Here is a 144,179-nt window from a genome sequence, read left to right as displayed (position 1 = left end):
TTTGTTTTTATTATCTGAGGTCCTTTTCCTAGGACATTGGATTTCATAGGGAGGGTTTATTGTTGACACAGATTGAGCTTTCATTTTACTAGGTTCTTGGGCTTCCTATGCCATGAAAAAGTTGAGTTTATGATAGCATGAAGACTGTTGAAGCCAGTCTGACCTGAGCTGCCCTGTTGACATGTGTGCATCCATGGAAGGGTGATGGGGGCTTCACCCCCAGTCAGCTTACTGCTCTATCACTGGGAAATAGTCCCAAAGTACGAAGACAATGTAACATCAGGGTTAGTTCGGGATATAGTTGGACAAATACTGACCTGACAAATGAAATCACGTGCAGTTATATGTGCTAAAGAGCCAACTAAACTTAACTAAACTATTTAGGTCCTGATGATTTTCCAGGAACACTAGATGAGTTCAGTGGCCATTTAAGGTTTATTTTCATAGTTGAATTGGGGAACTTTAGGTAAGTACAGATATCAAAAGAACTCTAAATGCTAATTTCTGAAATTCTAACCTGATGCCATCAGCCCGAGGTTTTGATCACTACTTCAACACAATGATCCATCAACTCTGCCAGGTCTGTGTGATGGGCACTGCTGGCACTGTCCTGACCACCTATGGTCACTTTAACCCTCTAAGTGATTCCTTCCCCTGGTTTTAATTTGTCTTTGTTGCAATGGCCCAAACCTGCAGAGAGATGGAACCATTGGGCCTTTAGGACTTACTCCCACCATACTTCCAGGTGGCCCTTAGTAGATGACAGCTGGGGCTTTGACTTTCAGAGGCCAACTCCCAGCTTCAAATAGGATCACAGTGATTCTGAGCAATATCTTACTCTTCAGAATTCCTCCAGTGGATCAGACTTCTTGCTTGTCTGTAGCCTGCAAACCATACTCTTTCAGTGACTTCTCTTGAGCAATAGACACGAGATTGGGAATATAAAAAGAAAACCCAGTAGCACACTTACTTATACCTGTCCTTAATGGGACACATACATAGGCTTCCCAGGTGGCTCAGTGATAAAGAATACATCTGCCAATGCAGGAGACTCAGGAGACGTTTGATCTCTGGGTTGGGAAAACACCCTGGAGGAGGAAATGGCAACCTACTCCAGTATTTTTATCTGAAAATCTCATAAATAGAGGAGCATGGTGAACTGCAGCCCATGGGGTTGCAAAGAGTCGGACATGGCTGAGTGACTGAGCACACAGGCAGAAACATACCCGGACATATTTATTTCAGCCTTGGTCACTAGGGAGCCCAGTAGAATACACAGATGGTTTGTTAGAGCTTTTCAGAGATGGTGAAGAAAACTGAGGGGCCCCAAACTGTTGAAGTGGCTGAGACTGAATCTGTGAGTTGGGGGGAGCCAGATGGGAGAGTTTGGAAGATCCTCATTAGAGAATCTGAATGTTCAAAGAAAACATTAAGCAACTTCACAGGTTTGCCTCTGGACCACATTTGTCTAAGTTATTGGATGATCACCTCAGTTATTTGGATTTATTTTGCTGGTGAAGACAATTGTAGAGTTCCTTGCTTGATACTATACCCCTCCATGACTCTGCCCTACTTCAGAATGATCTTCATATGTGAGTTTAAATAAATGCAAGCTTGCCGTTTCCTCCACAGACAGACTTTACAATCCCCAGCTTGGTAGGCTACTTGGAAACATGTCTCAGAAATCATCTGGTTTGGGGAAACATCCATGTTTTATAAGGATGTAAATTTTCTTCCAGTTAGGGATCTAGTCATCTGAAGGGCACATTATGGGCTTTGGCCCATTTAAAGAATTCTGTCTCTGTTTATGGATACACATATAGTAAAAGTTAAAAGCATGACTGGAAATGATAAACACCAAGCCAAGATGGTGGTTACTTCTTGGTGGGAAGGAGGGAGAGGAATGTGGCTGGAGAAAGGTTCACAGAGATTCAGTTATACATGTATATTTAATGTAAGCTGGCTGACAGGAATATAAAGTTTTTTTAAAAAATAGAAGTTTCCTCCAAATATTTCTTTTTAGAAAAATTTACTGGATTATAATTGATTTACAGTGTTGTATTAGTTCCAGGTATACAGCAAAGTGCTTCAGTTATACATATACATATATTCATTATTTTTCAGATTCTTTTCTCATATATGTTATCACAGAATATTGAGTAGAGTTCCCTGTGCTATATATCAGGTCCTTGTTGGTTATCTATCTCATATATTTATTAATGTGTGTATGCTAATCCCATGTTCCTTATGTATTCCTTCCCTTCTCATTTCCTTTGGTAACTCTAAGTTTGTTTTCTATGTCTGCACATCTGTTTCTGTTCTGTAAATAAGTTCAGTGATTGCTTTTCAGTTTCTGGATGAGAAAGACTCTAGGTGGAAGGGGTATATCCTCTGCCCTTTAGGTACTCTGTCTATCGCTCTCTCTCAACAGACCCCCTTGTCCTCTGGCTTCTGGTTGGGTTTATTGGGAACCCACTGACAGAATTTGGGTTTAAAGGAGGAGCATAAGAGTGGGGAATGTGTTTTCTCAACTCCTTCTCTGAGGGCCTCCGGAGACCTAACTCCTATAGGTCCAACATCTCCATGTCATCCTCCTTGAAGCAGGCAGGGCTCCACAGAAGACACTAAGTACTCTCCAACAAGGTGATTTGAGGACAGTTTAATAAGGAGCTATTTATAAGTGACAGTAGAGATCTTATAGCATCTGGTTCCAGAAGGGAGAGGTAAGAGAGAGGTTTTGCAACAGAGTAAGAATTCTATTTTCCTCTTCTCTGCTTCTAAGATACATATGTATTTTTTTCAGTGACAAGAAAATTCTTCCTGGGTCAGAGATTGAGGAGAGGGTTTATCCCTTCCTCCAGCCTCCAAATTTGTCTTTCTACATGTGCAGCTACTGAGAGCTAAATCAGTTATTACGGGGCATCTACAATTGAAAAGGTAATATGTTTGCCATCTTTGGGATACAGGCTAGAATAAGGATTTGTCTCTGCTTTCGAGGACCTTGCTATCTACCTGAATATGTAAGACACACATGTGTGAAATCATCTGACTATAAATGAATCTCAGAAGAAATGTATAACTCATACATATATATTTGCACATTATGTATATATAACAGTCATGTATGGATATGAGAGTTAGACCATAAAGAAGGCTGAACACAGAATTGACTTTTGAACTGTGGTGTTGGAGAAGACTCTTGAGAGTCCCTCAGACTACAAGGAGATCAAACCAGTCAATCCTAAAATACATCAATTCTGAATATTCATTGATGCTGAAGTTGAAACTCTAATACTTTGGCCACCTGATGAGAAGAGTCGATTCCTGAGAAGAGCTGATTCCTTAGAAGAGACCCTGATGTTGGGAAAGATTGAAGGCAGGAGGAGAAGGGGACAGCAGAGGACAAGACAGTTGGATGGCATCACCAAATTGATGGACATGAGTTTGATCAAGCTCTGGTAGGTGGTGAAGGACAGGGAAGCCTGGCATGCTGCAGTCCATGGGGGCAAAGAGTTGGATGTGACTGAGTGACTGAACAACATATATATAATATCTGACACTTTCTAGCTATATTGTCTTTGGTCAGGTTGTTTTATTCTTCTGAGCTTTTGTTCACCTGCAAAAGTAGGGTTACTTTTACAGTCAATATGATTAAAATGATAATTTTGTAAAGTTTATACACTCGCCTTTGTACACCTGTACTTCGATGGACATCTCACCTAGACAGCCTAACTCTTACATTTAGCATTTTCTAACTGACTTCCTAATTTGCTCTGAACTTCCAAATATCCACTTCCATGATAGAGTTCCCATTTGAGTTAATGATGACTTTATTATATCAGAAGCCTCATCTTCCTATTTTCTGTTACATCTCATATTCCAGCCATTGGAAAATATTCTTGGATTTCCCTTCCAGTATATCTCAAGTACACTCACTTCTTACCGTATGCACTATGGTCAGTGTGGTCTAAGCAACCATCATCTCTAGTCTGTATCATTGGAAAGTTTCCTAACTAATCTACATATTTCTATCTAAATCGCTTAACATATGGCATGGTTGTGTCTTTTCTTAGTTTTGTTTAGATGGCTTAGAACTGTTGAAATTTGGATTCCAGAACTTTAATATTTTTCTTGTGGTGATCATTTCTTATTGGGAACCCTTTTTTGACCATTTTCCCTAATTTGTGACTTTTATAGTTTTTGGTAAGGAAAACATACACCCTTGCCAGAAATCATGAAGAACTCACAGAGAGTCAGCCACTGAGCTCTAAAACTTTAAAATAACATTGAATGATTATGTTAATTTGGGTGGCTAAGTGCTCTATCCCCATTTACAGAGAAATCTCTAAGGAGTGTTTCCCAATAAAATTCAGAAATTTGCTTAATAGTCTCTAGCTTGAGGCATTCTTTTTCCTTCCAAATATGGATGATTTAAAGTTTTCTGTCACTAAAAGATTCTGAACCAAAACTCAGTCATGATATATCAATCAAACAAATCCTTATTCACCTTTGGACTATGTGTGCCATGTGTTTGATAAGCATTCATAGAGGACAATCTTTATTCAAGGTGCACAGATGCATGCAGATCTTATTCTGAGACTATATTTGACCTTATCCTCGAAAAACTTATGTTTCAGCGGCAGAGACAGAAATGTACACAACTTACTTTAATATACTGCATAAAGATATGATCCATGTGTGTGTAGGTCATATCAGAAGACTAAGCAGCTATTAATGTCCACAGTATGGAAATATAATTAGCAAGATGATTCTCAATCAGAGTTCATTTACACTTTCATTGTGCAACAGAGTCATTTGCCAATTTAACTAAAATGTTGTGATTTTATAACAGGTGTTGAAACAGAAAACTGTTAATAGAATCTGGGTCCTTGCCATAAAATATAGAGGTTATGGAAATCCAAACACAGTTTACATTTTCTCCATGACACTAAAACATTTTTGAAGGCAGGAAAATTCTTTCCTTTAAAACAACTAGTCATTTGCCTAAAGAAATGACATGAAAGCAAAAGCCTTATTCTAAGCTCATCTTCTCTGTGTGGATATAAGCATGGACATACATATCTAAGCTGTGACATGTATATCTCTCTCCTGCAGATTGACATCCCCTTTCCTTTCTTTATTCTTTCTGTTTTAAGATATGAAATTGAAAGTGTTAGTCACTCAGTCTTGTCTGACTCTGCAATCCCATGGACTGTAGCTTACCAGGTTCCTCTATCTATGGAGTTCCCCAGGCAAGAATACTGAAGTGGGTAGCTATTCCTTTCTCCAGGGGATTTTCCCGACCCAGGGATCAAACTCAGGTCTCCAGTATTGCCAAATTTCTTTACCATCTGAGCCATCAGAGAAGCCCGTTTTAACATATGCTCTCTCATTAATCCCATGTTTCATTTTTTCTGCTTAAGGAACTTGAGCCCAAGCTAATACCTTCTGTTATACTGGTCCAATTCTCATGTCCCTTCCATAGGTGCATTTCAGACAGTCACATACTCTTCCCCTTCACCCTATTTCAGTCTAGAATTCTTCAAATCTTCCCTGAAGCACAAGTCTTTCCGAAGACCAATATGTAGTAAATTTGCCTTTGGGATTTGTTGATCCATTCCCAGCAAAACCAGTGATAAATTCTCCTTTAAAACTTGCTTTCAGTCTCCCTTCGGAGTTTGATGTGATCGTAATAGGGACGGGTTTGCCTGAATCCATCATTGCAGCTGCATGTTCAAGAAGTGGCCAGAGGGTTCTGCATGTTGATTTCAAGACGACAGTAGTGAAAACTATATTTCAGCTTTTACATGCGTAATTGGATGATGTCACCAGATACTGATATTAAAGAGCACATCCACAGGAAAAGGTGCTGCATGGAAAAATACTAGAACCAGTTACCTCTGTCAAAAACCATATGACCGGAGGCACTATCAAGAATGCAGTGGGGAGGGAGCAAGATGATGGAGGAACAGGACGGCGAGACCACTTTCTCCCCCACAAATTCATCAAAAGAACATTTGAACGCTGAGGAAATTCCACAAAACAACTTCTGAATGTTGGCAGAGGACATCAGGCACCCAGAAAAGCAGCCCATTGTCTACGAAAGGAGGTAGGAAAAAACATAAAAGATAAAAAGAGAGATAAAAGAGTTAGGGACGGAGCTCCGTCCCAGGAAGGGAGGCTTAAAAAAGAGAAGTTTCCAAACACCAGGAAACACTCTCACTGGCGAGTCTGTGGCGAGCCTTGGAACCTCAGAGGACCACATAACCGCGAGGAAAAAGAAAGAAATAATTAAAACCCACAGATTGTGCGCCAAACAGCTGCGCAGACTCCCGCATCCGCCATTAACAAGCGGGGGCTGGGCAGGGAAGAGCCGGCTGAACTGCTTAGAGAGAGGACTGGGCCTGAATGCCGCGAGGGCAATCTGAGAGAACCAACTGGGGATAGCAAAGCAGACTGTGGGATAGCTACCTGCTGAAAAGGCAAAAAGCCTTAACCTAAGACTCTGCCAGCCGTGCTCACAGAACAAAGGACTGAGCAGAGCTAGCGGGCTGCGGTTGGCCCATCCCCCACCGAGACAGGCAGGGGAGGGCAGCCAGAGCCGGAAGGGGGCAACTGCAGCCCCGGAGAGGTGTCCGATACCAGCTGCAGGCAGGCTTCGTTGCTAACCAAGACTTCTTGGGTTTCTGGCCGGTCGATACCCACCTGAGAAGGTGCGCCGGCTGTACACCCAGAAAACAGAGTGGGAGGGACCGGGTAGGTGATAAGTCACAGCGACTGTGCTCGCCAAATGCCTGGTCACCTGAGCTGCTCAGACCGGGAAAGGCACAAAACGCAGGCCCAACAAAGCCTGCACCTTTGTCGAGTACCTGATTACCTGAACCTGATCAGCTTAGACCTGGTACGTGCATGAAACCCAGCGCTGGCTGTGGACAGCTTGCGGCACAGCAACCTAGAGACTATGCAGTGTAGACTGGGACAGCAAATGCGCTGTGAGCGGGCGCAAACCCAGTGTGGCCAAGACACTGCAGGCACTCCCCAGAGACGCCAGAGATATTTGTCTGCTGAGCTCCTTCCTTCCCAGAACAGGACTGAAAAAGTGAGACTTAAAAAGTGTCCAACAACCCCCCCCTAGTGTCAGGGCAGAAATTAGACACTGAAGAGACCAGCAATTCAGTTCAGTTTAGTTCAGTCGCTCAGTCGTGTCTGACTCTTTGCAACACCATGAATCACAGCACGCCAGGCCTCCCTGTCCATCACTAACTCCCGGAGTTCACACAAACTCATGTCCATCGAGTGGGTGATGCCATCCAGCCATCTCATTCTCTGTCGTCCCCATCTCCTCCTACCCCCAATCCCTCCTAGCATCAGACTCTTTTCCAGTGAGTCAACTTGTCGCATGAGGTGGCCAAAGTATTGGAGTTTCAGCTTTAGCGTAAGTCCCTCCAATGAACACCCAGGATTGATCTCCTTTAGAATGGACTGGTTGGATCTCTTTGCAGTCCAAGGGACTCTCAAGAGTCTTCTCCAGAACCACAGTTCAAAAGCAGCAATTCTTCAGCAATCAGCTTTCTTCACAGTCCAGCTCTCACATCCATACATGACCATGGCAAAAACCATAGCCTTGACTAGACAGACCTCGGTTGGCAAAGTAATGTCTCTGCTTTTTAATATGCTATCTAGGTTCGTCATTACTTTCCTTCCAAGGAGTAAGTGTCTTTTAATTTCATGGCTGCAATCAGCATCTGCAGTGATTTTGGAGCCCAAAAAAATAAAGCCTGGCACTGTTTCCACTGTTTTTCCATCTATTTCCCATGAAGTGATGGGACCCGATGCCATGATCTTCGTTTTCTGAATGTTGAGCTTCAAGCCACCTTTTCACTCTCCTCTTTCACTTTCATCAAGAGGCTTTTGAGTTCCTCTTCACTTTGTGCCATAAGGGTGGTGTCATCTGCGTATCTGAGGTTACTGATATTTCTCCCGGCAATCTTGATTCCAGCTTGTGCTTCTTCCAGCCCAGCGTTCCTCATGATGTACTCTGCATAGAAGTTAAATAAGCAAGCTAACAATATACAGCCTTGACGTACTCCTTTTCCTATTAGGAACCGGTCTGTTGTTCCATGTCCAGTTCTAACTGTTGCTTCCTGACCTGCATACAGGTTTCTCAAGAGGCAGGTCAGGTGGTCTGGTAGTCCCATCTCATTCAGAATGTTCCACAGTTTATTGTGATCCACACAGTCAAAGGCTTTGGCATAGTCAATGAAGCAGAAATAGATGTTTTTCTGGAACTCTCTTGCTTTCTCCATGATCCAGCGGATATTGGCAATTTGATCTCTGGTGCCTCTGCCTTTTCTAAAACCTGCTTGAACATCTGGAAGTTCACAATTCACATATTGCTGAAGCCTGGCTTGGAGAATTTTGAGCATGACTTTACTAGCATGTGAGATGAGTGCAATTGTGCGGTAGTTTGAGCATTCTTTGGCATTGCCTTTCTTTGGGATTGGAATGAAGACTGACCTTTTCCAGTCCTATGGCCATTGCTGAGTTTTCCAAATTTGCTGGCATATCGTGTGCAGCACTTTCACAGCATCATCTTTCAGGATTTGAAATAGCTCAATTGCAATTCCATCACCTCCACTAGCTTTGTTCGTAGTGATGCTCTCTAAGACCCACTTGACTTCATATTTCAAGATGTCTGGTTCCAGGTGAGTGATCATGCCATCGTGATTACCTTTGTCGTGAAGATTTTTTTGGACAGTTCTTCTGTGTATTCTTGCCACCTCTTCTTAATATCTTCTGCTTCTGTTAGGTCCATACCATTTCTGTCCTTTATCAAGCCCATCTTTGCATGAAATGTTCCCTTGATATCTCTAATTTTTTTTGAAAAGATTTCTTGTGTTTCCTAGTCTGTTGTTTTCCTCTATTTCTTTGCATTCATCGCTGAGGAAGGTTTTCTTATCTCTCCTTGCTATTCTTTGGAACTCTGCATTCAGATGCTTATATCTTTCCTTTCCTCCTTTACTTTTTGCTTCTCTTCTTTTCACAGCTATTTGTAAGGCCTCCTCAGACAGCCATTTTTCTTTTTTGCATTTCATTTCCATGGGGATGGTCTTGGTCCCTGTCTCCTGTACAATGTCACGAACTTCTGTCCATAGTTCATCAGACACTCTATCTATCAGATATAGACCCTTAAACCTATTTCTTACTTCCACTGTATAATCATAAGGGATTTGATTTAGGTCATATCTGAATGGTCTAATGGTTGGCCCTACTTTCTTCAATTTCAGTCTGAATTTGACAACAAGGAGTTCATGATCTGAGCCACAGTCTGCTACTGGTCTTGTTTTTGCTAACTATATACAGCTTCTCCATCTTTGGCTGCAAAGAATATAATCAATCTGATTTCAGTGTTGACCATCTGGTGATGTCCATGTGTAGAGTCTTCTCTTGTGTTGTTGGAAGAGGGTGTTTGCTATGACCAGTGCGTTCTCTTGGCAAACCTTTATTAGCCTTTGCCCTGCTTCATTCCGTGCTCCAAGGCCAAATTTGCCTGTTAATCCAGGTGTTTCTTGACTTCCTACTTTGACTTCCTACTTCCAGTCCCCTATAATGAAAAGGACAACTTTTTTGGGTGTTAGTTCTAAAATGTCTTGTAGGTCTTCATAGAACTGTTCAACTTCGGCTTTTTCAGCATTACTGGTTGATGCATAGACTTGGATTACTGTAATATTGAGTGGTTTGCCTTGGAAACGAACAGAAATCATTCTGTCATTTTTAAGATTGCATCCAAGTACTGCATTTTGGACTCTTTTGTTGACCATGATGGCTACTCCATTTCTTCTAAGGGATTCCTGTCCTCAGTAGTAGATATAATGGTCATCTGAGTTAAATTCACCCATTTCAGTCCATTTGAGTTCACTGATTCCTAGAATTTCGACGTTCACTCTTGCCATCTCCTTTGACCACTTCCTTTTTGCCTTGATTCATGGACCTAACATTCCAGGTTCCTATGCAATATTGCTCTTTACAGCACCAGACCTTGCTTCTATCACCAGTCCCATCCACAACCAGGTATTTGTTTCGCTTTGGCTCCATCTCTTCATTCTTTCCGGAGTTATTTCTCCATTGATCTCCAGTAGCATACTGGGCACCTACCGACCTGGGGAATTCCTCATTCAGTATCCTATCATTTTGCCTTTTGATACTGTTCATGGGGTTCTCAAGGCAAGTATACTGAAGTGGTTTGCCATTCCCTTCTCCAGTGGACCACATTCTGTCTAAAACAGAGGGAACCACCTTGGGAATGACAGATAGAGAAGTCTAGAGGCTACTCCAGGAATAAGACCAAAAACCAGAGGCAAGAGGCTTATGCCCAAATCCTGAGAACACCAGAGAACTCCTGACTCCACGGAATATTAATCGATAGGAGCTCATCAAACGCCTCCATACCTACACTGAAACTAAGCACCACCCAAGGGTCAAGAAGTTCCAGAGCAAGACATACCACACAAATTCTCCAGCAACACAGGAAATCAGCCCTGAGCTTCAATATACAGGCTGCCCAAAGTCACTCCAAACCCACTGACAATGCATAACTCATTACTGGACACTTCATTGCACTCCAGAGAAAAGAAATCAAGCTCCACCCACCAGAACACCGACACAAGCTTCCCTAACCAGGGAACCCTGACAAGCCACCCGTCCAACCCCACACACAGCGAGGAAACTACATAATAAAGAGAACTCCACAAACTGCCAGAAGAGGGAAAGGCCACCCCAAGCAAAGCAATATAAGCAAGATGAAGAGGCAGAGAAATACCCAGCAAGTAAAGGAACAGGATAAATGCCCACCAACACAAACAAAAGAGGAAGATTTAGGGAATCTACGTGATAAAGAATTTCGAATTTTGATGGTGAAAATGATTCAAAATCTTGAAAGCAAAATGGAGTTACAGATAAATAACCTGGAGAAAAGGATTGAGAAGATGGAATAAAGGTTTGATAAGGATTTATAGGAAATAAAAAAGAGTCAATATACAATGAATAATGCAATAGATGAGATCAGAAACACTCTGAAGGGAACAAACAGTAGAATAATGGAGGCAGAAGACAGGATAAGCAAGCTAGAAGATAGAATTGTAGAAATAAATGAAACAGAGAGGAAAAAAGAAAAACGAATTAAAAGAAATGAGGACAATATTAGAGACCTCTGGGACAATGTCAAACGCTCCAACATTCGAATCATAGGAGTCCCAGAAGAAGAAGACAAAAAGAAAGACCATGAGAGAATACCTGAGGAGATAATAGTTGAAAACTTCCCTAAAATGGGGAAAGAAATAATCACCCAAGTCCAAGAAAACCAGAGAGTCCCTAACAGGATAAATCCAAGGTGAAATACTCCAAGACACATATTAATCAAATTAACAAAGATCAAACACAAGAATAAATATTAAAAGCAGCAAGGGAAAAGCAACAAATAACACACAAGGGGATTCCCATAAGGATAACAGCTGACCTTTCAACAGAAACTCTTCAGGCCAGAAGGGAATGGCAAGACATACTTAAAGAGATGAAAGAAAATAACCTACAGCCCAGACTACTGTACCCAGCAAGGATCTCATTCAAATATGAAGGATAAATCAAAAGTTTTACAGACAAGCAAAAGCTGAGAGAATTCAGCATCACCAAACCAGCTCTTCAACAAATGTTAAAGGATCTTCTCTAGACAGGAAACACAGAAAGGGTGTATAAACTCAAACCCAAAACAATAAAGAAAATGGCAATGGGATCATACTTATCAATAATTATCTTAAACGTAAATGCGTTGAATGCCCCAACCAAAAGACAAAGGCTGGCTGAATGGATACAAAAACAAGATCCCCATATATGTTGTCTACAAGAGACCCACCTCAAAACGAGGGACACATACAGACTGAAAGTGAAGGGCTGGGAAAAGATATTCCATGCAAACAGAGACCAAAAGAAAGCAGGAGTAGCAATACTCATATCAGATAAAATAGACTTTAAAACAAAGGCTGTGAAAAGGGACAAAGAAAGAAACTACATAATGATCAAAGGATCAATCCAAGAAGAAGATATAACAATTATAAATATTTATGCACCCAACATAGGAACACCGCAATATGTAAGACAATTACTAACAAGTATTAAAGGGGACGGAGAAGGCAATGGCAAGCCACTCCAGTACTCTTGCCTAGAAAATCCCATGGATGGAGGAGCCTGGTAGGCTGCAGTCCATGGGGTCGCTACGAGTCAGACATGACTGAGCGACTTCACTTTTCACTTTCACACATTGGAGAAGGCAATGGCAACCCACTCCAGTGTTCTTGCCTGGAGAATCCCAGGGGTGGATAGTGGGAGACTTTAATACCCCACTCACACCTTTGGACTGATCAACTAAACAGAAAATTAACAAGGAAACACAAACTTTAAATGATACTATAGAACAGTTAGACCTAATAGATCTCTATAGGACATTTTACCCCCAAAAAATGAATTTCACTTTTTTCTCAAGTGCACATGGAAATTTTCCAGGAAAAATCACATCCTGGGCCATAAATGTAGCCTTAGTAAATTCAAAAAAACTGAAATGATTCCAAGCATCTTTTCTGACCACAATGCAGTAAGATTAGATCTCAATTACAGGAGAAAAACTGTTAAAAATGCCAACATATGGAGGCTGAACAACATGCTGCTGAATAACGAACAAATCATAGAAGAAATCAAAAGAGAAATTAAAATACGCATAGAAGTGAATGAAAATGAAAACACGACAACCCAAAACCTCTGGGACACTGTAAAAGCAGTGCTAAGGGGAAGGTTCATAGCAATACAGGCACACCTCAAGAAACAAGAAAGAAGTCAACTAAATAACCTAACTCTACACCTAAAGAAACTATAAAAGGAAGAAATAAAGAACCCCAGGGTTAGTAGAAGGAAAGAAATCGTAAAAATTAGGGCAGAAATAAATGCAAAACAAACAAACAAACAAAAAAAAACCTTAGAAAAAATCAACAAATCCAAAAGCTGGTTATTTGAGAAGGTAAATAAAATTGACAAAGCACAGCCAGACTCATCAAGAAACAAAGGGAGAAGAACCAAATCAATAAAATTAGAAATGAAAATGGAGAGATCACAACTGACAACACAGAAGTACAAAGGATCATTAGAGAATACTGTCAGCAATTATATGGCAATAAAATGAATAACCTGAAAGAAATGGACAAATTCCTAGAAAAGTACAACTTTCCAAAACTGAACCAGGAAGAAATAGAAAATCTGAACAGACCCATCACAAGCACTGAACTAGAGGGTGTCATCAGAAATCTTCCAGCAAACAAAAGCCGAGGTCCAGACGGCTTCACAGCTGAATTCTACCAAAAATTCAGAGAAGAGCTAACACCTATTCTACTCAAACTCTTCCGGAAAATTGCTGAGGAAGGGAAACTTCCAAACTCATTCTATGAGGCCACCATCACCCTAATTCCAAAACGTGGTAAAGATCCTAAAAACAAGAATATTATAGGCAAATATCACTGATGAACATAGATGCAAAAACCCTTAACAAAATGCTAGCAATCAGAATCCAACAACACATTAAGAAGATCATACATCATGACTAAGTGGGCTTTATCCCAGGAATGCAAAGATTCTTCAATATCTGCAAATCAATCAACGTAATACACCACATTAACAAACTGAAAAATAAAAATCATATGATTATCTCAAAAGATGAATAGAAAGCCTTTGACAAAATTCAACATCCATTTATGATAAAAACCCTCCAGAAGGTGGGAATAGAAGGAACAATCCTCAGCATAATAAAACTATATATGACAAACCCACAGCAAACATTATCTTCAATGGTGAAAAACTGAAAGCATTTCCCCTAAAGTCAGGAACAAGACAAGGGTGCCCACTCTCACCACTACTATTCAACATAGTTCTGGAATTTTGGCCGCAGCAATCAGAGCAGAAAAAGACATAAAAGGAATCCAAATTGGAAAAGAAGAAGTAAAACTTTCACTGTTTGCTGATGACATGATCCTATACACAGAAAACCCTAAAGACTCTACCAGAGAACTACTAAAGCTAATCAATGAATACAATAAAGTTGCAGGATATAAAATCAACACACAAAAATCCCTTGCATTCCTAAACACTAATAATGAGAAAATAGAAAGAGAAATTAAGGAAATTATTCCATTCACTGTTTCAACGAAAAGAATAAAATACTTAGGAATATATCTACCTAAAGAAACAAAAGACTTGTACATAGAAAACTATAAAACACTAGTGAAAGTGATCAAACGGGACAGTAATAGATGGAGAAATATACCGTGTTTGTGGATTGGAAGAATAAATATTGTGAAAATGAGTATACTACCCAAAGTAATTTATACATTCAATGCAATCCCTATCAAGCTACCAATGACATTTTTCACAGAGCTAGAACAAATAATCTCACAATTTGTATGGAAATACAAAAACCTCGAATATCCAAAGCAATCTTGAGGAAGAAAAATGGAACTGGGGGAATTAACCTGCCGGACTTCAGGCTCTACTACAAAGCCACAGTCATCAAGACAGTATGGTACTGGCATAAAGACAGAAATATAGATCAATGGAACAAAATAGAAAGCCCAGAGATAAATCCACGCACCTATGGACACCTTATCTTTGACAAAGGAGGCAAGAATATAAAATGGAGAAAAGACAGTCTCTTTAACAAGTGGTGCTGGGAAAACTGGTCAGCCACTTGTAAAAGAATGAAACTAGAACACTTCCTAACACCATACACAAAAACAAACTCAAAATGGATTAAAGATCTAAATGTAAGACCAGAAACTATAAAACTCCTAGGGGAGAACATAGGCAAAACATTCTCTGACATAAATCACAGCAGGATCCTCCATGACCCACCTCCCAGAATATTGGAAATAAAAGCAAAAATAAACAAATGGGACCTAATTGAAATCAAAACTACTGCACAGCAAACGAAACGATAAGCAAGGTGAAAAGACAGCCTTCAGAATGGGAGAAAATAATAGCAAATGAAGCAACTGATAAAGGATTAATCTCCAAAATATACAAGCAGCTCCTGAAGCTCAATTCCAGAGAAATAAACGACTCAATCAAAAAATGGGGCAAAGAACTAAACAGACATTTCTCCAAAGAAGACATACAGATGGCTAACAAACATGAAAAAATGCTCAGCGTCTCTCATAATCAGAGAAATGCAAATCAAAGCCACAATGAGATACCATTTCACACCAGTCAAAATGGCTGCTATCCAAAAGTCTACATGCAATAAATGCTGGAGAGGGTGTGGAGAGATGGGAACCCTCTTACAATGTTGGTGGGAATGCAAACTAGTACAGCCACTATGGAGAACAGTGTGGAGATTCCTCAAAAAACTGGAAATAGAACTGCCATGTGATCCATCAATCACACTCCTGGGCATACACACCGAAGAAACCAGAATTGAAAGAGACACATGTACTCCAATGTTCATTGCAGCACTGTTTATAATAGCCAGGACATGGAAGCAACCTAGATGTCCATCTGCAGAGGAATGGATAAGAAAGCTTTGGTACATATACACAATGGAGTATTACTCAGCCATTGAAAAGAATGCATTTGAATCAGTTCTAATGAAGTGGATGAAATCGGAGCCTATTGTACAGAGTGAAGTAAGCCAGAAAGAAAAACACCAATTCAGTATACTAACTCATATATATGGAATTTAAAAGATGGTAATGATAACCCTGTATACGAGACAGCAAGAGAGACACAGGTGTACAGAACAGTCTTTTGGACTCTGTGGGAGAGGGTGAGGGAGGCATAATTCAGGAGAATGGCATTGAAACGTGTATATTATCATATGTGAAACAAATCACCAGTCCAGGTTCGACGCATTATACAAGATGCTCAGGGCTGGTGCACGGGGATGACCCAGAGGGAGGATAAGGGGAGGAGGGATGTGGGAGGGGGGTTCAAGAGGGGGAACTCATGTACACCTGGGGCAGACTCATGTCAATGTATGGCAAAACCAACCAATATAGTATTGTGAAATAATTAGCCTCCAATAAAAATAAATAAATAAAATAAAACTTGCTTTCAGCTCTAGATAGAGAATGAGTTCAATTAGTTATTTCCAAAGTGAGAGTTGATATTGATGCACATATAATTTCATGTTTTGAGATGATTCGTAATAAATCCTGCATCTTTGGAAGCCATTCACAGGAATTATCACTGCTTTCATTAATTTTATGATTTGTTTCTCTCCACCAAAAATTCACTGACTATATATTTAAAAAGAACTTGAAAAAAATATAAAGCACAAAATCCAAGAGAAGTATCCATCAAAAAATAATTTTTGTGAATAATATGTAAATTCCCATCAGAGTTTCTCATAAATGGCAATAGTTTCATGGTAAATTGAAAAGTAGATTTAATAGATGCACAACATTTGGTAATGTTTAAAGAGATGACATGGATTCCCAATACAATACATCCTGTTGGAGGAGATAATGGATTGGAGCATTTTAACCCTCTCATTACAGATGAGAAAAGTTCTACAGTAGTGACAGTAATGTTCACCCAATATCTGACTGCTCTCCTTCATTTCCTAGCCTTTCTTGTAGTTGATGGGGCACCATATGGCCAGTTCTGGACAATGTCCTGTGAATAAAAGTGATCCCTGCAGGTCTGAGGGATTGAGGGTGGCCATGAGTTTTCTGTGCTCTCTTCCTCTGATGCAGCAATCCTGAATGTCATGTGTTGGCATCATCATAAATAAGATGGTGGGGTATCATCAAATCAGTGTTCTTGTTGACAGTGGAACAATGCCTTTTGCTGGCTTCTGTTGGATGTAGAGTGTGAGCAACTGTCTTAGCCTGAGCTGCTATAACAAATACCACGGACTGGGGGACTTAAACAACAGACATCTATTTCTGACAGTTCTGGAGGCTGGCATGTTTAAGATCAAGATGCCAGCAGATTCAGTGTCTGGTGAAGAATCTATTCTTGGTCTACAGATGATCATCTTCTTGATATAGCCTCACCTAGTTGAGAGAGAGATTGCCTCTCTTGTGTCTCTTCTGGTAAGGGCAGTTATACCATTCATGAGAGCTCCACCCTCATGACCTAATTTCCTCCCAAAGACCTCACATCACATTGGGGACTAAAGGAGCTTCAATGTAGGCCTTTTGGAGAAACACGAACATTCACAGCAGCAACATATCAACCTTCACAGTGTGCCGTCACTGAGACTTGGGGTCAGTTTGTTACTAAGCATTACTTGGCCTGATGAAAATACCTTCTGCAGAGAAATAATGCTTCCTGCCTGGATTTTTTTCAACACACTGTGCTGTGCTGGGCTGTGCCTAGTCATTCAGTCATGTCCCACTCTTTGTGACCCCATGGACTGTAGCCCACCAGGCTCTTCTGTCCATGGTGATTCACCAGGCAAGAATACGAGGGTGGGTTGCCATGCCCTCCTCTAGGTGATCTTCCCAACCCAGGGATCGAACCCAGGTCTCCCACATTGTAGGCAGATTCTTTGCCATCTGACCCACCAGGGAAGCCCAAGAATACTAGAGTGGGTAGCCGATCCCTTCTCTGGGGGATCTTCCCAACCCAGGAACTGAACTGAAGTCTCCTGCATTGCAGGCAGATTCTTTACCAGCTTAGCTACCAGGGACGCCCTTTCAATGTACTATCTGAATTTATTTATTATTTATTTATTATTTTGCCATAGCATCAGGGTGTATGTCCTTTTGTATGGAAAAAGGAGGGAACCATGACACCTAAACTTACAAATAATGTCATTGCCAAAAAAGCTGCCTACATCTACATGGCTTATCATGATAATGAAATTAATAACAAAAAGCTTAAAATAAGGAATACAAAGAATATAACATATTTTCTGTCTGATTTTTCTTCCTTTCTAAATATACTACACAGATGTAAAGGCACTTGGATGTGCTAGGACTCAAAATTGTGACCGTCTAATGTGGAAATTCAGCATATTAACATGTACAAATGCAATGAGATTCATTTCCCTGCAGCTGTTTCTAATGCACAGTTCATTGTCTATCTCAATTAGAAGCTCATCTTTTGCAATACCATTTCCTTCTCTGTGGTTGATTTGATCAAACGTCCTATTGTTTAAGCCAAAAACATAGCTTTACCAAATCAGCCATAGTATTGTTCAAAACTCGTCATTCATTATATTATTCTTCATCAATGCTTATGATACTAATATCTGGAAAAAAAGGAGCTGAATCTTAAATGAAGCTTTTCAAATCCACTTGAAGTAGTTTGTGAACAGAGAGTTTTCTTCTTTTTTTTTTAAAGGGAAGCAAAATGATTCAGTCTTGGATGGATCATGACAATACCAAACAGATGCAAATAAATATTAAAGTAATATATTTTAGGGTTGGATCACAGCCCAAATTCTTTGCCCCAGAAAATTACATAAATGCTCTAGTGTGCATGTGGTTTATATTTAAGGTGTAATGAGCTGTTCAAATAGAGAAGGGCAGGCAACCATATTAAAAATAAACATCAAATTTTAACAAAGACATATCCACTTAGTTTGCAAATAGTCCTAATGGTTTCAGTGTACGGCAACTAGTCCAGCCTACAATATCTTTGGTTGAAACCCAATTTCCAGTTTCAGAGTCTTCCAGTTAAATTGTGATCACATTGTCAGAGAGAGAACAGTCTTTGATGAGAGGGTAGAAATAAGAGTAACACAGCGTAGCAGGGGTAGGAGTACTTAAGACTGTCTAACCAAGGCCAGTGGATCAAAAGTCAGCCTCAATCTCTGCATGATGTGCATCGTAGTGGTATCTTCCTGACTGGTAATGGGCACCTCCCTCTGGGTTTTGACACCAGCTTCTTACACAGTACTATTTACAAAACCTTAGGGGAAACAATAAGTACACTCCTCTCTGCTTATGTTAGGTTTAAAGCACATGCAGGATAGATTTCAAGTGCTTAAAGTGCGTGTGCGCACGCACACACACACACACACACACACACACATCCCTCATATTCATCATCTTCTCTATTTATAATGGCAAACCTGCCCTGAAATTTGCCTCAATAAGTGGTCTTTGTAACCAGGGAACTAACCTTGATTCTCAGCCCAAAGAAATCCTGGATTCTGTCTTTGAAAAGATCAAAAGTGAGATCTATGGTTCCAATAAAACCCTATGTTCTAGTTTATAAACCATAAAATGTTAACTCTCCTTGGAGTCTTCCAAGTTTCAACCGAAAAAATGCCAACCGATCTTGAAATAAAACAGCTAATCTCAGAGTTTTACATTGCTGAGGGTTGACAACTTCATCTCTCTTTTTGCTTGCTAGAGACTAGGAGTTGGAGAGCAGTTATATCACCCACTTGGACTTGACTTACAAATAAGTAGCCAAAATATTTTGAGTGGTAGGTTTCCAAGTTTGCAGAAACAAGATGATGAACCTAAACAAAACAAAACCTAGTTGGAACTATACACTCTATAGGTCATCTAACACCAGTCAATGCATTAACTAGATTTTCAAATTGGTTAATGATGCCAGTATTTCTGTCAGTATGATCATTAAGGTAAGCCCTGTTTCCTATAATATCAAAATGACTTCAAATCCCGTCTTTGGTTCTTATGTTTCTTGTAGATTTTTCTTTCTAAAAATCAGATGGTACTTTTCACCTACCCATTGAGTGAAACTTTCCCTAACTATCTGAAATGTCTCTGGTTTCCAAAAACTACAATGAAAAACTTGTAAAAACATTTCGAGAAAAAGATAACATGGAAACATGGGCTAAAGTTTAGTCTGTCACAAAGATGAATTTCACATCTGGAATTTGCTTGGACCCACTTTCTGCAGGCTAGGTCATGAAAGGATTTTGCAGAAAAATAAAGTTGACTATCCCAGGGTTATTTCATGGCATATCTGACTCTCCAATGTCTTGAAAGTGGTTGCATTATCTCAGACAGGAAATTCCACTATCTACCCTCTGACAAGGAGGAATCACAAACTTCTAAGCTTTCTGCATTTTACAAAGAGTTGAAGACAGTGGGGGCTTTATAAGGCATTTAGCTGAATGAGTTGAGTCATTAGGCAGATAATTGGAAAAAAAAATCTGAAAGAGGCCAGTTTAAAGTACAGGTGGGATATATAAAAATAAGAATCTCTCTAGAAATTTTACAGTTTTATTGGAAAACATTTGAGAATGGGAGAAAACTACATGGCTATCATTAGGAAGAAGAAAAAATGTTTCATCCTTTGACTAATAATTAAAATTGCCTTGTTACTTGTTCTATTAGATGTCTTTTTGTCATTGTTAAAGTAATATGTACCTTAAAAATTCCAAAGATATAGAAGTGTATGGAATTAATGATATAGTTTTTCTTTTGTTCTCTACTTTTCACTTTTAACCTTTACCTTTTTTCTTCATTTTAATAATGGTGAAACTCAAAGAGAGTACCTATCCTGTAAACTTGCTACTCAAAGCCTTGTCCACAAACCAGCATCATTGACATCCTGAGAACTAGGTAGAAATGCAGAATTTTAGGTCACATTTTGGACTTATTGAATCAGAATCTGCATTTTAATAAGGTCCCTAGTGATTTGTATGTCTATGTATTAAAGTTAGCATGCATTGTCTTACAACCCTGAACTCTTTCTTGTTGGAATCTATTACACAGAAATACAATACATACATAAAGCTACAAATATACACACACACACACATACACAAATATACATACGTGTGTATATATATATATATATATATATACATATATATATATATATGTATATATATAGAGAGAGGCTTCCCTGGTGGTTCAACAGTAAAGAATCTGCCTGCAATGCAAGAGACACAGATTTGATCGCTGGGTCAAGAAGATCCTCTGGAGGAGGGCATGACAACCCATTCCAGTATTCTTGCTGGGAAAATCCTATGGAGAGAGGAGCCAGGCAGTATACAGTCCATGGGGTCCACAGAGTTGGACATGACTGAAGCAACTGAGCACACACACACACACACACACACATATGTATATATGCTTGTATTAGATATATATTTTTGGGCTTCCCTTGTGGCTCAGCTGGTAAAGAATCCGCCTGCAATGTGGGAGACCTGGGTTCAATCCCTGGGTTGGGAAGATGCCCTGGAGAAGGGAAAGGCTAGACACTCCACTCCAGTATTCTGGCCTAGAGAATGCCATGAACTGTACAGTCCATGAGGTCGCAAAGAGTCGGACACAAATGAGCAACTTTCACTCACTCACTCATATTTATATTTAAAGTGAACAAAATATTATATAGCCATTTGTAAGAGCAAAAAATTAGAAACAACCAAAATATCCATTATTAGGGAACAATCAGTCATAATGCAGTCCTAAGGTTGAACATGATACAGAGTGACGTCTTTCTTTGAGCCTCACTGATTTATTATCCACCAGATGCTTTGGGGCTTTTCATTTCATAGCCAAAAGGCCCCAAAACATGTTTTACTAAATGGATGAAGATAAACAGGTGAGTTATATCTTTCAGATATAGAATCATCCAGAGTCAAGTTTTCCAATAACTTTTTCCAAATTGTATATTGTACAACTATATATAATAATTTTCAGGTTATATAACACATATGATATATTAAGTAATGAGTTAACAATGCTAAACTGGCACTTAGTATTTAGCATTTATAGGAAATTTGGTATCTCTCTTGGGTCTTTAAATTCCTCTCCTCATCCAATCTCAGCCCCTTATTTGATCAAGCACCATGGGCTTTGCTTAAATCAAAAGGAGTCAGATCTACTCCCAAATGACAAATTGAGGAAGAACCAGAGCATGTGATCAGTCCCCTGGTGGAATCCTGTTTTCTCCCATTTTGCTTTAGCTATTACTTGGTGGAGTCACTGTTGAACCAGGTGTGCTGCTGCTGCTGCTGCTAAGTCACTTCAGTCGTGTCTGACTCTGTGCAACCCCACAGACGGCAGCCCAGTAGATTCCCCCATCCCTGGGATTCTCCAGGCAAGAATACTGGAGTGGGTTGCCATTTCCTTCTCTAAAGAATGAAAGTGAAAAGTGAAAGTGAAGTTGCTCAGTCATGTCCGACTCCTAGTGACCCCAAGGACTGCAGCCTACCAGGCTCCTCCATCCATGGGATTTTCCAGGCAAGAGTACTGGAGTGGGTTGCCATTGCCTTCTCCAGGTATTGCCTAGCCAATTTTGATCCTAATTGCAAGACTGCTTCTCCATGGCTGGCATTTTGCCTGGGCCACAGGGGTATTTGCAGGGCCAATGACACCCCTGCAATGTTACCCACCCATATATGGGTTCTTCAGGTTTCCCTTCACAGATTCATCTTCTGTCCCTGAAACACATGTGCTATATCTAAGTGACTGAGGTTCCGAAGAGCTTCCTGCCTAATGGCATGATGATCTGTGACTGTATATTTGTAGATCAAACTTCTACAAGAGAGAAAAACCTCAAGAGAGACTTTTTTAACTCACTGATCCTCTACTCCGGATGCTCACCTTTATATAATGCTGCTACCAAGGCCCTGCTTTCAGAGATGGAGATCTACTTGTGTTACATGTGAAAACATCTCGAGGGGATTTCATAATCCCCACAATCACTGAAGAGAGATGAGGATGAAGACCTGAAGCCTAATAAGCCGTAGAATGAAAACCCAAGGCCCCTGGCTAAAGACCTCTTACCGTCCTACTTGCATGCATGAGTGCTGAGTCACTTCAGTTGTGTCCGATGCTTTGTGATTCTATGGACTTTAACCCACCAGGATCCTCTGTCCATGGGATTCTCTAGGCAAGAGTACTGGAGTGGGTTGCCATGCCATCCCTCTAGGGGATCTTCCTTACCCAGGGATCAAACTTAAGTCTCCTGTGTCTCCTGCATTGGCAAGTGGATTCTTTACCCTACTATCCTACTATTTACTCTTTTTTTTTTCCTTTAAAAAAATATTATTGGAGTATAGTTGATTCTCCAGTGTTCTTGCCTGGAGAATCCCAGGGATGGCGGAACCTGGTGGGCTGCCATCTATGGGGTCACACAGAGTCGGACCCGACTGAAGTGACTTAGCAGCAGCAGCATAGTTGATTTACAGTGTTTTTTGTTTGGTTTGGTATTTTTGTGGTTGTTTGTTTTTTGGCAGTGAGGCTTGAAGTTCAAGCACTAGAATGTCTCCAAGTTCCATTTCTCCAATATGGATTTGGCCTCTTGAATGTGTCTGTTGTGAAGTCAGGCTCCAAAGTCTGAGTGGCACACAATATACCTTATGAGCTGCCAAAATCTGGATTCTCCATTCAGAGCACAATCTGAGAGCATCAGACATTCCTGCTGGGAATGAGGAAAAAGACTGAAGCGTTCAATATTTTTTCTTAAAATGTAAAGTTAATAGAGCAGCCTGACTAATATGATGTATTTATTTTGATCCATAACATACCATTTGATATGTTAGAATGAATTTTAAATTAGCTACAGTAAACAACAAAGAAATGTATGAAGATCATTCTAGGAAAGGCTTTTTAAAAAAATAACCATAATGATTTTTCAATTTGATATGGAATTCAGATACCAGTAGAAGGAGCTATTGTTGGATGGGTCGGGTACATGAACAGATGCTTTTTTGGACAGGATCTGTGTGCAGTGTGGGTGGATTACCAAGCCATTTACAATTCATTACTGCATTGTAGGTACTCATATCCCTTCCATTTTTATCACATAGTGAGGCCAAGAATTTTTTAAAAAGGTCATTTAGCTTTCAGAAAACTATGAATTATGGTGAAAGCATTGTTCTTTCTCTGACTTTAATGTGCTCATTTAGAGAAAAGTTACTGGAACATACTTTTGCTTAAGCTCTGAATCTGACCCTCCTGCAATCCCTCACATAAAATAACTTGTCACTAATGACTTCTTGTAGTCTCTGTGCTTATTGCTGATTACATAAATATTTTCTTAACCTAAGATAGCATCCAGAGTAAAAGCGTGTTTGTCATTTTTAGAATTATAATCAAATTGTGAAAACTCAGGTACTGACTTACCAGATGAGTTAATGTTGCTTTGGAATGCTTGAATCACTCAGAGAAGGCAGGAAGAATTTCAACTGGTAAGTGTCAAGTATAGAAAAGGAAATCATTTAGTTTTTATAATAAAAAGAAGAAGATAGAACTGTTGTTGCATTGGGTGACTTTTGAGGGATACCTAAGGTGAGGAGTAGCTACTGATCAATACAATTTAATAGTATACGAGGAGTCACTTATTTAAAAAAAATAGTAAAGGATTTAAGCACAACACTTCTTTAACTAGAGGTTGATTTTTTTCTCTTTTCGGTTCCATTCCTTAAGAAATGAAAGCATGGGCTAAGATTCAACATGGGAGGGGTTTAAGGATGGATTGATTTGATCAACATTCAATTTTATTTCAACATCTTGGAACAACCTTGTTCTTGGTATTCATTACAAAATTATTTGGTTGCCATTATGTGTAATTCTAGAATTTGATTGTATGAATATCATAATCATTATCACATTAAAGAGAACATTAATAATGAGAGGTTGACAGTGTAATTTTTATTGGAAATTGAGTCCAAACCAGGATCTTTTGGTCAAATGATTCTTTAGGCAGGAGTTATGGTCTGTGGTCATCTTGGCTTAAGGCTGTTACATTTCATAAAATGAATATCTAAGACTATTTTGCTTATGATGAACATTTACACTGAAATATATATTAGGGAAAAACAATTTTTTGCATCATAAATCAATAATGAAAGTGCTTAATTCCCATTGATCTGTGGCTAAATGGAAAGTGGGCCAAAGCTGGAGATATGAACCTAGAAGGACCTTGAAGCTTTTCATTTTCTACTGCTTGTGAGTCACATAGAATTGTTTCTGTGCTTCAGTTTCTTCCCTTTTCTGAAATTCCTATATCTCTGCAAGTGTGAGATGAGCTTGAAGAAAGAACATACTCCTATCATTTTTAAAGATTCAAGGTCAATAAAGTCAATAGATTACTGAAGGAGAACAGTAAATCTTAACTGAGTTTCCATTAATTAATAATGAAGAATGATTAATAAACTCTCAAGTGTCTGGAGTGTGACTATTTTAAAATTAAATTTATCTTTTTGGAACATCTAATGGTAAGTAACAAAGAGTCTATTAGTGACATGAAAGCAAACTAAAACTCAGCAAAGGAAGGCAACCATAATGACAGTGTTTTAGAATAATTACATTAAGAGGCAAGACAAAAATATCTATATGATCAGATAACTACTGAACAAAAGATACTGTAGAAAGCACTCCTTCCAAACTGTAGTCCCTCAAGACTCTCTATCCAAAATTCACCTTGCAAGACTACAGCTGGCCTGTAGGGGGCACAGCACAAGCTTTGGCCCCAGGCAGAGCTGCAGATATTTAGATCCCCGCCTCTCATGGTGTATGGGCCATGTGACCTTAAGATAGTCAATAAGTTAAGTCTTAGTTTCCACTTTTGGAAAAATGAGGATGATAATGAACTTAAAATAATGTACAGTTGACTCATTATTTGTGGATGTTGTATTAGCAAATTCACCTACTTGATTAAGTTTATTCATATCACTACACCAATACTCAGCAGCCTGTTGGTGGTCATTTGTGGATGTGGACACTCACCGAGTGGCAAAAACTTTCAGTCTCCAGTCTCCTGGGAACCAAAGAGAAATTCTTCCTTCATTCTGCTTGGTAGTAAAGTAGTAACCTTTTTGTTGGAGATGCAAAGGTATGTCTCTTCCTGTTAAATCTACAACTGGCATCCAAGTGTAGGGCATGAGTACTTTCCCTTCTGGCCTCTCGACTCCATTTTAAATGAGGTTTCTGTTTATTTATTTTTAAACTAAACACAAGAAGGCTGTGATGGATTCATTCTAATGAAGAAAATATGTATCTTAGGTAAATTTTGTTCAGACATGAGTTATAAAGTTGTTGGCAGTGAGTTTAAGGTTAATCATTTAACAATATATGTTGAATAAATTATCTTTAAGCAGAAACACATCTACTAGAAGTTTATATATTGGCTGGTTGATGAAAATCCTGTTATCAGAGGTTCATAGATATCTAATCCTGTATTTCTCCTAGAAGCAATTTTCTAGTACTATTTTATGCATTTTTAATATAGATGTTTATTTGACATTAAAAAAATAGATTTTAAAAACCTGCCTAAAGGTCTCTGTTATATTATTCTAGAAACCTGGTCCTCACAATACAGCCCAGTTCCTCTTGCTAGGGACAATAGTTCAGCATTCTTAGTGACTTTAGAAAACATAACTAATGTGAATAATTAACTGTATATGAAGTATCTGTACATTTTGAATTTAAGCCTATTTTCAACTTAAATTCCTTACACCTACCTTGGTAGACCTACAATATGATTCTGTGAACCTGGCATTTTTCCATTTTCTCAACTTCTATCTGCTTCACTCCATCTTTTAGCCTTTTTCACACAATAGAATGAATCAGTTTCTTAAAATACATATTTATTAAGCACAGAATATATACCAGGCATTTTGCTAAAACATAGATGCCCTATGGTTGCTTGGAGATTTATTGAGAAGATGGAGACATAAATATCAATTCAGAATAATACATGGTCAGTGCTGTGATGGATTATGGACAAAATTCTGTAGTAGCACAGGGGATGAACCAGAAGAATCTCTGGAAAAGAGAGGAACAGAGGAGTCACAAAGGGCTTAAGACATTTGGCCCGAGCTTTAGTGAATAGGGCAACATTCACCAAGCAAAAAAAAAACTTAAAAAGTACAGGTCAAGCAGAGAGAATTTCATGCTCAAAAGCACAAAGGTGTAAAAAAACATTGTTTTACAGTGGTCAGTGAGGCTGGAAGGTACAGTGTGAAGTGGGGGAGGGGAGGAGGACTGGGGGAGAGGCAGAGGGTGCCTGGAGATGAGGTTGGGGCATATTGTGAGGACCAAACATCCAGAATAACACAATAGAGACTTTCAGTCAGGTTATTAAAATGTGCAATAAACACCTATATTGAAATGCGTAAGATGTAAATGTATAGGTTTAAAATGAAAGTAAAAGAGGAGAGTGAAAAGTTGGCTTAAAGCTCAACATTCAGAAAGCTAAGATCATGGCATCTGGTCCCATTACTTCATGCAAATAGATAAGGAAACAATGGAAACAGTGGTAGACTTTACTTTGGGGGGCTCCAAAATCACTGCAGATGCTGATTGCAGCCAGGAAATTAAAAGACGCTTACTCCTTGGAAGGAAAGTTATGACCAACCTAGATAGCATATTAAAAAGCAGAGACATTACTTTGCCAACCAAGGTCCGTCTAGTCAAGGCTATGGTTTTTCCTATGGTCATGTATGGATGTGAGAGTTGGACTGTGAAGAAAGCTGATCACCGAAGAATTGATGCTTTTGAGCTGTGGTGCTGGAGAAGACTCTTGAGAGTCCCTTGGACTACAAGGAGATCCAACCAGTCCATCCTAAAGGAAACCAGTCCTGGGTGTTCATTGGAAGGACAGGTGCTGAAGCTGAAAATCCAATACTTTGGCCACCTGATGTGAAGAGCTGACTTATTTGAAAGGTCCCTGATGCTAGGAAAGTTTGAAGGCGGGAGGACAAGGGGACGACAGAGGATGAGATGGTTGGATGACATCACCGACTCAATGGACATGAGTTTGAGTAAACTCCAGGAGTTGGTGATGGACAGGGAAGCCTGGTTTGCTGCAGTCCATGGGGTCACAAAGAGTCGGACACGACTGAGTGACTGAATTGAACTGAACTGAAAATATTTTTTCAAGTGAATACTCACATAACTACCACTTGGTTCAGGAGAATGAAAATATCCAGCCCCTAGAAACTTGTTTTTGCATACATTCTTTCTAACCACAACCCTTTTCTACCACGTAAAGGTAAACTCTATTTTGGCTTTCATGGTCATCAATTCCTGGGCTTCTCTATCAACTTAGCACTGGTGGTGGACAGAATAATGCTCTCCCCTGCACCACCCCCAGGTGGCGCTAGTGATAAAGAACCTGCCTGTCAATACAGGAGACGAGAAGCGGGTTCCATCTCCAGGTCAGGAAGATCCCCTGGAGGACAGCATGGTAACCCACTCCAGTACTCCTGCCTGGAGAATCCTATGGACAGAGGAACCTGGTGGGCTGCAGTCTATAGGGTCACAAAAAGTTAGACACAGCTGAAATGACTTAGCACACACACAGGTCCCACCTACCACCCAGTTTGGATGCCTATGTCCTAATCTCTGGAACCTGTAAACTGGTAAATTTACAAGGAAAAACCGACTTTACAGACATGATTAAGGTAAGGATTTTGAGATGGAGAGATTATCCTGGATTATCTGGCTGGGTCCACATACTCACAAATGTTATAAATGAAAGAGTTCAGCAGAAGAGTCAGAATAAGAAGTGATGAAAGAAATAGCTGGAGTGATCTGATAGCTGGAAAGGGTGACATCAAAGGAATGTAGGCAGTCTCTAAAAGCTGGAAGAAGCAAAGGATGGATTCTCTGAGTCTCCAGAAAAAACAGTTTAGCTAATACTTTAATTTTAACCTTTAAAGACAGATTTCAGACTTCTGACCTCCAAAACTACAAGATAATGAATTTGTGTTGTTTTAAGCCACTAAGTTTCTGGTCATTTGCTTCAGCAGCAACAGGATGAGAATATAACAGCCACCTGTGCATCCCTAGACACTGCCCACTTAAAAAAATAATTTATTTTTGGCTATGCTGGATCTTCATTGCTGTGCAGACGTCTCTCTAGTTGCAGTGAGAGAGGGCTATTTTCTAGGTGTGGTGTAGGGGCTTACTGTGGTGGCTTCTCTTGTGGAGCACTGGCTCTACGGCACACAAGCTTCAGTATTTGTGGAACAAGGGCTCAGTTGCTGAGGCTGCCGGGCTCAAGAGCACAGACTCAGTAGTTGTGGCGCATGGGTTTAGTTGTTTCTCGGCATGTGGGATCTTCTCAGATCAGGGATCGAACCCGTGTCTCCAGCTTTGGCAGGCAGATTCTTTATCACTGAGCTGCCAGGGAAGCCCCAACTTTGCCTACTTTTTAATGTTCTGTAACTGCAATTCTTGTTTCTTGTCTGGCTTCTTCTGAACTCTATATTATTGATTTTAGACCATTTTAAAGCAGGAAAGTGCCATGCCTAGATCTACATTTTAGAAGTTTATCTTGACATCAGTGTTCTGCCTGTAGCCTGGGAAGTTGAGAGGCTGGGGGTGGCAAGACTTGGCAAGCGGCAAATACAGCAGGCTTGGCAAGAAATGGACAGTACCAAAAAAAAGACAGTGGAAATAGAGATCGGGAAAGATGACTCAGAACAGACAGAAGTTTATAACATGGAATTGTTAAGAATTAATGTCCAAGGAATTCCCTGGTGGTTCAGTGGTTTAGACTCGGTTTTCCCTGCCAAGGGCCTGGATTCAACCCCTGGCCTGGCAGAGAAACTAAGATCCCACAAGCTGTAGGCATGGCAAAAAAAAAAAAAAAAAGAATTAACATCCAAATACAAGCATACCTCATTTTATTGCACTTCACAGTTATACTTTTTATAAGTTGAAGTTTTGTGGCAACCCCACATTAAGGGTTGTCAACCCTACAAGTCCGTTGGCTTCATGTTTTTCAACAGCATTTGCTCACTTTCTGTCTCTGTGCCACGTTTTGGTAACTCATGCAATATTTCAAGCTTTATTTTATTATTGTATTTGTTATGGTGATTTGTGATCGGCGATCATCCATGTGACGATGGCACAAAGGTCACCAGTCATTGAAGGCTCAGATGATGATTAGCACTTTTCAGCAATAATGTACTTTTAAATTAAGATATGTATGTTGTTGTTTTTAAGACATAATGCTACTGCACACTTAATAGACTACAGTATAGTGCAAATATAACTTTTATATGTATTAGGAAACCAACAAAATTGTGTGACGTGTTTTATTGCAATATTTGCTTTATTGTGGTGGTCTGGAACCAAGTCCTCAATAGCTCTGAGGTATGCCCATAGGTGTAAGAGATGAGAGAACAGCTAAGAATAATTACAAGTATTCTGTTGGGCAACAGTTTGGGTGAAGGTGGCGAATACAGGAGGGATAGTCAGGCTGAGGAGAAAGGTAACAACTTGAGGTTGATACATTTGGATCCCAGGCTGGTGTGTATTTCTAGATGTTGAAAAATTTCTTCTGTGAGTAATGTTCTAGCTGCTGGATTGACCTTCACTTTAGGTCATGTAGATGTTGAGGGGGCAACAAAACCACTGATATATGAATCCATATTAAAATACAATGGAGATGTCCTACCTTATCTTCAATGATGGGTAATTACCTTGTTGCTCAATGGAAGTTAATTTCTACTCCCTCTTTTCTGCTCCTATCACATAATAGGTGCAATTATATCTCTCACTCAGGGTGATATAATTAAATATCAGCCTTTGTGGAAGTGCATTTCCAGAGAGTTTTCTTACTCAGCTGATTTACGTACTTGTCAGGTTTATCACACAATAGATAAATGTTTTCTTTATGTAGCTTAATATAACAGGTATCTGCCTCCAAATGGGAGTGTTTCTAGATAGTCCAGGCAAAGGGTCCGTTTATTGCATCTGACAGCTTTATTGCTTTATCAGTTATTTGCTTAGGCAGGATTTTATTATATGTAAAATACTGACATAAATTATGGGGAGGAGAATTGATTTTTTTCACATGGGTTTGACTCATTTTTCATTGTTTGTATGTGCCAAGTTTGATATTGCACATTCTCTCCTAGTGTGTCAATTTAGTTTACAACTTATTTTCCTGCTTCTACAAATACTGTTATTTAGTTCTCAATTGTTTTATTTTTGTGACTGCTCATTTTCTCAAGTGAAGCCTCCTATAGAGTTAATAAATAAAAAAAATAGCTGTATACACAAACATAGATAAAACATATAACCAATAAAAGTAAATAGATTGACTCTAAGAAAAGTTCTGGATAATTCTTAAAATTATTCTCTTAAAAATTAGGAGAGATACAGTGCCATATCCCCCTCTGCCAGTTGGGAGAGAAACAAGGCTAGAACTTGGCTGGGATCAGCCATGTAGGTAATCATGTTTGGGGAGATCCAGGGGTTTTCAAAATGGAAAACAGCCTGGGAGTCATTCTCATGGGGACTGGCATGTAGAAGTCTGGGTCTGGAAGACTCATTTGGCTCTCAAGTCAGACATGGCTAGGCATAGACAAAATGTAGTCAGTTGGTAGATCCAGATAGGCAGGTACTGAGCATGGAAAGTCAATGACAGATTGCACCAGTTCAGTCATAGAAAGTAGCCAGCACTATTGCCAGGCTGTCAAAGCCCCTCAAATCTCCTCTTTTCTCCCACACTTTTCTACTAACATCTTCAGTGGATAGCCTTTAGGATCCTGGAGTTGCTTCATCTCAATGGAGAGCCTAAAGTTCTCAGAAGTTTCACCTCCTCGGGGACATTACAAATCCCCTCCTATACCTTAACTAGTGATAACAGGTGCAGGGATACAAAAATTCCAGCAACTATGAGATGGGACAAACTCTAGGGTACACTTTACATTCTGCAACTCTTTCTGAAATCAGACCAAGGCTGAACTTGGACTAAGACTGCACTGTTGCTTGACTACTTTCCCTTCCCTCTTCTGCTCCACAAGTCCTCGTTGGTTCCTCCGAGAAACAGCCCTTTAATAAGGCACTGGAATTAAAAACCTTAGCTCAGAGTCTGGTTCTGGGACAGACTGCCCTAAGACAACTAATAAACCAAGAGCCAAGACAGCAGGGCTATAAGAACAAGGATAATGATTATCATGATAATATAATAATATCTAACTGTGGTTCATGGGGTCGCAGAGTCGGACACGACTGAGCGACTGAACTGAACTGAACTGAACTTTGACTTATTCTTACTCTTTCCCAGGAATGGTTCTAAATTCCTTTATATATAGTTTTTCCATTGGATACTTTTAAGAGTTAAATGGGATAGAGTTATTATTCCCATTTTACAGCTTAAAAAATTGAGACTGGGAATTCCCTTGTGGTCCAGTGGTTAGGACTCAGTGTTTTCACTGCCAAGGGCCTGTGTTTAATACCTAGTTGGGAAACTAAGATCCCACAAGCCAGGCAGCACAGCCAAAAAGAACTGAAATCTAGAGATATGAAGCAACTTGTTCAATATCATATGGCGAAAAAATAAAAAAAAGAACATTTTAGAGAGAGGTCAGTAGGATCATGATTGCATGTCAAGTATTGAACATTAGATTTTAGGACTGGTTTGTCTCTGACTGTTCCACCCCTCCATCCCCATCCCATTCAGAATATGTCTGGCTCTGAGCCTATTATGTGGAGTGATGTAGATTTATCTGTCGAAGAGATGAACTTGGGATGGGAAGTGACTGATCAGTGATTCTAATTTGCACCCTTGCAAATTAATCATCTTGTGCATATTAAGTAGCTTAATAAGAGACTCTGGATGATCTGGGATAAATTCAATACTATTGTTAGAACAAAGCAAAGGAAATATTGCTTGGTACCTAGTTGATAAATATATTGAATGACCACATTGAAGAGTCGTTATATTCAGGTGACTTGATACGGGTAATGGATACAGTAAATAGAGAATGAGAAGGATGTAAGGATGTTGTATGTTTGAGGAGTAGTGTCCAGATAGAAATCTTGGATTTTTCAGCTTGCCTTGACCATTGTCTCTGTAGGTGGCCCAGATGCTGGCTTGGGGCACTGTAGCACTGAGTCTAGAAGGGTCATAACCAGGAGTTTTTTTCATTATGCAAAAATTTTTGAATTTTTATGTACCTAATGGAAGGACAATAGATTGAGCTAAAAAGCTTAAAACCTTTTATAGAGAACATCAAGATATTTTCTTATCCAAAAGAATGCTGTGTGGTCAAAGAATGCCTGACTGAGTCATAGTATTTAGTTTCTAGTCCACTCTGCTATCAAGTAGATTGTTAACCTTGAGAAAGCCAGTTTTTATTCTCTCCAGGATCTGAATTCCAAGGTTGTCTTCTGTAAAACAAAATTAATAAGTGGCATTAGGAAAAGGTGCCTCATCCCCTGTGACCCTTCACCTTTTTTACTTGGTAAAAATTATACCTGTTTTGATATCAGTATATCTGATATAGTGCCATCAATAAAAGTTTATGTAAGCATATCACTAATTTGTATCAATTTGTTCAACTAATTCATTACATGAAATAATAGTGAGAAATGTAAAAATCATAAGAACACAGTTCAATGAATATTCAGAAAATAAACACACCTATGGAACAAGCACTAAGACTAAAAATAGAACTTACCAGCATCACCGAAGTGCTTCCATATCCTTTCTAGTCATTAGCAAGTCCCTCTCCTCAAGAGTAAAGACTACCCTGATTTTTAACACCAGAGCTTAGGATTGCCTATGTTTATACATAATAAAATGAAATCAAATTATATCTACTGTTTTAAGTCAGGCTTCTTTCACTCAATATTATTGATGAGATTTATCCACACTGACTGTAATTTTAATTTATTCATTCTCTTTGCTATATAATAACTCTATTGGATGAATATAACTCAATTTATCCATTTCACTGTAGGGAAAAAACTGGTTCATTTCCTGTTTTTTTAATATATTACTTAGAGTGTAACTATGAGCATTCATTCTTATTTATTTAGTGGAACATGTATGAGCATTTGTGATGGGTACATACCAAGGAGTTGAAAGGGTAGGTCCTAATGCTTGTGAATATTTAGCTTTGTGTATACTTCCAAGTGGAGAAGGCAATGGCAACCCACTCCAGTGTTCTTGCCTGGAGAATCCCAGGGATGGGGGAGCCTGGTGGGCTGCTGTCTATGGGGTCGCACAGAGTCAGACACGACTGAAGCGACTTAGCAGCAGCAGCAGCAGCAGCATAATTCCAAGTAGTTTTCCAAAGCGATCGTACAAGAATAATGTACTTTAACATATAAAAGAAGGAACAGAAAGTCCCTGGTCACATCAGAACATTCCTTGACTGGTTAGCTGGTGGGTCTGGACTGGGGTGATTAGGACTTGTTAAGCTAGAGGAGAAGGCCTGGCAACAGAAATGAGAAAATCATGCTTACTAGTAAGTAAAAGAATTTTTTTCTGTGGGAAGACAGGTGGCCTGCCAGGCAAAGAACAGGAAAGAGAGTCCGTCTCCTATAAGTAACCAAGAATGAAACTCTACACCAGGGAGGCCATTACCTAGTTTGCATGGGCACCCAGAGATCTGGATCTCTGTGTTTACATTGACTACCTGACTAGGAGCCTTGTCTCCCCTTGGGAAGGAAACTGTCCAGAACAGACTAGTGAGCATTATAAATGCAAGCCCAGACAAGGGGAGACAGGTGGCTTAGGCCAAGGATTGCACGTTAAGAATCTTGAGTTGGCCATAATCCATTTGGTCCAAGAGTCAGAGATGTGGTTAATAAACAATTTGTAACAAGGAGTAGATAAAACCACTGTGGTTGTAATTGTTTGAGAATGTTCCTTATACTTCATTCTTCCCATAATTGCCTTTACTTAATATCTTTCAGCACATGAATAGCTTTTCGTGTGGTTTCTGCAGTATAGACTGTAGAGAGAGTAATTTGCAGACAAAGTCAAGATAATCACTGGGGAGACACTGGGCACAAAGGATCTTAGTGTACCTTTGCCAATCCTTCAGATCTAGGACTTTGAAGACAAGAAGAAAAGGGCAACTTTCAGAGAGAAAAGATTAGCAAATAGCAGGAATTAGGCAGAGAGAAGAGTAGGACCTGAAATAATATTTAGTGGGCTGTCTCCTTACTGTATTCTGCTCACATTTATAATTCCTAGAGCAACCCACTCCAGTGTTCTTGCCTGGAGAATCCCAGGGACGGCGGAGCCTGGTGGGCTGCCGTCTGTGGGGTTGCAGAGAACCCCTGAAGCAACTTAGGAGTTAGGAGAGTACATTATTATGCATTTTATATGGGCTTTTTTTGATATTGGCCTTCTTAGTACAACCAATAATATCACTGAGTTCCCACTGATCAGTGACAGACATTACAGTTGATGATTGCTAGGTGTTTATAAAACCTATAGAAACAGGAAAAATTCAAAGAGAGGAGGGCTTCTGTGGGGTGGGTGTAGTGAGATGAGAAACTAAGTTGTTGAAAGGTGCTAATACTGAGAAACGGGCAGAGGCAGTGATTCAGTTCATTCCTTGGTTCTAGTCCTGAGAGACAGTGAAGGACAGGGAAGCCTAGCATGCTGCAGTCCACTGGGTCACAAAGAGTCAGACATGACTTAGTGACTGATCGCAGGCCTGCCTCCAGCCCAGGCAGAAAGATTCTCCTGCCTGGGCTCTCAGCATTGGTTTTAGAGCTCAACTAAGACCCTGAAGTTATAAAGAGTATACATTTTCCTCATCTTGTCTTCTATGCATATAGATCCCTTTGAGCCTTCACATGGGGAAAGGGAGATAACAGAAGGACAGTATGATGGTTAATTTTATGTTTCAATTTGCCCGGGACCCTTAGTACCCAGACATTTGGGCAAACATTATTCTGGGTGTGTCTGTGAGGGTTTGTCTGGATGGCATTAAATTATGAATCAGTAGACTGAGTAAAACAGATTGTCCTCCCTAATAAGAGTGGGCTTCATCCAATCAGCTGAAGACCCAAGTGGAACAAAAAGGTTGAGTAAAAGGGATCCCCTCCAGCCTGACTGTATGAGCTGGGACATTGGTTTTTTCTTGTGTTCAGATTTGGACTGAAACACTGACTTTTTTTGGTGTTGAGACTGAAAGCTTTTGGACTAGAATTTATACCATTGGCTCTCCTGATTCTCCAGTCTTTGGACTTAGTCAAGAACTATATGTCAGTTCTTTTGGTTCTCCAGTTTGCTGACTGCAGTTATCAGACTCTAAATGGAAGTTTTTGGACTCTAATTGAGAAACCAATTCCAAATAATAAAGTGTACACACACACACACACACACACACCTATCCTCCTATTGGGCTTCTCAGGTGGCTCAGTGATAAAGAATACTCTTGTCAAGGCAAGGGATGCAGGAGATGTGGGTTCTATCCTTGGGTCAGGAAGATCTCCTGGGGGAGGAAATGACAACAAACTCCAGTATTCTTGCCTGAAAAATCCCATAAACAGAGAAGCGTGGTAGGCTACAGTCTATGGAGTTGCAAAGAGACGCACATGACTGAGCTACTGAGCATGCATACACACACATCCTACTATTGGTTCTGTTTCTCTGGGGAATCCTTAAGTGATACAGACAGGACTCCTCACTTTGACTTCCTGTCATCTGCCACTTGCTCAATGAAAATATGACTGCCTCTTAGAGCATTTAAAAAATTATATATATATATATATATATATATATATATATATATATTTAGAGCAGATTTAGAGTCTTAGAAAAATTGAGTAGAAAATACAGAGAGAATATACCATTTGCCCCCACATATGCATAGCTTCCCCTACTAGCACTGTCCCACATCAGAATTGTGCATTTGTTATAATGAATAAATCTGCATGGACATGTCCTATTATGAAAGTCTATATTAGGGTTGACTCTTGTATATTCCAGGGGTTTTGACAATTGTATTATGAAATTTATCCACTATTATAATATCATACAGAATTGTTTCACTGTCTTGAAAATCTTCTGTGCATTCAACTTCTGTGCTCCAAGCTCATTTCTTTTTAGTGTTGAATAAAATTCCATTGTCTTGGTGTACCACAGTTTATAGTTCAGTTCAGTTCAGTTGCTCAGTCGTGTCCGACTCTCTGCGACCCCATGTATCACAGCACGCCAGGCCTCCCTGTCCATCACCAACTCCTGGAGTTCACCCAAACTCACGTCCATAGAGTCGGTGATGCAATCCAGCCATCTCATTCTCTGTCATCCCCTTCTCCTCCCGCCCCCAACCTTTCCCAGCATCAGACTCTTTTCCAGTGAGTCAACTCGATGCATGAGGTGGCCAAAGTATTGCAGTTTCAGCTTTAGCATCAGTCCCTCCAATGAACACCCAGGATTGATCTCTAGAATGGACTGGTTGGATCTCTTTGCAGTACAAGGGACTCTCAAAAGTCTTCTCCAGCACCACAGTTCAAAAGCATCAATTCTTCGGTGATCAGCCTTCTTCACAGTCCAACTCTCACATCCATATATGACCACGGGAAAACCATAGCTTTGACTAGACGGACCTTGGTTAAGTTAGTCGCTGACAAAGGTCTGTACAGATAAGGCTAAGGTTTTACCAGTAGTCATGTATGGATGTGACAGTTGGACCATAAAGAAGGCTGAGCACTGAAGAACTGATACTTTTGAACTGTGGTGTTGGAGAAGACTCTTGAGAGTCCCTTGGATTGCAAGGAGATCAGTTAATCCTAAAGGAAATCAACACTGAATATTCATTCAGGACCGATGCTGAAGCAGAAGCTCCAATACTTTGGCTACCTGATGTGAAGAGCAGACTCATTGCAAAAGACCCTGATGGTGGGAAAGATTGAAGGCAGGAGAAGAAGCAGGCAGCAGAGGATGAGATGATTGGATGGCATCGCCGACTGAATGGACATGAGTTTGAGCAAACTCCTGGAGATGGTGAAGGACAGGGAAGCCTGCAGTCCATGGGGTTGCAAAGAGTCAGACATGACTGAGCAACTGAACTTACTGAAGAACATTTTGGTTGTTTCCAAATTTGGCAATTATGAATAAAACATAAGACATTCATGTGTGGGTTTTGCTGTGGATATAAACTTTCAACTCCTTTGGGTACTCAGAACTATGATCACTAGATCACATGGTAAAATATGTCAAGTTTTGTAAGATGTTATGAAACTCTTCTAAAGTGGCTGTACATTTTGCTTCCCCACAAGCAAGGAATGAAATTTACTGTTCTCCACATCCTCACCAGTGTTTAGTTTTGTCAGTGTTTGGGAGTTTGGCCATTTCAGTAATGTGTAGTGGTATCTCTATACACTGCTGTTTTAATTTACATTTTCCTGATAACATGTGATGTAGAACATATTTTCATGTGATTATCTTCCATCTGTACATTTTCTTTGGTAAAGTGAAAGTGTTAGTTGCTCAGTCATGTCTGACTCTTTGTGACCCCAATGACTGTAGCCCCCCAGGCTCCTCTGTCCATAGAATTCTCCAGGCAAGAATACTGGAGTGGGTTGCCATTTCCTTCTCCAGGGGATCTTCCTGACTCAGGGATTGAAACCAAATCTCCTGCACTGCAGGCAGATTCTTTACTGTCTGAGCCACCAGGGAAGCCCCTTTCTTTGGTAAGTGAAAGTGAAAGTGTTAGTCACTCAGTTATGTAGTACTCTTTACAACCCCATGGACTGTAGCCTACCAGGCTCCTCCATCCATGTGATTTTCTAGGCAAGAATACTGGAATGGGTTGCCATTTCCTTTTCCAGGGGATCTTCCCAACCCAGGGATCGAGCCTGGATCTCCCGCACTGCGGATACATCTTTACCTTCTGAGCCACCAGGGAAGACTTTCTTTGGTAAAGTGACTATCAAAAATTTTGACCTGCTTTTCTATTTTGGAGTGGGTGTTGGGAGAGAGTGTTTGTTTCCTTCATATTGACAGTTTTTATTTTAACGGATATCAGTCCTTATCAGGTGCATGCTTTTCAAATGTTTTCCTTATTTTGTGGCTTATGTATTTATTTTATAATAGTGTCTTTTGAAGTACAGAAATTTTTAATTTTTATAAAGTTTTATTACTTCCTTTTTCTTATACGGGTCATGCTTTTGTTGTTGAATTTAAGGAGTCTTTGCCTTTATAAACTTTGCCACAATTTTCTACTGTTTTCTTCTAGAAGGTTTACTGTTTTAGGCTTCATATTCAGTCTGGAATCCATTTTGAGTTTAATTTTTGCATATGGTATAAGATACTGATTAAGATTTTTTGCATATGTTTATTTCATAGTTCAGTACTATTTATTGAAGAGACTATACTTCTCTACTGAATTGTCTTTGCACCTTTGTTGATAATTAATTGTGTATATACAGGTGGATTTATTTTTGAAATGTCTATTCTTTCTCTATTATATTCTGTTACTTCTCTATCTTTATGCCAATGTCACATTATCTTGATTAGTGTAGCACTGAAATAAGTCTTAAAATCAGGAAGTGTCAGCTCTTTAACTTTTCTCATTTCTTTCAGATTTGTTTTTGTAATTGGTCCTTAGCATTTCCATTTGGATTTTAGAATCAAAATGTTAAGGGTTTCAGAAAGCCTGCTAAAAGGTTAATGGAGATCACATTGAATTTATAGATCAAATTTAGGGGGCTCAATATCTTACATTGACTCTTTTGACTCCTGGAGATGGAATATTTTGTATTTATTTAGACTTTTAAAAAAACTTTTATTTAGCAATGTCTTACAGTTTTCAGTATATAGATCTTGCACAACTTTTGTCAGATCTGTCCCTAGTTAGTTAATATTTTTGAAAGTATTGTAAATTGCATTTTTGTTTATTTCAAATTCTGATTTTTCATGGTTGGCATAAAGAAATACTATTGACTTTCTATATTTATTGAAAACATTAAATATTTTATTATTAAGTACTAATATTGAATTTTTAAATGTTTCTGCATCTATAGAGATAATATACTTTGGTTGGTTTTCGTTCACTAATCTGGTGGGTTACATTAACTGATTTTTAGATATTAAAATAACCTTTTATTCTTGGGAAAATTTCACTTGGTCACAATGAATATATTATTGATGTAAATTTGCTGCAATCTTGTTTACAACTTTGTGTCTATGTTTATTAGTAATATTAGTCTGTAATTATCATTAATTTAGAGCCTTTGTTTAGTTTTAATACCATGGTAATGCTGCTCATAGAATGTGTTGGGAAGAACTGCATTTGTTATAGTTGTGTGGAAGAATGTATAGAATTGGTATCATTCATTACAATTTTAGTAGATCTCACCAATGAAATCATCCAAACCTGAAGTTTTATATGTGGTACGGTTTTAAAGATATAGGGCTACTCATAGTACTTCTCCTTATTTGAACTTTTATAATTTGTGTCTTTTAAGGGATGTGTCCATTTTATTCAGTCTCAAATTTATTGTCATAGAGTTATTCATAATATTCCCTTATACTCCTCTCACAATCAATAGAATCTATAATAATGAACATTTCTCTTAATCCTAATTTTTTATGATAAACTTTTCTCAGATTAATTTATCTGGAAAATTATGCTTTATTGATCTTCTAAAAGTGCCAACTTTGGGTTTTGTTGATTTTCTCTTTTGTGTTTTGTTTTCTACTTCATTGATTACACTTTCTGATCTTTTTTATTTATTTTTTCTTTTCTGGTTACTTTGGCTTTATTTACTCTTTTTAACTAGTGTCTCTTTTTTTCCCCTAGTGTCTTATATTAAGATGACATTTTTATTTATTCGAGAGCCTTTTTTTCCAATGTAGGTGTTTCATGATGTAAAATTTCTTCCATTTACTACTTTGGCATAATCCCACAAATTTAGATATGTTGTATTTTCATTTTATTTACTTCAAAATAGTTTCTAACTTCTCTTTTGGTTTCTTCTTTCACCCATATCTTGTTAGAAGTATGGTATTCTGTTTCTAAATATTTGGGATATTTTCAAGATATCTTTCTGTCATCAATTTTGGGGTTTAATTTTATCATGGTTAGAAAATGTATTTTGTATGGCTTGAATTCTTTTAAACTTATTAAGCCTTGTTTTATGACCCATATTCTATATTAGCAAATGTTCCATGCACACTCAAAAAGAAGTCATTATGCTGTTGCTAAGTGAAGTACTTTGTAAATGTCAATTAGATCAAGTTGATAGTTTCATTCAGGTCTTCTATATCTTTTCTGTTTTCTGTATATTTGTTATTAAGATAATATTATTGAAATCTTCTGTTATACCTGTGGATTTGTCTATATATTATTTCAGATTTCTCAGTTTTTGCTTCATGTATTTTGAAGTTTTATCACTAGCTGCATAAAATTTGAAGTTGTTATGTCTTCTTGATGAATTGATTATCATTATCAAATGATCATCTTTGTCCATGGTCATGCACTTTATTCTGAAATCTCCTTAGTTTGATACTAACATAGATACTCCAGCTTTCTTCTGTTTCGTGTACACATGGTACAAATGTTTCCATCCTTTTACTTCTAACTTGTTTATCATTTTATATTTTATGTATGTTTCTTATGTTTAGTAGGGCCTTATTTAGTTTCTGCAACTCTCTCCTCTCCAGTACTTCACAAGTGAATTCTGGATGCCTTGGTCTCCCTAAACTCTTGCTGTGTTTCAACAATGCAGTCTGTTGGGCTCCACCTACATTATTCTCTATACTACTGTCTGGAAGCTCTTTAAGACTGTAAGCAGAGAGTCTGATGCTAGGAAGGATTGGGGGTGGGAGGAGATGGAGACGACAGAGAATGAGATAGATGGATGGCATCACCGACTCGATGGACATGAGTTTGAGTGAACTCCGGGAGTTGGTGATGGACAGGGAGGCCTGGCGTGCTGTGATTCATGGGGTCACAAAGAGTCGGACACGACTGAGTGACTGAACTGAACTGAACTGAGAGGCAATCAGAGGGCTCATCTCATTTACATCCTGTTTCTAGGGGATCACTATGCTTTGTTGACTAATACTTATGTCTTGAAAAATATTGTGTCATCGATTTTCTCTAGTTTTCTTGGTTGTTTTGGGTGGGAATATAAATTTAGTCCCTGTTATTTCATTTTGTCTGGAAGCAGAAGTTCTCTATAGACTCTTATTTGAATATTATCACTGCTAATTCTGAGTTTTTGACTCTTGGAAAGAGTTCACCAGTTGCCTGATATTGACTTCAAAGAACTAATTTAGTGGGACCTTCTCACTTCTTAACCTAACCCAGTCCCACTCGAGTTTTGTGTTGAATGTATCCTATACTGAAGTAAAACAGAGCAAAAGTTTTTCTATTCCAGCCACAAGAGAGGAGACAGAAAACTTCTTAAGGAAGATGAGAATAATTACCCCTTTGCTCCATCCAACAGAGTTTTCAGGGTGATGCCCTTACTGTGTGGCCTCCACATATTTTTGAAGAATTTGGTTTCACCCTGAATTAAAGTTGGAAGGGCTAATGTAGGAAGGAAGGAAAATGTGGGAAAGAAAGCTGAGGAGATTCTGACTAGATTCATCTGACTTTATATTCATCTCTGTGGGAAGAAAGATGTTAGAAAGGCTGTCTTCTCCACATGTGAGACTGTCTCAAAACTTGTGGGAAAATGGGTATGAATAGATTATTCAGATATACTTATGTGATAAACACACAAGATGATTTCTTGATATTCTGAACATGTTTTAGAAAGGGATTTGTGCAGCCAAACAATGATAAAATAGATGTCCTGAATATGTCACGAGCTTAATATTGAAAAAGCGTTTTTCCCCACAGAACACAGTTCTTATCTCTACAGTCAATATTTGATGCATGTTCTTTGCTATTTCCTCATAGTCAGTCAGAGGGAAAAAGGTGGGTCTTCCTCTAAGTGATTTATCATCACAGATTTACTCTGCAACATTAGGAGAAAGATAAATTATGACATAATATACACTTTAAACAGCCATTCTGTTGGCTTCTCAGCGAAGTTAGAGGATCAAAGCTAAGTTTTCAGAAGCACTCTTGTTTCTTCAGAAGTGTGAAGGGTGATTAATACACCCTGCAGAAAACAAAAATACTGCTAGTTACTCTAAAAAGCTAAAGAGAGGGTAAAATGTAGCTTCTTATTTGCCTTTGTAAAGGAATACTAATGGAAAAGTCCATTTTGGTTTTATGGAGGGGAGTGTGTGTTTATTGACTGAATTGGAAATTTCATAAATTATAGTAGTCAATATGTAGAGAGAGTAGAATGAAAATGTATAGGCTGTGATTAACAGTAGGTAAGAAAAACCAGATGCTTTGGCAGAAATAAGACTTGGAGGAGGTTTCTACCAAAGCTACAATAGTTTCTCACAAGTAGTTGCCAGGGTTAGTACTAACATACACTGGCTATGTGTGATAGCTAGGGGATATCTAAGGAAACATGAGACATTCCTGCTGTCCAGAAACTGCAATCCAGTTTGAGATATTGGTCAGTGCCTTAAAAGGATAAGTGGTCTTAAATGTGAGTCTGAGGCATTCTGAGAGGGTATAATTAAAGAGTTGATTTTGGAAGAAAGAATAATGTTTGCATTAGTGTGTGTGTGTGTGTGTGAGAGAGAGAGAGAGAGAGAGAGAGAGAGAGAGAGAGTTATGTTTGACACTTTGTGATGCCATGGACTGGAGCCCACCAGACTCCTCTGTCCATGGGATTCCTCATGCCAGAATACTGAAGTGGGAAGCCTTTCCCTTCTCCAGGGGAGCTTCTTGATCCAGGGATTGAACCCAGGTCTCCTGCACTGCAGGTGGATTCTTTACCATCTGAGCCACCAGTGAAGCCTGTTTGTATTCTCACTATGGCTCAAAGTGTTGAGGATGAACTGGATCTACAAACAACTATTTACTGAGATACAACCACATGTCAAACAATGTTCTAGTATCTGTCAACACAGCCATTAAAATGAAATTTAATTCTAGTGGAATTAACTGAATAGCTAGAACCTTAAAGTTTAAAGGCAGAATCAAGCAGAATAAGTTTTGAAAACAGAGTTGGACAAAATATACCTCTTCAAGAAAATACTCTCATACAGATTAAAGGTTAATTCAGCACCTTAAACATTGTTGTTGCTCATATAGAAGATACTCTGTGCTCATCCTGTCCTTCCTCCTGAAAAGTATCCATTCCTTCCACTTGCAAGTGAGAAAGAGAGGTTCAGTCAGATTATATTGTGTAGCTAAAATGGGAAACCTTGGCGTCAGATCCAAATCTATTTGACACCAGTATCTCTGTTCTTCTCGGGACACTATGCTGCCTCTGGAATTGGAAGCCTTACTTTGTTGGGTAATTTTCCCTGGGTATTTCAGCCAGTTTGTTGTAGGAAAGACAGTAAGGCGTGAAAGGATGGTCATATCGCAGGCCTCAGGTAAGTTCTTTTGTTGGCTGAGGAGTGTGGATTCTTGGCTTCTTTCAGGAAAGAATTCAAGAGCAAGTCATAGTAAAGTGAAAGAAGGTTTATCCAGGGAGAAACACACTCCATAAACAGAGTATGGGCCATCTCAGAAGTCAAGAGAGGAGCAAGGGAACAGGGGCTAGGCAATTTCATTGACTAATGAGTAGGAGGATTATTCCAACTATTTTGGGGAAGGATCAGAGATTTCCAGGAATTGAGCCACTGACCACTTTTTGGCCTTTTATGGTCAACGTCAGAACTGTCATGGTACCCGTGGGTGAGTCATTTATTATGCCGATATGTTACAAAGAATGTATACTGAGGCTCAAGATCTAGTGGAAGTCAACCGTCTACCATCTTGAACCTAGTTGGTTTTAACCAGTTAATGTTGTGTCTTCAATAGCTATGACTATGTCATTCTTTTAAAGGTTGTGTCCTACCCACTTCCTATTTCAAGTTCACCTTCAGTTCAGTTTCCCATGCCTGCAAGAGTCCTCTTTCTTACTCAGGCTCCTTCGGAAAGGCATTACAGATCTTCAGTTGTGGTCTCCTTGTACTTTGGCCCAAGGAGTCTAAAACAAGAGACAAAGGAAACATGGGAGAAAGAAGACTGAGCATGTCCTCAACTCATCTACAAAGCAAGGGTATCCTTTCCTCTTCCATGACGTGACTGGTTACTCTGGTGGGCACTGAGAGAACTTGGCCTTGGCTCTCTTGGTCTGGAAGGCCCTCCGCGGTCAGCTTGAATGATGCATCAGGAAATGAAGCTCCCTCCTGCCAGTGGCTTGTAGAGTTAACAGGGATGACTGGAACCATGCTGATCACTTCCGGAATGGGAGAAGTTACTGTGCTCATATTAGAAACTCAAATGTAGGACACAAGCCAGGGCATATTTTAAGTCTGCTATCTATCTGGAGTGCTGTATGATAGAAATTTGATTTCACTGGCCTCATGCCTGCTTAGGACATACTTAAATAAACATAAGACTTTGATGAGGGTTGATGTTTTCCCAAAAGCTGTTGACAGGTCTTCAGTGGCAGATTGATAGGCTCTGTAAGGAAGGTAGAAGGGACTCCATAGTGAGATGCTGAGGTGCGGATCCTTTCAATTCCAAACAGTCCATGTCTCTCTATTCTAACTCCATTCCACGGGGTCCAGGTCGGCTTTCAAGAAGCCATGCTTCAAAGGACCCCGAAGTCTCCTCAAACTGAAAGGAGTCCCATGACCAGTAGGAATCACTTTAAGAGACTGTAAATGTGTGACCTTGAGGAAAAGGTGCACTTCCTGAAGAGTAAAGAGCCCCCATGGTAGCTGGCAGGATATTGAAGCCAGGAGAGTCTGACAGTGGCATCAAGCTGCGCTGTAAATCCCAGACATTCACAAGCCCCAGGCTGCAGAATCTCTCCCAAGTTTTGCTTTTGTTTCCAATCAATGGTGTTAACAGCTCTGCCAATGTTCAGCAATTGTGTGAGGAGGACAATACTCAGACAGAAAAATCAGTACAGTATTGTTTTATTTTTATGCCATATCCAGACAGAAAGATCTCATCTATTCATTGTAATACATTTGTCATTTTAGTCGGAATAAATGCAAAGCTACAAGAAAATGCTGATACCAGTTGTCAGAGAAAACTATTTACAATGGTCCCTCCCTTTCTTTCTTTAGGCATTTTCATTATAATCTTTTCAGCTTCGCAGAGAGATGAACAAAACTCGTGCGTGGAGTATAAAGCAGACGGCTGAACTGCATTGATTGCGACCTTCACTTTTAAGGTCAACAGTGGGGGGAAAAACAAACTGTTGACTTCAGTAGCTTTGGTTACTGTTTTCTGGAAGAGGGAGTAGCCATTTCTTTCCTTTTGTTTTATCTCACTGTCTAGGTTCCTATATGAAGAACTTAAGCTCAATTGTTCCTTCACTCATTGGCTCATCCAGTACTTACACATGCCAACTATGGCAAGACACTGGAGGCCCTGGAGATGAGCTGGTGAACGTGACCTCTGAGGTCTTAGAGGCTGGAGATCCTAGTGAGGAAGGTAGTAGCTCTTGTAAGGAAACAGGAAATCCTATTATCAAATCAGGGTCTTTCAAGGCAAAAGAACAGACATAGATCAGGCTGTAGTTCTCTATTAGAGAGTTTCATACATCTCTCCACCATGTGTCTAGTGAGCTTAAAATAAACCTCTGGCTTTTGACCTTCCATTTCCAGCCAAAATACACTTATTTTTATAAGTTTCAGTGTGAGTCACTTTAAGTGAAATATATGAAGGGAAGGAGTCACATATTGTTTACTCCTTTTTTACTTAATTTTGCCGGACATTTTTTTTTAAGATAAAGGAAACTGATGTATTTAGCTAATATATATTAAAAGACATCCTTAAAATAGTCCTTGAAACATCAGACAATTTTTTTTGAGGGTTTAATACAGATTTTATTTATGTATATCTTTTTTTTCTGATATCTTTATCACTGTACTGAGGACTAACCTCAGTCCTTTGTGTGGCTTTTGATCCAAATCCCTGATAAACCAGAATTTTCCAAACTTCAGCCATTTGTGCAAAACTGTAATTGTTTTCCCTACATACTCATACTATGACTTTTCTTCTTTGTTTTATTTTATCCTGGTACCATATCTGCTATTACTTACATGATATTCTACTGAAATTGACTTACTTTTTTTTTCACTTATGCTAATTTATTTCCAAAAAAAAAAGAAACTTCATGTGACCATCGTAAATGAAGTGCCAGTTTTGTTTCCACATAATAGCAGGCAATTAGAAAAATGAGTAAAATGTAAACTGATATTCCTACATTCTCTCCAGGTACTGGGAGACAGTTCTCTTTCTTTGTTAAAAAGGAAGATGAGTGCATGATGGGTAGTGTTAAAGAAATACTCAAGCCAGCTGAGACTTACCCTGGAAATTAAAATAATGTTTTCTTTAGTATGTGATTCCGGGTGTATAATGCCATGCCTGGCATTCTCTCTTAAGGTCATTTTCTGAACCGTTGGAAGCATTTCAAAGGGTCACAATATGCCACACTCTATGCTCTGGTGGGAAATTCTTCAGCAGGTTTGGGAAAAGGATGCCTTCCCCATTGCCAAGGGGCTTCTGTAGTAAATAGGGGCAGTGCTTATTTCAAACAATTCTTTGTTTCCCCTAAGATCTATAATAATTGACTTCACTCAACTATTCAGAGATATGTGATAATTTAAGAAAATCCATGTATCTTCTCAATAGACTTTAACACCTGCAGCTGGTGACATCTGTCACCACCTTTCTATGCAGGCTTCCTGTCTTCATTATTCTTCTCTTTAATTAACAGTTTAATCCTTAAAAATAAACTTTATAGTATGTGGTTATGAGTGATTGTTTCCAGTCAGCATAACAGAAGGCAATAACTCTAGATCACGGCTGAACTCCATCCAATAATAGACTATCTGACGATAATGACAACAGGAAGTCATTTATCAGGCCTAGGTTTCTCCCATTTCATCTAGAAATATAAATATCTTATTTTTAATAGGGAGAAAGATGAGCTGAGAAGATGATGATGGATCAAGCGGGTGACACTGTGGATCAGCCAAAGCTTTTAAATATGACGTTTTTCAAATCATGGGAGAAAACAAGAGGTGAGGGAGGAAAAGGAGAGAATATCCAACTACATTAAAACAAAAAACAGGCCAGGCTGCAATAATTGTGCATCACATTCTTTCCTGAGTCTAAGAACAAATGTGAAGTTTCTTCAGGTCTCTCCATCCTTCGATATTGTCACATTTCAGAGAAACCCACTTCAAATCAGAAACGATTGTTGACAATAAAGGGAAACAGTCAATTCCTACTACGAATTCATCATGTGGTATCTTTAAAGAAGAGCTTTGTGTTTCAGGAAAATAGTAAGTGCAGAGAAAGAGATTACTAAGAATGACCCAGGTCAAGAAAGAGAAAGCCTATCCAGGTATATGCTAGTAAAATATGGGGACAGGTCCTGAACAGAAAATTCCGTGCTGTAATAGATAATGGAGTGCAGATGATACTCTGTAAGTGCACACCCTGACACTGAGATGGGGAATAGGATCATAACTTTAAAAATAGAATCACTTAATAAAAAGTGTTTTCCTAAGGAAAGAATGTTTTGAGAAGTGTGAATGGGGAAGAAAGAAGTTTGGAGCTGGGCTATTGTTTACAGTCATCTTTTTTTTCCCCACTTAAAGACTAAATATCCCTCTAAATAAAGCAATATCTTTCTCAATATCTCAACAATCTTTTTCTTTTTTCAGGATTTTTGTACTTAAAACATAAACATGCAAACAAAAGATAAAAAATTACTATGAGAGCCCCTGAGAAGAGTCAAAGAAAAACATTTTTGGAACTGATTTCATTCTATTTGACATATTGTATCTGCTCCTAGTTTGCAAAGAGCAGAAGCACTCTAGAAGCTGATTCTTAACAGTTTTCTTTAAAAATTTTTTTTCTTTTTATTTTAATTGGAGGTGTGGTGGTTTTGCCATACATTCACATGAACCAGCCATGGGTGTACATGTGTTCCCCATCCTGACCCTCCCTCCCACCTCCCTCCCCATTTAATCTCTCAGGGTCATCCCAGTGCACCAGGCCCTGAGCACCCTGCCTCATGCATAGAACTTGGACTGGCGATCTATTTCACATATGTTAATATACATGTTTCAACAGTTTTCTGTGGTCTGCAGACTAACCAAGTGATCGAGAATAAAGGAGGATGAATAATCAGTTATAGGAAATCTTCAGTGGTAGGAAGGGATGGGGGGTAGTTGCTAAATTGTCTACTGATTTTTAAAAAGACACTATGCAAAGCTTTTGGTCAGAAAAACAGCCTCAAGCAAGCAGTGCACTTTACATAAAGGAAACCTTCTCAGGAAGGATGGCTATGAATTTAATTATAAGCTCTTCTCTTTGCATAAATTTGGTTCAGTCTAAACAAGACTTGAAACATGGAACAATGTCCATGGAGTACAATTCACCAATTGTTACTTTTAATTATGTTCACATGCATAATTCATAAATACACTGCATGGACAAGAGGAGAGAAAAGATAAGAAGGAACAAAAGAGATGAATTTTCCATCAAACAATTACTATATAAATAGACAACATATTTAATACATTAGTTAGCAAAGTGATTCTTTGTTCTTGCCAGTCTGGGGCTTAAAAATGTTAAAAGAATCCCCAAACATAACATTGTTACATTTTGCTAATGTCTCTTTTAAATGAAAGAAATGAGGATTATCATTCTTCATGAAAATAAAATAAGAAAATCACCCCCCAAATGTGGAGATATATATATGACATAGAATAATATTATACTATGTAATATTGTAATAGACTTTAATAGGAAGCTAAAAACATAATAGATTCTAACACAGAAACATTTAAGAATGGCATTATTTCCTTGTTAGAAGAAAATGAGTCTTTTTTTTTTCTTTGGTGCCAGATACGTCATTTCACTTTGCTGCAAAATGTTTGCTTTGTTTCGAATTCTTAGCAGTACATGCATCTTCCGAGGAAAGAAATAAGTGGCACAAACAGGTGCGGATGTGGCCAGAGAGTTCAAACTATTTCTTTAATGATATCATTTTTATGAAAGTGTTTGATGTCATAGTTCAATCATAGTCTATTCTTGAGATGGCAAATATCAAATAAAATATTGCTTAGCAAAAACATTTGTTAAACAAACAATTAAAGCTTTGTACTTCAGTATAAATTTGCATTCTTCTTGAAAATTCTGTTTTATGTAGAAACATCTTTTGGTTTACGGTGCATTGGAGGGCCCAGTAAGTAGCATCAGTCTTCCATATTTCAGAACCATCGAGACTAGACATGGAAATAGGCACATAGAGACCAAAATGTCAGTTTCCCTTCCAGCAGAGCTTTTGGAATCTTTCTTGGAGTAGATGTGGCAACAGTGTTCTTCACACTGAACTTCAAAATTAGACATGTTTCCTCACCCATCACAAGCAGCACTCTCATTATGGGCTCTTTCCCTGTTCATCAGCTGGAATCACTCTGTTAAACTGAGAGGCTGGAGAAAAATGTGCACAGCTTGTAGGCACTAGGTTATGAAAAGGAAGAGCAAGGCATGCTCAGATCCAATTAGATACATCACTCCTATTACCTGGGAGCAGGGGTGGGGGGTGAGGGGTGAGACAGAATGACAACCTGATAGAATGTCTGCCATGCAGAGATGATAGTCATGCATCCATAGGCTGAGAGATGGCTGATATCCTTACCTTACAAGTTGCTAAAATGTCTAAGCATCCATACCTAATTTCTGACCATACCTACTTTCATGTAGAAGGAACAATGTTAAGTACAGAATAATTGTTTAAATAAGGAAAGGAATATTTAACCCAATTATCTTATGAAAATCTGAATCTACTTAAAATACAAATCAGTCTATATGCTATAGCCATGAAAGGAAACTTTTTACATAGAAATTCTTTTACTTTCTATGATCAGGGTTTGATGTCTAATTTTCTTCTACTGTAAAATGGTGATGATAACAGTGCATATCTCATAAGATTGTGTCATGTCAAATAAATACAATAGCACATGGTACTTTTTAAGGAGTATATTGTTTATGGGAAGTACTTAAAAATATTAGTGGATAACATTAATGTTTTCACCATCATCACAATCACTACCACCTTCATCACCACCACCACCACCATCCTCATCATTATCATCATTGTCACCACCACCATGACCCTCATCATCATTAATATCATTATCACTTTCATCATTTTGAAGAATAGGTGAAAACCTGTGGATGAATGCAAGGACTTAATGGCAAGTGCATAGTCCATTGGAAGAATGACTTCCATTTATTATGTGATTAATAAGTAGTTATTCAGGACCCATGGCACGCCTGCATTTTTTGTGAATATGCAGGTATGATATTTCTCTGTTTAAAGTTTACAGTCTACATAATTGCACAATCAGTCATTTCTCAGCAGAGTTCAGAAACCAGAACTATACGTGAGCCCAAGGATTGAGGACATTCTAAAGGAAGCAGATGACACCACCCTTATGGCAGAAAGTGAAGAACTAAAGAGCCTCTTGATGAAAGTGAATGAGGAGAGTGAAAAAGTTGTCTTAAAACTCAACATTCAGAAAAATAAGATCATGGCATCTGGTCTCATCAGTTCATGGCAAATAGATGGGGAAACAATGGAAATAGTAGCTAACTTTATTTTTTTGTGGTGTGGGGGGGTGCTCCAGAATCACTGCAGATGGTGACCACAGCCATGAAATTAAAAGATGCTTGTTCCTTGGAAGAAAAGTTATGACCAACCTAGACAACATATTAAAAAGCAGAGACATTACTTTGCCAACAAATGTCCATCTAATCAAAGCTGTGATTTTTCTAGTGGTCATGTATGGATGTGAGATTTGGACTATAAAGAAAACTGAGCACCAAAGAACTGATGCTTTTGAACTGTGGTGTTGGAGAAGACTCTTGTCCCTTGGATTGCAAGGAAATCCAACTAGTCCATCCTAAAGGAAATCAGTCCTGAATATTCATTGGAAGGACAGATGCTGAAACTCCAGTAATTTGGCCACCTGATGTGAAGAACTGATTCAATAGAAAAGACCCTGATGCTGGGAAAGATTGAAGGCAGGAGAAGGGGATGACAGAGGATGAGATGGTTGGATGGCATCACCAACTCAATGGACATGAATTTGAGTAAACTCTGGGAGTTTTTGATGGACAGGGAGGCCTCGTGTGTTGCAGTCCATGGGGTTGCAAAGAGTCAGACACGATTGAGCAACTGAACTGAACGGAACTGAAAGGAAGCAGACTTTCCATCTGACCTTGAAAGTTGGTTGGATGTGTTCCTGAAGGATCAGCATGAGTAAAGGAAAAGGCTTAGAAAGAAACAGGGGGTTAGAGGCTAACAAGGGGACTGAATTGATCAGATATTGTTGGTCTTAAATCCTGGACATAATTCTGAAACCAAAGTTTGTTCTGGAGGATTCAAGATGGAAAATGCCACATGTTTCTACTCCTGTTGCCCTCATGTGAGGCCCTTTCCACACAGCTTGCTAGTGTCCATCCTGCCCAGAGCATTGTTCTGTAGTCCCATCCAAGCTTTTGCTCATGCTCTTCCCCAGCCCACTCCCTTCCTTTTTGCCCTTTGAAAGTTTACCTCTCTTCCAAGGCCTGGATTTTGTCATCGTTTATTTGCTTCCTTTTTTTAAAAAATTATCTATTCAGTAAAGCTTTTTTACCCTAATTGTTACATTATTATTTTTTTCTCTTCTGAACTCCTAAACTAATCTGTGCATTCATTATTTGACAATATATCTGTAAAGCAGTCTGGTATACTAGTAGGAAAATAGATACGAGTTCTGGGCTAGACTATCTGGCCATCTGTGTAGCCACAGGCAAGATGCTTCATCTCTCTTGGCCTTAGTTTCCTCAACTAGAAAATGAAAGGACTGGATTGAGTGATCTTTAATTGCTTACCCAACTTTGTTGATTTTCGTCCTAGAATTTTTCTGTTGCCTTTTCCCTGTCAGTTTTATTCAGTTTTATGATAAATCTGTATTATTTTGGCCATAGGGCTTAAAATCCATCTAGAGTAGGGAATTTGATACCTATCCATCACTAATCCCACCTAATCCCTGTATTGTGATTGTAATCATGAACTAAACACCTGGTGAAATTTACTGCTACTTGCCTACCTATCTGCTAAGTGTGAACTTAATCTCCCTGCCCCTTCCATTGCTCCCCAAGATGTCCTCCATCTCCAGTTTCTGTGTTAGCCAAGCAAATATTTCATATTGACTTTTAGTGCATGTTGATACTTGTAAAAGTCATAACAATGAATCGTAAACAATGAGACTTAATTAGCTATAACAAAGGCAAGCCTCTAGATGAGGGGCTGCCAAGGTAAGTCTATCATTTGTCCTCATTTGGCAAGTATACCACAGCTCTGTGAAGCAATGCAAGAGAAGTAAAACTCCTCCAATCTAAATAAGACCTCAAAAGGCCACCTTCTATCATAGCTGATGTGTTTGTCTCCACAGAGTTTCTGCATTGGGAGCTGCCTTACCCTTTGGGCACCAAACACTGTCAGAGTTTCAGAGAGTTTTGTTTTTAATGCCACATCCTTTTAATGCCAATTAGAGATAATCTCCCTGGGCTCTTAAGTAATTTGTCTGTGTAATCTCAGTCACACTGAAAAGAATCACAAATCCTTTGCGGATTGGAAGACATATTGGAAACTCCTCAGTCTCGGTTAGAAATTAGTCAAAACTTTTAAGACATCATGATGTCTTTTATTCCCCTCCCTTCTTTTATCAAATAAAGAAAGCTTCCTATACAGATTAATGCACAAATTAATTTGAAACAGGTTCATGGGGACTTTTCTTCAGGCTTGTAACACACACACACACACACACACACACACACACTACCCACAATTGAACAGTCTTAATGAGTCTAAGAATTAGAAACTTTTCCCAAGGAGTCAAAATACTTTGGCTGAATTCTGAGAGGTTTTCGCTTTCTCATGACTCTTTATTATCCTAGATATTTAGAAGGATTACTGGCCAAGAGTTTATTAGGAAATCTCTTAACTGCATTGGGATGCAAACTTCTGTAGAAGGAGCAGAATAGACAGACTTAATTAATTCCTGATTGATTATAATAATTACATCTTTTCACCTCACCTTTTTTTATTATTTTAAAACACCTGAAAATGATCTTATTGCTATTTATGTACTAACTTTCACGTAGAGGGATATCATTTTATGTTGACAAATTACCTGTTTTAACTATCTAAGAAAGGCCTGTTTGTTTAGTCCTATGCAAAAGAGAAAGTGGGTGAGCTATGATCTAAGTGACATTTAGTATATGCTCCATGGCTACCATGGCCATGTCAAAGAGCATTTTACCCTGCCTGTTTCCTAGTAACCACCAGTCCAGAACACATATTTTTGGCAGATTTGTTTGAGTTGAACTTCTTCATTCAAAATGTGAATTTATCTTGCTTTTGAGTCCTGAATTGAAGCATGTCACCCCCTAAAATCCCAATTCTGTCAATTGTATCTGACAAAATTCATAAATTAATGTCCTAGTTTGAGCAATTGAGGATTCATTTGCCTTTTATGGGGATATCTTCCCCTTCATCACTCTTTTCTATAAATATAAAACTAGTACTTTCATGCATATAATATGGATAATTTTTCTCATTTATTCAAATTCTACCTTGCAGTTCATAATTATTCCTTTAACAGATAATGGCTATTATCTGACCCACACTCACTCACAGTGTAAATGAACATCAGAAGACACACCAAAACAGAGGGTCAAATATTATTATTCAATTTTTCTTTTCTCCATCTATACACACACAGACCAAGGAAGCTCTGCAGCCATTGCTGACATTATATTTTCTTTCTGTCTTCTATTGTTTTTTTTTTTTGGTCTTCATGAAAGATTCTTGTTCTCATCTTACAAAAATGTGGGCTTGACTGAAAGCTATTAGGACTACGGAGTTTAGTGAGAAATTAATAGTATGTAAAACATAAAAGCTTCCCAATGCACCAGACATAACCAGTTTAGAAGATGGAAAGATCAGATTCCAATCAAAAGAAAAAATTTTTTATTGCTTAGAATTTTTTTAAAACTTTGACACATATTTTTAATTGGAAAAGACTGAATATTTTAAGTGTACAGAATTCTTCCAGATATAATTGTAGAATTGTTGCAATTCTTATTCATTGCATGGGACTATATTGGATTGGTGTTGGCATTTGACAAAGTGATTTGTCTATCTCTTTTAGAAAAGAAGAGAGGAAGGAAATACACCAACATCTTGAAAATGATGCTATTTAAATATTTGTAAGTTTCAAAGTAAACACGTTTGCCTATTTGTTGTTTTCTGGTTACCAAAGCAGTTTTTAAGGAATTGAGCTAATTATCTACCTACTTTCCTGATTTTACAATTCTGCAACAGTGACGTGATGTAATGGAAGGCTTGTTATACCTTGCTTGGCATTACAGAAAGGATCTTGGACACGTGGTCTTTTGAAGAATCTGCAGAATGATTTGAGGCAGTGAACACAGAAAACAAATAATTTCAGATCAATGCATAAGGGAATGCAAATCAACAGAAGACAAAAGAAGTCACTGAGGTCAGAGGAAAGACACAAATTACAGAAAACTTGTCTAGGAGATTTTCAGTGACATTAACAGTGACATGCAATCTGTTGCTTTCCCCAAAACTAATTTGCACGGGTTATTATCTCTTGGACAGCCCTTGTAAAATAGGAGCTAAATAGTGAAGAGACAGCAGATCACCTTGCATATGTGTTGCTCTTTTTGTGGTAGGAGGACAGTGTGTGGAGGGTGGGATGAGGTATGTAGGGACCTTGGTGTGCAGGCATGAGAAAAAGGGGAGAATTTGTCTATCTTTATCTAGAGGTCTTTTCACCACAGGAAAGTTTTCAGGCAGATTTTTTTTTTAGATTGCCAGAACTGCAACTGTTTGTTCCATGTACAGACAGTGCTTTGATTATTTTCTATCTCAAATGTCATTTAAAAAAAAAAAAGAACTTATTTAAGGAATAAAAAATTCAGCAGCAATTAATTAAAGGGAGAAAAATGGTCTGTTCTGTGATGTTCCACTCAAGAGAGCATATCACTAATATTATTTTGAAAGACAAAAAGTGAATCAATTTTTCTTTCCAAGCAAACTAAACAAAAACAATTTCACTCATGAGCTGAGATGCTAACTGACAGCTCCCCATGTAAAGGTAGGTTATACCAGCAGTGATGTCATTTCTGAGAAGTGATGCTCAAAATAGAAACACTCCCAGAACTTCAAATGTCTCCAGCCCAAGACATCTCCTCTAATATTTCATGTATGAATTTTTAGGTCATCTGAAAGAATCAGAAATTTATTTCTTTTTCTTCACATTCCCAGGAGACCATTCAGTTTTATGTAATGCAAGAACACTGCAGTTTGGGGTGGGAAGTCTTCACTGCTCAAACAGGCTGCCTCTTTGGGATTTGTAGCACTGTTTTAGATTTCAGCTTCCTGCTTCACATTTCTGCTTTGGTTTCCTGATGTTTCACCATCACACCAAATGGCTTTTCAGAACAGAGTTCTGTTTAAGTACTTTCTTTTATTGAATGTGGTGTATTTAGTACAGCTGGATTACATTACATAAAACTATGTTGGCAAATTAATTACTAAGCATCATCTTGTCATGGCAAACTTATATGTGCACCCATACAAATGCAATAAATCATTGATGTTGAGTAAATGAGTTGCTGTAAAACATGAATTTCTATAGTCATAGGAACTGTAATTACTTTGTCATCACAGAATTCTTAGGTCTGCCCAATAGTACACAACTGTCTGGACAGTCAAAGAAGCAGACAATCCAACAGTTATGTTGATATACACAAAACAAAAACATCAGGTTGAACTATTCTTCACCCATCATCTCAAAACTATCAGGTCTCTTTTTGTCACAGAAGTAACAGAGAGACTATATTGGACACTGTTTAGACTTAAGCTTTCCTGAGTGGCAGGTATCAATTTTTAAGACAATAACTTATGAAAGTATAATCACATCTCAAATAGGGTCATGGTTTTTATGCTTATTTTAGAATACTTTGTTTTCATGATTTCGGGAAACTAAAGATCACCAAACAAACTTGCAAATTATATGCTAATAATAATTACTTGTTAATAAGTATAAAATGTCAACTCAAACTGTACATATTTCTAAGTAACACAGATTGCTATGCTGTGCTTAGTTGCTTTAGTTGTGTCCGACTCTGTGATCCTATGGATTGTAGCCCACCAGGCTCCTCTGCCCATGGAGTTCTCCAGGCAAGAATACTGGGTTGGGTTGCCATGCCCTCCTCCAGGGGATCTTCCCAACCCAGGGATGGAACCCAGGTATACCGCATTGCAGGCAGATTCTTTATCATCTGAGCCACCAGGGAAGCCCAAGAATAATGGAGTGGGTGCCCTATCAATTCTCCAGGGGATCTTCCCAACCCAGAAATTGAACTGGGGTTTCCTGCATTGCAGGCAATTTCTTTAACAGCTGAGCTACCAGGGAAGTCTTCTCCAGGCAAGAATACTGGAGTGGGTTGCCATTTCCTTCTCCAGGGGATCTTCCTGACCCAGGGATCGAACCCAGGTCTACTGCATTGCAGGCAGATGCTTTAACCAATAAGCCACCAGGGAAGCCCTCCAGGGAAGTCTAGTAACAGATTAACTGAAGTCATTTAGCAAAATTAAAAACTCAGTATCAGTTTCTATGTATGTTTACCCTATTCAGTACTTCTAATAGTCCCCAGTTGTTGATAGAATTTTTCAGATGGGGACAGTGAGGTACAGTAAGATTAAGTAAATTACCTGGGTCACGTAGCGAGTGAGTGATGAGACTGAAATTCACTCTTAGATGGTCTGCCTGCAAAATCTGCCCTTAGCCACTGTACTGGGCTTCCCCATGAATTTGGTCCTCCCTCATCCTAACTCCCTTCATACTGCCTTCCTTATTTACCTGAGTTCCCACCAGATTATAAACTCTGGATGCAGGACTCTATACTGTGCACGGCTGTGAATCCAGCCCTGGAACTGGGCCAGGCAGACAATAGGTTCTTAAATAAGTGTCGGATGAATAAACGAATGAGTACTTAAAGCATTGTGACTTAAAAAAATATTTTTATTAAAATATAGTTGACATAATATTGTGTTAGTTTAAGGTGTACAGCAAAGTGACTCAGTCATATATATATATATGTTTGATATAACATATATCTTCCAAATATTCTCAGTAAAGTTTGGAGAGATGAAGAGACTGGAGGGCCTCTTTTAATAGGTCAAAGCAGAGATAGGTAAATGTTAACCTCATTTTTACACCCAGGCCAGTGTTGCCTGAGGATATGAAGACTATAGTTGATTATGTTCAGAGACAGATGGCCTGGGGGTAACAAAACCAGCCTATCAATTAACATGGTTGTGTAGCGTCAATGTGCAGAAGCAGAAGGGCCACAAAATAAAAAAGAATATTGTTCCCCATCATGAAACCCAAAGAACCTTGGGTCCTGGAAACTTGTGCTTTTGTTACATACCTATGTGTGGTGTGTTGGAAACATGGTGGGAGCCAAAGAAGATGTCAGTAGACAAGGGAATTGCTGTAAATCATTGCTGCTCTTCATAAAGAGATTGTGGCTGATTTCTGAATGTCTGTTAATTTTGGTCCCCTGAGGCCCCAGGAGCCTCTGTCATGGGTCCTAGATTATGTGACTTACGGCAACCCAAACAAGTAGCCTGCAATGAAAGAGAATTTAATCGACACAACTGCAATTCTGGGAAATACATCAAGTTTATCTTTTAATAAGAGTTTAGAAATCGCTTTCCCCTCATTAAAATGAGTGGGCAGAGAATGTATAGGAAATTAAACAAAAGTGTTGAGGTGTGGGGAGTGGGGGTGTGAATTCTAGACGCCTTCAGGGTTGCCCTTTCTCGGGCTTCTACTTTGGAGCTCTTTGGGAAAACACACACACACACACACACACACACACACAAAACCTTGCTCGATAGATGAATTCTTTTTGTATCCTCTTCACTTTAGCAAAGTTTTCCTCAAATTTGGGGCTGATCCAGAGTCAAGAACTTTTCTTTAGCTGGGTAACTGTGTTTGTGGAAGTCAGGAATGTTTCTGTTCCAAGCACGGGAGGAAGGAGTCAGGAAAGAAGATAAAAATTTCAAACATCTCATACTTCATTGGAAAAAACAAATCTTTATGTAGGCATTCTGAATCTTAAGAGCAGGAGTCAATTCCCCAAACTTTCTGGCTCCAAACCTATCTGATATGACTTTCTACACAACAGCAATTTTCATTCTTGATGTTGATTCAGCCCCTGGTGAGATCCTCCTTAATCAGATAGTTGCATAAAACTCTTTCTTCTCTACTGCTACTGCTTTGGCTGTCCTGAGTCTCTAATCTGTTGCTGACACCCTGCAGAGCTGTCTGCAACCCTGTCTTTTCCTCTATTCCTTCCCATGCTTCTTCCCCATACTGGTCTACAAAGACCTAGGGAGATGTCTGGTCGGTAGAACTGGTTGGAGGTGAGGAGTGAGGGGAAGAGGGCCCCTTCTCTCACCTTTGTTATCACCGCCCTGCCCTCATGTTTGATACCCTCCGTAGCTTTCCCAGTCCCAACCCATCAGTTCATCCCTTCTGCTCATATTCTAGACCTCTCTCTGTGCCCATCCTAGAATCTGGCTTTGACTTCTATAATTATATACCTGGAATAGCTAAGTCTGAGGCTATATTTTCTTTTATATAATGAGAAAAAAAAACTTTTTAATATACCTTACCAGGACCTCTGTGCACCAAAAAACCTTTCCATTCCAATCCTTTCTCTTTGCAAGTACAATCAGATCCATGTTTAAACATTGCAGAGACCGCTATTATACTGGGGATGTGAGGAAAAGAAAGAGGCCAGGATAATATGTCATGTCTACCACTGGCCATAGAAGGAGGAAGCGCCAGACTGGAAGGAACACATGACAAGGAGAAAAAGACACACTGCATTCGGGGATTTTCTTAAGGAAGAGAAGGGCACCTGGAGAGTTGAGCTTAGACTGAGGCTATTCCAAAGGAGGTAAGGTGTGGGCAATCCTCACTCACTCCCTTACCCTTTACCCTGCTTTCTTCCCTGCCTCAGCCTGGGGTTGTGCTGGTGTTGACTTAGGGCTGGAGGACAGGAGTTGCAGTGCCCTCTTTGCAGTGAAAGTGAGGGCTTGAGAGGTCTGGAGGGCCTGAGAGACCTGAAAGCCATGGATCCTGTTAGAAACATTTTAGACATCCAGAGAAGAAGAATTCTTATATTGTGATAATTGCAATTTGTTGATGTAGATTTTGAACTTTGTATGATTGTGGAATATATACTATGAATAAAAAACCTTCCTAAAGGCTTCCCTGAGAAACAAAATATGTAGCAGTTGTGCTGTCCTGAGTTCTAAACAGTTGGTTTCCCAGAGAAAAAACATTTCTAACTCAGAGGCTGCCTGTGACAGGCAAAATAATACCTCTAAACGAGATAGTACTTGTATCATTGTGTGTAGTCTCTGGTTCATGTCTGACTCTCTGAGATCCTTTGGACTGGAGCCCACCAAACTCTTCTGTCCATGGAATTTTTCAGCCAAGAATACTGAAGTAGGTTGCCATTTCCTCCTCCAGAGGATCTTCCTGACCTAGGGATTGAAACTGCGTCTCCTGTGTCTCCTGCATTGGCAGGTGGGTTCTTTACCCACTGAGCCATCAGTGAACTCCATACCTCAAAAAGGATAGTACAAATTATTATTTTTTTGGATATATTATCTTTATACTTCTGCATATACTTTTGGGAAAAGAGCATTTTTCTTTTTTAATTATTTAAATATTTATTAAAATACTTAAATATTTATGATTATACTACCAATTTGCCTATTTTACTTAATATTTATGACTGCACTAGCAATTTGCCTATTTTGAGAAAAAAATTAATAGACATACTCCAGCTAATTAAGAGTTGAATTAAAACCAGGGGCACATTTATTGTGAGGTGAGGCCTCATGCAAGGGCCCAGGCATGTAAAGTGGAGGAAAGATATTTAACCATACTGGTTAAGACCACTGTTTCTGTCCACTCTGGCATCAAATTGTGGCTAGTGAGTCTGGGGTGGGCCTGAGCTGTTTTTTCCTAAATATGCATTCATGTTCATGCCTAATACCTAATTTTTTTTTCATTCTTTCAGCAAATATTTATTGAGCATCAACTATATGTCAGACATAATGCTAGAGAATGGGGATCATTGTGAATCCTTTACTTTAGATATGCATCCTTCCTCTGATAAACCACATTTAGTAAATTGTTATCCAGTTTCTGTTTAAACTTTTTAGCAAGAGAACTTACTATCTCACTTTGCTCTTCAATCAGTATTCAACAAATAGAACAAGAAATATTTGGCTCAACAAAATATATTCCACATTTCCACTGTAAAAGAGACAGAACTGTCCTAATGGTAACATTCTTTTTTTTTTTTTTTAGTAGCTAATACTTAATTTTGTATTTGCAATTTGATATTCTGCTTCTTAAAGAGCTTCTCAGATTTTTTATAAGGTTCATATTCTTGAAAATCTTGATCTGCTGTAATCAAAATCAAGAGGAGTATTTTTTAAATAATAAAACTGATAGTAAAGGTTCCTATGAGCAAAGAAAGAAGTAAAATGAAGTAATTCTTTGAAATATGCTGAAACCATATTAGAGATTTATACATATTTCTAGAAGAATGTAAGAATATTTTCTGTCATGTGGTGGAGCATTCAGAATGTTGTCTTTTTCAGGATTAAGCCACCAGTTAAGACCTACTTTCAAATTTCTTCTCCTCTCCCAATCCATTCTGAAGTCATTCAATCTGCAGGCCAGCTGGGGTTGCAACTGCCTGTTTACACTGAATAGGTTTTAGAGTACAGTACATTGAAGGTTTTTCTTTAAACCTTTTCTACTCAAAGTGTGGTCCATGAATCAGCAACATCTCCTGGGAACTTGGTCAAAACTCAGAATCTTCTAACCCCAGATCTACTGAACCAGAATTTGCATTATAACAAGATTTGTATGAATTTCTTCCACACCTTAAACATTGCTCTAAATGCCTGCTGCAGTTTTGAGACCAAGACTACTCAGAAATTGATTGTTTCTTTGAATTTAGATAAATATGATGATCTTCCTGTTGGAACACAGCATAAAATTTGTCCCAGTGGTCTGAGCCTTTTATGTTTATCATATTAAATTCAAAACTGCACACTCTGGTTAGTTTCCTTCCTCTTGAATTTCTGGTCTCCTCTCCTTTCTCCCCATTTTTCAACACGAAGAAAGAGGTCTCTCGGTGTCAGTCTTTCAATCTTCCATACAAATGAATAACAAGCAAATCCGTGGAAGGCATATACTGTGACTTATCCTTCTCCCTGTGGCTCCAGCAATTGCCAATGGTTTTCATGGCCTCTCTAATGTTTCTCCTCCTTTGTTCTCTAAATTGACAATGGAGCTTTTAAAAATTGATGTTTTCAGATCACAGAGAGGGCTGCAGCGAGGTAAGAACTGGGAGCAAGTTTGACATCTGACTTGTTCTGAAACACACATTCCTGCTTGCTCTGTACTCCCATACCATATTGCTTATCCCTCTATTAGTAGTGCTTTTTTCCTTCTGTCTTTTATTATATTCATTATACGCCTGCCTCACCAACTGGATAATAAACTCCTTGGGGGCAAAAAGAATCCATATTCATTTTTTTCCTTCCATCACATCTACATTTAGTACAAAACCTTATAGTACTGCATGCTTAGTAAATTCATGTGTCAGAAATTTACTATATACATGTCTTTGTATGTATTGCCAATATCTCACTTTTTAAAATTAGATTTGTGGTTGTGGAGACATCAATGATTATGACTTGTAGATTAGAGATAGGAATTGAGCAATAAGTCTTGGTTATTGACTAGCAGAATGTAAAAGTTATTATTTCCTCAGCCCCAGTTATAGCAGATGGACTATAGCACTCTAAAATTTGATCTAGTAGCATTCATTAAAATCTGTGAATGAACCAGATGGTAAAGGGTTGTACTGGGGAGAATGAATTTTAGAAGTGATAAAACAATAATCTTCTGATAACTTTTTTCTTTTTGAATTTTATGACCTTGCAGAGAGTTTCTCCCATCCTTCACGATTTCACATCATCTATAAGTAACAAAGAGACAAGGCAGCTTCCCCAGTTTGAATCTTGGCTCTGTTGCTTGCTAGCCCTGAAGCTGCTCTGTGTTTCCATTCACTTTTTTTTTTTTTTTTGTAAATTAAAAAAAAACAAACAATGATGAATTTTCAGAGAGCAGTATCTGACACATAATAGGTGATATATACATGTTTGATGTTATTATTATCCTTCAGTAAAATGAATAAACACAACAATCCTGCAGTTCGGCTTAGAAGTGCAAACACCTGCATATTTTGAATATCCATTATGATTCTGAGGGTACACACTGACAGACAATCCCATACATTCAGTCAAAACTTTATCCAATGGGCTGAACACTATTTTTTCACAAATCTGGAGCTTCTCCGTGAGGCTATGAGTTCTAGTGTGTTTCGTTTTTGGTTCCTGTTCTTGCCTGACGTATGTGGCAGTCAGACCCTAAGGGACATCCAGCAAGCTTCCACCTCATAGTGTCCATGATTTTGTGTAATTCCTTTTTCCTCAGCATTTGTGGGTCATATGACTTGTTTCTAACCAATAGAATATGGCAAAGATGATGGAATATCACACCTGCGATTACCTCGTGCTATGACTCCTTCTTAGCAGACTTGACAGAGTAATCAGTCATGCTAAGGAAGCCACATGGAAAAGAGGGATGGTCTTCCCCACAGGGCCTGAGGCACCCTCCAGGAAACAGCCAGCAAACAGCTAGGGCCCTCACACACCACAAGGAAATAAACTCTCCCAACAATCTGAATAAACATGGAAGCAGATTCTTCCCTGATCAAGCTTCCAGATGGGTAGCAACTCAGTCAACATCTTGATTGGATACTGTGAGATCCGGAGCAGAGGACCCACCTAAGCCATGCCTGGATTCCTGACCCCCCAAAACTGTAACCCAATAAGTGTATGTAGTTTTCAGTCACTAAGTTTGGGGTTACTTGTTACACACTCATGGAATAGTCCTCTAGTATAGTTACCAGCACAGAAGTGGGGCTCATATTTGGCAATGGGTCCAACAGTCTAAGGCTTTTGCTGTGTCCTGTCAGTTATTTTGCAATGACTGAGGACCTTTAAAGTGGGCTTATATGAGCTGATTGAAGTCTTTTTAGGCCAAATTCCACATTTCAGTTAGCAGTCAGGATGGAGTTGTGTTGGAGTTAAAAAACAATTGTTCCTTTAATCAGGCTATTCTTTCAGTTCCTGTTACCTTTTGTTTTTTAAGTAATAGACTTTTTTTTCCTTTTTTAAGGATGGTTTCAGATCTACAAAAGAATTGAGAAGACAGTATGGAGTATTCCCATAACCATTTCTCCCCCGAGTTCTCTATATTACTAATATCCTGCATTAATGTGGTACATATGTTATAATTAATGAGTCTGCATTGACATATTGTTAAGTGTTTATTAACTAGAGCATAACATTTATATTCATCATTGCAATATCTTAAAGAGTAGTTTTACCACCAAAGAAATCCCACTCATCTTTCCTCTCCCCTCCATCAAAATCCATGGCAATTACTGATCTTTTTATTGTGTGCACAGTTTTATCTTTTTCCATAATGTCATACAGTTTGAATCACATGATATGTAGATTTTTCAGCCTGGCTTCATTCACTTAAAATACACATTTAAGATTCCTCCATGTTTCTTAATGGTTTAATAGCTCATTTATTTTTATTGCTGATATTCCATTGTAAGAATGTAAAACAGTTTATCCGTTTACCTAATGAAAATCATCTTGGTTGTCTCCATGTTTGGCTAATTATGAATAAATCTGCTAAACTCATTCAAATGCAAGTTTTCTATGGACAAAGATTTTCAGCTCAATGAGTAAATATTAATATCTAGGAATTTGATTGCCTGATCATATAAAACTACTTTAGCTTTCTAGGAAACTGCCAACTTTCTTCCAAAGTGACTATATCATTTTGTATTCCCACTGGCAAGAAAAGAAAGTTCCTGTTACTCCAAATCCTTGTCAGCATTTGATATTGTCAGGTTTTATTTTGAACCATCCTAATAGGATGTGAGAGTTGGACTGTGAAGAAAGCTGATCGCCGAAGAATTGATGCTTTTGAACTGTGGTGCTGGAGAAGACTCTTGAGAGTTCCTTGGACTGCGAGGAGAGCCAACCGGTCCATTCTAAAGGAGGTCGATCCTGGGCGTTCATTGGAAGGACTGATGCTAAAGCTGAAACTCCAATACTTCGGCCACCTCATGCGACAAGTTGACTCACTGGAAAAGAGTCTGATGCTAGGAGGAATTGGGGGTGGGAGGAGATGAGGATGACAGAAAATGAGATGGCTGGATGACATCACCGACTTGATGGACATGAGGTTGAGTGAACTCCGGGAGTTGGTGATGGACAGGGAGGCCTGGCGTGCTGTGATTCATGGGGTGGCAAAAAGTCGGACATGACTGAGCGACTGAACTGAACTGAACTGAATAGGTGTGTAGTAATATTGCATTGTTTTAATTTGAAAAAATAATGGCATATAATGCTGACACTTTTTCATATACTTATTTGCCATCTATGAGGTGTGTCTGTTCTGATCTTTTGCACCATTTTAATATCGAGATGTTTGTTTTCTTTCTGTTGGGTTTTAACTGCTATTTATATATTTTGTCTAAGAGTTCTTTATCAAATGTGTCTTTTGCAAATATATTCTCACAGTCCTTGGATTGCATTTTAATTACCTTAATGGTGTCTTTTGCAGAGCAAAAAAATTTTTTAAATTTTGATTAGAAATCATCTGTTTTCTAGTGTCATGACTGAATTGGGGTAGCCCTTCAGTGGAGAAATTTTCTGGCTTTGAGGACTCTGGGAAAAATTCAGCTACCCATTTGCTACCCATACTTGCTCCTGTTGGTTTGCTTTAGAAACCTATTATATTTTGACGTACATGGAAGAACAGAAGGTTTTGTTAAAAACTTACATTTGAAACTCAGCATGACAAATACATAAGTCCCCAAATGGAAGATATATAAGTGGCAGTTAATTTTATGCTTTCCATGGGAATTTTTTCCAATAACTCAACTGTAATCTGATCATCTGAAGTAAAAGCACAGATAATTTCATTTGTGTTCCCAAGATTTAAATCACTTTGGTTTTTAAAGTAGTTTTTAGAGAGGAACTAAATAATTCACTCTAGAATCTTTTCTTTTTGGATAGTTATAAAGAAATGGGAACTTTAGGATCTAGTAATTGTTTGGACTTTTTCAGGTTTTGTTTTTCCTATTTAATTAATGAAAATTGCTGAAGGTTCACTGTGCCACCCCTTTACCTAAATCCCAGATTCTTTTATGGCAAAAAAAAGACTTTCATTATTTGGCTATAACTTGCTTTCCTAGTATTATTCCCTCCATTTTCACTTTCCTCACACGTATTCGGTAAGACACAAAGTTTTCAGTTGAACTGTGAACTTTTTCGTGTAGTGCTTTGACTGCCTGAAATGTCCTTTTCACTTCAACTTTTTATTTCCCTGGTAAATCCAACTTATCCTTCAAGGTCCATTTTAATGACCACTTCTAGCTAGAGTAGAAAGTGTAGACACTTCTCGGCAGAACTTAACCCTGTCTCTATCGGCTCTGATAACTTTTTTTTCCCCTTCAAGTTTGTGCCACATTTTTTTCTTGCGCTTTATTTAGCTTTTTTTTTTCCACCCAAGATGACTTCTGGGATCTTAGTTCCCCAATTGGGGTTTGAACTTGTGCCCTCTTCAGTGGAAAAGTGAAGTCTTAAATACTGAACCACCAGGGAAGCCCCAGCTCTGATAACTTTTGATAGTAATTCTTTACCTGTCAGTACTTTCTCCTGGAGAGGCAGCCTAAAAGGAAGGGGGCATTTACTTTTTTTTTTTCATTTTCTGTCTTTTCTGTATTTAGTATAATGTTTTATTCATTGTAGTTGCTCAACAAATGCATGTTGCAATATTAGAGATAGATGAAATATCTCTTGCAATCCTTATCTATTTCTAGAGAAACACCTGGTTGTCTATTGGCTCACAAAGACTTCATGAAGGCCTATCACAGCAGATAAAAATTTCTTTTCAATAATCATTTACTACCTTTATATGACTGAAGAAAAGAGAGTGAATTATTTTTCTCTTCCCTCCAGTTGTTCAATAGATTTAATCAAGTTGTACATGGATGCCAAGTGTAAGATACAACAGCAGTTTTTTATTAGATAACTTTAAAAAACAAAAGAAGAAGCTGTAAATGATGACTTTTCTCTAGAGATCTTTATATTGGTGACATGATGCTATATGATGTGATAAATAAATAAAATTTTCTTTGAGAAAAGTAGGTGAGAATATTCATTTTTGATTAATTCTCTTGTTAATAGATGTCCTTCAAAGTACAGCGTTGGCCATATGCTTTATCATAATGTGAAAATACAAATAAATGACTTCAGATCTGGCTGCCTCATGATATAGTGTTTAGTACATTAGAGATAATCATAGATACTTAATAAGTATTAATTGAGTCAATAGAGATGAATGAATTAATGAATTTAAGGGAGTTCTTCACATCTTACATCCATTTTAAGTAAGTGCTACAGAACTATTTTTAGAACATCTTTCTCTTCAAGATATTCATGTGAGGTCAGAAGGGTTTAGATAAGAGAATCATGAACAGTCTTATCTATCTTGTACATTTGGCCATGCTTTGTGGATTGATTAACTTTTGTATAGAACGATCGGGGTGTGTCTGTAAGGACAACTGAATTGCTTGTGCTCATCATGGAGTATGTGTTCAGTTCTATGTCTAGTCTATCTCCAGTCTTATGATGTACACTCTGAGAGGTCCAAAAGGTTGATATGTGGTCATTGCTTGGTAGAATTGATCCCTTAGTCACAGGGAACATAAAATGACTTTGGAAGAACTAGAAAACCATTGCAGGAAAGAGCTGGAGGTGGGAAGTATGGAAAGTAATTTGACTGATAACTTTCCTAATCATTGACTTTCCTAATCATGGACTTCCCTGGTGGCTCAGATGGTAAAGCGTCTGTCTACAGTGTAGAAGACTCGGGTTCAATCCCTGTTTAGGGGAGATCTCCTGGAGAAGGAAATGGCAACCCACTCCAGTATTCTTTCTTGGAAAATCCCATGGATGGAGGTGCCTGGTAGACTACAGTCCATGGGGTCACAAGGAGTCGGACACGACTGAGCAACTTCACTTTCTTCATTTTTCTTTTACTAATTATTGTTATTGACATTGTCCATTTGACTCAAGTACATTGCTGACCATTAACCCTCTTGTTTATTTCTTCATTCATCTATTCATTCATTAAACAAATATGAACTGACAACTGTTACAACTATTATATTTCATATTTCTTGCTAGATGCAGAAGATATTCAGTTCAGTTCAGTTGCTCAGTCATGTCTGACTCTTTGCAACCCCATCTACTTCAGTATGCCAGGCTTCCCTGTCCATCACCAACTCTCAGAGGCTACTCAGACTCACATCCTTTGAGTCAGTGATGCCATCCAACATTTCATCTTCTATCATCCCCTTCTCCTCCCACCTTCAATAATTCCCAGCATCAGGGTCTTTTCTAAGGAGTCAGTTCTTCACATCAGGTGGCCAAAGTATTGGAGTTTCAGCTTCAGCATCAGTACTTCCAATGAATATTCAGGACTGATTTCCTTTAGGGTAGACTGGTTGGATCTCCTTGCAATCCAAGGGACTCTCAAGAGTCTTTTCCAACACCACAGTTCAAAAGAATTGCTTTTTCAACACTCAGCTTTCTTTACAATCAAACACTCATATCCATACATGATTACTGGGAAAACCAGAGCTTAACTAAATGGATCTTTGTTGGTAAAGTAATGTCTCTGCTTTTTAATATGCTGTCTAGGTTGGTCATAACTGTCCTTCCAAGGAGCAAGCATCTTTTGATTTCATGGCTGCAGTCACCATTTGCAATGATTTTGGAGCCCCTCAAAATAAAGTCAGCTACTGTTTCCATTGTTTCCCCATCTATTTGCCATGAACTGATGGGACCAGTTGCCATGATCTTAGTTTTCTGAATGTTGAGCTTTAAGCCAACCTTTTCACTCTCCTCTTTCACTTTCATCAAGAGACTCTTTAGTCCTTCTTCACTTTCTACCATGAGTGTGGTGTCATCTGGATATCTGAGGTTATTGATATTTCTCTCAGCAATCTTGATTCTAGCTTGTGCTTCTTCCAGCCCAGCATTCCTCATGATGTACTCTGCATATAAGTTAAATAAGCAGGGTGACAATATACAGCCTTGATTTATTCCATTCCCTATTTGGAACCAGTCTGTTTTCCATGTCAAGTTCTAACTGTTGCTTTCTGACCTGCATATAGGTTTCTCAAGAGGCAGGTCAGGTGGTCTGGTATTCCCATTTTTTTCAGAATTTTCCACAGTTTATTGTGATCCATACAGTCAAAGACTTTGGCATAGTCAATTAAGCAGAAGTAGATGTTTTTCTGAAATTCTCTTGCTTTTTTGATAGTCTAATGTTGGCAATTTGACCTCTGGTTCCTTTGTCTTTTCTAAATCCAGCTTGAAAATCTAGAAGTTCATGGTTCACATACTCTGGCTTGGAGAATTTTGAGCATTACTTTGCTAGTGTGTGAGATGAGTACAATTGTGTGGTAGTTTGAGCATTCTTTGGCATTGCCTTTCTTTGGGATTTGAATGAAACTGACCTTTTCTGGTCCTGTGGCCACTGCTGAGTTTTCCAAATTTACTGGCATTTTGAGTACAACACTTTCACAGCATCATCTTTTAGGATTTGAAATAGCTCAACTTGATTTCCGTCACCTCCACTAGCTTTGCTTGTAGTGATGTGTTAGAGGCGATGTAAGGGGAAGAAAGCAGGGCTTACAAATCATCCTGACAATTGCTAACTCTGAGACCTTGGAATAATAATACCCTGTTACTTACTGTTATGAGAATCACCTAAGACTACATAGATATAATTATATTAAATGTAATAGTCATTTCCTAAACACTGCAGTGCATAGTGTGGGGAAAGCTAAACTAACAGAATTACAGCTAAAAGGAAGTGTGTTAACTTTTTATTGTGGTTCATTTGCTAAGTTGTGTCCAGCTTTATACAACCCTGTGAACTGCACCATGCTAGGCTTCCCTGTCCTTCACAATCTCATGGAGTTTGCTCAAAATCATGTCCATTGAGTCAGTGATGCCATCCAAACAGCTTATCTTCTGTTACCCTCTTCTCCTGCCTTCAATCTTTCCCAGAATCAGGGTCTTTTCCAATGAGTCATCGGCTCTTCTCATTGGGTGGCCAAAGTATTGGAGCTTCAGCTTCAGCATCAGTCTTTCCAATGGATATTCAAGGTTAATTTCTTTTAGGATTGAGTCGAATTTGATCTCCTTGCTGTCCAAGGGAGTCTCTAGAGTCTTCTCCAGAATGTGCGTTCAAACTAAGCTGCTTTACTTGTGTCTCACTTTTGGCAACCCTGTGGACCAGGCTCCTCTGTCCATGGGATTCTCCAGGCAAGGATACTAGAGTGTGTTGCTATTCTCTTCTTTAGGGGCTCTTCCCAATCCAGGAATCCAACTAGCATCTCTTATGTCTCCTGCATTGGCAGGCAGGTTCTTTACCACTAGCACCACCTGGAAAGCCCAGGTGTTCTCCAGAACAATAGTGATCTATTTCTTCACATTATTCTTACGTCAGGTACAACTATTTTCAATTCTTTTCAATTATTATTTTTGGTATTTACCTTCTTCATGTTTCCAGGTAACTTTATTAGATTGGTATTTTTATTTATTCATTTTTTAAAGAAATTTATTATTTAAAATTTATTTATTTATTTATTTACTTTTGGACACATGACCAGGGATCAAACCCATGCTCCCCTGCAGTGGAATTTCAGAGTCCCAATCACTGGACTGCCAAGAAAGCCTCTGAATCGGTACTTTTAAACTTCAATTTTAGTTATTTTATAATTATTTACAACTTTGTAAATTATTTAAAAAATTTCTTTCACTGTCCCTTTCACCCATGCATGGCTTCTCAATCTATCATTTCTCTAAAATAGTGTACTTTCATAGATCAATATGCAGAGTTTACGTATTTATGACTAAGTGAATGTTATTTGTAGTAGAGCCCATAGAAAATTATAAAACTCTTTTACTATAAAACTCCTTTCTTGAATTTAAGAATCATTTTGCTTTAATATGTTCTCATTTTCTCTGTATTGATCCAGAATTTAACCTCAAATCCATGCTGATTGTCTAAGTCTCTTCTCAAGAACTAGCACTCATTAGATACACAGATAGTTTTTTCTTCCTGAAGATGTATTTTCTGGAGACTTCTGACTTGCTTGTATGGACAGGGAGCCCTTTATGCATGTTGCCTATCATCCCAAGAAGTCTTTGACTGTTATCCTGAAAACTGAAGTCATCTCTTTCTTATGGTGGATTCTTTTCCCTTTGTCTCATTTTAGTCTAGCACCAAAATATAAGTAGCTTTATTACTGAAAGGTATGTGGGGCCGGTGTGAGGGCAGGGGAGGGTCTGGCTGCTTGCCACTCAAAAGCCAATAAACAGGCCAGGTTGGTGTAAAGGAAAGTTTGCTTTATTTCAGATGTGGCAATGGGGAGAGAGGGTGGCAGATATCTGTCCAAAGGCAGGGTACCCCCTGACAAGCAGAGGATGAGAGCAGTTATGGACAGAGTCTGGAGATGGGGGAGCTACATGCAGAAACAGCATAGTCATCTTTAACAGTCATCTTCAAGTTGGTCTTCAGTGGTCTGACCAGCATCATCTTGAATGTTTTAGGTGCAGTTAATCTTCAGTTCCAGGGTCCATTTGCTCTCATTTCTTTGTGGTCAGTTCTTGGAATTGTGGCAGCTCATGTCCTGGGTACAGTCTGGTCAGACAATTCACAGTATATGGCTCAGAATATTACCTACAGCCCTTGAGAAAGAACTAAATTTCCTTAACTATGCTTAATGACTCCATTATTATTATTTAGACTCCTTGGACTGTTTTTGTTTCAGCATTTCTCACTTCTCTGATTAAACTTATTCTTTGAATAAAGTTTTCCACAGGCAAAAGGCAGGAAGAGAACAAGGTTGCAGGGTCGGGGGGGAGGTCCTGTTCTGTTTCAGCTTCACAGGTCAAAAAGTTGTTTATTGCTTGTATAAAGTTCTCTTTGGTTGTGGATAACTCTTGAGGACTTTCCAGGATGACTCTGTTGCAGGAAGGGGGACCCCTTCCAGGGCCTGAAAATGGGCTGTTATCTAACACTCAGAAATAAAATTTCCAAGGATATACACGTGCTGACAAAGCAGAAGATTCTATTGGGAAAGGGCACCTGGGTGGAGAGCAGTTGGGAGAGTGAACCCAGGAGACCTGCCCTGTCACATGGCTCACAGCCTTACAGTGATAGAATTAGTTTCTGGGTTGTTTTTGGCCAATAGTTCTCACTCACAGTCCCTGCTGGTGGCACACAGATCTCTCAGCCAATTTGGATTCTGGTAAGAAGGATGCTGGGATGTTGGTAGGACTTAGGACTAGAGCACCATCTCCCTTTTGGGCCCCTTCAGAATCCTCTTGGCTAGTTTTCAGCAGCAGCATTCTATTCCTTATTGGGACTTCTTATTGTGAGACAGTTCACCCAAGTGTTATCATTGTGCCTGGTCAAGGTGGATGGTTTCAGTCAATGGTTCCCTAACAATTATCTTCTTTGTTGGATCAGCATTCCTGGTGACTTTGATATTGTGGTGCTTCCACATTGATGTGCGTGTCCATGATGGCAGAGGATGGAATAAAGTCCACCAGCTCTCCAGTGCTCCAATCTGGAAGTTTCATCGTGTCTTATGCTCCTATATATCATTGCCCACACCAAGTCACCTGACCATGCTGCAAGGGTGTAGAGAAATGTGTGCTTGAAAAGATAGGATAACTAGAAATATGAATGTATAACATAAGGCTCCCACATCTCTTTTGCACATTTCAGATTCTCCTGACCATCCAATCATTGCCTGTTTCTTAATCCAGCCACACTGTGACAATCAATTCTGTGTATACTCTGAGCAGCTTCAGGAAGCATCAACATGGAGCAACTCAGCTTGAACTCACACTGATGATTCTTGCTTCTGATTCTGAGCTCCTCAGAGACCTGGGCCCACTTGGCACTCATGCATGGGCCCCTGAAAGGGTCTGTAACTGAGCAGGACCATATGGGGTCTTCCTGGGACAGACCACTCCCCGATATCCTCTGCTTTAGTTCCTCTCTGAAGTACCTGTATAATAGTATCTGATGCACATTTCCTGAGATGTTTTATCGTTGCTAAAATCCCCACCAAATGGAAATCTTTATCTACTTGATGACCATAAGAACATAGCTGCCAGACCCACTGGAGCCTAAGGATTACTAAATTGCTTCAGTCATTTCCAACTCCTTGTGACGCTATGGATGGTAGCCTGCCAGGCTCCTCTGTCCATGGGATTTTCCAAGAAAGAATATTGGAATGGGTCACCATCTCCTTCTCCAGGAGCTGAAGGATTAATAATGTCAAACCCTATGACACTGCCCTGTTACCTCACCATCAACCAATTAGAGAATTGTGCATGAGCTGATCACATACTGTGGGACTCTCCTCCCTTACCTTGCCTATAAGATGCTTTGCTGAAACCCATCAGAGAGTTTGGGCTCTTTGAGCATTAGCTGGTCCTGACTCCTTGTACGGTACCTTATGTCCTTTCATTCATTGCAACCTGATTTCTGTAGCTTGGCTTTATTTCATGTGGTTGAGTAGACCCGTTTTGGTTCAGTAACAGGCTGAAGTGTTGGCACCCTTAGGAGAAACTCTGAGCAACATTTGACAGGAACTAAATGAAAAATTCTTGCCCATTTCTTCCCAGGATGGATTTCCTTATAATATCTCTTCCTGTTTCCCTAAATTTGCTTCCCACATCCCTCACTCCTACTCCTAGCATCATACTTCTTAATAAAATACTACTTGCCCTAGGTTTGGCTTTCTGGCTCAACTGGGCTAAGCTACCTTGTCTTCTTTCTTGGTTTACTATCATGTTTTGTTGGAAGAAGAGTGCTTCCTAAGAGAGAGTTCATGAGAGAGAAATTTTTTGTAACCTTGATGTCTAAAATCTTTTAATAACAATTGATGAGCATTTGAGTTTGTATGGAGCTCAAGATTGAAAACAATTTTGCTTTGGAATCCTGAAGGCATGGTTCTAGCTTCCAGCTACTGAACAGTCTAAGATACATTTTGTAACCTCTTACGTAAATTGATTTTTATGTTTACATTTTCTGGAGGCATTTGAATTATCTCTTTATCTCAGTTGGAAATTTATAACTCAGTGCTTTTGTAGGAATTCAATACTCCTGAGTTATTTTGTTGCTGATTTTTTACTCCTTATCTTCTTTGTGTTCTTTCTCTGGAAATCTTACCATTTGATAATGAATATTCAAAACTTGTCTTCAAATTTTCGTACTGTGTATGTGTCTTTTCCCTTCATTTTACATTCTGGGAAATTTCTTCAAATTTACCTTTCAAACCTTCTGTTGAATTTTTCATTTCTGCTCACAAATTAAATTTCTCAGAGCCTCTTTTTCCTTGAATTAAAAAACAAAGTCCTTGTTCTTGTTTAAAGTTTACAAAATTTTTCTTGTCTCTGCCAGCATTCTGAGAGTCGAGTGGGACTGAGTTATAAAGTCGTGGTTAAGGTCTCAGCATCCTACACGCGTCTGTTTCCTTAACTCCTTTGTCATCAGTTCAGAATTTCCCATCTGATCATGATTTGGTGTGTCCCATTCCAAAGAACATTTGCTTTTACTTCGTTTCTGGGTGGCAGTGGAAGAGTGACCATTTGTACAAAGCAATGGAGGAGACCCAAGCCTCTGATTGTTCCTTTAACAGACTTTGACCAATCCTCTGTACTTTGGGCATTAGCTTCAGCACTTCTTGCAGAAGCTTGTTTTGCCAGTTCCCAAGGCTTTGGACAGGCTTCCCCAATGGTTCAGCAGGTAAAGAATCTGCTTGCAATGCAGGAGATTCAGGAGACTTGGGTTCGGTTCCAGGATCAGAAAGCTCCCTTGGAGGAGAAAATGGAAACCCACCCCAGTATTCTTGCCTAAAAAAAAAAAAAATCCCATAGATAGAGGAACCTATTGAGCTACAGTTGAAAGGGTTGCAAAAACTCAGACACTACTGAATACAAGGCTTTGGAGGACTACTTGGTGAAAATCTGGCTGGTTCTCAGTTTTCTCACTGCCATTGTAGGAATCAGTTCCCTAGGCCTGCTATTATTTCCCATTGCTCTATTTGCTCCCCATCTTCTAACATGTTTCCAAGATCTTGTCTGACATCATTCTCATTCTTATGGTATTATAACTAAATAAAGATTCTTTTTACTGTTTTTTAGTTGGCTTTTGAGAATATTTTAAAGTAGATGGCTGTGTTCTATTAACCATCTTTGCACAGAAGTCTTTAAATGGTATATTTTATGGATTTTATTTGTATAATGCAATATTATCAAGCATATAGCTTGTGCATTTTCTTTTTGCAAGAAACAAATATTTTGAAAACTCTAGTCAATGTTCAACTCATTGGTATAATAACATATATTACAAATGCCATTAAAATTGTAGATTTCATGAAGTTATGTAGAGGGACCATGCAAATTTCATTATAAAAAGGATTTGCGATGGGAATGTTTCTCAGTCCCAGCACTACTGACATTCTGAGCTGAATAATTAATTCTTTATTGTGGAGGATTGTTTTGCATTGTAGGATGTTTAGCAGCATCTGTGGCCTCCACATACTGAGGTGCCAGTAGCATCCCCAAGTTGGAAAAGCTAAAATGTCTCCAGACATTGCAAATGTCCCCTGAGGGCAAAATGCCCCGACTGAGAACATTATGATATGATATAGTGCAAAAGTTGGCAAACATATTCTGCAAAGGGTCAGATAGTAAATATTTTCAGCTTGGTGGGTGATATTGTTTCTGTCAAAGCTGTTCAACTCTGCTATTATAGAGTGAAAACAGCCACAGATAATATGGAAACAAATGGGCATGGCTGTGTTCCATTAAAACTTTATTTATAAAACCAGGCAGCAGACCATATTTAGTCTATGGATGAGAGTTTGCCAACTTCTGGTGTTGCACAAAGAGGAAAGATTTTGGAGATAGAGCTGGACTTAAGCCACTTACTGGCTACAAGGTGTCAGGTAAACTTAATGGAAATAATAATGCCTGTTTCTTGGGGTTGTAGTGAGGATCATATGCACATTTAAATGAGAACATTTGTAAGATATAATAATACTATTCACCTTTTCTGATCCTTATCAAATAAATACTGTTCATAAATGAAACAACAACCCCCTTTAAAATCAAAGGTACCTTCTCCCTGCACCAGATGGTGAGCTTCTAGAAGCCAGCAAATGAATCATTGATATATTTTTATATCTTTGGTACACCAGTGTCTGGCACAGTGTTCTCAGTTATGAAATATTTGACAAAGAAGCAGGTAACTTGGTGTATTTTGTGCACTCAACACAGTTTTATTTCATATTTATATTTCTACTATTTCTCAAGGAGAAACACATTTTCAATAACTCTGAAAAAATCTATTTCCACCACTAATAGACATGTTAAAATAATTTGCCTGACAATTTATAGACCAAATGATTTTACAAATACTTGTAAAAAACATTTTGTACTTTGCCACAGACTCCAAAAGAGCTGGAATGAAGCATTTTTCAATTAAGTATATGCTATTAGGAGCACAAAAAAATAGTGATGTGATTTTATTATATTAGATATTAGAATTGATTATCTTTTAAGCATATTAGTATAAAATGTACTTCTTACTGTTCCTACCTAAATTAAAAAAACTGACCCTGCTTTTCAGTTCAGTTCATTTGCACAGTCGTGTCTGACTCTGCGACCCCATGAATTGCAGCACGCCAGGCTTCCCTGTCCATCATCAACTCCCAGAGTTCACCCAAACTCAGGTGCATTGAGTCGGTGATGCTATCCACATTGCTTTTAGGATCTAACAATTTACTGCAAGTATTTGCAACACTTTTTTATCCTGCTGAAATATCTACAATAAAATAAATAGAAATATTTGAGATATTGAGACAGACTTACATTCTGCTTCCTATGGTGAAGCTGAATAAGTCAAAATAATGGAACTGAGTCAAGAGGTAGGAGACTTTGAGTTTTTAGGTTTTGATTTTTTTTAATGGCCAGACCGTGGGCTTGTGGGATCTTAGTTCCCCAATCAGGGACTGAACCCAGGCCTCAGAAGTGGAAGCCCCGAGTCCCAACTACTGGCCTGCCAGGGAATTCTTTAGATTTTGATCTTTACATATTCCCTTATGTCCAATGAAGTTGTGGGATTTGGACAATTTAAGATATTGCCAAGCCTTGGAAGAAATGAGTGACTTTACCCTGAAACAACTTTGGAGAATGGTTTTAGAGGGAGTCTACTAATTCTAGAAACTGCTAAGGGAGCTGAGTCCTGTCTTGGGAAGGAAGGAAAATATTGAGTGCTTCAAAGTAACTCTGATACCTCTTAATTGCTGAACTTGGAAACCAGTTTGGATACTGCTCACATTTCACATTCACTGGTTGCTTTCTTGTGGAGTATGGAAAGAAAAGAATAAGCAACACTACATAGGAGCAACGGAAGGTGTCAGAAGCCAAACTCATGGCAGGATAGCCCCACTGTGTGGGGAGAGTCCAGATTCAGATTGGGGGTGGATAACCAAGGCAGCTGCTAAAGGCACTGATCTCCTAGTCAAACTGCAATATTATAGTAAGAAAATCAGAAATATGATGCCATATTTACTCATGATAATCTATACAGAGATAGTGGTGTAACTTATGGAAAATTTAAATTGCCTCCTCTCTTTCTCCTGTAGCAAGATTCCCATGACCATCTTTGGGGTCTGATGTTGGCAGTGTGATGTTGGGGTCCTTTAATGGACCAGGACCTGGTGGTCTGGAGACAACGATAAGAAAGTGAAAGAGAGAAAGAGGCTGATATTCCCTAGTTTATGCAGAGAACCAGTAAAGTCCTTAGCACAGGACTTGCATCCCCCATGTAGGCACAGGGCACCCTTTCGAGGGGGAGTGAAGGCACAGGGCACCTTCTCGAGAGAGGCTTAGAAGCCCAGGCAGGAGAGTGGGCAAGATGGGTCTCTATGCTCTAAGGAATCAGCTGAGGAGAGAGAAAGAGAGAGAGAGAAAGAAAGAAAGAAAGACATGGGGACCCAAGCTCTGATGGAGCAAAGGTATTTTAATGATTTCTCTGTGAGTATATAAAGGCTGTGGTACAAGAAATTTCTTTCAAGAATGATAAAGATCAGAAAACCGAATGTACAGTAACCGTTACCAAGGGAACCAGGGGTTAATAATGGTCACAAGGTCAGGAGACAATCCATATCTCAAGAAAGAGGATCGAGACTAAGCGGTTTTGGTATAAAGAGAATGTTTGCTAAAGGAAAATCAAGCCTGTCTTACACAATGACATTAGTTCCTGGGAACAGTGTGCTGTTCCGCTTAAAAAGAAACAAAGGACTTGTGAGAAACAGCATGTAGGAATCCTGTTAAACATTCCCTGACAGAGTGACTCCTTAGGCAAGAGTAGAGGTCATTTGTTTTCCCTTTCCTAGAAGAATGCATAGGCCTTTGTGATCCTAATGCCTAGGACAGTCCATGTTTCCCATGAGTTATAAGGCTCTATTATGTAAAGAACAGTAGAATGGTAACCTTTTTTGGAAATGGGGTAAGAAATGTGGATTGGCCCATGAGATAGACAGACAGATACAATGAAACAGCTCCCAGAGCCTTCACTCCTTCTCCAGAACCAAGACTGCTGACTGAACACAATTGATTCACTCTCCAAGAATTACCCTGACTGAGCAAAACTGTTTTTCTCATGCTCAAACTTCCCTTTTGTGGCAGCCTATATCTGATACCTGGTCAAAGTGGGTGTATGAACATCTGACTGTTTTACCTCCATTAGGGCAACTCTTCAGTTCTAGAAGCTCCTATTGCAACTGCCTCACAGTTCATCTTCCTCCTCAGCTCCATTTCTTTCCTCATTCCTGGCAGGTGTGGTTCCCAAAGGCACTTCTCAGTAAACATCCTACATGTAAATCTTAGGGTTTCATTATCTATGTTTTTTTCCCTGTGGGATTTGACCTGCAACAGTAAACTATACAGGAGTTCCAAGGAAGACTGTCATTTTGGAGCTTGTTCACCGACCAGCAGGAGCAATTGCATTTGTGAGCTTTAAGGGAAAGAGCAGTTATAGGCACTGTGGTATTGGGTGATTGTTGCTGGGGCCACTGATGCACTAGAGAAAGATGCTAAAAGGCTAAGAATGATTAATTACAAATAGAAATTTAAGTGTGAAAGCCCAGGGGCCTCTGTATTAGTTTACTAGGGTTACTATAACAAAGCACTAAAGACTGGGTGGCTTAAATAACAAAAATTTATTTTTTCACAGCTCTGGAGGCTAGAACTCAAGGTTTCAGCAGAGTTGATTCCTTCTGTGAAGGAGTCTGTTTCAGGAAGGATCTGTTCCAGGCCTCTCTCCTTGACATGTCGATGGCCTTCTTCATGTTCACATGGCATTCTTCCTTCAAAGATTTTTGTGAAAATTTTTCCCCCTCTTATAAGAGCAGCAGGCATTGGGTTAGGACTCAATCTAATTATTATTACTTTAACTTAATTACCTCTTTAAAGATCGTCTCTCCAAAAACAGCCACATTCTGACTTAGCAGGGGTGAAGATTTCATTACGTGAATTTTTAGAAGATACAATTCAGTCCACAATCATCTCCTTGGCAATACAAAGAGATTTTCATCTCATCTATAGCCAATGGAATAGCTCAAAAGAATGTTGGATTTTCAGCCGTGATTTGTCTTCTATGTCAACATCATGGCTCTGATTTTAAAGCTTGTAACTTGGGATGAATACATCTAAATTGATGCACTTAAAAATGCCTGACTTCCTAGAGTACCATGGACCTTAGGAGTGGACTACTCCTCCTTGGCAAAGGCTGGTTCTTCCCACTTGCTTGAATATGTTGCAGAGAATTTTGCCTGCAAGATAATAAGGAATCTACTTTCACTTTCTCTTCTGTCGGTCACTTCAACAACAGTATAAACCAGCTGGAAATGAGCTGAGCTTGCCAAAGGAGGGAAGGCTGATACCCACAAAAGTTATAAGGATTAATCAGTATATACTGGCACCAGGAGAGAAGGCATAGTATTGAAATAGAGGAGAAGGAAGGTGTAAAGGATACTTTACTTTTATCCTCTACACTCAACACTCCTGACCTTAGATGTATGGGATTTTTTCCCATGCCAAGCAATTTTCAAATTTGCAATGGACTCTGACCAGGTGTCTTATGAATTTAACTCAACCCTGACACTAACTATCAGGAGTTAGTACAGACCCCACAGGTCGAGGGGTCAGTCTCACAAGACTGTTTCTGTTTCAGATGCCAGTCACAAGTCCCAGTCGTCTTCTGCATCTCTGACCTACCAGCCATGTACCATAGGATACAACAACCAAGTCCTTGGGTTCAACAGTTGTCTAGAGTGACTCTTATAACTCAGGACATATTTAGTTACATTTACCAATTCATTATAAAATATTAGAATGCAGGAACAGCCTGATGGAAGAGGTATATAGGGTAAAGTATTGGTTGAAGGGGGTGCTTAAAGCTTTTGTGCCCTCCCTGGGCACAACCTCCCAGCACCTTGATATATTCACCAACATAGAGGTTCATTAAATCTCATTGTTCAAGAGTTATTATGGAGCTTAATTTCTAGCCTCCACAATCCTTCTTCTTCTCAGAAGCCAGTGGGGGCAAGGGTTAGAAACCCCATCTAATCACATGATTTTTCTGATGAATAGCCCATCCTGAGGCTATCTAGGGGCTCCAACATAAGGGGCTTCATCATATTAACATACATTCAGGTGTCTTCAAAAAGTGCTTCTTACAAATTAAGAAAAAAAAATAGATACTCCTGTCACTCAAGAAAGTACCAGGATTCCTGGAGCCTGGTGCCAGGAAACAAGGACAAAGACCAAATGCATTTTTAATTACACCAAAGCAGAGCAGAACATAAATTTGGATGATCGTTAATGATATGATAGCACTTTCTTGAATGCAGTATTTAATCCCTGCACAAGAATCCAGTGTTATAGACTAAAAGTTTGTGGCCCCCATGAAATCCATACATTAAAGCACTAATCCCCAATGTGATTTTACTTAGAAATAGGTTCTATGAAGAGATGATGAGAATCAAATGAAGCCGTAAGGATGGGCCCCTACTCTGACAGTGGTGGTGATGTTGTAAGAGGGAAAGACACTGGAACTCTAAGTCTTGACCACTTCAGGACACAGCGAGAAGGCAGCCATATTCAAACCAGAAAGAGAGCTCTCACCTGGAACTAAATTTGCTAGCACCTGATCTTGAACTTCCAGCCTTTAGAATTGTGAGAAAATACATTTCTATTGTTTAAGCCACCCAGTCTGTGGGATTTTGTTATTGCCTCTCAAACTAAGATTCCCTAGGGAAGGTGTGAGCCCACCGCTTGGTAGAACATGCATAGGACTAGATCTTGAGGGTGATAGATCAAGAAAGAAAGAAATTAAAGTTAGGTTAAAGAGAGTTTATTGCTATGGAAACAGTCTCCTGTGATACGGAATTCAATACTGGTATGATCCCAGGGGATGTTATTAATCTAACACTGGGTTGACCCTTGAAAATATGGAAAAGTGTTGGCACACTAAATGAAGCAGAAATGTCAAAACTTTTGTGTAGAGGAAAAGATCAAAAGTCTCAGGGAATTGAACCTGCTATAATGGACTTACTGTATATGGCCAGAAAAACCACTAATTGACTATGTTCAGTGGAAAGCTCTGAGGTTCCCTTGCCAAAACAATAAGGAATCTGCTAAGGAGAAAGCACCAGCATTCTTAAGAAGTACGAAGGGAGTTGTCCTTTGTAGGTCGGCTCTGATTTAGAGAGATGCTGTCATGTAGTTGGGCTCCCTGATTGCAATGAAGATGATATGATTCTATAAAAATAAATGCCAGTTGATGATGCTTAACTGGCAGAAGCAAAGTGGGTGCATTTGTTATAATGATGAGTGAGGTCTAAGTGAAACTGGGGGGCCTGACCTCAAAACAACTATGGGTATGGTGAAGAGAGCTTGTTATTCCCTGTGGCAGTGTAAATTGTCAGCCAACAAGGGTATTGTTCAGTCACGTACAGCAGAAGAAGACAAGGATGGGTGTTCAGCAGGTAGCAGACAATTGCTTCAATCAAAATTCATCATCTCTTGATGAGTTTCCAAAACTGAGCCAGTTCTCAGAACCAAGACCAACTGAAAAGAGGGAGATGGTGAATCCTTATAATCCTTATAATGAAACCACAGCAAGTGTGCTCAGTCATGAGGGATCTCCAAGGATCCCTCAAAGGCAACTATAATCACTAACTCAAATCCTGATATAATGAGAACATAGAGACGCCGGCCCCGGTGGCGCAGACGCGAGGGACGCCGGCCCCCGGCGGCGCCGACACGAGAGACACCGGCCTGGCGGAACCGACCACGCGCAGAAGCGTGGCCGAGAGGAGCTACCCCACGCCCAAGGTCAGGGCGGTGGCCGAGAGGAGCTGTCCAACGTCCGAGAGGCAGTGGCTGCGCGGGCACAGGAGGGCCGAGAGGAGCTACTCCACATTCAAGGTCAGGAGGGGCGGCCTTGAGGAGATACCCCTCCTCCAAGGTAAGGTGCAGCAGCTGCACTTTGCTGGAGCAGCTGTGAAGAGATATTCCACGACCAAGGAAAGAGAGAAACTCAAATAAGATGGTAGGTATTGGGAGGGGGCATTAGAGGGCAGACACACTGAAATAATAATCACAAAAAACTAGTTAATCTGATCATACGGACCACAGCCCTGTCTAACTCAATGAAACTAAGCCATGCCGTGTGGGGCCACCCAAGACAGCCGGGTCATGGTGGAGAGGTCTGACAGAATGTGGTCCACTGGAGAAGGGAATGGCAAACCACTTCAGTATACTTGCCTTGAAAACCCCATGAACAGTATCAAAAGGCAAAATGATAGGATACTGAATGAGGAATTCCCCAGGTCGGTAGTTGCCCGGTATGCTACTGGAGATCAGTGGAGAAATAACTCCAGAAAGAATGAAGGGATGGAGCCAAAGCGAAACAAATACCCAGTTGTGGATGTGACTGGTGATAGAAGCAAGGTCCGATGCTGTAAAGAGAATATTGCATAGGAACCTGGAATGTTAGGTCCATGAATCAAGGCAAATTGGAAGTGGTCAAACAGGAGATGGCAAGAGTGAACATCGACATTCTAGGAATCAGTGAACTCAAATGGACTGGAATGGGTGAATTTAACTCAGATGACCATTATATCTACTACTGTGGGCAGGAATCCCTTAGAAGACATGGAGTAGTCATCATGGTCAACAAAAGAGTCCGAAATGCAGTACTTGGATGCAGTCTTAAAAATGACAGAATGATTTCTGTTCATTTCCAAGGCAAACCATTCAATATTACAGTAATCCAAGTCTATGCCCCAACCAGTAATGCTGAAGAAGCCAAAGTTGAACAGTTCTATGAAGACCTACAAGACCTTTTAGAACTAACACCCAAAAAAGATGTCCTTTTCATTATAGGGGACTGGAATGCAAAAGTAGGATGTCAAGAAACACCTGGGGTAACAGGCAAATTTGGCCTTGGAGCACAGAATGAAGTAGGGCAAAGGCTAATAGAATTTTGTCAAGTGAATGCACTGGTCATAGCAAACACCCACTTCCAACAACACAAGAGAAGACTCTACACATGGACATCATCAGATGATCAACACTGAAATCAGATTGATTATATTCTTTGCAGCCAAAGATGGAGAAGCTGTATACAATTAGCAAAAACAAGACCAGGAGCTGACTGTGGCTCAGATCATGAACTCCTTATTGCCAAATTCAGACTTAAATTGAAGAAAGTAGGGAAAACCACTAGACCATTGAGATATGACCTAAATCAAATCCCTTATGATTATATAGTGGAAGTAAGAAATAGATTTAAGGGTCTAAATCTGATAGATAGAGTGCCTGATGAACTCTGGACAGAGGTTCGTGACATTGTACAGGAGACAGGGACCAAGACCATCCCCATGGAAAAGAAATGCAAAAAAGCAAAATGTCTGTCTGAGGAGGCCTTACAAATAGCTGGGAAAAGAAAAGAAGCGAAAAGCAAAGGAGGAAAGGAAAGATATAAGCATCTGAATGCAGAGTTCCAAAGAATAGAATGGAGAGAAAAGACGGCCTTCCTTAGCGATCAATGCAAAGAAATAGAGGAAAATAACAGAATAAGAAAAACGAGATCTTTTCAAGAAAATTAGAGATATCAAGGGAACATTTCATGCAAAGATGGGCTCGATAAAGGACAGGAATGGTATGGACCTAACAGAAGCAGAAGATATTAAGAAGAGGTGGCAAGAATACACAGAAGAACTGTACAAAAAAGATCTTCACAACCAAGATAATCACGATGGCGTGATCACTCACCTGGAACCAGACATCTTGGAAAGTGAAGTCAAGTGGGCCTTAGAGAGCATCCCTACAAACAAAGCTAGTGGAGGTGATGGAAATCCAATTGAGCTATTTCAAATCCTGAAGAATGATTCTGTGAAAGTACTGCACTCAATATGTCAGCAAATTTCGAAAACTCAGCAATGGCCACAGGACTGGAAAAGGTCAGTCTTCATTCCAATCTCAAAGAAAGGGAATGCCAAAGAATGCTCAAACTACCACACAATTACACTCATCTCACATGCTAGTAAAGTCATGCTCAAAATTCTCCAAGCTAGGCTTCAGCAATATATGAATCGTGAACTTCCAGATGCTCAAGCAGGTTTTAGAAAAGGCAGAGGCACCAGAGATCAAATTGCCAACATCCGCTGGATCATGGAGAAAGCAAGAGAGTTCCGGAAGAGCATCTATTTCTGCTTCATTGACTATGCCAAAGCCTTTGACTGTGTGGATCACAATAAACTGTGGATAATTCTGAAAGAGATGGGCATGCCAGACCACCTGACCTGCCTCTTGAGAAACCTGTATGCAGGTCAGGAAGCAACAGTCAGAACTGGATGTGGAACAGCAGACTGGTTCCAAATAGGAAAAGGAGTACATCAAGGTTGTATATTGTCACCCTGCTTATTTAACTTATATGCAGAGTACATCATGAGGAACGCTGGGCTGGAAGAAGCACAAGGTGGAATCAAGATTGCTGGGAGAAATATCAATAGTCTCAGATATGCAGATGACACTACCCTTATGGCAGAAAGTGAAGAAGAACTCAAAAGCCTCTTGATGAAAGTGAAAGAGGAGAGTGAAAAGGTTGGCTTGAAGCTCAACATTCAGAAAACAAAGATCATGGCATCTGGTCCCATCACTTCATGGGAAATAGATGGGGCAACAGTGGAAACAGTGTCAGACTTTATTTTTTTGGGCTCCAAAATCACTGCAGATGCTGATTGCAGCCATGAAATTAAAAGACGCTTACTCCTTGGAAGGAAAGTTATGAACAACCTATATTGAAAAGCAGAGACATTACTTTGCCAACAAAGGTCTGTCTAGTCAAGGCTATGGTTTTTCCCGTGGTCATGTATGGATGTGAGAGTTGGACTGTGAAGAAAGTTGATCGCCGAAGAATTGATGGTTTTGAACTGTGGTGCTGGAGAAGACTCTTGAGAGTCCCTTGGACTGCAAGGAGATCCAACCAGTCCATTCTAAAGGGGATCAGTCCTGAGTGTTCATTGGAAGGACTGATGCTAATGCTGAAACTCCAATACTTTGGCCACCTCATGTGACGAGTTGACTTACTGGAAAAGAGTCTGATGCTGGGAGGGATTGGGGGTGCGAGGAGACGGGGACGACAGAGAATGAGATGGCTGGATGGCATCGCCGACTCGATGGACATGAGTTTGAGTGAACTCCGGGAGTTGGTGATGGACAGGGAGGCCTGGCGTGCTGTGGTTCATGGGGTCGCAAAGAGTTGGACGTGACTGAGCAACTGAACTGAACTGAACTAAAGGATATAAATCCATTATTGGGACTTTTAGATGTTTGATCTGAGTTGACAGGATAGGGTATGGACATATAAGGACTAAGTACGAAGAGAATCTGGACTATGGTCTTCTGGTTTAGTGGTCTTTTGAGTCCATGACCAGGGTGCCATTTACCTCTGGTCCATGAATGAGTGCTTGGTATGGATGTACTTGATAATTTGAAAGTCCCGCATTGGTTACTTATCTTATGATCTGATTGATTGGCCAAGTGACCTGAAAAGCTGCCAGCCCTGAGTGAGACACAGAGCCATCAGGACAGGGCTTGGCAGCAGGTCCAGCCTGTGATCAAAATAAATGATCCAGCAGAACTTATGGAATTAGAGATATATGTACTGTGGAATATGCAGGGTCTCAAAGAATAGCAAGGAGAGGTAAGAAAGCCTTTTTCAGTGATCAATACAAAGAAATAGAGGAAAACAACAGAATAGGAAAGACAAGAAATCTCTTCAAGAAAATTAGAGATACCAAGGGAACATTTCATGCAAAGATGGGCTTGATAAAGTACAGAAATGGTATGGACCTAACAGAAGCAGAAGATAATAAGAGGTGGCAAGAATACACAGAAGAACTGCACAAAAAAGATCTTCACGACCCCCAGGTAATCACGGTAATCACAATGGTGTGATCACTCACCTAGAGCCAGACATCTTGGAATGTGAAGTCAAGTAGGCCTTAGAAAGCATCACTACGAACAAAGTTAGTGGAGGTGATGGAATTCCATTTGAGTTATTTCAAATCCTAAAAGATGATGCTGTGAAAGTGCTACACTCAATATGCCAGCAAATTTGGAAAACTCAGCAGTGGCCATAGGACTAGAAAAGGTCAGGCTTCATTCCAATCCCAAAGAAAGTCATGCCAAAGAATGCTCAAACTACCACACAATTGCCCTCATCTCACACGCTAGTAAAGTCATGCTCAAAATTCTCCAAGCCAGGCTTCAGCAATACATGAACCGTGAACTTCCAGATGTTCAAGCTGGTTTTAGAAAAGGCAGAGGAACCAGAGACCAAATTGCCAACATCTGCTGGATCATGGAGAAAGCAAGAGAGTACCAGTAAAACATCTATTTCTGCTTCATTGACTATGCCAAAGCCTTTGACTTTGTGGATCACAACCAACTGTGGAAAATTCTAAAAGAGATGGGCATGACAGACCACCTGACCTGCCTCTTGAGAAACCTGTATGCAGGTCAGGAAGCAATAGTTAGAACTGGACATGGAACAACAGACTGGTTCCAATTAGGAAAAGGAGTACGTCAAGGTTGTATATTGTCACCCTGCTTATTTAACTTCTGTGCAGAGTACATCATGAGGAACGCTGGGCTGGAAGAAGCACAAGCTGGAATCAAGATTGCTGGGAGAAATATCAACAACCTCAGAAACGCAGATGACACCACCCTTATGGCAGAAAGTGAAGAGGAACTCAAAAGCCTCTTGATGAAAGTGAAAGAGGAGAGTGGAAAAGTTGGCTTGAAGCTCAACATTCAGAAAACTAAGATCATGGCATCTGGTCCCATCACTTCATGGGAAATAGATGGGGACAGAGTGGAAACAGTGTCAGACTTTATTTTTTTGGGTTCCAAAATCACTGAAGATGCTGATTGCAGCCATGAAATTAAAAGACATTTACTCCTTGGAAGGAAAGTTATGACCAACCTAGATAGTATATTAAAAAGCAGAGACATTACTTTGTCAACCAAGGTCTGTCTATTCAAGGCTATGGTTTTTCCAGTGGTCACGTATGGATGTGAGAGTTGGACTGTGAAGAAAGCTGATAGTTGAAGAATTGATGCTTTTGAACTGTGGTGTTGGAGAAGACTCTTGAGAGTCCCATGGACTGCAAGGAGATTCAACATATCCATCCTAAAGGAGAACAGTCCTGGGTGTCCATTGGAGAGACTGATGCTAAAGCTGAAACTCCAATACTTTGGCCACCTCATGCGAAGAGATGACTCACCGGAAAAGACTCTGATGCTGGGAGGGTTTGGGGGCAGGGGGAGAAAGGGACGACAGAGAATGAGATGGCTGGATGGCATCACCGACTTGATGGACGTGAGTTTGAGTGAACTCTGGGAGTTGGTGATGGACAGGGAGGCCTGGAGTGCTGTGATTCATGGGGTGGCAAAGAGTCGGACACGACTGAGCAACTGAACTGAACTGTACTGTGGAAAGGCACCTGTGGTGCTTGACTAGTTGATCAAAGGATAGAAGGGGAAAATCCAGGACTAAGTGTTCTGGGGAGAAAGATCATTCCAGCTAGCCACTTTGTAGGAATTTGATTATGTTGTTGCTCTTCCATCCTGAAAATGGCAGGTATTTATTTTGACAGAAATAGTCTCTCAAATTACTTTTTGAGAGAAATTTTGGGGTGAGTATGAGAGTTGGACTGTGAAGAAAGCTGATTGCCAAAGAATTGATGCTTTTGAACTGTGGTGCTGGAGAGTCCCTTGGACTGCAAGGAGATCTAACCAGTCCATTCTAGAGGAGATCAATCCTGAGTGTTCATTGGAAGGACTGATGCTAAAACTGAAGCTCCAATACTTTGGCCACCTCATGCGACGAGTTGACTCACTGGAAAAGACTCTGATGCTGGGAGGGATTGCGGGTGGGAGGAGACGGGAACGACAGAAAATGAGATGGCTGGATGGCATCACCGGCTCGATGGACATGAGTTTGAGTGAACTCCGGTAGTTGGTGATGGACAGGGAGGCCTGGTGTGCTGTGATTCATGGGGTCACAAAGAGTCGGACACAACTGAGCGATTGAACTGAAATGATACTTTTCCTGCCCACAGGGCTTTATCCAGCATCATTGAGGACCAAACAGTTTGATCCAGTGGTGTGAAACTTACCTAATCTTGTATCAGACCAAAGGACCTGTTCTATAGTAAAGGGGATGTGACAGTTAACACATCACCATGGAATCTACTGTTATTGTATAAACCATACCACCCATAAACTGATGGCTTAATGGAGTGATGGGATGATTCTCTGAAGGCTGAGATGAGGTACTAGATTAGAGACTAGTCTTTGCAGGGATGAGGGGCTATTCCCTAGGCTCTAAATCATTGACTATGATACAAGTAGATACGTTGTGGTGTCCCAAACAGGAGGAATACTTGGTCCAGGAACCAAGGGGTAGAAGTAGGAATGGCCCTTATGTCATCGCAAGCAATGATCCCTTGGGGAATTTGTGGTTTCTGTAACCCTAGTCTCTGTAGGTTTTAAAATTTCTGTGTCACAGAAGGGGAGCATTTCTACCAGGTCACAGTGAGTGTCCCATTAAACTGTACACTATGGGTGTTAATCTATCATTTTTAGATCCTTGTGCCAAAGATAAGCAGACAAGGCACAGAAGCACCTTTTCTGAATGATCAGAGATAACTGACCCTGATTATTCAGAAAAGGTAAAATTGCTGTTGCACAGTGAGGGAAGGGAAGAATTTGTTTGGTGCTGGATGATTCACTGGGACATGACCTGGCACACCCTTATCCATTTTGGTGGCACTTGGACAAATGCCCAGGCATGACAAAGGCATGTTAATAAGAGGCCAGACCCCTCAAAGATGAGAGTCTTGGTTACCCCACTAAGTAAATTACTAAGAGCTAAGAGGCGCTAATCAAGGATATGAGGAATCTAAAATGAATAGCAAAAGAGCGAAAAGAGGAGGACCGGCTGCAGTGGTGGGGGCTGTAGTTGTCCTATTAGCCTTCATCTTGTAAGTTACTTTAGGAAAAGAGATCAGTCCAATCCGGAAAAATTGTTTTTTTTTTTTTCAGAGAGGATGAGCTCTTTATATAAGAGGCAAATCACACACAAAGAATAGGAAGTAGCAGATGCTGTGTTCCATCACCTTGACTCCCCACTGGGATGGAGGACTCATTCTTCAGCTGGCAGGAAGGTCGACCACTGATGGTCCATAGCTGAATGCCTCTTTGGAGAATTGCTCTCCATTTGAAGGAGGTTGCTTTGTCCAAAGTTTACATTCCTTCTGTGGAGGGAGCTCATAACCATTAACGGATTGATGTAGGGGTACAGAACCAGACCTTTGCCTTAGCTGGAACAAGTGTGAAGGGCCAGTCCCCCTCCAGAACTCCTCATCAGATGGGCTGAGGTGATTCCTGCAACTGGATCGCATTTCACCTTTTCCATCTGCTGGGCCCTGCTCCCTCTCCTCTCACCAGTGCTGCTCATGAGTGTGTTCCCAGTTAAACCTCTGCGTGGAAAGCTCAGAGTCTGTTTCCCAGGGAACCTAGTCTGTGATGGCTAGTGAAAGGAACTCTTAAACATACTTGCAATAAGCTGTTGGAAGTACATTCATGTTAGTTACCTCTAAGCTGAGTGTGAGTGATGAATCCCACCCACTAAAAGGAAACACTGGATGAAGTGAAGGAAAGACGTGACTTGAGATATAATTCCAAATACATGTAACGACATGCTACTTTCAGGAAAGTCTCTTCACTGGATCATAAGGAAAGAATGTAATTTTTAAGAATGGAAAACGAGCTCACATCTTCAAAAATTAAAGTTGAAATAACTGTTAAAGATACCTAACCCTTTGGGAGAGGATTCTAGAGGAGGGAGACTCAAGGAGTGCTGATGATAGGTATGTGGGTCCCAAGGTAACAGGGGCTTGGGCAGCACCTGTCCCCTCCCCCAGTGCCTAGTTTTCTCTGTGAGTATTTGCTCTTTTTCCACTGCATGTTTGTTCTGGGAAGGAAAGATTCCCAGCACTTACTTCCCACTGTTCCCAGCATCAGATAGTAGATCTTTCTGAAGAAGAGGGGAAAACAGCCCTTAGATATTTGGTTGATGATGTATTCCATGATAGAGAGGAACATGTACATATCAGAAGGTTATAGTTACCCACATTTACTTGTGTGGACCTCCAGATTAAAAAAAAAAATTGTCCTATCTATGTTTAGTCTGAAGTCTGTGTGACCCTGGGATCCTGAACTCTGAACACGGACTCCTCCCAGAATAATAAAGAACCCAGAAGACTCAGAAGATGAAGTCCAATTGCCAGAGAGCCTTAGGCAGTCTCTGGACATTGAATACATCCCTGATGACAGCTTGCTTAGTTGTCATTCATTTCTTTCTCAAAAAAGAATACAAAATGTGCAAAATGCTTTTAGTTTCTGGCTTTGTAATTGCAAGCCGGTTAAACGGTAATTTACTGTACTTTTCTGTTTGGAGACGCTACCGCTTTTTAAAAACATTTTCTACATTTTTCTTCATTTGTTGTCTTATAGTAGGAAATAATGCGCATATCTGAGCCTGCATTTTCATCGCATTAGGGACCACGAGAAGAGTCTCTTTCCTAAAGAGGGAGGCAAGGATGGCGAGTAGGCGGAATGTGCTAAAAAACATGTTCCAGAGTGTCTCACCCACACAACTGGGAGGGGACTAAACGCTCTCTACACAGAAGCAGCTCACACTGTTTCATCTTCATCTACTCCACCTCCGAGCTGCAAAGTTTCACAACTGAGAAAAAAAAAAAAAAAAGAAAAGGGCCTGAAGTCTTTTTAACATGGATCATGCAGAACCAGGTTATTTTAAAATTCAGTCAAGACATCTGGCCCAGAGACCTTCGACAGCAAAATGTCTTCCCTCCTTCTTTGGTTTTTATATTTAGCATCCACCATAAGTAAGCCAGGGATAAATATAGTATAACCATCTAGGTAATTCCACATAGACTCCACTTCATGTAAGTGTCGGAGGACCCTGTGGAAGCTGCTTCCCCTTTCTGGATATCATGCGGGCAACAGGAATCTCACACAAACTCTTACCAAGACTATTTTTTTAAAATTGACTTTAAAAATGATACTTCTGCCTTGCAGATAAATGAACTTCCTGAGGTTCTCTTATGTCTTATGATGAACAAGATCAATCTATGCTCTAATTGGTCTATGTGTCTAATTTTTCTATCCTTACATTAAAAAGTATAGTTATATATACCTGTAGCTGGAACCACAGTCCCACTAGCTTTCCACAGGGGAACAGAAATACCTTGTATATAAAGGGTTTCTAAAGCCTTGTCCTGATACCTTTGCAAAAGAAGACTGACTTTCTAGTGTGAGATCACTACTAGAACAAGTGCAAACAGGCAGAGGGACTGTCCTGACCACAGAGAGAGAAGAATTGTGTTTTCCTCTTTTTTTCATGAATTTTATTAGCCTCACTAAGTAGGGTCATCTAGGCAGCTTATCAAGATACTAGTTTGTAGATGAAGTATGACCATATCTGGAAGTCAAAGTAGACCTCTTAGACTGATGCTGGGGTGGCGTGCTCAGAGCCTCCTACTGCAACTTTCCATCTACTTCACTTTCTCAGACTGTTCCTGACATTGCTATTCAAGATTCTTAAGCACTGAAGAAGCACAGATACCCTGGAAAACTGTCTGGAAAAATTCTGCTCTAATTAAATTGTAATATCCTATGGTGTAGTCCTAATAGTTCCATTATGTAAAAAGTTTAGACAGCAGGAGCCTTCTGGGAGGTGTGATTTGAGGAATGACAGTGATGTTTCTGCTTTTGGGACCCTGCTAAGCATCCTTCTTCCCATCACTATTTGGCATTTCTGTATTGGAATCACTTTGGGTTAAGGCACAATTACTATTAAGGGTCCCTGTTAGAAAACAAAACTAAACTTTATTTGAAAGTATCACCATATTCTACTGAAATCCATCATTCCGTGTGGAATGGGGATATTTTCTATGATGATACAGAGCTGGGATAAACCAGTCCCACCAGCAAAACTGAGAGTCAGGGAGAGACCCTTTTTTGATTGTGACCTTGTGAAGTCAGCCAATGGACAGAGAGATGCTGATGTAGAGAGAGGCACGAGGAAATGGCTTAGACAAAAGACACTGTTCAGTGCAGCTGATTCTGCAGCTATGATGGTCCTCCCTGTGTAACCGATGGCAAAGGAAGAATTGGGCATTTTCAGTAGAGAAGAAGTGAAAGACAAAAGCTGCAAAGGAAAGGAAGATGGTGGCATGGAGCCCAGACTCTGTGTTACGATTTTCCCCAAGACTGGCCTGTTGGTATTTCCAAGTGCCTAATGGAATGAATCGGCATTAGTGAACTGATTTGTTACTGGTCCCTGCGTAGCAGACTATCATTTGTGGGATAAGGGCTGCTGCAATATGCAGAAGGAGGTTGGATGACCAGACAGCTAGTTATCAAGAATTTCAAGCTACAGATTTATTAGATTTGGGGTAAGGTACTTGTTTTGAGTCCCGTTTTAATATTCTCTCTATTTCTTAAAAACTGTTATCAAATTTGTCTTCTTGTGTCTGCCTTTATTGATTACAAATGTTCCCAAATGTCAAGACCATGGAAAATGACAACAAACTATCAATTCCTTAAGTTAACAAGCACCACATTTACTCCAAAAGATTACAAAGAATGGGGGGGAAAAAAAAGAATCACCACACAGATGATTTGAATCATGTCGTTTATAAAGATGTAGAGAAACAGGCTTTAGTTGGGGTGCAAGCTGCTTGGACTTGAATTTAATTTAAAGATGGACAGTTTTCTATGGGGTTGGCATTTTGTCTTCCTGAAGCCAGAATAGATTTCATCCAGATGCTTCATGTTTTTGCCCTGAAAGCAAACATTTACATGGGAACTGAGCTGAAGGAACTGAACAAAGCAGTCTTATAAATTCTAAATTTGGATGATTGCATCACTGGTCCTAAACATACTATGAGTCGAATCCAGCTTTTATTTTTATTGAGCATTTGCAACTAATTCCCACCGATCAAAGAAAATTTAGTCTCTCTCTCTTTTTCAATCTTTCTTTTTGGCAAATAAATCATGTTCTAGGAGGATGACATGGGAATCACTTGTCTTCCCAACAGCCACACAATTTGATTCTACCGTTGCAATGGGAATGTGGAATGTGGGAAGGTTGTGCATTTGAGGAATTCACTAAGCAACTGAATTCATTAAATGTTGGGAGTAGATAATTTAGACCTTTTTTGTTAACATAATAATTTACAACTGTGTCATTTTTAGGGCTTGCTTTAGTCTTGGACACAATTTTATATTTATATTTAATGAAAATTATCTACTACTTATACTGACAAAAATATAAGAGTTTTAGTTGCACTTATTGGTGGGGTTACAGAGTCCCCACCTTGCTCTTCACTAGTCAACTTGAACACTGTGATGAGTGGGCAGAGGAGGAGATGTGACCCACAGTGGAGATGGTGCCAATGTAAGGCTGGCAACTTATGTAGAAGCTTAACTTTGAAGTTGGAACTAAGAAGCTCAGGTCTTATTTCTGATGATATCAGGTATTTCTTTACTTTGGCTGTAAAATAATGAAGATGATATTCTTACTGTGAGTTCAAGAATAGATCAATATTTTAGAAGGTCCAGAACTGACACAATTTGAGTGTGTGTGCTGAGTCGCTCAGTCCTGTCCAACCGTCTGCCACCCTATGGACTGTAGCCTGCCAGAATCCTCTGTCCATGGAATTTTCCAGGCAAGAATACTGGAATGAGTTGCTATTTTCTCCTCCAGGGGATCTTCTGGACCCAGGGATCAAACACACATCTCTTACATCTCTTGCTTCTTCAAAAAAGAATATAAATATTATAAATTCTTATTGTTGTTCAGTCACTCAGTTGTGTCCAACTCTTTGTGACCATATGGACTGCAGCACGGCAGACTTCCTTGTCCTTCACCATCTCCCAGAGCTTGCTCAAACTCATGTCCATTGAGTTGGTGATGCCCTCCAACCATCTCATCCTCTGTTGCCCCCTTCTCCTCTTGCCTTTGATCTTCCCCAGCATCAGGATCTTTTCAAATGAATCGGCTCTTCATATCAGGTGGCCAAAGTATTGAAGTTTCAGCTTCAGCATCAGTCCGTCCAAGGAATATTCAGGACTGATTTCCTTTAGGATGGACTGGTTGGATCTCCTTGCTGTCCAAAGGACTCTCAAATGTCTTCACCAATACCACAGTTCAAAAGCATCAGTTCTTCTGTGCTCAACTTTCTTTATGGTCCAACACTCACATCCATACATGACTACTGGAAAAACCATAGCTTTGACTAGACGGACCTTCGTCTGTACAGTAATGTCTCTGATTTTGAGTATGCTGTCTAGGTTTGTCATAGTTTTCTTCCTTATACCCAGTGTAAGTTCTAAGTTGGGTATAAGATGTTGAAATGGACCATTACAATTAAAGTGCCTTGAAGCTTAAGCTTTATCAACGTCATGCTAAATCCACTCCTGCTTGTGCTTGTGTCACTAAGGGAAAGAATGCGGTTACCCATCACCCATCAAAGAGCTGCCTTTTGTGCTGACCGTGCTGCCTTCCTGAGGGATGCAATAAAGTCTTCTCTAGAACTGGAAAGAGTGTAGCGAGAGATTGCTGTTTGCTGATAACTAAAGTTTGTTAACAGGAATTTTAAGCTGCTGTCACATCATGAACCTCTTCCAATAAGGCGGTCTCTGCTTTATAAACATGATTACTCCCAGGTACAAGTTTCTTTCCCAGGTGGCTCAGAAAAATTACTCAGTGGTAAAAAATATGCTTGCTGATCAGGAGATGCAGGTTCAATCCCTGCATATGGAAGATCCCCTGGAGAAGGAAATGCAACCCACTCCAGTATTCTTGCCTGGGAAATCCCATGGACAGAGGAGCCTGATGGGCTACAGTCTGTGGGGTCACAAAGAGTCGGACACAACTTAGTGAGCAGAAAACAACACAAGTTTCCTAGGTGGGAATAATTACATGTTTGAACTCCCATGTTCTGGACCATCTGCATGCTAGACCATTCAGTACTCACAGGTGCCCAAGGATCATTTTCGACCTCATTTTGTAGGCATTGACCTGCTCAGCATCACAGAGTTGGATGTTGGATGTGCCCAACCCTGAAATCCGTGCTCACTCACCACCACTTAGTGCTGAAGAACTTCAATCTTGGACAGTTTCTATAGGTGGTTTGAGCTCTCTGTGTGATCTCACCAATTAGCTCTTCATTCAGTCAAAGCAACATCCCACCTCTTGGGATGATGCCCTAAACACACTTCCACCATGGAGGGCTGTGCCCTCCTTCCTGATGTGATAGCTGGTCACTGGAATAAAGATATTTCATCTGTTTTAGGCTTAGTCATGCCCTGACCTTGAAAAATGTCTACTTAAGAAATAATTCTAAATTCCTAGGGTCAATAAATAACCATGAAGTTTTTAACCATCAATTTCTTGCTGGTATATATTCTAGAATGGGCTTTCCAGGTGGCAGAGGGGTAAAGAATCCACCTACCAGTACAGGTAATCCAAGAGACATGAGTTCAATCAACGGGGTGGGAAGTTTCCCTGGAGAAGGAAATGGCAACCCACTCCATTATTCTTGCCTGGGAAATCCCATGGACCAAAGAGCCTGGTGGGCTATAGTCCACGGGGTCACAAAAAGTCTGACATGACTCAGCATAGACACACAAATATTCTAGAGCAGCAGCCCTCAATCTTTTTGGCACCATGGACTGGTTTTGTAGAAAATGTTTTCACAGACTGTTGTGGAGGATGGTTTCATGTTAATTCAGACCTTACATTTTTTGTGCACTTTATTTATATTATTATTGCATCAGCTCCTCCTCAGATCATCAGGTATTACATCCTGGAGGTTGGGGACCCCTGTTCTAGAGTATACCCTCATTCAGACGCTGTTTATTTTGAAAGTTCATTTTGTGGCCAGATTCTCTGGGGAATTATTATTAGTCCTGGAGAAAAAGCAAGAGAAACATCTATTTCTATTCCAGAAAAACATCTATTTCTGCTTTATTGACTACGCCAAAGCCTTTGACTGTGTGGATCACAATAAACTATGGAAAATTCTGAAAGAGATGGGAATACCAGACCACCTGACCTGCCTCTTGAGAAACCTGTATACAGGCTAGGAAGCAACAGTTAGAACTGGACATGGAACAACAGACTGGTTCCAAATAGGAAAAGGAGTGTGTCAAGGCAGTATATTGTCACCCTGCTTATTTAACTTATATGCAGAGTACATCATGAGAAACGCTGGGCTGGAAGAAACACAAGCTGGAATCAAGATTGCTGGGAGAAATAACCTCAGATATGCAGATGACACCAGCCTTATGGCAGAAAATGAAGAGGAACTAAAAAGCCTCTTGATGAAAGTGAAAGAGGAGAGTGAAAAAGTTGGCTTGAAGCTCAACATTCAGAAAACTAAGATCATGGCATCTGGTCCCATCACTTCATGGGAAATAGATGGGGAAACAGTGGAAACAGTGGCTGACTTTATTTTTTTGGGCTCCACAATCACTGCAGGTGCTGATTGCAGCCATGAAATTAAAAGACACTTACTCCTTGAAAGGAAACTTATGACCAACCTAGACAGCATATTAAATAGCAGAGACATTACTTTGCCAACCAAGGTCCATCTAGTCAAGGCTATGGTTTTTCCCGTGGTCATGTATGGATGTGAGAGTTGGACTGTGAAGAAAGCTGATCGCCAAAGAATTGATCCTTTTGAACTGTGGTGCTGGAGAAGACTCTTGAGAGTCCTTGGACTGCAAGGAGATCCAACCAGTCCGTCCTAAAGGAGATCAGTCCTTGGTGTTCATTGGAAGGACTGATGTTGAAGCTGAAACTCCAATACTTTGGCCTCCTGATGAGAAGAGTTGACTCATTTGAGAAGACCCTGATGCTTGGAAAGATTGAGGGCAGGAGGAGAACTGGATGACAGAGGATGAGATGGTGGGATGGCATCACCGACTCAATGGACATGACATGGGTTTGGGTGGACTCCGGAAATTGGTGATGGACAGGGAGACCTGGTGTGTGTTCATGGGGTCGCAAAAAGTCGGACACGACTGAGTGACTGAACTGGACTGAACTGAACTGGGGCTCACCAGACATAGGAATTGCATGAGAGAGAAGAAAGATTTCTAAAAAGAGAGACTAAAGATTTTAACTCAGAGCAGGGCTCCTTTGTAGAAAATTCTCCTCTACAGACACTGTGTTTTCCTTCTGTGCTGTCCTTCAACTCCAACTACTATCAAACATACACACAGAGAGTCCTCATAGGTACTAATAAAAGTGTCCACTAGGATCCAGTAGCATTTGACTGCTTATGTTTCTCAAAAACCTTCTCAAGTCCTTATGCAAGAAGGGAGTTCTCTTTCTCCCAGATTCATCTCAACCAACTTCATATTTAGAAGTGTGACCTGTTGAGACCAGCATGCTGGTCTGTTATGTGCTGGATTTACAGTGATTGAATACATATTTCTTTTTCAAAGCTGTTAAGAACCACATGGCTACTTACCCCAGAGGTGGGGCATTTCTAGAGGCGATTAAATGGAGACTTTTGATTTGAAGGCTTGTGCAAAAGGAACAGCTCTGGACTCCCTCAAAGCTCTCCAGTCTGGAAATTAAACTGAACTCACTCTCATTCTGGTGACTCCTCCTAGGAGCTTGGAAACGTAACTGTGCTGGTGAAGACTTGGAATACATTGAAATAGGTCTGTCAAGTGTCAGTTTATACAGGAGGCAATGCAGTATGTGCTGACATCATGTAATCAAAAGGAAAAAAAAAAATTATACCGTGTGTCTTGCCTGGGAAAAATAGACTGCAACTTAGCAAGTTGTATTTCATGCTCCCTGAACAGAGCTGCAATTCTGTCCTGTATTTATTCATTGAGTGCCTATTTAACTACATGGTGGTGGTTTACAAATAATCAGAGTGTGGAGCTGTTTTCCGGGCTTTTAAAGACATCAGCTCTGGTGGATCAGATCAAATCCAACCCACCTCAGCAGGTACTAACTTGTTTAAGAAAACCAGCTGTCAACAGGAAAGAGAAACTCAGAGGGTTCACCAAGTTAATCATCCCTTTGGCAGACCCTGGGAAATTTGCTGCCTGATTTTTCAGTGATGTGCTGGGCAAATGTAGAAAGGCAGTGCCTTCCATCAATCGGAAATCAATTATGAAGTTGATTGAGGTGTTGGTTTTTCAAATTACCCAAATAGATGGAGATTCAGGGAGCAGCAGATACCTTAAGGAATTAACCTAAAAGAGCACACAGGGTAGGGATAAGGGGAAGAGAGGTTCAGAGAAAGCCAGGGGCACTGGGAAACCTGCTTCTCTCCTCCCAGACAGCAGACAGAATAGTGTCTTCTCTGCTCCTGTCTCCCTGGAAACATTCTTCTTCTGGTGGCTGCCACTGAGTGTTCTCCTGTAAGTTACCTGGAAGGGTTGCAGGCAAAGCTATTACAGAAATCTACTTCCTTCCTTTACCCTCCCCTGGAACTTCCAGCCTTTTCCTGGAAACACCTTTTCTGAATTTCTATTCATTTTTGCTGTGCAACGCACATGTCAAATGCCCACTCAATGAGATGTTCCTGATAATGTTTCTAAACATTTTTTGCCCATCTGGGAATTCACAAGGACTTTGTTCTGTAAACCCCCAGTGTTATCAGCTTGGTATCCAGTTGTCTAAGAGTCAGCATTTTCCTGAAAGGAATTTTGAATGAAATACCCTCCCCCACCTACTCAGCACAAAGGGATATTTTTGTTCTATTGACATATTTTTAAAACAGTTTAATTGTGAAATATAATCAAAAATGAGTAAGACAATGCCATAGGTGTTTGTTAGTTAATGCAGGAAGATTTCTGGCAGCAAGATGAGATAAAGTCATAATCACTGTACAAACCAAGGACTATTTTGCATTTTGTTTTAGTCGGTGGTTCCCTGATAGTTCAGTTGGTAAAGAATCCGCCTGCAATGCTGGAGACCTGGGTTTGTTCCCTGAGTTGGGACGATCCCCTGGAGAAGGGAAAGGCTACCAACTCCAGTATTTTGGCCTGGAGAATTCCATGAACTGTATAGTCCATGGGATCACAAATAGTTGGACACGACTGAGTGACTTTCACTTTAATCAGTAAAGGAGGAAATTGGTGGGAAGGGACCAAGGGACGATCTCATTTTGACTCTGCTGATCTGCTCTGTGAGATAGAGCATGATATGTCTCAAGCATGACATGTCTCAAATTTGCAAGATGTTGCTTAGTAAGTAAATCAGGATGGCAAGTTTTTTTATCTAATAAGAGAACTAAACCAAAGTTATCAACAAACACAGCACCTAGACAGGACACCGTTCACTGTACAATTTTCATACAACTTGCTGATTTGAATAGGAGGTTTATTAGATAAAAGAGAAGTTACAAGAGATGAGAAACAAGGTGGATATGTTATGGTTCAAACGGCTTGTGTAAAAGGGTTAAATAGGAATGCTTGGTGGGATGCATTTATAATTTGGCTTAAAAAAATAATTTACATTGGAGTATAGTTGCTTTACAATGTGTTATTTTCTAATGTACAGTAAAATGAATCAGCCATACATTCACATATATCACCTCCTTTTTGGATTTCCTTCCCATTCAGGTCCCCACAGAGCATTAAGTACTTCCCTGCTATAAAGTATGTTCTCATTAGTTATCTATTTTATAGTGCCAATATTATATAAATGTCAATCCCAATCTTCCAATTCCTCCCACCCCTTCTTTCCCTCTTTGGTATCCATAAATATGTTCCATAATGTGACTTTTAAGGGCATATATTCAGAGGTCAGAGTGCGTGATTTAGAGTCTAAGTCCTACCACTTTTTGAGCTGCATGACCCTGGGTGATTAGTATCTTATCCAAGCCTTAGTTTTCTAAGTTGTCAAATAGGGGTAGTAATACACATATCAGTGTCAGACTTTATTTTTTTGGGCTCCAAAATCACTGTGGATGCTGATTGCAGCCATGAAATTAAAAGACGCTTACTCCTTGGAAGGAAAGTCATGACCAACCTAGATAGCATATTAAAAAGCAGAGACATTACTTTGCCAACAAAGGTCCGTCTAGTCAAGGCAATGGTTTTTCCAGTGGTCATGTATGGATGTGAGAGTTGGACTGTGAAGAAAGCTGATCGCCAAAGAATTGATGCTTTTGAATTGTGGTGCTGGAGAAGACTCTTGAGAGTCCCTTGGACTGCAAGGAAATCCAACCAGTCCATTCTAGAGGAGATCAATCCTGGGTGTTCATTGGAAGGACTGATGCTAAAGCTGAAACTGAAATACTTTGGCCACCTCATGCGACGAGTTGACTCACTGGAAAAGACTCTGATGCTGGGAAGGATTGGGGGTGGGAGGAGAAGGGGATGACAGAGAATGAGATGGCTGGATGGCATCACCGACTCGATGGACATGAGTTTGAGTGAACTCCGGGAGTCGGTGATGGACAGGGAGGCCTGGCGTGCTGTGATTCATGGGGTCGCAAAGAGTCAGTCATGACTGAGTGACTGAACTGAACTGAACTGAATACACATATCACATAAAGAATGATACACGTAGGGAGCCCATGGAAAATCTTAGCACAGTGGCTGGTGCTTACTAAGAACTCAGAAAATGCAAGCTACTCCTGCTGTTACCACCAGTACTATTAGTACTAGCACTGCTGCTTCTGTGGGGCTTCTCAGAACTCCCGATATGATAATGAGTCCCTGAGTTTGTAGAAGAAGCCTGCAGAGCTCAGCCTGTCCAAGACTTGCCTAAATCACTAACCCTATTTCCATAGAACATCTGGCTGGATTCATGTTTTCTGGTCTACTGTTTCAGAAATATTGTGACAGACATATCCCCGTGGGATCCTGACTCATAGTCTTCAACATTTGCTGGAGAAATTCCTCTCACTTCTTTCTACCTCCTCAAATTCTCTGCATTCTGTTCAGCTCAATTCCTGTCCTGCCTCCAAGAGCCAGCTCTCACCTCCCTCTTCAGCGTTCAGTTCCTATCTCTGAATTCGGTTGGCCCATGTCATTTGCAATATATGTCACTTGGATTTTTTCTTGATAATGGCACTGTTTTCATAGATTTCCTATCAACTTAATTCATCTTCTCTGATTTAATTTTACAGAGTAAGTCTTCAGCTTATCAACCCTTCACTTCACTGGCTAGTCTTAGATCTGCTGTGCTTGCTCAAGACCTAATTGAGTAAAACTTTCAGTATACTTGTCTTGAGAACCCCATGAACAGTATCAAAGGGCAAAATGATAGGATACTGCATGAGGAATTCCCCAGGTCGGTAGGTGCCCAGTATGCTACTGGAGCTCAGTGGAGAAGTAACTCTAGCAGGAATAAAGGAATGGAGCAAAAGCAAAACCAATACCCAGCTGTGGATGTGACCAGTGATAGAAGCAAGGTCCGGTGCTGTAAAGAGCAATATTGCATAGGAACCTGGAATGTTAGTTCCATGAATCAGGGCAAATTGGAAGTGGTCAAACAGGAGATGGCAAGAGTGAACTTCGACATTCTAGGAATCAGTGAACTCAAATGGACTGGAATGGGTGAATTTAACTCAGAAGACCATTATATCTACTACTGTGTGCAGGAATCCCTTAGAAGAAATGGAGTAGCCATCATGGTCAACAAAAGAGTCCAAAATGCAGTACTTGGATGCAATCTTAAAAATGACAGAATGATTTCTGTTTGTTTCCAAGGCAAACCATTCAATATTACAGTAATCCAGGCCTATGCCCCAACCAGTAATGCTGAAGAAGCCGAAATTGAACAGTTCTATGAAGACCTACAAGACCTTTTAGAACTAACACCCAAAAAAGATGTCCTTTTCATTATAGGGGACTGGAATGCAAAAGTAGGAAGTCAAGAAACACCTGGAGTAACAGGCAAATTTGGCCTTGGAGCACGGAATGAAGCAGGGCAAAGGCTAATAGAGTTTTGTCAAGAGAACGCACTGGTGATAGCAAACACCCTCTTCCAACAACACAAGAGAAGACTCTACACATGGACATCACCAGATGGTCAACCCCGAAATCAGATTGATTATATTCTTTGCAGCCAAAGATGGAGAAGCTGTATACAGTTAGCAAAAACAAGACCAGGAGCTGACTGTGGCTCAGATCATGAACTCCTTATTGCCAAATTCAGACTTAAATTGAAGAAAGTAGGGAAAACCACTAGACCATTGAGATATGACCTAAATCAAATCCCTTATGATTATACAGTGGAAGTGAGAAATAGATTTAAGGGACTAGATCTGATAGATAGAGTGCCTGATGAACTCCGGATGGAGGTTCGTGACATTGTACAGGAGACAGGGACCAAGACCATCCCCATGGAAAAAAAATGCAAAAACGCAAAATGTCTGTCTGAGGAGGCCTTACAAATAGCTGTGAAAAGAAGACAAGCGAAAAGCAAAAAAAAAAAAAAGGAAAGATATAAGCATCTAAATGCAGAGTTCCAAAGAATAGCAAGGAGAGATAAGAAAGCCTTCCTCAGCGATCAATGCAAAGAAATAGAGGAAAACTACAGAAAAGGAAAAACAAGAGATCTCTTCAAGAAAATTAGAGATTCCAAGGGAACATTTCATGCAAAAATGGGCTCGATAAAGGACAGAAATGGTATGGACCTAACAGAAGCAGAAGATAGTAAGAAGAGGTGGCAAGAATACACAGAAGAACTGTACAAAAAAGATCTTCACGACCAAGATAGTCACGATAACGTGGTCACTGACCTAGAGCCAGACATCTTGGAATGTGAAGTCAAGTGGGCCTTAGAAAGCATCACTACGAAAAAAGCTAGTGGTGGTGATGGGATTCCAGTTGAGCTTTTTCAAATCTTGAAAGATGATGCTGTGAAAGTGCTGCACTCAATATGCCAGCAAATTTGGAAAACTCAGCAGTGGCCACAGGACTGGAAAAGGTCAGTCTTCATTCCAATCCCAAAGAAAGGGAATGCCAAAGAATGCTCAAACTACTGCACAATTGCACTCATCTCACACGCTAGTAAAGTCATGCTCAAAATTCTCCAAGCCAGGCTTCAGCAATATGTGAACCGTGAACTCCCAGATGTTCAAGCAGGTTTTAGAAAAGGCAGAGGCACCAGAGATCAAATTGCCGACATCCGCTGGATCATGGAGAAAGCAAGAGAGTTCCAGAAGAGCATCTATTTCTGCTTCATTGACTATGCCAAAGCCTTTGACTGTGTGGATCACAATAAACTGTGGAACATTCTGAAAGAGATGGGAATCCCAGATCACCTGACCTGCCTCTTGAGAAACCTGTATGCAGGTCAGGAAGCAACAGTCAGAACTGTACATGGAACAACAGACTGGTTCCAAATAGGAAAAGGAGTGCGTCAAGGCTGTATATTGTCACCTTGCTTATTTAACTTCTATGCAGAGTACATCATGAGGAACGCTGGGCTGGAAGAAGCACCAGCTGGAATCAAGATTGCCGGGAGAAATATCAATAATCTCAGATATGCAGATGACACTACCCTTATGGCAGAAAGTGAAGAGGAACTCAAAATCCTCTTGATGAATGTGAAAGAGGAGAGTGAAAAGGTTGGCTTGAAGCTCAACATTCAGAAAACAAAGATCATGGCATCTGGTCCCATCACTTCATGGGAAATAGATGGAAAAACAGTGGAAACAGTGTCAGACTTTATTTTTTTGGACTCCAAAATCACTGCAGATGCTGATTGCAGCCATGAAATTAAATCAGTTCTAATGAAGTGGATGAAACTGGAGCCTATTATACAGAGTGAAGTAAGCCAGAAAGAAAAACACCAATACAGTATACTAACGCATATATATGGAATTTAGAAAGATGCAAATGATAACCCTGTACACGAGACAGCAAAAGAGACACAGATGTGTAGAACAGTCTTTGGGACTCTGTGGGAGAGGGTGAGGGTGGGATGGTTTGGGAGAATGGCATTGAAACATGTATATTATCATATGTGAAACGAATCTCTAGTTCAGGGTTGATGCATGTTACAGGATGCTCGGGGCTGGCATGCGGGGATGACCCAGAGGGAGGATAAGGGGAGGAGGGAGGTGGGAGGGGGGTTCAGGAGGGGGAACTTATGTAAACCCGGGGCGAATTCATGTCAATGTATGGCAAAACCAACCTATATAATATTGTAAAATAAAAAAAAAAAATAAAAGACGCTTACTCCTTGGAAGGAAAGTTATGACCAACCTTGATAATATTTTAAAAAGCAGAGACATTACTTTGCCAACAAAGGTTCGTCTAGTCAAGGCTATGGTTTTTCCCGTGGTCATGTATGGATGTGACAGTTGGACTATGAAGAAAGCTGATTGCCGAAGAATTGATGCTTTTGAGCTGTGGTGCTGGAGAAGACTCTTGAGAGTCCCTTGGACTGCAAGGAGATCCAACCAGCCCATTCTAAAGGAGATCAATCCTGGGTGTTCATTGGAAGGACTGATGCGAAAGCTGAAACTGCAATACTTTGGCCACCTCATGCGACGAGTTGATTCACTGGAAAAGACTCTGATGCTGGGAAAGGTTGGGGGTGGGAGGAGAAGGGGACGACGGAGAATGAGATGGCTGGATGGCATCACCGACTCTGTGGACATGAGTTTGAGTGAACTCCGGGAGTTGGTGATGGACAGGGAGGCCTGGCGTGCTGTGATTCATGGGGTCGCAGAGTCAGACACGACTGAGCGACTGAATTGAACTGAACTTCCTGATGGCTCACCATGTAAAAAATCTGCCTGCAATGTAGGAGACGCAGGAGATGCAGGTTCGACCCCTGGGTCAGGAAGATCCCCTGGAGGAGGAAATGGCAACCCATTCCACTATTCTTGTCTGGAAAATTCCATGGACATAGAAGCCTGGCTGGCTATAGTCCATGGGGTCACAGAGTCAGACATAACTGAGCACACAGGAGCATGAGCCATCAGTAAACAGTTGGAGCCTTGCACTGTATGTTGATTTCCCCTGCAGATAAGTCTGAAGACTCACTTGTCACCCTCCTCAATTTCTTCCAGGGCCAGGGTTCTTAGTCTTTAGTCAGCTGTGTTATCTCCCCTCTGATGTCTTTCCTAACCCATAGGACAGTATCTGTTATCAAACTCAAGCTTGACTGCTCACCTCTCAGAGCCAATAATTGAGAAGCAAATGTTGGTAGAAAGGAGAGTTGCTTTAATCAGAAAGTCAGCAGTCTAGGGAGAAGATGGATTCATGTCCCAAGACTCACTCCGAAGATTCTGCTCAGCCATGACAGTTCTTAAAGAGAGAAAGAGGTAACAATCTCAGATAGTTTTTAAGATTTTAGGTCATAGTTTCATCATTTTTCCATTGAATGCAGGACTTCTGACTCCTCCAAATAGTCCTTTGGATGTTATCATGCCCACATGGTCCAATTGCAAATTTACCAAAAGGAAAGGGGCTTCTCTGATGACCCAGATGGTAAAGTATCTGCCTGCAATGCAGGAGATGCAGGTTCGCTCCTCGGAGGAAGATCCCCTGGAGTAGGAAATGGCAACCCACTCCAGTATTCTTGCCTGGAGAATTTCACAGACAGAGGAGCCAGGCGGGCTCCAGTTCATGGATTGCAAAGAATCAGACACAACTCAACAACTAACACTAAGGGGAAGACTGTCAGTCATTCTTTAACTACTTAATTCTTCACTAGTGCTTCTAATCCAGGAAAGAAATCGACAGGTTAGACAAGACACTGTGTACACTCAGTAAAGCAAAAATCAGGAGTAAAGGTTAAATGTTATCTAGTGATCTTATTTTTAGGATTAAGGTCTGAGAAAAACAGAGGTGGACAAACAGAAAAACATCAAAAGAGCTGCTTACATATCTACTGTGCAAAAAGCTGACTTGTTGAGGAGACTATATTTCCCTTTTTATTACGTGTCTCTTTTTCTGAAGTCAATAGTTCATTCTGTTCCTTGGTAATATATATTTTCTCTATCTTTAATTTTATTCTTTTCTTTATATTTCCTAGTGAGGCTTTGATTTATCCACATTTTATTGACTTACTGCACCTAAAAATTATGCTGATGTAGGGAGTTGATTACAATTATAGATGTGATACGTTTATTAAAGAGATTAAGAACACAGGCACTTGAACTAAAATGATCTGACATTAACTCCATCCTTTACTAGCTGTGTGGCCTTGTATAAATTAATAAAGCTCTACCCCAGTCTTACTTATGAAATGAGCCACCTGGTAGGGTTGCTTTCAACGTTAAACAAGACAATGAAGACTATCTTTCAGCAGAGTGCACTCTGGAAGGCTCATAGTCATAGTTCAGATTTAAGACACATTGCTGTCATCTGGAGCAGAAGCAGAGGGGGCTTTAGAAGGAGGAAGGTTGTGAGCAGGAATTGCAGATGAATAGGGAGTGTTGCCAGAGAAGGCAATGACAATCCACTCCAGTACTCTTGCCTGGAAAATCCCATGAATGTGGGAGCCTGGTAGGCTATAGTCCATGGGGTCGTGAAGAGTCGGATAAGACTGAGCGACTTCACTTTCATGCATTGGAGGAGGCAATGGCAACCCACTCCAGTGTTCTTGCCTGGAGAATCCCAGGGATGGGGGAGCCTTGTGGACTGCCATCTGTGGGGTCGCACAGATTTGGACACGACTGAAGCGACTCAGCAGCAACAGCAGCAAGGAGAATTGCAAAGACTGCTTCTACTGGGGTAGAGTGAGAGATGAGGTTGGCATCATAGATTGGAGACAAATAGTGGAGGGTTTTGAATCCCAAATTATGGAATTTTAGACAATGGAGAGTCACCAAACATTTCTAAACAAAATAGTAATACGATCTCCACTGTATGTTAGGAAGCTAACTATAGGCTTAGTAAGCAGGATGAATTGGAGCAGAGAGATCAATCAAGAGATTAAGCTCCACCATTCCCCCCTGCTTTTTTTCCTGTTTCTATCCCCCTGCTTCAGTTTCTTTTTACATAATAGGAGAAAGTTTTTCATGCAACTTCCATTGGTAATCCTTGATGAGAGTCTCCTTGAACTTTTTAATCTTTCTTTATCTGACTAGGCCTATTTAGTTCACCTGGCCCAAAGAATGTATCCAGAAATAAAACAGATCATATGTTTTCTGTTTTATATATAAGCCTCAACTCCCATTCTTCAAGAGATAGGAATACCAGACCAGCCTGCCTCCTGAGAAATCTGTGTACAGGTCAAGAAACACCAGTTAGAACCAGACATGGAAAAAAGGACTGGTTCCAAATCAGGAAAGGAGTATGTCAAGGCTATATATTGTCACCCTGCTTATTTAACTCACATGCAGAGTTGATGTGAAATGCTGGGCTGGATGAATCACAAGCTGAAATCAAGATTGCCGGGAGAAATACCAATAACCTCAGATATGCAGATGACACCACCCTTATGGCAGAAAGTGAAGAGAAACTAAAAAGCCTCTTAATGAAGGTGAAAGAGGAGAGTGAAAAAGCTGGCTCAAAACTCAACATTCAGAAAACTAAGATCATGGCATCTGGTACTATCACTTTATGTCAAAGAGATGGGGAAACAATGGAAACAGTGACAGACTTTATTTTCTTGGGCTCCAAAAACACTGAAGCTGATGACTGCAGACATGAAATTAAAAGATGTTTGTTCCTTGGAAGAAAAGCTATGACAAACAGAGACAGTGTATTAGAAAGCAGAGACATGTGTCTCTTTCAATTCTGGTTTCCTCGGTGTGTATGCCCAGGAGTGCGATTGCTGGATCATATGGCAGTTCTATTTCCAGTTTTTTGAGGAATCTCCACACTGTTCTCCATAGTGGCTGTACTAGTTTGCATTCCCACCAACAGTGTAAGAGGGTTCCCTTCTCTCCACACCCTCTCCAGCATTTATTGCATGTAGACTTTTGGATAGCAGCCATTCTGACTGGTGTGAAATGGTATCTCATTGTGGTTTTGATTTGCACTTCTCTGATTATGAGGGATGTTGAGCATTTTTTCATGTGTTTGTTAGCCATCTGTATGTCTTCTTTAGAGAAATCGCACCACTGTTTATAATAGCGAGGACATGGAAGCAACCTAGATGTCCATCTGCAGACGAATTGATAAGAAAGCTTTGGTACATATACACAATGGAGTATTACTCAGCCATTAAAAAGAATGCATTTGAACAAGTTTTAATGAGGTGGGTGAAACTGGAGCCTATTATACAGAGTGAAGTAAGCCAGAAAGTAAAACACCAATACAGTATACTAAGTCATATATATGGAATTTAGAAAGATGGTAATGATAACCCTGTATACGAGACAGCAAAAGAGACACAGGTATATAGAACAGTCTTTTGGACTCTGTGGGAGAGGGCGAGGGAAGCATGATTTGGGAGAATGGCATTGAAACATGTATATTATCGTATGTGAAACAAAGCACCAGTCCAGGTTCGACGCATGATACAGGATGCTTGGGGCTGGTGCATGGGGATGACCCAGAGGGATGATAAGGGGAGGAGGGAGGTGGGAGGGGGGGTTCAAGAAGGGGAACTCATGTACACCCGGCGTGGATTCATGTCAATGTATGGCAAAACCAACCAATATAATATTGTAAAATAATTAGCCTCCAATAAAAAAATAAAAAAAATAAAATAAAATCCTTCAAAGATTAAAAAAAAAAGCAAGCAGAGACATTACTTTGCCAAAAAATGTCCATCTAGTCAAAGCTATGGTTTTTCCAGTAGTCATGTATGGATGTGGAATTTGGACCATAAAGAAGGTTGAATGCCAAAGAATTGATGCTTTTGAGCTGTAGCGTTGGAGAAGACTCTTGAGAGTCCCTTGGTCTGCAAGGAGATCAAATCAGTCAATCCTAAATGAAATCAACCCTGAATATTCATTAGAAGGACTGATGCTGAAGTTGAAGCTCCAGTGCTCTGGCTACCTGATGCGAGGAGCTGATTCATTGGAAAAGACCCTGATGCTGGGAAAGATTGAAGACAGGAGGAGAAGGGGAGGACAGAGGACAAGATGTTTGGATGGCATCACCGACTCAATGGACATGAGATGAGCAAGCTCCGGGAGGTGGTGAAGGACAGGAAAGCCTGGCGTGCTGCAGTCCATGGGGTTGCAAAGAGTCAGACAAGACTGAATGAGAACAACATTTCCCAAAGCTGCTGTCCACTACCATAACTTTGCTTCAGAGAATCACCACTCCTTTCTTCCAGTCTGTGCCGTGTGTTCTCAGTTGAGTGCTGAATTCCGAGGGTAAGTGCTTTATTTATACATGAACTAGAAAATGGATAATAAGAAAATTTTCAATAACTATCAGCCCCTTGGTTACAATAGATTCTTAACCTCAGGAAGCAGAACTGACATTTTGTTCTGAAGTCCTCTGAAAACAAAAACCTATTTACACCAGCTGCGTTGCCCAATGCAAACTTTCAATCCAGTTAGATGCACAGGAGTGTCTACTGATGACCTTTCAGCTGCTTGTCAGCACCTTCCTGTTAAACTCTCAGTCTGCTTAAAATAGAGCACCAATACCTCTGGGCACCTCACTTTTTGAAAAGCAAACTAAGCCATCAGATAAGACCATGGAGACCTGGGCTTTATCTAATGCTACACACTCTTCAAAATTGATTCACTTTTCTGCCAACCCAAAATGTCCATGAAATAGCCTAGCTGCTGCTACAAGAACAATTATTATTCCACCTGAGGTGACTTGTATGGTCTCAAGGCCTCGCAAACATCCGTTTATACTGAAGATGGTTTGGAGATAAAGCAGACATGAGTTGGCACTTCAGACAGACAATGATTGTCAGACATGCCACATTGTGACAGCTGGAGAACAGCCCCATGGCCTGATGGAAGAACACACTCCCATATTTCCTGGAGATCAACATGCATGGAAATGTGCTAAATTTTGTCCTAACAGAAATACCGTAAGGGTACAAAAGGCCTTCAAATCAGAATTGTCTGCATTTTCAAACTGACAGACTTGACGTTTACAAGGAAACATGGGAGCCTTGTGGAAACTTCAATTCACCTGCTGTATCTCTCCCTATAATCTAATGCCAAGATTCAATTAACTGTAATTCAAGATGTACATAATTGCAACTCATCCAGAAGAGATTATTTTTTTGAGAGCTTCAAAATGAGAAAATGTGCACATTCCTTTACAGGTTTCACTGAAAGAAAGTTGATTTAAATAAATCCACAGGCACATGTACTGTAGTGATTGATTTACCCCAAACAAAATGTACTATTGACATCTGTAGAAATATACATAGTAATTTATTTCTCAGATTACTATTTTCTCATTAGTGATGTCACGAACTACAAGTAGAAATATAATCTGAGTCACCATTTTGTAATTTCTCTATAAAATTCAAGTTCATGTTGAGATTTATAAGACAAAAATGTGTTTTTAAGTCTGAACTAGATATATTTGTATTGTCTGGTTACAAATTAGTTCCCAGTGATTCATGAGGTCATCACAGGAAAATGTGAGAGATCCCTTTGGGGTATCATAATACTCTAACAGGGAAATAAGTATTAACATCTGAAGCCATAAGAGCAGGGACATCTATATTTCAAGGAAAACCTGACACCGGAAATTTCAATCCTATCATAAAAATGAGTTGCAACAAAATTACTCTCCAGAGTCACTGAAGAGTATCTCTGTGAGATAAATGAATTAGCCACTTAGAATGTTAAAGACAAAGGTGGATCTTGTTCAATCAAAATATTTATCCTGCTTATTAGTCCAACTGAACACTTCTGTGAAATCAAAACAGTGTAAATGTTTGAACTAAATTTCAATTCAGTCAGAATGACCAATCCTTAGGCTTATGTTTCACACACAAACAATAAAAATATCAAATTGTCTCTTATATGTATGAGTCTGGGTACAAAAGGTAAGGACAGGATTACATCAAGTTTTTGACATTGATTTCAGTGAGTCATGCAAATCTCTGTCATAAAATGGAGAATCATAAGCAAGTTCATTGCAGATAAATGATTTCAGAGCAGCCAATACTCATTCTGCCCAAACTGCTGAGTTCCTAGATTATCTGGAGCTTTGACCTTGCCTCTGAGGGTTTACTTGGGTCTTGAGAGAGGCGACAGGCCTCCCACTATGGAGAAAAATAAACCAAGTCAGTTGGTTTAGATTTAGGTCTTAAAAAGTTCAAAGGTCTTCTGTGGCACTTAGGGAATTCCCAGCCCATTCTAGATTTGAGCCTTCGAAATATTGAAGAGTCCATCTGGTGACTGGATGAGAGCCATGGGAACTTACAACCAAAGGCTACCAAGAAGTACCCTAGAAAAGACCCTAGTTTGGTTTTCATCAGTCTGAATCTCAGTGACCTGCTTCTACTTTTAGCACAGAAAACTGACCAAATTAGAATGTTATTACTAGCAATCAAAGCTGTTTATTATTATTATTATTGCATTTTGGACTTCAGCTTCTGCAAAGAATTAGATGCTGAATTGAAATTAACCTCTCCTTTGCCCACAATCCAAGTGTACTTTGTTTCTACAACTTATGAATTACTCCTTACAGTCTGCACTCATTAGCTTAGAAACACAGATCTGCCTATATAGTTCTTCAAACCCTCAATATTTCTTGGCTTCATATTTAATATACTTCCTTCAATATTTTTTGGCTTCATATTTAATACACTTCCTTCAATATTTCTTGGCTTGGTATTTAATACACTTCTTAATCTGGCCTAGGCTTATACTTTTACCATCTCTTCACTTTTCTCAACACAAACTTGATTTCTTAGCTGTATCAGGTTATTTGCTGTTTGCAAATGATGTCTTTTGATGCCTTTGCTTGCATTGTTCTCTCTGTCATTGTCCATCTCATCACTGATATTCATCTTTCAAAGTCTATCACAAATGTTATCTACCTCCATACACATTTTCTCAACTCTGAGACAAAATTAATGAACTCGCTAGCATGGTCACTTTAATACTTCACACTTCTGTGGTCACTCAGTCATATTAGTACTTTCCATATAAAAACTCGTGAGATAGGAGAGCTTATTATTCCTGTGCTGAAAATTGTATTATTTGTGTTCTGATAACATATCCTTGGGTAGGAAGTGGTCCAGGTGAATCTGAGAGGTGGGGAGGTCTGAAAGTTCCTTCATGTTCATGATGAGTCATGCGAATGATTGTAAGTGCGATTGATAGGGAGGCAGAGCTAGGAGCTAAAACTTTCTACAAATGAGAAAAATGATCAGGAGGTTGTAGATGACCACACCAATTAAGTGCAAGAGTGACATATTTGCAGGATGTGTTTCAAGAAAGCAGTGGTTTTGGCAAGAAGTGGGGGATAGTATTGGACTAGAAGTGGCAATGAGAATCAGGAAAGACATTCCAACATATGAGTGAGGCAGTAAACATCTCCTCCACCTGAGCAGTCTTCAGAGCAGTACTTTGAGGACAAATGGGTTTTAGTTAAGACAAGAAATGAGAAGAATGTTCTAAGAAAGGATAATGGGTAGGGAGGAATATTTAACTGACCAAGGTTGGAGAGGGAGGGGAAAGGAGATGGATGGGTCAGATTAAATGTACCAACCAGGATAAAGACAGTGTCTGGGTTGGCAGAGTAGACTTTAAATGGCTCTACTACAAAGCCACAGTCATCAAGACAGTATGGTACTGGCATAAAGACAGAAATATAGATCAATGGAACAAAATAGAAAGCCCAGAGATAAATCCACGCACCTATGGACACCTTATCTTTAACAAAGGAGGCAAGAATATAAAATGGAGAAAAGACAGTCTCTTTAACAAGTGGTGCTGGGAAAACTGGTCAGCCACTTGTAAAAGAATGAAACTAGAACACTTGCTAACACCATACACCAAAATAAACTCAAAATGGATTAGAGAGCTAAATGTAAGACCCTAAACTATAAAACTCCTAGAGGAGAATGTAGGCAAAACTCTCTCTGACATAAATCACAGCAGGATCCTCCAAGACCCACCTCCCAGAATATTGGAAATAAAAGCAAAAATCAACAAATGGGACCTAATTAAAATCAAAAGCTTCTGCACAGCAAAGGAAACTCTAAGCAAGGTGAAAAGACAGCCTTCAGAATGGGAGAAAATAATAGCAAATGAAGCAACTGATAAAGGATTAATCTCCAAAATATACAAGCAGCTCCTGAAGCTCAATACCAGAAAAATAAATGACCCAATCAAAAAATGGGCCAAAGAACTAAACAGACATTTCTCCAAAGAAGACATACAGATGGCTGACAAACACATGAAAAAATGATCAACATCCCTCATAATCAGAGAGATGCAAATCAAAACCACAATGAGATACCATTTCACACCTGTCAGAATGGCTGCTATCCAAAAGTCTACATGAAATAAATGCTGGAGAGGGTGTGGAGAGAAGGGAACCCTCTTACACTGTTGGTGGGAATGTAAACTAGTACAGCCACTATGGAGAACAGTGTGGAGATTCCTTAAAAAACTGGAAATAGAACTGCCATATGATCCAACAATCGCACTCCTGGGCATACACACCGAGGAAACCAGAATTGAAAGAGACACATATACTCCAATGTTCATTGCAGCACTGTTTATAATAGCCAGGACATGGAAGCAACCTAGATGTCCATCTGCAGAGGAATGGATAAGAAAGCTTTGGTACATATACACAATGGAGTATTACTCAGCCATTAAAAAGAATGCATTTGAACCAGTTTTAATGAGGTGGATGAAACTGGAACCTATTATACAGAGTGAAGTAAGCCAGAAAGAAAAACACCAATACAATATACTAACTCATATATAGGGAATTTAAAAGATGGTAATGATAACCCTGTATACGAGACAGCAAAAGAGACACAGATGTATAGAACAGTCTTTGGGACTCTGTGGGAGAGGGTGAGGGTGGGATGGTTTGGGAGAATGGCATTGAAGCATGTATATTATCATATGTGAAACAAATTGCCAGTTCAGGGTTGATGCATATTACAGGATGCTCGGGGCTGGTATGTGGGGATGACCCAGAGGGAGGATAAGGGGAGGAGGGAGGTGGGAGGGGGTTCTGGAGGCGGAACTCATGTACACCCGGGGCAGATTCATGTCAATGTATGGCAAAACCAAAATATAATATTGTGAAATAATCAGCCTCCAATAAAAATAAAAATTTTTAAAAAAGACCTATCCTACTAAAAAATAAATAAATAAATGGCAATGAAGAGTATGGTGGTATGAGGCATAGCATGTTGGTCTTGCTCTGTACCTGGACAACTGGATCAATCACCATGGTTTAAAAAGATTTCCTCTGTGATATGATAGCTCACAGAACCAGGGCTGTCTGTGACTTCTTGGAGGTTGATGATTTATGTGGTCTAGAACTTAATCCTGGCTTTGCCTTGGGGTATGTTCAAATGCAGGCCAGTGGTGCACCTCACTGGACTTCTATCCCCTTGCATAAAATACAAGGAGATTAGATCTAATAATCATGGAGCTTGACTCTAGCTATTAGTTTACCAAAAGTGTTGTTTATTTTTCAGTGAGTTTAGGCAGTCCTTGTTTCTTGAGTTAATTTGACAATTGAAAGAAGGCTACTTCCTAAAGACTAAAATAATATATTATTTTCTTCACTTAAGAGCAGGAAGAATTCATTAAGCACTGATTTTGGGTCTCACTTGATGTGCTATGAAGAAATGTATATATTCTGTGCTCTGGAAGATCTTTCAAATTTCTGGAAGCCATGACATATGCCCAGAAATAAATGACGTATGCTGAAGACATATGCCTTCACGCAAACTTTTAAAATGAGACCCCCTCACCCTGGTCCACTTCTTGCTTAGACCAATCACTTAACATTCACCATTTTTATTTGTCCCTCAATATCTTGTAGGGTTAATTGGGAAGTTCATGACCTTATGGCTAAAGTTCTTGAAGATTCTAGTGATAAGGTTGGATTTAAAGTGTCTTGGCCTCAAGATAATACAATTTTAATACCAGAGGCAGAGCTGGTGAAATACATAGCTTCCTCCTCTCCTTTCCTTTTACAGTTTATTTTCCTCTGAGAAAATTTGGAAGTAGGAAATGAGAAGATATTTCTTGGTTCCTGTTCACAGGTGGAGGAAAACATTCAGGTAGCTTGCAGCTGACTGATCTGAAGAACTGCTGCTTAGGTGACCAGGCACCTTGCTACTATCAAATCATAGCAGAGAAGCCCTAGACAGGGGTCATGAGACTTCTGTTTTAAATTTTTGCTCAGACACTAATTCATTGAGTGATCTATGAAAAGTCACTTCTTGAAACTGGTCCTTCCCCCTTAGGAAAGTGAGAGATTTGGGATAGAGAGTTTATAACCCTTTCCAGTTGAAATGTCTGTTTTTCCAAAAGTCCACCTATGAAGTTCTGGGATCAGTAGGCAACTGGCTTTTAGGTGTTTGAATGCCTTGGCATTCTGAGAACAGCTGATATATTGGATCATTTTATTCAAATTAAAAATTCATTTTTTAATTGTAAAATTTTGTTCAGATATATTTTGGAATGATTTTTGTCCTCCTCCTAGACAAATGTCTCTGGAAAGGGATAGAGGTGATAATTTAACAATACCGATAATTTATGCATAAGGTAGTTTTGTTTTGTTTTAAAACACATCCTTGAATCCCTGGAAAGCTGAGGAAGAAAATGTAATATGTCTAAGAACAGACTCCAGATGAGTTCAAGACCATTCAGCTATGAGGAAATATGTGTTAGTATTTTAAACCAATTTTTCTTCGAGTATAGTTGATTTACAATGTTGTGTTAGTTTCTGCTGTATAGCAAAGTGAATCAGTTATATGTATACATATATTCTGGAGAAGGAAATGGCAACCCACTCCAGTGTTCTTGCCTGGAGAATCCCAGGGATGGTGGAGCCTGGTGGGCTGCCGTCTATGGGGTCTCACAGAGTCGGACACGACTGAAGCGACTTAGCAGCAGTAGCAGCATACATAAATTCACTCTTTTTTAGATTCTTTTCCCACATAGGTCATTACAGAGTACTGAGTACATTTCCCTGTACTGTGCCATTCAACACCTCATGATTTGCCATATCCCACAGGCCACCAACTGGTTATCTCTGGTTAGGAAAATACTGCTAGTGAATGAGGTTGTCTATTTGGGTTACAAAGAAAGAGGCTGTGTCAAAATCTGGCCATTTCTAATAAATGGTTGTTTTATTTACTTTACAGTTACAGCTATGTGTGCAGTTGTTTGGACCATTTCTGTGTGACTTTAAGAAGTTATTTAATTGCTTAGAACTTTCTTTCCTTCATTTGTTCAAATAAGCACATCAACTTCATGGAGTTGTTGTGAGAGTTTTATGCATGATGTTTGTGAAAACATATTTTAAACAGTTAAACACCATTGACATGTGGGTTATTGTATCCAATTGGACAAGTAATGACCAAAACAAATTTATTTTGCTTTTGTAAGCCCTCAAAGACAATAATTTTCTCTACACCAGATTTTTTTCTCATCACTGTTTTGCAAAGTGTAATCTACTCCATCTACTTTTAGTGAATTTGCCAATTTGGTAGCTTTGGATCAGATTGGACAAATTTTCTGTAAATCCATTCTGAGCAGGACCCTGTTATTGTTGGAAGCCCAGATTATTAATTGATGCTTGCAGCTGCCAAGACTTTACCACAATTGGAGAAATAACCGTGGAAATTAAACTCACACCTGAATTCCCTTAGATTTGTTCATTTAAATCTGATCCTCAAAGTATTTGTTTTACTCATTATGCTACCTAATTTGCCAAAAATAAATCAGGAGCCAGTCAACACTCAAATCCTGGGGTAATTGGAGTTTTCAGTGTCAGCAGTAATGCCTGCTAGTTCTGCAAGTGTGGAGTGTGTGTGTGTGTGTGTGTGTGTGTGTGTATTGGAAATATGAACTAAGAGAATTCCTTTTGCCTGCAATTGCAAATAGTATTTGGGAGCATTTTCAGCTAATCTGGTAATGGATTTAAAATGCTACAATCTAATAAAAATAAAAGGCTATTTGTTTTCAAATACCAATCTTACCAGAAGAGAACAGGATGTTTTCAAATATCAATCTTACCTGAAGAAATGGACTGGAGGAATATATCCTAACTTATTGTCATAGAAATATGGGTAGTATCTTTCAAAATTAATGTATGCTTCTGATGCAACAATCTTAGGGGACAAGTAAGTGTGTGAATACAGCCATTAGAATAAGATGGAATAACATTATTTTAACATTAGTTACTTAATGATTCTTTATAAGAGCAAGTAAAGGAACAAACAGGCTTCCCTGGTGGCTCAGACAGTAAATAATCTGCCCACAATGTGGCAGACCTGGGTTTGATCCCTGGGTTGGGAAGGTCCCCTAGAAGAGGGCATGGCAACCCACTCTAGTATTCTTGCCTGGAGAATCCCCATGGACAGAGGAGCCTGGAGGGCTACAGTCCATCGAGTTACAGAGAATTGGACATGACTAAGCACAGCACGGCACAAAGGAACAAACACACGACAGGAGACAGATTTCATTGTGTTGACTTGATAGTCAGCAGTGGTGCCCTGACTGCTTGAAATCTGTGTAGTATTTTGTTATGAATAACTGTCAGGAAATAAATAAAAGGTGAGGATTCAGGCAAGTAAAATTCTCACTTACTCAGTAAAAATTGTTTAGGTATTGGAGGTTAGGGAGCCTGCTTCTTATTTAGGGCTCTGAACAGAGGGAACTTCACAAAGAGAATGACAGGCAGGGGATCATTCATTTCTGCCTTGTACTTTGTGAACTGGTTCTGTACTGGTGGTTTCTCCTAGTCACTCATTCACCTAGTCACCAGCAGAGATGATGAAACAGCAGAGAAGTTGGGAGGATGGCTAAGGATTCTGTGAGTGCTCAGTCACTTCAGTGGTGTCTGACTGTGTGACCCTACGGATTGTAGCCCACCAGGCTCCTCTCCATGGGTTGCCATGTCCCCCTCCGGGGAATTTTCCCTACCAGGAATCTTGTGTCTCCTGCTCTGCAGGCAGATTCTTTGACACTGAGCCATCAGGGAAGCCCAAGGATTCTGACTTGTGGGGTTTTCCCTTGTACCACCAAAAAAGTCTCATATGCTAGCTGAGAACACTTGGAGAAGGCACTGGCACCCCACTCCAGTACTCTTGCCTAGAAAATCCCATGGACGGAGGAGCCTGATAGACTGCAGTCCATGGGGTCGCTAAGAGTCGGACACAACTGAGCGACTTCACTTTCACTTTTCACTTTCATACCTTGGAGAAGGAAATGGCAACCCACTCCAGTGTTCTTGCCTGGAGAATCCCAGGGACGGGGGAGCCGGGTGGGCTGCCGTCTATGGGGTCACACAGAGTCAGACACGACTGAAGTGACTTAGCAGCAGCAGCAGCAGCAGCTGAGCACACTACAATTCAACTCAATTCTGACACTATCTATAATCAGCTGCCACAGGTTAAGGTCTCAGTCTCAAAAGACTGCCCTCCACTTCAGAAAGAGTGAAAGTGTTAGTCTCTCAGTCATATCTGATTCTTTACGACCCCATGGACTATAGCCCCCCAGGCTCCTCTGTCCTTGGAATTCACCAGGCAAGAACACTGGAGTGGTTTGCCATTCCCTTTTCCAGGGGAGCTTCCTGACTCAGGGAGAAAACCAGGCTCTGCTGCATTGCAGGTGGATTCTTTACCATCTGAGACCAGGGGAGCCTTATGAGCCACCAAGGAGATGACAATCACAAATCCAGGTTGTTATCTTTACTTCTGACTGGCAGGTTATAAATCTGAAGTTCCCACAACCCCTTTTTGGGTTGATTAATTTGCTAGAACAGCTCACAGACTCAGGAAACCGGTTTGTTCACTAGATCACCCATTTACTACAAAGAATATTCATCAACCCTCAGATAAAGAGATACTTAGGGTGAGGTCCTGAACAAAGGAACTTCTGTTCCTATGGAGTTTGGGGCCTAACACAATGGTACATGGAAGCATTCTGGTTCCCCAATCTGGAAACTCTCAGAACTCAGATTTTTTGGTTTTAATGAAGGTCTCATTACACAGGCCTGACTAATTACATCATTGACTGTTGGTGATAATTCAGTTTCAATCCCTCCCCCTTTCCCCAGACCTCAGGGGGTGAGACTGAAAGTTCTAATTCTCAAATTACATGTTGGTTCCTTTGGTCACCAGCCCAGTTTTAGGTGGGGTCTAAAAGTCATCTCATTCACCTAATAAAAGACACCTTCATGATTTTTATCACTTAGGGAACCTGAAAAGTTTTAGGAGCTCTGTGGCTGAAAAGAAGACAATGATACAATATATATTTCATACCATCACACTGGGCCTGGGGCCTTGGGTATATCATAGGTGAACAAAAAGGAGTGGAGATGGGCCCTGTGGAGCAATGACCTTGAAACCCAGTAAAGTGGCCTGGCTGTGGTTGGGATGACACCAATAAGATTGGCTACTTTTCCCTGGGGGAGGAAAGAGAAGAGTGGAAAGCCAGAAACAGAGCCTAGGCTCAGGCCAGTGCTAGCTGTGGGGTATAGGAGGGATGGCAGAGACCCCCCGAGCACTCTGGAAGAGACAGAAATACTCAAGAAAATGTCTCTGCCTTAAAGAAACTAATCAACCTGTGAAAGCAAATACCACATTTCTTTTTGTACAGAATGAAGACAAAAAAATTCCTATACATTCTAAAAAACAGTATCCAAGAAAAATGTCTGTTTATATTTACATGCTTTAAATCAAAGTCTTTAAGAGGGATTGGAGGAAATTCTTAGTGGACAGGTTGGCATTTGGGGAGATATATGAATATGTGCTTCTGCCGTCATCTCCATTTTGGTTCCAAAATAAGGAAAGTATTTTCTGCAACAAAATCAATGGATTGATTCTGATAATGAGATATAATATTTGAAATGAGGACAGACCTAAATATTACAATCTGGTTAACCTCTTTTTTTCCCCATAGACCATGACCTGCAGCAGCTCAATCAGGACCCTGCCCTTGCTCAGCTGTTATCTCCAGTTATTCATTCCAGCAGATTAATGCTGAGAACTGTTGCCCTGTTATTAGAAATGGAATGGTGATTTTAATTGAAGTCTTCATTGACACCCAAACTCAGATAGCATAATATGAAATGTTGTGATCCTCCAAGTGACTACTGTGGTTCTGAAAGTCGAGTATCTGCAAGATTTTCTGAATCCTTTCATTTTCATCCAACTATCTGGTTGTCATATTGATATTGGGTGTAATTAAATGTAATTAAATGGCAGTATTCTGTGCTTCTTTCCACAAGGAGTCTGTTGCCTAGAATACATAGGAATTGTGAGGCTGCATGATGTTTCTACCAAACGTGGAAGTGTTTTTAGATCAGACAAAGCAGACAGAGGCTCTTCATCCTATTGGAGTTTAAAGATTGTCCCCTGCCAAGTGCCCTGCCCCTCAGCTTTCCACTCTGTGCAGGGAATGCTGAAGCTCTGATCCTCACCCCAGACCTCCACAATGAATGATAAAAATCCCTGAGATGATTCATGCTGAAGCCTCACACACCTGTAACGAGTAGGGCACACTGAAAGGAATTAAGCATCTCTGCAGAAACTCACTGAGGCAAAATCATTTTTCAAAGATTGATTGGAGACACTGTGACCTCAGAGTAATGGACTTCCCGATGGAAGAAGCAACCCAGGACATGAGGGAAAACGGGGACTCTGGAGAGCAGACAGAACAGTGAAAAATTAGCTAGGGAGACTCACCACTAAAATGAGTGGGGAAGAACCAGAGAGTCTTGTTAAAATCCACCATACACTCTTTAATTATGTCAAATTGGTCTATTTCTCATTGAGTGTAGATTTTTGTCATTGTCAGCAAAAACTTTTGATATCTTTAAAAGACCAAGTTAAAACTCCTTCAGCTCAACTCCAGAAAAATAAACAACCCAATCAAAAAATGGGCCAAAGAACAAAACAGACATTTCTCCAAAGAAGACATACAGATGGCTGACAAACACATGAAAAAATGATCAACATCCCTCATAATCAGAGAAATGCAAATCAAAACCACAATGAGATACCATTTCACACCAGTCAGAATGGCTGCTATCCAAAAGTCTACATGCAATAAATTCTGGATAGGGTGTGGAGAGAAGGGAACCCTCTTATACTGTTGGTGGGAATGCAAACTAGTACAGCCACTATGGAGAACAGTGTGGAGATTCCTTAAAAAACTGGAAATAGAACTGCCATATGATCCAACAATCGCACTCCTGGGCATACACACCGAGGAAACCAGAATTGAAAGAGACACATATACTCCAATGTTCATTGCAGCACTGTTTATAATAGCCAGGACATGGAAGCAACCTAGATGTCCATCTGCAGAGGAATGGATAAGAAAGCTTTGGTACATATACACAATGGAGTATTACTCAGCCATTAAAAAGAATGCATTTGAATCAGTTCTAATGAGGTAGATGAAACTAGAGCCTATTATACGTAGTGAAATAAGCCAGAAAGAATAACACCAATACAGTATACTAATGCATATATATGGAATTTAAAAGATGGAAATGATAACCCTGTATACGAGACAGCAAAAGAGACACAGATGTATAGAACAGTCTTTGGGACTCTGTGGGAGAGGGTGAGGGTGGGATGATTGGGGAGAATGGCATTGAAACATTTATATTATCATATGTGAAATCACCATTTCAGGGTCAATGCATGTTGCAGGATGCTCAGGGCTGGTGTGCTGGGATAGGGAGGATAAGGGGAGGAGGGACGTGGGAGGGGGTTTCAGGAGGGGGAACTCATGTACACCCAGGGCAGATTCATGTCAATGTATGGCAAAACCAACCAATATAATATTGTAAAATAATTAGCCTCCAATAAAAAAAAATGAAAACTTCTTCCAGGGTTTGTGAAAGGGGACACCTTCCCCAAGGTCTCTGTCCATTAAGAGACAAGACATGCCGCCTATGGTTGGCAAAGCCGGCTAAGCAGCTCCCTTAGATCAGCGGTCCCCAACCTCTGGGATCTAATGTGGAGCTGACGTAATAATAATAATAATAGAAATAAAGTGCACAATAAATGTAATGCTCTTAAATCATCCCCAAACCATCCCTCTACCTGGGTCCATGGAAAAAATTGTCTTCATGAAACTGGTTCCTGACACCAAAAATGTTGGGGTCTGTTACATTAGAGAATTCTGACCTAATGAAGCTTCCAGAAATGTGGGGAGAACAGGGGTCAGCAGGCTATGGCCTGTGGGCCAAATTTATCTTAAACAAAGTTTAATCAGAACACACCCATCCTCATTTATTTGTGTATTGTCTATGGCTGCCTTTGTGCTACGATAGCTAAGTTGAACAGGTATGGCAAAAATCATATGACCCACAAAGCTGAAAATATTTCCATCTGACCCTTTCTAGAAAAAGTCTGCAACCCCTTGTGATTGACTCACACAAAACATTGCTTGTCACAAGCATCTACAATTAGAACCATAGACATCTATCTGTTCATTATTTTCTATTCATTTGCAAACATTCTTTGGGTACCTACAATGTGTCCCACTCTTCTGGGATGCTTAAATGACTGAAAAACACAAAAATTCCTTTCTTTATGGTGCTCACTTTCTCATGGGGAGAGACAGACCATAAATGATAAATAAAATAAAGGTAACATTATTTGCTAAATGCTGAATGAGATGACTGGATGGCATCACTGACTCGATGGACATGAGTTTGAGTGAACTCTGGGAGTTGGTGATGGACAGGGAGGCCTGGCGTGCTGTGATTCATGGGGTCGCAAAGAGTCAGACACGACAAAGCGACTGAACTGAACTGAACTGAAGCAAATAATAGAGCAGGTATACAGGGATGGGAGCCCTTGGAAAGCACTGCACATTGTGGAAGCCTGTTTGAGAAGGTGACATCTGAATGAAGATGTGAAGGAACTCGAGGCTGCAGATCTGGAGGAAAAGTGTTTCAGACCAGGGAGCAGCCAGTGCGAAACTGCGTAACAGCTTGTGGGACCACAGGCTGGCTTAACAGATGCATGAAAATAATCTCCAAAGTCCACCCCCTAAACCCAAGCCAATTTTAACAACTCCTGCAGATTTCGATCTAGAAAGTCTAGGGTGGGGACCGGAAATTTGTATTCTGTGAAATGGGGGAGCATTTTTATTTTCTCAGGTGTCTCATTTTTGGGAATCACTGTCTAAATCAAAATCAGAGTGCCCTACGAATACGCTGAGTGTCATTCAGCCTCTGCTTAAACGTTTCCAGTAATGGGAAGCTATCAATTCTTTGAGAGAGTTCATTCCATAAAATGTTTATAACATTTAATTAATTTATTCATTTATTTAACAAAAGGTATGTAGCCTTCCTACTGTGAGTCAGGTACTGGGGATGTGAGCAAACACGTTCTGTGTCTTCATTGTTTATTTTGCTTGTCTGTTTCTGATTGCAAAATGTATATGGCATTTTAATTTTAGATTGGGAAAAAAAATAAAACACATAAGAAAAAAAGTTATTCTTTATCTTATAAGTAGCAATGTTAGTATTTTGGCATTTTTCATTTTTTTCTCTCTAGATTTAAAAATTTGAGCTCCCTTTTTCAACTAATAGTTTGTTATGAATACTTCTGTTTGTACAAAAATTTTTTGTTATGTGCTTTTAAAATAACAGTTTAGTATTCTATCTTATATGCATATATATTCCATATGTACCCACTAGTGGAATATATATATATATATATATATAATGGCTATTTAGATTATCTCAAAATGTACACTACTACCCAAAACTCTGCAATTAATTAATTTTGTTTTTTCCAACATTTCTAGTTATGTAGGTAAGTGGAATTTCTGAATTAAAAGATATAGACTCTTAAGTCTTTTGAATATTTTGCCAAATTGCTTCTCCAGAAAGAATGATCCAATTTCCACCTCCATTTCAATTATATAAAAATATTCATATTTTCATACCCTTGGCAATATTTCTATTTTATTCTTTTTATTAAAAATCTATAATTACTAGAAATTTCTTTTTTTATGCTGAACTCAATTTTGCCTATTCAAATCTTCAATCTATTGATTTGACTTTTGTCTCCTGGAGCTTGTGGGTAAGGTCATCCCCCCTTCTTTAAAATGAAATCTCAAATATTTAAAAATAATGATCTTGCCTCTACTGTACTCTGACTCCAGTTAGATAATTACTCCTTTCATCCACTTTCTAGACTCTCTGTGGTTCTGGTCTCACCATTCTAGATAAGCCTTTGTTAATCAGCCTTTCTCTTAAAATGTGGTGACACGGATTAACTGAAGACTGTTGCTGAAAACACTGACTTCTTTGTTTTGAGCAGGAGTCTTCTAATTGGTGCAGGCAAGGTAGGTGTTAGCTTTTCTTGGCAAACATGCCATCCTATTGGCTCTTACAGAGATTGATATGAACCAAAATTCATAAGCATTTTTATGAACAATCTCGTTGTCATATCAGGCATCTGCTGTACTTCACTACTGTCGTTTTCTGAGACCCAACTGAAGGACTTTAATAAAAATCAGCACAACCATTAATTCTAACTTGTCAAGTTCTTTTGAAAGCTGATTTCATCACCAGATGTGTATCTTATACAAACTTGATAAAGATATCTCTTGACTTGTAATTAAGAAAAATACAAGCTCATGTCTATTGCAGAGTTCTGCCGCACCCTATTAGTCTGTATTGATCCATTAATCAAACAGACTCTGGGTACAACACTGAGTCCAATCAGGCTACTTGAAGCTCATCCAGTGTGTGTGTGTTTCTGTGTGTGCTTGCGCGTGTGCATGTGTGTGTGTGTACGGTATTCCCATTGCTAAGGATGTGCAGGGAAACTCTCTAAAAAAACCACAAACAAAATATTTTATACTTGCTGAAATCAATGCATGGTATTTCCTTGACCCTCCTGACTATGATTACTTCTTTTTAACCTAAAATGGAAATTAGTTTGGCATAACGAGTCAGTTATCCATGTTGGATCTTTGACTTCAGCTTTACTTTAGAATGGTTAGGGTCAACATCAAATTAAGCTTGATGCAGTTTCTAGTTTATAACTTTATTTCTCTATTTTGAAACGTTGGAATATTTGCCCATATTTTACTGTAAAGCATCTGTCTGCAATGCAGGAGACCTGGGTTCGATCCCTGGATTGGGAAGATACTCTGGAGAAGGAAATGGCAGCCTACTCCAGTATTCTTGCCTGGAAAATCCCATGGACGGCGGAGCCTGGTAGGCTACTGTCTATGGGGTCACAGAGTTGGACACGACTGAGAGACTTCACTTTCACTTTATTTGCTTTTGTACAAAATTAAGAATTGTGTTGTTTTTCCCCTATTTTTCAGCTCTCTTGGTGAATAGCTTATTTGGGTCTGAGGGCTTTTATTCATTTCAAGCAAAGAGATTTTTTCCCTATCCTCTAGACCTTGTAGTACCTTTAATTTCAGTTTCCCGATAACTTCACATGGTCCCTACACTTTCCAATTTGAAAGTCATTCTGCTTGATGGAGAAGATGATTTTAAGTAGGACTCGAATGCATGTGCTTTTGTATTATTTCTTAACAATGTGTTATATATCTCCATTTGTAGATTTAAGCCTTTCTCATTTTAATATAATTTTAATGATACAGTTCATTATTCTTGACACTTCTGCCACTTCTGTTTTTAACATATATGTGAAATGAATTTCCCTATCATAGTTGATCTCTATATGCCAAACAATTCAGATTATTGCAAAGCTAGTTTAGCTCTGGTGATATTTATATGTGAATAGATCAGTAGTTAACTCAGGCTTGCTTTCTTATATGTGTGCTGCTTTTAAATAGTTTCAAAGCATTTTGTACTTTTGATTTTAAAACCTATATCCAGAGAGAGAGGAACAAGATGACGGAAGAATAGGATGGTGAGACCACTCTCTCCCCCACAAATTCATCAAAATAACATTTGAACGTGGAGTAAAGTCCACAGAACAACTTCTGAATGCTAGCAGAGGACATCAGGCACCCAGAAAAGCAGCCCATTTTCTTCGAAAGGAGGTAGGAAAAAACATAAAAAATAAAAAGAGAGCCAAAAGAGGTAAGGGCGGAGCTCCATCCCAGGAAGGGAGGCTTTAAAAAGAGAGAAGTTTCCAAACACCAGGAAACACTCTCACTGACCAGTCTGTGGGGAGCCTTGGAACCTCAGAGTGCCACATAACCGGGAGGAAAAAGAAAGAAATAATTAAAACCCACAGATTACCCGCCAAACGGTAACTCCCAGCGGAGAAGCAGCACAGACGCCTGCATACGCCATTAGCAAGCAGGGGCTGGGCAGGGAGGAGCCGGCTGAACTGCTTAGAGAGAGGACTGGGCTTGAATGCCGAGAGAACAATCTGAGAGAACTGGGGATAGCAAAGCAGACTGGGATAGCTTCCCCAAGAAAAGGTGGAAAGCTCTAACCTAAGACTCTGCCAGCCCTGCTCACAGAACAAAGGGCTGAGCAGAGCGAGCTGGCTGAGGTCGGCCCATCCCCCATCCCCCGCTGAGACAGGCAGGGAGGGCAGCCAGAGCTGGAGGGGGCAACCGCGGCCCCAGAAAGGCATCTGATACAAACTGCAGGCAGGCTTGTTGCTAATCAAGACTTCTTGGGCTCGGGCAGGTTGATATCCCCCTGAGAAGGTGCACCGGTTGTACACCCAGAAAACCGAGCAGCAGGGACTGGGGAGGCGATAAGTCGCAGCGACCGCGCTCGCCAAACACCTGGTCACCTGAGCTGCTCAGACCGGGGAAGGCACAAAACGCAGGCCCAACCAAGCCTGCGCCTTTGTGGAGTACCTGAGAAACTGAACTCGAACCGCTCAGACCTGGGAAGTGCATACAACCCAGCACCGGCCTCGGACAGTGCCTCGGACAGTTCCCAGCAAAGCAACCTAAATCATGTGCAGTGTAGACTGGGACAACACATGCGCTGTGAGCGGGGGCAAACCCAGTGTGGCCAAGACGCTGCGAGCACTCCCCACAGACGCCAGAGATATTTATCTGCAGCATTCCTTCCTTCCCAGAACAGGACTGAACAACTGAGCCTTAAAAAGTGTCCAACTGCCCCCTAGTATCAGGGCAGAAATTAGACACTGAAGAGACCAGCAAACAGAAGCTAAAACAGAGGGAACCACCTTGGAAATGACAGAGAAGTCTAGTGACTACTCCAAGAATAAGACCAAAAACCAGAGGCAAGAGGCTTAAGCCCAAATCCTGAGAACACCAGAGAACTCCTGACTCCAGGGAACATTAATCGATAGGAACTCATCAAACGCCTCCATACCTACACTAAAACCAAGCACCACCCACGGGTCAACAAGTTCCAGAGCAAGACATACCACGCAAATTCTCCAGCAACACAGGAAAATAGTCCTGAGCTTCAATATACAGGCTGCCCAGGGTCACTCCAAACCCACTGACGCCTCATAACTCATTACTGGACACTTCATTGCACTCCAGAGAGAAGAAATCCAGCTCCACCCACCAGAACACTGACACAAGCTTCCCTAACCAGGGAACCTTGACAAGTCACCCGTCCAACCCCACACACAGCGAGGAAACTACATAATAAAGAAAACTCCACAAACTGCCAGAAGAGGGAAAGGCCACCCCAAGCAAAGCAAAATAAGCAAGATGAAGAGGCAGAGAAATACCCAGCAAGTAAAGGAACAAGATAAATGCCCACCAACACAAACAAAAGAGGAAGATATAGGAAATCTACCTGATAAAGAATTTCGAATTTTGATGGTGAAAATGATTCAAAATCTGAAAGCAAAATGGAGTTACAGATAAATAACCTGGAGAAAAGGATTGAGAAGATGAAAGAAAGGTTTAATAAGGACGTAGAGGAAATAAAAAAGAGTCAATATACAATGAATAATGGAATAGATGAGATAAGAAACACTCTGGAGGGAACAAACAGTAGAATAACAGAGGCAGAAGACAGGATAAGCGAGCTAGAAGATAGAATTGTAGAAATAAATGAAACAGAGAGGAAAAAAGAAAAACGAATTAAAAGAAATGAGGACAATATTAGAGACCTCTGGGACAATGTTAAACGCTCCAACATTCGAATCATAGGAGTCCCAGAAGAAGAAGACAAAAAGAAAGACCATAAGAGAATACCTGAGGAGATAATAGTTGAAAACTTCCCTAAAATGGGGAAGGAAATAATCACCCAAGTCCAAGAAGCCCAGAGAGTCCCCAACAGGATAAACATAAGGCGAAATACTCCAAGGCACATATTAATCAAATTAACAAAGATCAAACACAAAGAACAAATATTAAAAGCAGCAAGGGAAAAGCAGCAAATAACACACAAGGGGATTCCCAGAGGGATAACAGCTGATCTTTCAACAGAAACTCTTCAGGCCAGGAGGGAATGGCAAGACATACTTAAAGTGATGAAAGAAAATATGCTACAGCTCAGATTACTGTACCCAGCAAGGATCTCATTCAAATATGAAGGATAAATCAAAAATTTTACAGACAAGCAAAAGCTGAGAGAATTCAGCATCACCAAACCAGCTGTCTAACAAATACTAAAGGATCTTCTCTAGACAGGAAACACAGAAAGGGTTTATAAACTCGAACCCAAAGGAATAAAGAAAATGGCAACAGGATGATTCTTATCAATAATAACCTTAAACGTAAGTGGGTTGAATGCCCCAACCAAAAGACAAAGGCTGGCTGAATGGATACAAAAACAAGAACCCCATGTATGTTGTCTACAAGAGACGCACCTCAAAACGAAGAACCCCAGGGTTAGAAGAAGGGAAGAAATCATAAAAGTTAGGGCAGAGATAAATGCAAAAGAAACAAATGAGACCATAGCAAAAATCAACAAAGCCAAAAGTTGGTTCTTTGAGAAGGTAAATAAAATTGACAAACCACTAGCCAGACTCATCAAGAAACAAAGGGAGAAGAACCAAATCAATAAAATTAGAAATGAAAATGGAGAGATCACAACTGACAACACAGAAATACAAAAGATAATTAGAGAATACTATCAGCAATTATATGGCAATAAAAATGAATAACTTGGGAAAAAATGGACAAATTCCTAGAAAAGTACAACTTTCCAAAACTGAACCAGGAAGAAATAGAAAATCTGAACAGACTCATCACAAGCACAGAACAAGAGGCTGTAATCAGAAATCTTCCAGCAAACAAAAGCCCAGGTCCAGACCCTTCACAGCTGAATTCTACCAAAAATTTAGAGTAGAGCTAACACCTATTCTACTCAAACTCTTCCAGAAAATTGCTGAGGAAGGGAAACTTCCAAACTCATTCTATGAGGCCACCATCACCCTAATCCCAAAACCTGGTAAAGATCCCACAAAAAAAGAAAATTAGAGGCCAATATCACTGATGAACACAGATGCAAAAATCCTTAACAAATTCTAGCAATCAGAATCCAACAACACATTAAGAAGATCATACATCATGACCAAGTGGGCTTTATCCCAGGAATGCAAGGATTCTTCAATATCCGCGAATCAATCAACGTAATGCCACATTAACAAACTGAAAAATAAAAATCATATGATTATCTCAATAGATGCAGAGAAAGCCTTCGACAAAATTCAACACCCACTTATGATAAAAACCCTCCAGAAAGTGGGAATAGAAGGGACATATCTCAACATAATAAAAGCTATATATGACAAACCCACAGCAAACATTATCCTCAAAAGTGAAAAACTGAAAGCATTTCCTCTAAAGTCAGGAACAAGACAAGGGTGCCCACTCTCACCACTACTATTCAACATAGTTCTGGAAGTTTTGGCTTCAGCAATCAGAGCAGAAAAAGACATAAAAGGAATCCAAATTGGAAAAGAAGAAGTAAAACTTTCACTGTTCGCTGATGACATGATCCTCTACACAGAAAACCCTAAAGACTCTACCAGAAAACTACTAGAGCTAATCAATGAATACAGTAAAGTTGCAGGATATGAAATCAATACACAGAAATCCCTTGCATTCCTATACACTAATAATGAGAAAATAGAAAGAGAAATTAAGGAAACTATTCCATTCACTGTTGCAACGAAAAGAATTAAATACTTAGGAATATATCTACCTAAAGAAACAAAAGACTTGTACATAGAAAACTATAAAACACTAGTGAAAGTAATCAAAGAGGACACTAATAGATGGAGAAATATACCGTGCTCATGGATTGGAAGAATAAATAATGTAAAAATGAGTATGCTACCCAAAGTAATTTATACATTCAATGCAATCCCTATCAAGCTACCAATGACATTTTTCACAGAACTAGAACAAATAATCTCACAATTTGTATGGAAATACAAAAAACCTCGAATAGCCAAAGCAATCTTGAGGAAGAAAAATGGAACTGGGGGAATTAACCTGCCGGACTTCAGGCTCTACTACAAAGCCACAGTCATCAAGACAGTATGGTACTGGCATAAAGACAGAAATATAGATCAATGGAACAAAATAGAAAGCCCAGAGATAAATCCACGCACCTATGGACACCTTATCTTTAACAAAGGAGGCAAGAATATAAAATGGAGAAAAGACAGTCTCTTTAACAAGTGGTGCTGGGAAAACTGGTCAGCCACTTGTAAAAGAATGAAACTAGAACACTTGCTAACACCATACACCAAAATAAACTCAAAATGGATTAGAGAGCTAAATGTAAGACCCTAAACTATAAAACTCCTAGAGGAGAACGTAGGCAAAACACTCTCTGACATAAATCACAGCAGGATCCTCCAAGACCCACCTCCCAGAATATTGGAAATAAAAGCAAAAATCAACAAATGGGACCTAACTAAAATCAAAAGCTTCTGCACAGCAAAGGAAACTCTAAACAAGGTGAAAAGACAGCCTTCAGAATGGGAGAAAATAACAGCAAATGAAGCAACTGATAAAGGATTAATCTCCAAAATATACAAGCAGCTCCTGAAGCTCAATACCAGAAAAATAAATGACCCAATCAAAAAATGGGCCAAAGAACTAAACAGACATTTCTCCAAAGAAGACATAAAGATGGCTAACAAACACATGAAAAATTGCTCAACATTCCTCATAATCAGAGAGATCCAAATCAAAACCACAATGAGATACCATTTCACACCTGTCAGAATGGCTGCTATCCAAAAGTCTACATGCAATAAATTCTGGATAGGGTGTGGAGAGAAGGGAACCCTCTTACACTGTTGGTGGGAATGCAAACTAGTACAGCCACTATGGAGAACAGTGTGGAGATTCCTCAAAAAACTGGAAATAGAACTGCCATATGATCCAGCAATCGCACTCCTGGGCATACACACCGAGGAAACAAGAATTGAAAGAGACGCATGTACTCCAATGTTCATTGCAGCACTGTTTATAATAGCCAGGACATGGAAGCAACCTAGATGTCCATCTGCAGAGGAATGGATAAGAAAGCTTTGGTACATATACACAATGGAGTATTACTCAGCCATTAAAAAGAATGCATTTGATCCAGTTCTAATGAGGTGGATTTAACTAGACCCTATTATACAGAGTGAAGTAAGCCAGAAAGAAAAACACCAATACAATATACTAACGCATATATATGGAATTTAGAAAGATGCAAATGATAACCCTGTATACAAGACAGCAGGGGAGACACAGATGTATAGGATAGTCTTTGGGACTCTGTGGGAGAGGGTGAGGGTGGGATGGTTTGGGAGAATGGCATTGAAACATGTATATTATCATATGTGAAACGAATCACCAGTTCAGGGTCGATGCATATTACAGGATGCTCAGGGCTGGTATGTGGGGATGACCCAGAGGGAGGATAAGGGGAGGAGGGAGGTGGGAGGGCGGTTCGGGAAGGGGAACTCATGTACACCTGGGCGGATTCATGTTAATGTATGGTAAAACCAACCGATATAATATTGTGAAATAATTAGCCTCCAGTAAAAAAAACAAAACCTATATCCAGTCATAAAATTAGATGGATCATGTCTAGCTTTATACCATTTATACTGTTCAGTATAAAAGGACAAAAAGATATGACACCAAAAAATGAGGTCCGCTCCCCCCAACAAGGTCGGATGTTATCTAATATGCCACTGTGTTCAGCGGAGGGCAATTACTAATATCTCCAGAAAGAATGCAGTGGCTGGGCCAAAATTGGAATGACACTCAGTTTTGAATGCGTCTGGTGGTAAAAGTAAAATCCAGTGCTGTAAAGAATGGTACTGTATGGGAACCTGGAATGTTAGGTCTTTGAATCAAAGTAAATTGGACGTGGCCAAGCAAGAAATGGCAAAAGTAAACATCAACATCTTAGGAATCAGTGAAGTAAAATGGACTGCAATGGGTGAATTTAATTCAGATGATCATTATATTGACTGCTGTGGGCAAGAATCCCATAGAAGAAATGGCATATAATAAACTAAAGAGTCTGAAATGCAGCACTTGGGTTCAACCTCAAAAACAACAGAATGACCTCGGTTTGTTTCGAAGGCAAACCATTCAATATCACAGTAATTCAAGTCTATGCCCCAACCCCTGATGCTAAAGAAGCTAAAGTTGATCAGCTCTATGAAGACTTCCAAGTCCTTCTAGAACTAACATCAAAGAAAGATGTCCTTTTCATGATAGGGGATTGGAATGCAAAAGTATGAAGTCAAGAGATACCTGGAGTAACAGGCAAATTTGACCTTGGAGGTACAAGATAAAGCAAGGTAAAGGCTTACAGAATTTTGCCAAGAGACTGTACTGGTCATAGCAAACACTCTTTTCCAATAACACAAGAGATAACTCTACATATAACCATCACAAAATGATTAATACCCAAATCAGATTGATTACATTCTTTGTAGATAGAGATGGAGAAACTCTATACAGTGAGCAAAAACAAGACCTGGAGCTAACCGTGGCTAATTATCAGCTCCTTATAGCAAAATTCAGACTTAAGCTGAAGAAAGTGGGGGAAGTCACTAGGCCTTTCAGGTATGACCTAAATCAAATCCCTTATTATTATACAGTGGAGGTGATGAATAGGTTCAGGGGATTAGATCTGGTAGACAGAGTGCCTGAAGAATATGGACAGAGGTGGTGGCTCAGATCAGACATGAACTTGGCTGAACTCCAGGAGATAATGAGGGACAGGAAGGCCTGGCATGCTGCAGTCCATGGGGTTGCAGAGTTGGACACAACTTAGTGACTGAACAAAGTCTAATTTACTCGTTGGCCTATGCAATATGAGGTGGTGATCAATAGATGGAGATAATTGTATTTTCTTAAGGATAAGAATTATGTATATGTATATGTGTATGTATATGTATGTAGATGAATAAATCCTTTCTCTGTGCTCCTTATTTGGGAGTTTCCATAGTTTCTACAGAACTTAAAATATATATAAAACAACAGTAATTGGCTTTTTACTAAATACAGGAAAGGAAATTCAACCATTTCAATGTGAGAGTCGTCTTAATATTTGACTGTAGTTTTTTCCTGGGGTGATCCACCATTCCCAGTTGCTGGAGCCTGGGTAGTTTCCCAAGATGTAGAAATTTCAGTGCCCAAACTGGGAAAGTTATGTGCAAACTGGGATGATTCAGTCAACTTATCTTTATCCTAATTCTTCCCATGTGACTACCTTTTTTAAAAAAGCTAAAATGGTTGACTACTCTCCAGTTCTAAATATGACCAGTTTTTATTTGGCCAATTCTTTGTTTTAAAATATTAATTTAAGATACTGTTGCTGACTAGTCTAGAGACTACTCTTTTATTTTTTTAAACTACCCTCCCTTCTCTCTCTTCCTTATCCATTTTCCTTCCTTCCTTTCTTTTTTTCTCAATGAGAGAGCACCTGGGCACAGAGTGCACCGTTAATACATCCATTTCTGTGTCCAGTGACCAGAAAATGATTATTAATACCTCTGGATAATTAGTGTCTTTATTTTCATTGGAAAATTCATGTTATCTCTGTGTCTACAACCTGTATTTTTGTGATTTAGATTCTGAATTGAAGAATAAAAGAGGGACATAAGTTTTATGAAATACTTTTAAAGGCCAGGAGTAACCAGCCCACCAGAAATTCTTCAAAGTGCCAGCATGATCTTGATGTTTTGCCCCCAGATGCCATCAAAATTGTGAATCCTTTATTGGTTGATGGAGCCAAGGTTCACACAGGGCCCAGTTACATGTGTTGACTCCATCCATTCTGACTTACATGCCACTTAATATAGTAGTCAATGGTTACAAATGGGTGCTTAGGTGCAAAAAGTCCATGAATCGCCATGTTACATAACAGTATCAGAAGACCTGTGAATAAGGTAGGACTTCCTCATTTCTCACTTGAAGAAACTGAGATCTAAAGAGATTGAGGAAGTTTCCTAATATCAAAACTCTGGTTAGTGGCAGAGCTGAGCTCTCCATCACCCAGAATCCATGGCTTCATTCCAGACTCTAAACTGTCAAAGGGGAGGAGCTTAGACAGAGTAATAAAGGCAAGGTTGTTCATGATTCAGCCTCCTCACAGTCATTTCCAGTGGAAACAGGCTTGAATCAACTTTGTAAAATATATCCTTTCATCTTTTTCTTCTTTGGCCACTTTGCAGCCTGAGGAGCTTACCAGTGACCAGCAATGGGGTCATGATCTATGCGCTCAGTTGCTCGGTCTTATAGACTCTTTGTGACCCTATGAACTGTAACCCACCAGGCACCTCTGTCCCTGGGATTCTTCAGGCAAGGATTCTGGAGTGGGTTGCCATTTCCTACTCCAGGGTATCTACCTGACTCAGGGATCAAACCTGCATTTCCTGCATTGGCAGTTGGATTCCATTGTCGTTACTGGTTTCGTTATTTTTATTCTTGCTCATTGTTGCCCAGATTTGTCCCCTAATACATTTCTTACTCTTCCCATCCTCATTCCCTTGAACGTAAAATTTTAACTTATGGAACTCCCACTTCATCTAGGCTTGATGACTCCCTAGAACAGTTACCCAAATGACCATTGAAAGGCAGAACATAACTAATGTGGGAGCTGTCATCCTGAAATGCTGTTACCTTTATCCATTGCTTTTACTCTTGCTTACCATGTACTTTATTGTCTGTTTATCATAAAGCTTCTACATGACTAATAATTACTAGTTTTGTTGAACACAATATGTTTTTGAAGCTCAGCCTCTCTAGGCCTGCAATTTTCCCCCATTTTCTTACATAACAGAAAATTGCATATCTTTAAAATGTTTATTGAAAAAATCTTTTGCTCTAATATCATTTTAATAAGATAAAATTGTAGCCTACAATTATTTTAAAATTGACTTAAAAGTTTGGAATAATGAGAAGTAACCAGAAAAGTTGCAAAGAGAGCATAATGAGGGCCCCAGTGGTTTTTATTCCACTTTCCTCTGATGTGAACATCTTACATAACCATGGTGTATTTGTCCAAACTAAGAAATAAATGTTGGTGTATCACTGTTAACCAAACTACAGACTTTATTTGGATTTCACTGTTTTGTTCCACTGACGTCCTTTTTCCTATCCAAGATCCAAACCATGGTTCCACATTGCATTGCGTCATAATATTTTCCTAGCCTTCTTCAATCTGTGATAATTCTGGAGTCTTCTCTTGTTTTTCATGATCTTGACAGTTTTGAGGAGGACTAATCAAGGATTTTGTAGACTGTCCCTCAATTTGGGTTTATCTGACATTTTTCTTGTGATCAGGCTGGGTTGTAGATTTAGGGGAAAATATCACGGACATGAAGTACCCTTCTTATTAAATCCTATCAGGACTGCATACTGTCAACATATTTTATCACTGGTGATATTGACCTTCATCACCTGGTTAAGGTTATATTTGCTGGGTTTCTCCACTGTAAATTTACTATTTTTCCCTTACCATGCTCTTTTCCTTGGGATTGAGTTATGAAGTCCAGCTCACACTCAGAGGAGGAAGAACTATGCTCTTACCTCCAATCTTTTAACCTATTTTATCTCTGCTGGTCAAGTTGCCTCATTTTGGAGTCTAAGCATCTCTACCACCAGGTAGAACACATTTATTTCCTACTCCTTTTCTAAACACTCTACTCCTTCCCTTGTCTTGTAACCAACTCCCTAAAACTTCTCCATTTTCATATATTCTTTCTTCTCTGCAGCATCAATCTGATTTTTTAATTGTCTTCAACTGAAACTTAGTGTGGCATACCATGGCTGTTTTCCCTGATTCCCCAAAGTCTGAATTGAAAAATGAGGTGTGTTGGGCTAGGAAATTATTTTTGAAGGAAGAAAGAAAGAAAATGTAGACTTAATAAATAAAAAAGGTCAAATAACTCTCTTGACAAGCTAACAACTGATGAGAAAGCTACTAAATAAATGTGACATAAGAATTTCAAGGCATGTTCAGAGAGATGCAAAGATCTTTGTGGAAGGAGACCCTCTTTATTAATCTTCTTACATATGTCAACTAACACATTGAAAGGCGCCAAGTACATACCCAATATGCCTTTGTTGTTTATAGAGATTTGTATATGTACATTGATAGAAACATATACCAATTTCTATATTACAGAAAAAGCAAAACTCTAGGAAAACCAAAGCATTGCTACATTGTAGCAAGACCTCCCAGCAGATGTGGTGCTTCACAGTCTGGATTTAAATCCAAGCTCAACCACTTACTAATTTTGTAATCACGGACAAGTTGTTTACCCTCTCTGTGATGATTTATAGGATAAATATATTGTTAGCAATTATGGTACAGAGAAGTTGAGAGAAATAAGTGAGTTAATTCATATAAAGCTCTTAGTGGAGTGCCTGGCACATAACAAGCATTCTGTTAATATGATTTATTATTACTGTTATTACTCATAAGTTTTAGGTACAGATCAAGCCATGAGTTTTTTCATATATATAGGTTTTTAAAGTAGATTCAGGTTCATAGCTAAATTGAGAGGCAAGTACAGAGATTTCTCGTGTACTGTCTGCCCCCTTACCTGTACAGCCTTCCACATCAACAACATCTCCCTGTGTTACCATTGATGAACCTACACTGACACATCATAATTACCCAAAATCTACTGTTTACCTTGCAGTTTAGTCCCAGTATTATAGATCCTATGATCTGGACAAACGTGTAATGATATATGGGGCTTCCCAGGTAGTAGTAGTAAAGAATCCACTGGCCAATGCAGAGCTACAGGAGACACGGGTTCAATACTTGGATCAGGTAGATCTCCTGGAGCAGGAAATGCAACCCACTCCAGAATTCTTGCCTGCAAAACTCCATGGACAGAGAGTGTGGTGGGCTACAGTTCAAGGGGTCTCACAGAGTTGAACACGACTGAGTGACTGAGCACACGTGTAATGACATGTATCCATCATTATAATATTATACAAAGTATTTTCATTGCCCTGCGCTCGACCTATTTATCCTTGCCCAAAACAAGTTTGTTTTTTTTTAAAGTAAAATCATTTCACAAAAAAATACCAAAGTTACCCAATGAATTAATTTCAAAATATTAATATTAAATTGTTTCTATGTAGTGATTAACCCCATTTCTCTCTTTTATTTTATTTATTTATTTTTTGATGTCCTTTATTTATTTATTTAATTTTTTTAAAAACAATTTTAGGAATCTTTACTTAAAAACAACCTTATCTTAAAATGGAGTAACTTTGGTTTTATGAGCAGCAAGCAAAGTACAGAAGCAAAAATGCATTACAGGAGCATTAAGTTCTACATTAGGTCACAGCGTCTAATCTGAAATCATACCCATAATATCATTTTTCAGGATATCTGGGAAATAGTTATTTCCCAGGATGTCTGAACCATATCTACTCTATTTTTACTTTTAATTGTAAAAAAAAAAAAAAATTAATAGCCAAAGCAGATAGTTAGATCTTTTCAGAAAAAGGTTTTATGAGTTCCAATTCTTGCATCTTCTCATACCTAGAAAAACACTGACGTCATTAATGGTGAAATCTGCTTTGGCCATTTCTCTCTTTTAAAGCAAAATTATCAATTTAATCCTACCCATATTTTATGCTAAACTTTTTCCTGCAGTTTGGGTTCCATCATTAAGATATTTTAAATAAAGTGGCTCTGCAACCACTAAATACAAAATAAGATTCTGGCCAAAAGTTTTTGCTTTCTTTCACTTGATATAGGATAGCTCTAGGCAGAAGCTGCTCCCTGATCTAGGTGTCCTGACTCTGGTCATCCAGAGGAAGATAAAGGCCTGGACACTGAGTTTAGATTATTGGATGATTTTAGCAGTGTTTAGGTCTTCCCCTGTGACTCAGTGGTAAAAAGAATCTGCCTGCAATTCAGGAGACTCAGGTTTGGTCCCTGGGGTGAGAAGATCACCTGGAGAAGGACATGGCAACCTACTCCAGTATTCTTGCCTGGAGAAGCCAATGGACAGAAGATCTTGGCGAGCTATAGTTCACAGGGTTGCAAGGAGTCAGATATGACTGAAATGACTGAGCAAGCACACACAGCAGTTTTTATATCTTTATCAATGGTGATCTTTGCATAGTTTGGAATTTTCCAAAAGACAGATTAATTAAACCATACATCTTTACCAATTAGGCCTCTTCTTCATTGATAAATATAGTCATAAATTATTTGTAGACATAGTTTTGAGATTAGCTACGAACAACTCTTTCACAAAGTAATTTAGTTAGTGAATTAAAAATATCACATCCGACTACAAGTAGCTGATCCCAAAGAACTGCTGAGTTGGGTTGCCATGTATTAGGTTCATTATGCAAATAGGCATCCCAAGAGGGCCATCCCAAAGACGATTAGCCTCTTTCACCTTTAATAACCTAAGATCTCCGGTTCGTGATATGTGCAGATGAAAATATGTTCCGCCTGTGGGTAAGGGTGTTATTAATGCATAATTCTTTAGCTTCTTCCTCCCTACACTGGAATTCTATTTTGGCAAACCTCTTGGGTTCAGTTGTCAGAGAGATAAAAGTCTGTGTGTACTGCAGTAGAATCCTGAGTGAATCTTGGTAAATTTAGAGGGTCAGATCTACTGTCTTTATCTGTGGATAAAACTACATCTCCTCTACCCAGTTGTACTACTTTTTCCTTTTTGTTTTTTCTTCAGACTTTACACTTTTTATTTTGTATTGGGATACAGCCGATTAGCAATGTGATAGTTTCAGGTGAACAGCAGAGGGACTCAGCCATGCATATACATGTATCTGTTCTCCCCCAAACTCCCCTCCCAGCCAGGCTGCCACATAGTATAGAGCAGACTTTCATGTTCTATACAGTAGGTCCATGTTGGTTACCATTTTGAATATAGCAGTGTGTACATGACCTTCCCAAAGTCCCTAACTATCTCTTCCCCCTAGCACCTGATTGTAATATTGATTGTGCTGCAAGGAGTCTAACTGGATCTCCTTGGGTTGGAAACCTTGTTTTTGTCTGTAGATATAGATATGTCAAAAAAGCAAACTGGAATTCAGACACAGCCTTGGGTCCAGGAACTACTGATTCATAGGCAATGTTAGCCTTAAACAGACTGTTCCTGTACATGGAAGAAAGTCAGCCAGGGCCCGTGGCAGGCTCAGAGACTTGAGTGGTCACTTCCAAAAATAAAATGTAATCTTACAGTCTTTTGGAAAGGTATTTGCTGGATGCAGGCATCTGCTGACATTGAGAAGGTGTGATAGTTCACAGGTCTGAAATAGTTACCATGGGTGTTCCCAGCAATGAATCATCAGTAGCTTCAACCTTGGAAAAGTTCAAGAATGCTATCAGCATAAGTGACTGTCAATCTGATGGGCAGGATTTTCTGGCTTTGCTGATATCATGGTTCAATTAATTAGTGATTTATAAAAAAGTAAATTAAAAGAAATGATATTTGCTCCATCTATTTTTGCCTCTGAGAGTTCAGCTAGGAATTCTCTGTCATAATGGAGGATTTGGGGATATGAAGGCAGACTGTTTTTCTTGGACGGATCCAATACAGAAAGCCTTTAGAGTATTTGGAAATTCTTGGCCACTTGATTCATCTCCTGTTGGTGGCAATATGTGATGGAGCAGTGACCAGAAGCTATGCTTTATATGTCCCTGGTACTTAAAACAATGCCAAAAGGAGAAGGAAAACACTGCATTAAAAATCCAGCCAGCATTTTAGAAAAAGACGTGATTCAATTTCTTTTATTATCTACTTTAAATAATTTGTTGTACTTCATCTAAAGGTTGCCTTACCTTTCCTTTTTCTTATATAGGCTACATCATCTTCTTCTCCACGGTTCTCTAGGGATCTGCCCTTGTGAATTGCTGCAGTCATCATTCTCCAGATACTAAAGAATATGGCACTTTCACATTATCCTCTGTTCCTCTGTGCTGAAGTCTGATGTTCCTTTGACTGACTCTTTCTCCGGCACTTTTCTTTTCCTTTACTTATGTGCTGTGCTGTGCTTAGTTGTTCAGTCATGTCTGACTCTACTTTCTTCTTATTCTCTTGTTTGTTGTTTTTCCTTCGAGTAAGATGTGATGCTAGTAGTAAAGAAACCTCCTGTCAATGCAGGAGGCATAAGAGACCCAGGTTTGATCCCTGGGTCGGGAAGATCCCCTGGAGGAGGGCATGACAACTCACTCCAGGATTCTTGCCTGAGAATCCCATGCACAAAGGAGCCTGGTGGGATACGATCCATAGGGTTGTAAAGGGTTGGACACACCTGAAGCGACTTGGCACCCATGAACACACACAGGACCAATGTTTTTGTGTGTTTACTTTTGATTCTCAGCTTTTAAGGCTCATTCTTTCCCTCTTCTGATGTCTTTCATGTCCTGAAATACGTTCGGTCAAACCTGGTTACAGAACAAGTTTCATATCTACTATCATAACTGTCTTCAAGGTTTCGGATCAATAAGAACTCTCTAACCTTGGTATCTCTTCTTCACAGATGGGAAACTGAGACAGTGACCGATCAAACAATTTCCCTGAGATCAGACAGTGGATTGCTAGAAGAGTGAGAGTTGTAACATAGGTTTCCTGAGTTCTAAGAGAAGTGATTAGCCAAGTGAACTCTCACTATTGAACATGTGGTCCCTGGACCAGCAGCATAGGCATCATGTGGAAATGTGTTAAAAATACAGATTCTCAGGCTCAGCCCCAGACATACTGAATCAGCATTTGCATTTTATCAATGTCCAAGGTGTTCAGTTCAGTTCTTTTCAGTCACTCAGTCATGTCCAGCTGTTTGCAACCCCATGAACTGCAGCATGCCAGGCCTCCCTGTCCATCACCAACTCCCAGAGTCTACCCAAACCTATGTCCATTGAGTCGGTGATACCACTCAGTCATCTCATCCTCTGTTGTCCCCTTCTCCTCCTGCCCTCAATCTTTCCCAGCATCAGGGTCTTTTTCAATGACTCAGCTCTTTGTGTCGAGTGGCCAAAATATTGGAATTTCAGCTTCAACATCAGTCCTTCCAATGAACACCCAGGATTGATCTTCTTTAGGATGGACTGGTTGGATCTCCTTGCAGTCCAAGGGACCCTCAAGGATCTTCTCCAACACCACAGTTCAAAAGCATCAATTCTTCAGCACTCAGCTTTCTTTATAGTCCAACTCTCACATCCATACATGACTACTGGATAAACCATAGCCTTGACAAGACGGACCTTTGTTGGCAAAGTAATGTCTCTGCTTTCTAATATGCTATCTAGGTTGGTCATAACTTTCCTTCCAAGGAGTAAGTGTCTTTTAATTTCATGGCTGCAGTCAGCATCTGCAGTGACTTTGGAGCCCAGAAAAATAAAGTCAGCCACTGTTTCCACTGTTTCCCCATCTATTTGCCATGAAGTGATGGAACAGGATGCCATGATCTTAGTTTTCTAAATTTTGAGCTTGATTCATATGCAAATTAAAGTTTGAACAACTTTGAACTAAACTCTGTATTGAAGCAAATCTCCCTGAAACACACTCCATAGCATTGATAGGTTTCCTTTGCATCTGTGAGGTTTCTTCTGAGTCCTGGCTACCCCTGATAGAAGTCTATGAGAAGACAGACACAAGCTTTGGCCTTGGTTTCAGCATCTTGATTCTGGAATTTGGATTTCACATCAACTGCACTTGTGAAGAGTTTCAAGTGCAGTGACAAAGCAAGTGGAAATTCTTTTCTAGGCAATTAGTTTTCTCTGTGCTTACTTACTTGTAGTTTGCTGATTCAATTTAATACTGCAAACCTATTGGTAAAAAACGAGGCATCGTTGCCTTAACTGTCTTTATCTGTTTCTTTGAATATATTGTCTGCCATTTTCCAAGTGCCTCATGGGATATTTCAATATCCAAAATGATTTTTATTGTTTTCCCAAACTGTAATAAAAGAGGTGTTATCGCTTTCATTCCCCTGACTGGATTTTAAATTTAGAGGAAACGCAGCGCATGCATTTGACAAGGAGAGGTGTAAAGTAAAATCTATTTGATACCAGAATTGAAATGAATCACTGGCATAGGAAACAGTGATGAATATTTTTTTGCAGAGAGAAAGTGTTGTCAGATGTAGCCTCTATCATATCAGTTCATGTATAAGGGACACTTTCCAGCTCAGGGTTTTAAAAGATAAGTGCTGAGTAATCGTGAAAAATATGTGTTAAAGGAATTTCCAGGTAGGAAAGAATAAAGAACCAAAATGAATCTTGAGGAAATAAGAACTTTTGAATATTTTTCTATCTTTTTTTTTTCATTTTTCATTTCCAAATAAACACCTTTTTCATATGAAAGACTCTCGAGAAAGGATTGTAATGGGAGGTGTGTCAGAATGCTACACATTCATGAATGTATCCATGATTTGAGATTGAATTTATTTTATGTTCCTGTTTCTGCCAACTGAGAGGAGACCTTTAGAGCACACATTATTTAAGAAGATATGAAACAAGCCAGGGATGGTCCATAGATTGGCAGCCTCTGCCCGCTGTAATTTGAACCTAGAATCCGTGTTTTGCTCAATATCACAGCAAACCTCAGCAAGTCGAGTTCCTGAAACTCATCTTCTGTAATTCTTCTAACTCTACATGCCTAAAAATTAGGGTGAATGGCAAAATTAAAACCACCATCCCTCCAAAATTCACTAAACCTACTGCTTCGATCTCTGATACAGAGGAGAACCTGAATATGACTAATGCTTTTGGACAAAGGTCACAAATATGAGGCTTCACCATTCAGAAATATGCAGAAAAGATGTCCCCCCC

The sequence above is a fragment of the Moschus berezovskii genome, chromosome 2 (assembly GCF_049115385.1).
Source record: "Moschus berezovskii isolate FMDL1 chromosome 2, NW_MosBer_1.0, whole genome shotgun sequence".
Classification (NCBI taxonomy): domain Eukaryota; kingdom Metazoa; phylum Chordata; class Mammalia; order Artiodactyla; family Moschidae; genus Moschus; species Moschus berezovskii.
The sequence above is the reverse complement of the archived record's forward strand: the minus strand, read 5'-3'. Positions refer to the sequence as shown.